We start from the raw sequence: 144,179 nt of genomic DNA, 5'->3' as shown, positions 1-144,179 counted from the left end.
GATTTCCATTTCTAAGTGAGGATATTCAACGACACCGGGCATATCTTATGGAAATGGCAGTTCCGATATGCAACCGATCAAAGGTAGCCTATCTTTTCACACGCTGCGATAACGCAACTCTGATTGGTCAATTCCATTCGATAAATATTATTATTATTTATCTTTTTCTGGTAAGGTCATGAATAAAGATTTGGAAGTGATTCTTTCCCAATTCTCTTCCGGTCATTCGAATCTCTATTTTCCCGTTCTAGGCTTGCTGCACGATACTGCATCGCTGCAGGCACACCTGGATTGCATTCGCAGATTTATTTTAGCGGGCCATTTTAAGATGTAACCAACACTTTACGGTGTCTGCATTGCCTGGCCTAATCTTGGCATTTTTTTCACCCCGAGTTGCTCCGCACTTGCTGGTCCATTTCATGGAATTCTACTTCTGTTTCGCTCTCCCATGGCTAACCATATTTTCCCTTACTTTGAACGTTTTCTTGTGCTATTTTGTATTTCACATTGAAGCGACGGACTTCTCCCGTTTCTCCGCAAATCGGTGTGCGAATCGGAATTCATAGATAGATAGAGGTCTTTATTTGGGCGAAATTAATACCTAAGGGTCCCTTTTTCCATTTACCCCTTCGTCGTATACGTATTATATTATCCATATAATTTATACTTACATGCATACACATAATCGTAAATACATACTGGCCGACAGACATACTTAATGCATAGATTTACGCATTGGAATATATATATATATATGTGTATATATATATTTGTGTGTATATATGTATGTATATATATATATATATATATATATATATATATATATATATATATATATGAATATATATATATATAGATGTATATGTATATATATACATATATAAAATTAATTAATCACTCTAATTTTATTGACATGATCTCTCCTACCGTAGTTCCATGGGGATAATAATACCAATTTACGTTAGGGATTTTTGATGCCTACTTTAACCTTTACTCCGTGAGTGATTCCCAGCCTAGCTCCTCTAATATTTTGGATACGCTACTACTTCATCAAAACGGCGCTTTTACAAATCCAACTCCTCTACGCTGCGCGCCATCCAATACGGTAATAAATCCAACTTAGGGAGGATCCCATACGAGTACGAGGTCTGTTCAAAAAGTATTGTGAATTTAGAATTTTCGCTGGTTACGTATTGTTGATTTTGGATTTTTTTGTGTTGGTGTCTTCATACTTATGAGGGGAGACCCAAAAGTAATGGGAATTGGACTGCGGTGGGGAGCGAGAGTGGAGGAAGCCTTTGTTCGGCCGGTCGTACGCCAGGCTGACGCCACCTGGGTCAGTTTGCGCGGCGCCGTCGCTGTGACTGGATCGGTCCGTCCGTGAGAGCTGTTTCATTGAAACAACGTTTTTCATTTCGGCGAAAAGCGTGATGGCGGATTATCAAGAGCAACTCGCTGCAGTGAAATTTTGTTTCCTGTTGGGGAAATCGGCCGCGGAAACTATTGTAATACTCAAGACTGCTTATGTGGAAGCTGCCCTAAGCAAAACCAAAGTCTACGAGTGGTTTACACTGTTGGATCGTACATCGGCGAGACATGCAGGTCCATGGAGACCCGCTTGCAAGAACACAAGAGGGCAACAAAGAATTAGAAATTCAGCCTATCAGCAGTCGCCGAGCATGCCTGGAGCGAACCCGGACACGACATCAAATTTGACGAAGCCGAGATAATCGCCAAGGAAAGAAGATACTATCCTCGGCTGATTAGAGAATCAATTGAGATCACCAAAACGCCGAGAAACTTCAACCGGGAAGACGGTTACCACCTGACGAACGCCTGGAAGAGAGTGTTCCAGAAACCAGCCAATCACAACGCAGCAGCGAGAGAGCGAGGGCTATATAAGCGCAGCCAAAATGATATCGGCACTTCGACCTGAAGACGCCTGGTGGAATCCAGGCGAAACTGTCGTCAAGCATGACTACCAACGCGGCGGGAACCCGAAAAATGGAGACATCCACGAGTGGTTTACACGTTTCAAAAATGGTGAAATGTCAATTGAAGACCAACCAGGTTCAGGCCTTCAACATAAAGAACTGACGGAAACGTCGACAACATCTAAGCCCTCATTCGTGAAGACCGTCGCAGAACCATTGATCAACTCTGTGAGATGTCTGGGGTGTCATGGAGTTCAAAAGAGCAGATCTTTGGCACACAGGCGACTGGTTCTTCAATCATGACAACGTGCCGCCTCATACCGCCCTCTCCGTGGTGCGGTTTTTGACAAAAAATGGCATTACATCGATTTTCCACTCCCATACTCACCGGATGTAGCTCCCTGTGATTTCTTTTTGTTCCCCAGATTCAAAAGGCACATGAAAGGAAAGCGTTTTGACACTTTGGAGGAGATAAAACAAAAATCGCTGGAAGGCTTAAAGGACATCCCAATTAATGCATTTGAGAAATGTTTCGAACAATGGAAGCATCGTTTGGAGAAGTGCATTGTAGTAAATGGGGAATACTTTGAAGGTGAACAAAATTTAAAGTAAATAATTGAGAACTAAAGAATCTATAACAACAAAATTGTTATTTTTGGGTTCCCCCTCGTATGCCTCTCACTTATGCCGAAAAGTACGGCCAATTTGAATGTTCAGTTAATTGATGACAGCTGTTTTACTTGGACGTGTTTTGGCTTGTTTTCAATTTTTGCCTGTTCCAAAACATGGATCAAAGAATCTGTATCAAATTTTGTGTGAAACACGAAATTAAGTGCGCGGACACATTCCGAATGTTGACTGAGCATATGGAGAACCACCTTGGACCGAATCAACGTTTATCAGTATTTCAAAGTGTTCTTAGAGGACCGAGAAGATGTGAACGACGAAGGGCGTGCTGGGCGCCCGAGCACTGGAACAACAGACGAAAATATTGATGAAGTGAAGTAAATAGTACTGGCCAATCGTCGAATCACCGTTAGGGAAGTTGCTGAGGACCTAAACACATCGATTGGCTCTGGCCATTTCATTTTAACCAATGATTTGGGCATGACACGGGTCGCCGCGAAATTCGTACCTTAATCCTGCTCAATTTCGACCAAAAACAGCAACGCATTGACATTGCTAATGAAGTGTTGGACTCTTTCCGCGACGACCCAAATTTGCTCCAGAGGGTCATAACTGGTGACGAATCATGGAGTTATAGTTATGCCGTGGAAACTAAACCTCAATCATCCCCATGGAAGCTGCAGTACGAGCCAAGACCGAAAAAAGCTCGGTGGAATGTGAAAGTTTTGCTAAAAGTTTTCTTCGATTTCAGGGGCGTGGTGCATCACGAGTTCTCACCACAGGGCAGAACAGCAAATAAGGAATATTACCTGCAAGTTATGCGCAATTTTCGTTAAGAAATCCGCCTCAAACGCACGCCCGGATTTGTGGAAGAACAAAAATTGACTTTTGCACCATGGCAACGCCCCTGCTCACACATCGTTACTTTTGCGCGAGTTTTTGGCCAAAATCAACGCATTAATAATGCCTCAGCCACCGTATTCCCCAGATCTATCCCCTAGTGACTCTTTCTTGTTCCCGAAACTGAAGAGGCCCATGAAAGGACGACGCCACGCTACGGTTGACGAGATGAAGACTGCATCGAAGGAAGTGCTGAACAAGATCACAAAAAATGATTTTTTGAAGTGCTTCGAGGACTGGAAAAAACGTTGGCACAAGTGTATAATATCTCATGGGGATTACTTTGAAGGGGACAAAATAGATGTTCATGAATAAATGAATAATTTTTGAAAAAACCGAAAAGTCTCGATACTTTTTGAACAGACCTCGTATGTACACTCGAATCGACTTCCCCCCTCTCGTCGCCGCCGTAGGTTCTCTTTGACAAGAAGCTCTCGTTCTTAAAAGGAATGACGTGTGTCGAGTTTCACGCCAGCCCATTTCCCAATTTTTTCCTCATTGCATTTCCTTGAATGCGAGTGAGACATCCCGTGGCTTAGGAGGCCCGTGAAATGCACGAAACATTTGCAGACTCGTTCCCTTTTCGCACATCCGGGAGAAACCCAGGAGGAATGAGGAAAGAGTCGGTCGGCCGGTCGAAAGGCGCCACCGAGGCCCCGGTCTAATAGCTCCGCTCCGTTTTGCGTGGGCACCCCCTGCCATGCTCCGTGTCTGCACATGCCAGGTCGCGCTGAACGTTCGGAGTGAAGTCGAGTGCACAATCGCAAAGTTTGGCAACCCCGCTTCACTCCCCCTCCCTGCCAATACCACCTTGCCCCTAGTATCACGTGCCTGCGGCCGTCCTCCGTGCATTCCTCGCACGTTGGCGCACGCGTGACTCTCATCCCAGGGAGAGCACGCCCTCACCCTCCTCCTTCTCCTCCACCCACCCCCTTTCTAGCCTAGCCATACCACACGCCTCTTGCCCCGCCATGTGACGTGATCCACACGCACACAGCACACACGCGCACCCAAGCACACCACACACAAACACACGCCATGAGGAGAGAGGTTGACTGATCGTTGCGTGTCCATCGTCACCCTCGGAACTGCAATTGAATGGCGATGGTCGAATATCCATCCCGAACGAAACAGGCTGGAGTCAGGTCTTGGTAACGACCTCAAATCCTTGTAATTGGAACATTTGTTTTTATTTCCTTCTTGAGTACATGTTATCCAAATTGTTAACTGCGTGGGCTGTGTAAACTTGGTTTATTTCATTTCTGCCCATGATATACGTTTAGGTTTTCAGATTTTCCTGTGAAATACATTAAATTTTGAGGAGATATTCGACATTACAACGGTTTCAGTGCCAAAGGCGATTTCACAATTCGGGCGACAGCGTGTCTTTTGTGGACTAGTTAACCAAAAATTAGGATTTATTGAAAGAGTACTCGGTAAATGTGATGAAAAAGTCAAAGAGAAATGTTATCTGTCCCTGGTTAAACCTAATTTAGAATATGCTGCAAGTGCATATATGAGATCCAAACGAAGTTGGATTAATTGCCGAATTGGATCGCGTGCAGCGTAGGGGAGCTACATTTGTAAAACGTTGTTATGATAAACTTTGTAGCGTTAACAAAATAATAGAGCAGCTGGGAATCACTCACGGAGCGATGGTTAAATTACAGATTAAATCTTTTGCATACATTGGAAGGAGGTCTCTTTAGCAATGATGTCGAAAATGTATTACTACCCCCATCGTATTACGGTAGGATATATCATGTCAAAATAATTAGAGAGATTAAGTGTAGAACAGAAAGAGTTTCATAAGATGTCATTGTTTCCACGAACGATAAGGGATCAGAATAGCTTTGTCCGACCGCGGTAGGGTCATATTCGGGTCGAAATTATTCTGTTGTGTATTCACCCCTTGCCACACCCTAGCGGTGACTGGCAGGATACTAAAATTAAAAGAAAAAAGAGTCGCGGATTCGGCGAGTTATTAAGTATTTCGCTCGCCATGCGTACGTATATCATTCGGGCGCGAAGGGTGTGTGCTCGCTCGGCATTTGTGACGAGACCGCTGGGCGAAGTGACGACGTGGCGGCACCTGGCGTGCGCACGCAAGTGTGTCAGCGGAAGAATGTTGCCTTCTTGTTGTTGATGGGAATGGCAGCGATGACGAAGGAAGATGTCACTCACTCGCGTGCGTTGCCAAATTAACGGCGCAGGGAATAAAAAATTGCAGATTTCAATGCATTGGTGGATTGTGTCAAGTTCAACAAAAGTAATGGGTTCATCAAATTTGGGAAATAAATAAATCTTCTAGATTATTTTTTAATGTCAAATGTCATTGCACCTGGCATATTCTTAAGTGATGGTCAATCATGGTTAATCTTGTCAAATGAATTTTGTATTCACCCCCTGCTACACACCCTAGCGGTGGTTTGCAGGTTGTAAAATAAAAAGAACGAGCAATATGAAAATTTTTTCGTGATTTTTTTCGATTTTGGTAACACACTTTTGTTACAATACGGTTGTCCTTCCTCATTCCTGTTATTATTAGGAGGTAATCTATTAGTTAAGGTAGGTTTTTGGAAGGACACAACTACCCAATGAATATTTTGTCACTCCTAGCTAAAAACACAATCCACCAACCTACTCTACAGGCTATCCGTTAATGATCATGAAATTTCTAGTTGGTAATATTGTTATAAAGATTTCGATTTTAAAAATTTATTTTGTGAATTGCAAAAATGTGGTATAACTACTACTGTGCGAACTCTTTTATTGGCAATTGAAATATTTATGATATATTTAAGTCTGTTAAAACAGTAGCTATTATTGCAGTCCAAAGTATAGCCATAAAGCATATCCGCATGTCTACGACAGTAACTAGGCCACCACGTCATGGAGGGATTAAGGATGATGAACTCTTTAATGGTGCTGGGTTGATGTTGCCGTCGCCACTACTGCCTTTCTTTTTGAGCTACAGCATTTTAGTGAAACGCCTCATCTCATATTATTTGTTTTATTATTCATAAAATCCACGTTTCAGCGAGGAGTAGTCTCACTTTCGATGACGATGAGTATAAGTGAGAATTTCTAATCAGGATGGGTCACTGGCGCGGTATACTTCGCGTAATAATGCGTGCTTCCTGCATATTGCGGGATAAAATGTTACGACACCATGCGTCATTTCTTATGCTTGCAGTAAACAACCAATGGCATATTGGCTGATATTTGCCCAAAATTACACTGGCTTGGAAATGCGAAACATTCTGGAAGATTCAAAAGATATCCTGGGGATTTCTTGATACTTGGGATGTCGGAATCCCTGCATTTTTCTTTATTGTTGTTTGTTTATTAGTATTTACGAGGGTAGGCTGAAAAGTAACGCTTGCATGCTTGTAGAACTCAAGCAAAAAAAATAACAAGATCAGGCAAAAAGTACATTATAGTATAATTCTTTCGTTACGAAATCATGTATTTATTTTTCAACGTAGTCATCGTTAAGGCTAACACATTTCTCTCAGCGTGTAACAAGTTTTTATCATTCCGTCACTGAAAAACTCTTCCGTCTTTTCTCGAATCCAGGACTTGACGGCGGCCTTCACGTCGTCGTCCGAGGTGTAATGATTACCATGGAGGTGACTCTTGAGTTGAGGAAAAAAATAAAAATCGCAAGGCGCAAGATCGGGGAGGGTGTGGAATCGGTTCAACTTTCAGGTTTCACAGAGACTCTCCACTTGCGCGCGAGGTGTGTGGACGAGCGTTGTAATGTTGCAATATTATTGGCTGCGCTTAACGTGATAAACTTCTTCCTTGGATATTCCAATATGGTTTGCAATACGCCTTTGAGTGATTCACTGGTCGTTTTGAATCAAATCTTCGACGATTTTGCGATGTTCTTCGTCTATGGCAGTGATTGGACGTCCGCTGCGTGTTTCATCAACAATTATGGCCTTGCCAGGGTTGCAACCACGAAATATTACTGCCCATCGATATACAGTAGACCCATCAACAGCTTCGTCTCAATTAACAGCCTTTAATTCACGATTAATCCTTAAGAGTCACATTTTAAGTCACGCTGTTTAACTCGCGTTGACAAAGCACTAAAACACGTCTCCATACTTCCGCTTCTCGAAATGCATTGGATGAATGTAATGACCTCAAACCTGCGCATGCGTGTTGAGGGGAATGTTACTTCCACGTGCCACCAAGAATGCTTGTGAAGGTCATTTTGTTTGTTGTCTGCAAGCATGTGTGCATTAGTTTTTAGCCTACCCTCGTAAATAATACTAAAATTGTGAACCATAGGGACAAAAGGTCACTATTCTGTAATCGGCATTCATAGGTGGACGCTCTCATCGGTGGATTTGTCTCCTGGAGCAAAATGAATTATTCTAGCCCCTATCACACCTCTCCGCCCCCCTTTCCCCACCTTTCCATTGACCGTCGTCATGGCGAAGCTGACTCACGCGTCGGAGCGCCCCGCGTGGGGGCGTTTCCAGCGTGGAGAGGGTCGCACAAACGTGCGTCTGTCGAGTGCCCTCACGTTGCGTCGACGCTCATTGGGAGTGGGTGCTCACTTCTGCGTCGCTCGGTCACTGCCGTTGTCAGTGCATGTCAGTGAACCCAACCCAGAGCTCCATTTCTCAATCTTAGTCACGATGAACAGAGAGACGGTCAGCAATATGACGAAGATATCGATTTCCGACTACGACAGTTATTTTGTGAAACCGATCGATCTTATTGACGTCACCAGTATCTCCCTCTATGAAGAAATACGTTGTAAATAATAGTTCTTCGATTGCCCGATGGAGGCGCGACCACTTCCGGCTTTACATCGAAATATTCGGTTTATTCCCATTCATGGATTCACTAGCTGCTTCCTCCCACTTAGCCTTCCTACGTATTCTCGCGCCAGAAGCGCTCCGATTTTACACCTCTGAGTGAGATTTTTTCGGCGCGAAAGGTTTTTTCAGTGTTTGTGTTAAGCCCCGCTCGAGACAACCCGACAGCCAAAATTACAACGAAGTCCCTCTTCATCTCCGTATATGTACTTCCTTCCTCCCTACATTGCAGGCTATATACCTATACCCACCCCTAACTCCATTTCCTGACATCTACCCTCTCTCTTCAATATCATACTCCCAGTCACAACGCTCCCATTCTTTTCTTACTTGCCTCTTTCGAATTTCCTCAACAATCCTTTCTCCTCCCCTTACTAGGTGCTGACCCCGGTGGCGGTGGGGTAACGTCTTCGTTTACCATTCTAAGGGTTGCCTGGGTGGGTTTTCCTCCACCTAGGGTTTGGGTGTTTGTAAATGTGACCATTATTATCATTGTTAACAGTCAGATGAAAAGGTCAAAATGTGCTGTTTTCGGTCTAATGTTAAATAAATAAAAAGTGCTTCCTCGTTTATTTTCCTTTCTGTCCATTTCCTTTTCCTGTCTCTTCCTCTTTCTCGAAAATTGCATAACCTTTGTTTTATAAATATTTATTCTCATTCCATATCTATCGCACTGAATTTCCAATACCCTCAGCAATACTTTCAAACCCTTGTCTGACTGATAAACTGGAGCTTGGTCATCAGCAAACGTAACTGATTTTACGAATTCCCCGCCGACTTTCATTCCTATCTCCAATTCTTCCCATGCTTCTTCAAGCATTTCCTTTACATATATGCGTTGAACAGCAGAGGTGATAATGGACAACCCTGTCTTACTCCTTCCTCTTCCTAACACTTCCCATCCCTACATGTACAGGTTGAGGGTGTCTCCTGTCACTCCAATTCATTCCTATTTTCTGCAATACAGTCAAGAATTCCATCCAGTTTGCTATATCACATGCTTTCTTGAAATATAAGAAGCAGACACACGTATCCTGATTGTATTCTAGAATGTATTCCTCTCTATAATAGATCTCATTGCTGGAATGGCATCACGCGTGCCTCTCCCATTTCTGAACCACAATGGATCATCCCCCAAGTAATCATTTGCACTGCTCTCCATCCCCGTGTTCATGATACTGAGGACCAGTGTAGCTGCATGTGAAATTAGACTTAGCTTTCAGTAGTCCTCACACATGGCCGCCGGAATGGAAACACATTGGCTTGACAAAGTTTTATGGGGGAATCCTTCGCTCATAAGTGCTACGAATTTATCCATAAAAACTCTTCCTCCCACCTTTTTCTATAGCCATACTTAGTTCTGTGAGGATGTTATTTTTTCGAACAAACCACCACCAGCCACAGTTATCAGATCGAAGGTAAATAGGTCTGGTAGGTGATGGTAGAGTTCACCCAGTACTTAGCCCGACGCCATGTGAAATTTACAAATCAGGATAATGGGGGGTCCAATTCTTTTCTCTGTGCCGGCTATGGTTCCCCAGGAAGATCTGGTACCTGAAAAATCACACAGCTCGGGTGAAGTTGAACTTGTTCAGGGAGACGTAACGGGAATCGAGCCCGGACCCTCCGGTAAGTAGCCCAGCGCTCCAGCCCACATAAAATGTATAGATGGGGCTGATGTCAGCCTTGGATGTCCCCAGTCGGGGTAGCGCGGATGATGCTTGCTAGCTTACGAGGGGATATCTTCACTGTGCGCGATGCATGAAATCAACTTTGCCGGTGGACCGCAGTGGTTGTGGGAGCCAGGGCTGCAAGTGTATGTATAGGATCTAGAATCTGTGGGATTTAGAATATGCTGTAAGTATTTGGGCAGGGGAATCATTCACGGGGCGAAGGTCAACTAATAGATTAAATCTCTCGCATACATTGGAATGTCGTCTCTTTAGCAGTGATGCTGAAAATGTATTATTACACCCATCGTAGTGCAGTAGGAGAGATCACGTCAGTAAAATTAGAGAGATTAAATGTAAAACAGATAGATTTATGATGTAATTTTTTCACGAACGCTAAGGGATCAGAATAACATTGTCTGACCGCGGTAGGGTCAGATTCCAGTCAAAATTAGTCTGGTGTGTGTTCACCCCCTTCCTCACACCCTAGATGTGACTTGCAGGGTACTGAAATTTAAAGAAAAAACCGTATCAGGCCCTGCTGCACGCCTCGAGGGCGATTGGCATGGGGTGTCAGGTCACCAGCCAATAGGGGTGAAGATCGGCATTCGGGAATTCTTACTTGTCGGGGTGTGTGTTTCTTGTTGTTGGGGTCTGGATTTGTGCGATGGGGGCTCAATTATTTCCTCGGACGTGCATCGGTTCTGCCGTCAGTTTCTCCGAGCTCCTCGCCGTGGTCTTTCTCTGTCTCGCCAGTCCATGCGATACAGCTATTGGATCGTCCCTTCGCCCAGTCAGCAGAAAACACTTGAGTTGACTCGACTTTCGCTGGAAATACAGCCGTGTATGTCATAATCTTCGTGCTTACGGCGTCTTCCAACTTGGGGTATCAGTATGGAAACCTGACTCTTTCCATTAGTGGATAAGGACTCCTCACGAAACGGGGATCCCTGGTCTGTATTGCTTTTAGTCCGCTACTGCTCCTTCAGCCAAGTGTCTCGAGCAGCCGAGGTGAGGATGTCTGAGCATCGCCAAATAACGCCCACCTCTCTCTTTCCTGGACTTAATCCACCCCTTGGTGCTCCCTGTTCAAGGGGCGGGCGGGTGGGCCGTCCCCAATCCGCTATGCACGTCGCGCGCGGTGAATGCTGGGAGCGCCCACGCCGCGATTACTACCATCCCCTCCCCCACCTCCTCTCCCCCTCCCCCACCTCCTCTCCCCCTCCCCCTCCGAATCCTCTCCCCCCTCCAATTCCCTTCCCCTCCATCGGCACACACTTATTTCGCTCTCTCAGCTTCGGGAGTCTGCCGCTAGGGCGGCGTAAGGCTTCTCACATTTCCTTAAAGCTCTTGATCGCAAAGTGAAGCTTTTAAAGCATGAGGTTGGTATCGTTGCATGATGCCATTGTCGCCTCAATTGCTGAAGTTAAAAAAAATCCATGAATCCGTCAAAAATGTCTCAACAATGGAATCATAGAAAGAAAAGTTTTTGATGTCAATAAAACAAAAATCAGTGTAGGGTGATTGATTCTAAATGAATGAGAATTGAAACCTACCACCATTAAAAGTTCCTTATGCGTCTTAATCATTGTGCATTGTTTAAATCGTGTCATCAGTCAGTAACCATAGCAAAACACTACAGCTGTGGCACTTTAGCCAAAAAAAATAAAAACAATCTTTGGTAAGTATCTAATAAAAAGATTTATTCAGTTTTTTGAGTGATATAAGCAAATTTGGTGATTGTTAGAGACCATTTCACTCTGAACCCGCATTAAGTTCTAGTCCCAAGATTGTTATTCAAATTTAACCAGAAAATAGAAAACTTCTTGACAGCATTTGATGATTTTCTTATGGAACTAATAAACTATTACCAATCGGTGTAAAAAAATCCTGTCTAAAGAAGTGTGGAACATATTCCTGGTGTGATCGGTGGGTTATGTCCCAAGTGTCACCCACGCGGCGGTTTTCAATTGTCTCTGTGCCGCGAAGCGAGAGGGCTGCTAGGGCGTAGAGCGAGGCTGAGTCTACTTCGTAACCTAGGGCTTAATACTCCCCTACCCCCTCCCCCCTTCCCACCCTCCCTCCCTTCTTCCACACTCCTCCCTCCTTCCCGGACGTTGCTACGCGACGCTCGCTGGCATTTCGGGGAAGAGAAGGAATGAGGGGGGGGGGTGCGAGAGTGTGTGTGTGTGCGCGCGTGACTGGCTTGTCTGTCCCGCGGTTGACCTCATCGACCCCGTGGCGGGGCGGGTGTGTTTCCCGGGGGGGAAAGGGGGGGGTTGGGGCAGGACGTGGATAAGCGTGGATGTGGAGGCTCTGGCGAATGTGGGGGCGGAGGTGGACGGGGGAGCGAAATACGCGGGGAAGAAGAGAAACATGCGAAGAGGTGCCGACGAAGGGAGGGGGTCGGAGGCAGGGGGGCATGTTAAGAATGCTGGCGGTGGAATGCGGAGGAAAAAGAGATGTGATAAGAAGAGGAGGATATCGGATGGGCATGGGAGAGAGAGGGATGTGAAGGTTAGGGAGAGGGAGGACGGATTGTAGTCGTAGAAGATTGGGTTATTGCAATGCGAGGTTGTTTGGAGTGCGCGTTTATTTACTGTCGCGTTAGGCAGGGCTTTGAAGTGTATCAGAGCTGCATCGTTGACCGATATACCAATACTAAGACGTGCTCGATTATTTTACTTAGATATTTACTTACATTTTTTCGGAATACCTGTGAGTGTCCTTTTTGGTGACCTATTAGACCAGAAGATCCCAGTGAACATTACGTTTCCTCGGCGGCTCAAGTGGTTAGAGCATCTGCCCGGCAAGTGGAAAGATCCGGTGTTCAAGTCCCGGTCATGGAAATATTTTTACACTCATGATCTGCTTGATTCCCCCTTCCCCACCTCTCCTGTGGTCGTCTTTTATTTGTGTTCCCATCACTTTTCCTATTATCTATTTCCATGTAAATATTTGTTCGCCACATGGAGGCATTTCGTCGTTGTTTACATAATTATATAGTCCAGGGTCCAAGAACTTCCTGGGAAACTGGCCCCTATATGCTGATGTGTGAATCTCACACGCCGTATAGGACTTAGTAAAAAAAGAGCTTAGGGCTTAGAATAGGACTTAGTACTAGGTGTTTAAATATCTAAATCAATATTTTAATAAATAAAATAATTTCCAGCAAAATCATTTCCTACCTCAAGTAGAGGCTCTCTTAACACATGTTCAGAATATTATTTTCCAATATGTTGCCGCACGAAGAAGTCGAATAACATTAAATCTTGCAATAATATAGTAGATAGGAACTTACCACATCCGTACGTGTTCATTAATCCGTTACTACCAAGATTGTTTGCCTGGTGGAGAGAGAGAGAGATCTGTGTGGCTGTCCGAAGCGCACGTCGTCTTCCCATTGAAGGAAGGAGCCGCCTATTATCTTCGGGGGAGGGGCAGATTCTGGAGCGGCCCGCCTTGGATGATGCCCCCTCCCATCCCGCTCTGGAGGAAGGGTTGATTCGGGGGGGAGGGGGGCAGCCGCCTCGTACGCTCTGCTCAGTCTCGCAACGACCCCCTAGGGGGAGTGGATGGGGGGGAGGGGACGGGTAAGCGTTGGCGTGGCACCCATCCATTCCCCTGGCAACCGCATTTTGCAATTTAAATTCAGATTCGGACTCCGTCTCGTTTTTTTTATTCCCGTTCCGCCTCTAAACATTTAAACGCCTCTCCTCTCTCTCTCTCCCTCTTGCCCTCCCTTCACAAGAAGGCCCCCCGTCGGCCTAATGATGCCTTCGGGGCGAAATTGCTCCGCGGTGACTTCACCACCGTCGGTGTGGCGGCGAGGGAGGGGTCACTCGAGTGCGTATTTCCTTCTCACGTAATGCGGACGCACAGCATTTCGGTGCACTTGGAAGGTGGTCTAGAGCACCTCTGAATTCGCAACCTTTGCGCTTGCTTTCCCATCTTCTTCTGTTCTACACCTTTATATCGAAGAGAGGGAGCATCGAGAGCGAGATGCATCGATTCGGAAAGAAGTGGTGTGCTGGAAAAAAAATGTCAAAATCGCCTGTGACTTTTTGACGCCGTCCTTAATATCTGAACATTGTATATCTCGCGAAGCGCTCGTGAATACGCTAACAAACAATTATTGTTTTGAAAGCTCTTATCGACGATATCGAGCGACAATTGTATTTGTTTAAAAAACTAAAATACAGAAGAGACCGGAGCGTTCGAATTATCTGTTTGTGAAGACGTTTCACTTCCAGTTTGCGATTCGGTCCCAGCCCCCTCCCCCCCATTTCCCCAATTGCATTTGTTTTCGCTTCGGGAAGCGAGACCACACGCCCCCTATTCTCCCCCCCCCCTCCTTCCCTCTTTCCCACCCGGTCGGATTCCTCGGGAGTGGTGTCAACGCCCCGGGAGACTGACAGCGCTCCCGCGGGGGAAAGGTTTACGTGGACGACGGTCGGGGGAGAAATTGAAATTTCCGCACGATTTATTATTATAAATAATTATAAGAAGAACCTCCTGGTAATGGGATGTTTCCGATGGACACATGGACAAGGCAACCCCGTGCCGCGTATCACCAGCCTCGCCTTAAACGACACAATCTAAACTCCTCTGCTCCACGAGAAATGATACCTCATGCTTTCTGTTTCCCTTCCCACCGTTCAACATGCCATATACGCCTGTTTATGTCATCCCTCCACCTCCATTGACTCGTCCGCGTGTCACCGTGTCCAGCATTTCGTTGCATCTCTTAATGTGTATCCAATGCCAATCCACCTCTTTTCGATTTCTCCCGGCGCCTCCACGACACTTCCTCGTTTGTTTTCCTTTCCATCCACTTTGTCCTTTTCCAACCCATCTTCACACCTAAGTCTCATAAGCTCACAATATAAGGTCTTACACCTTTGCCTCGACGATCAAGTTTCCGACCCGTACAAAACTACGCTGTGCGCTCTACTGTGCTGAGGTCTCTTTTCTTCAGTTTGTCAGTTATTTGCGTATTCACTTAAAACTTACCGTCAACTCCCTCCGCCTTGTGTTGCCTACCTTACGTAATTCGTCGGTTTTAAAAGAACACCTTCCGTACTTTTCCCGCCGTCTATCTACAAACAATCCTCAAATTCGTAAACTGTTCAAACATCCGGGGAATATGTTGATGAGGACCTTTATTGATAGTATTAATATATTTTTTTAAAGAAAATTTTACAAAATTAAATCCCGTTTAAATTCATCCTCGGCCATTTCATATGAACGGTAGTTTGAGGAATTAAAGAAGAATTGAGTGAAAAGTAATAGAAATCTTTTGAAAGTCCGTCAACATTTTCCCAAAATTTTCGCCTTTGACTCAAATTTCATAATTACCTATTATATATATATATATATATATATATATATATATATATATATATATATATATATATATTTATTTATTTATTTATTTATTTAAGGAAATTTTTGATTATGCGAATGCCTGGTTTGCGAATTGTTAACAGTTGCCACATTGATGCACTTTTTTATTTGCAGGCGTCGTCGTATTCGCATGGCGATAGGATATACCACGAATGCATAGTATGCAGAGGGGCGAAGGTTGATTGATATAAGGGTTAGCCGAATCAGCTCTTTTCCTGCGAGACACCTTCATTTCGTGTTTCGGTGACGCACGCGGGCCACTCACGCTTGATTACGGGCCTTGGCAAGCGCGTGCGTCGCCTTCGCGCGAAACCGCGTGTTAAGCTCGGCGAATGCCTACGCATTTCGGGCCGGACATCTCGCTCGATATCGCCCGGAAGGAGACACCAGACTCACTCGATTCCCGGCGTCTCATCCCTTCCTTCCGCCGCCGCCGCTTCGTTCGTCTTCGCGCCGTTCTTTCCGCCCAGGCGGTCCCGTGTGGAAGAGACTTCCGGTGGTTAGTCGCCGCGCCCTTCCAACTCGAGCGCCCCCTTCCAGTCTGTGGCTATTCCGCAAAGGCGGGAAGCGGACGCGGGAGTGGATTTTCGTGTTTTGATAATTATAATTATCGCTAATTCATTCATGGACTGGCGGTCGCCGTTGTGCGCTCTGGGCTAATTCTCCTTCCTCCTCGATAGTCGGGGGTAAGCGGTGGAATCTCGTGGCCCTCACTACCCTCCCTCACTCCCAGCCCCTCCGACACCCCCTGCCCTCCCCTCGCGGATCTGCGGCGCGGTTCGATGATCGCCAGACTGCAAGGTGTCGGCGCCCAATTCCGATATTTGCCGTTGGAGGGGAGGGTGTTTTCGCGCTTAGATAAGGACCCCCGGGCACCCAATCTTCCCCCTTTCGCATTCGCCCCTCCCTCTTCAATCACTATTGTATGTGTGTGTGTACATATATATATATATATATATATATATATATATATATATATATATATATATATATATATATATATGTGTGTGTGTGTGTGTGTGTGTGTGTGTGTAAAGGAAAAAGGATAGGGACACACACAAGAGACGAATACAGGATCTTACCAATGTTGCTCCTTTCCTCCTCCTGGCTATGCGGTCCATGAAACGCGCTGTTTTTTTTATGGCATTCTATGATTGCTTTCCCTACTATCCTTTCCTTTTTTGTCCTATTTGGCCTATTTCTCCTTTGGTGGTTGAAATAGCTGCCCAACGCAATCTCCTGGCCAAAGGAATACGAGTAAATCCCCGACAGATTTCAGTGTAATTACCTTTCATCGATAGGTCAATGGCTCAAGAGCATCGGCCCGGCAAGTCGAAGATCCGTGGTAAGAGTCCCAGAAAATGGTTTTTACGGTTGTGATCTGTTTGATTCCACCTTCCCCACCATTTTTGTACATTTATACATGTATGTGTGTGTGTGTATTGGGGTTTCGAAGAGGCAATTGACGAAGGAGCGAGTTGGGAATGATGAGAAAGTGTGTCAGGGGGCGCGTCGAAGTGTCGGTATATCTCAAAATATTACTGTGGTTGGCGGGTCCTCCGTATGCGAGAGATCCATCGACCGTCTACTTCCGACCGAATACTTGTTCCCACGTTGATATTTCCTCATTTTGAATATTGCTCAGACGTGTTTGGTCATCTAACCGAAACACTTCATGAAGAACTGTAGCGGCTGCAGAATTTCTGCATAAGGTTTATAGAGATGTATTTATTCGGGTGCGCCGACCTCTGAGGTAATATACCATCTCCCACGGCCCAAAACCCAATCAAATTACATTAAAGCCACCAAGTTATGTGTGTGATGTATCCGTCATAAGCTACAAGACACGTAAGAGAGTAATTTAATTAGAAAAACAATGACTCGGCTGTGGGCATCTGGGTAATCGCCTGGCATAGAAGCGAGGTCTCCCTCGAAGTCTGCCTAGCCAACCCAACCAGTATAAAATTGTGGCTTTTGCATGCAGTTTTTTTCCCTCTTAATTACGGGTGGTGTCCTAACACCCCCACCGCATACACTAGCGGCGGCTTGCTGGGTATTAAGTATATGTAAATGGAGATGAACCAGATATTTCTCGAATTCCGTCGGTAGGTGACTGATGGTCATTGAGGAGTCGAATTCTTCACAGAGACGTGAACATTTCCCCGCCAGAGGCAGCAACACATGTCCAAGTATCGGGAAGTAAAGTGCCAATGGGTGCTGGTAATCACCCTACTGACTGGTGCCCAAACACCCCCCTCCATTCCCCCTCCTAGCGGCTTGCAAGGTGGGTCGTAGATGTGCACGCGAGTGCGTAAGGACACGTAGTCGATGCGTGGCTATCCGTACCTCGATTTTGGTTGCATTTAGTGGGCGGCGCCGGTGCCTCTATGAGGGAGGACACGCGTTGCGGAGGTATCCTCTCTCAAGTGGCATTAAGGGGGACGTGTCTTAAGTAGGCAGTCTCCCTTTTGGAATTAGATAGCCCCATTATTGTTTACGCCTTCATTCCTCCTTCACCTCTGCTTGGATGCCGTCCAAAAGGCCCCGTTCCCCCCTTTCTCCTCCCCGCTCACCTATTACATTCTCTCCATTTAGCATTCCTCAGGGTTCTTTTCTGTACAACTCCCACCCACTTCCGATTTCGCCCGGCATCGTGCACCCCCCCCCCTTTCTTCCGACCGATATATTCATACATACATATATTCGCCTACTGAATTGGGGACACCGAAACGAAATGTTTGCATTGAATTAAATACCTAGGCGTTACCGTCACTCGCAATCTCTCCTGGGTGAAACACATACGGGGAATATGTGGACAAGCTCATTAAAAATTGGGATTTTTTTGTAGAGTACTTGGTAAATGTGATGAAAAAGTCAAAGAGAAATGTTATCTGTCGCTGGTTAAGCCTAATTTAGAATATGCTGCAAGTATATGGGATCCTCACGAAGTTGGATTAATTGCCGAATTGAATCGTGTGCAGCATAGAGGAGCTACATTTGTAAAACGTTGGCATGATAAACTTTGTAGCGTTAACAAAATAATAGAGCAGCTGGGAATCACTCTCGGAGCGAAGGTTAAATTATAGATTGAAGCTCTTGCATAAATTAGAAGGACCTTTCTTTAGCAATGATAGTGAAAATGTATTATTACCCCCATCGTACTGCGGTAGGAGAGATCATGCCAGTAAAATTAGAGAGATTAAGTGTAGAAAAGATGGATTTAAGATGTCATTTTTTTCCGCGAACGATAGGGGATAACATTGTTCAACCGCGGTAGGTTCATATTCGGGTAAAATTTGTCTTGTGTGTATTCACCCTCTGCCACACACCCTGGCCGTGGCTTGCAGGGTATCGATGAATAAATGAAACGTCGCCTTCCTCTGCCCATCTCCGTGAACACGCGCATCTCTTAATAACCTTCCGTCCACGCTCGTTCCCTAGACTCAAACACCAATTCAGAACGCACCACTTCTTATTGAAGTGTTTAGTAGAATTTTCTGTGCTCCATTTATTTTTTATTGCGATCGGGAGGCGGCCCCCCAATCCCCGCCGCCGCCACGTGATTCCACTTTGAGTCCAACGGTCGATCCCACGGTGGGCGGATACAACCTGGTCACACCGCCATTGTTGCGTTGGCGGTGGGTGTCGCGAGTGACAGAGAAAGGACGCGCTCTGAAAGTAACGGTCACCGATGTTGGAACTGTTCCACCGTGGAGGGGGCAGGGGGAGGGAGTCCGGTGACTAGAGTAACCTGCGGGAGCCTACGGAAGAGGCGGAAGTGTCCTCCTCTCGGTGTGGACGCTCTGGATGTCAGCCGATCGCACTGAGGGTCATATTATACCCACTGTATAGATATATCGGAATGATGATTTTTTTATACTAATGAAAAAGTACCGGCATTATAATATCGAATTAAATACTGTAGATAACAGTTAGCGTTATTAAATACAGCGACATGCTTCTTAACCTTCCGTTGCATTTATGTATGTTATATGAGCATAGCTCCACCCAAGCAATTTGATTTTTCGGGTACCAGATCTTCCTCGGAAACAATAACCGGCATAGGGAAAGGAACTGGCCCCCCTACCCTGATGTGTGAATTTTCACACGCCGTCGGGCTTATAACTGGGTGAACTCTACACAATACTTTCAGACTCTGGTGGACCGCCTTCCGCCACCCCCAGCTGCCGAAAGAGAGACAGGTGCACTGCCGATAGGTTCTTGTTCCCCCGGAGTGCAATCCGCGGCCGCGACACGATTATAAGGGAGAACTAAGTAATGCGTTTTACCTCCAAAAGACTTTTGTCTTTCTCTCATTTTCATTCTTGGCTGGTGTCCTTTTCCCAGGCGATTCGCGGGTCATTGCCCATTTGTCCCGGGAAATGACACCAATAAATTATATTCGTGGTTGATCCTAATGCCTCAAAAGAGTAAGAGCGCCTCTCCTCATTCTGTCTACGTGATGTCCGTCACATTTTGAGGCGATCATGTGTCGCCATAGGATTGTTATCACAACGCTACACTCGAATATACTGACGTACGTTCGAGATAGAACAATGCACCAGTCGCTGCGCTGAGGACTATCCTTTCAGAGAGAGGGAATCGGAACGGTAGACAGTCTTACCGACATTGGGATGTGGCATCGAACGACGGGAACGCAAAATGTTTTGAAGAGGAGGATTTGTCATTATTTTGCATAGCCGTGTCACCTTCCACCTTCAGGTGCACACCGGAAATATATATTGGCTATACAGGGTGCGTTCCAAAAGTAATGCAATTAAATTTCTCTCGCCGCTCCTATTGGCCGGAGAGGAATCGAACCACTTGGAGTAGGCGGGGGAGACGCTAAGCTTTGCCGCGTAACCACTGCCGTATACATATGTATATATCGATGATGTGGAAGCACTCACGAGAGCAATATAATATTTGGACGGCATAATAAAACACAAAATAAAATAGATTACACGTAAAAGGACACTCACTGTAGATTGTTTGAACTTTGGACCTTCTTTAATTCAGACCCTGTATGTGTGTGTGTGTGTATGTGTGTGTATATATATATATATATATATATATATATATATATATATATATATATATATTCAGACTGCTCAGGTGCGGGTGGGAAACGGGGAGTCAGGATGGGCAGTGTTAGGAAGGGGTGTAAGGCAGGGTTGCCCATTATCACCGTTGCTGTTCAACCTGTATGCAGAGGAAATGATCAAAGAGGCATGGGAAGAACTAGAGGTAGGAATGAAAGTGGGCGGGGAATTCGTAAAATCAGTTAGGTTTGCTGATGACCAAGCTTTAGTTTGTCAGTCAGCCAAGGGGCTGCAAGCATTGCTGAGTGAATTGGAAATTCAGTGCGACAGGTATGGGATGAGAATCAACATTAATAAAACAAAGGTTATGCGATTTTCTAGAAAGAAAAAGGGCAAGCTTAACATTAAAATAGGAGGGCAAAAACTAGAGCAGGTAGAACAGTTTACGTATCTCGGTAGTGTTTTGGACCAACACGGTCAAAGTAGTAGGGACGTAAGGAGAAGAATTGCGCTAGGCAAAGAGGCTTTCACGAGGAGGAGGGAGTTGATGACGGGGACTTTGAGTAAGGATGTTAAGAAAAGACTCGTAAAAACTTTGATATGGAGCGTAGCTATGTACGGCGCGGAAACGTGGTCATTGAAGCAGGAGGATAGACGTAGACTGGAGGCCTTTGAAATGTGGGTGTGGAGAAGAATGGAGAAGGTGAAATGGACAGAGAAGAAAACAAACGAGGAAGTACTTGGTATGGTGGGAGAAGAGAGGGGTTTGTTGGGAGCAATCCTATGGAGGCAGGAAAAGTGGATGAAGGGGGTGTTGACCGGCAGTGGGATGTTGAAGACTGTGATAGAGGGTAGAATGTTGGGCAAAAGAGGAAAGGGAAGGAACAGGATAGGGATGTTGGACGGGATGAAGGGCGGAAGAAAGTACTCAGAGATGAAGAGGGACCTGGTGTAGAGTAGAATTTAGGGTTGTGTTTTGTTAGTAGTCACAAAATATTTGTTTGGTAGTTGTGTCCATCGAAAAACCTACCTTAACCGGTAGATTACCTTAAAAAAAAAAAAAAATATATATATATATATATATATATATATATATATATATATATATATATATATATATCCCCTCCCTGGACTACAACCTTGACGTGGTGGAAGGGCTTGTGCGTTCCGATGACCCCTAGAGCTGTACTGGCGGGAGTAATAAAAATTGCTCCTGGTAGGGTCACCCATGCCAGATAGGTCGAAGGTTAGGAGCCAGACGAAAGGTAGTCCACGCAGCGTCTGTTCCTCAGTGAGGCGGCTGCAATGGCGTCTGACCCCAGTGGGGCGGCCAGTAAGTGATGGTGTCACGTTAAAAACACTATTGAGGAAGGCAACGGGAAACCACCTCAATTATCATTCCCTAGAAAAATATGATGGACAATAGAGATATTTTGAGTCCTGGCAACCACGGGGCTCGGCCCAATCGGCCGTGTGTCGTGCCCGGCAGCGGGGGAGGCAAGGCTTCCGCGGTCGTCATCCCACGAAACCCTTGCAAGGGAAAACCAGCAGCAGCAGGACAGAAGACGCAGGAGAAGAAGACCAAATTAGTTAGAATAGGAACGTGGAATGTTAGGACAATGATGAGGACGGGGAAATTGGAGAATGTTAAGCGAGAGATGGAAAGGGGAAATATAGATATTTTAGGTCTATGCGAGGTGAGATGGAAAGATAACGGGGATTACTGGAGTGATAAGTGTAGAATAATATACAGCGGTGGGGACGAGAGCCAACGAGGGGTTGCCATAGTATTAAATAAAGAGGTAGGAAGAAGCGTAGTCAACATAGAGCAGGTAACGGATAGAATACTACTAGTGGAGATAAAAGCAGAACCGACGAACTTAGTTATTATCCAGGTATACATGCCACCGAGCAACCATAAGGAAGAAGAGGTCGATAGGATATACGATCAGTTAGAGGACATGATTGCATTTGTTCCTGCAGGGAAACATTTGATAGTGATGGGGGATTGGAATGCGACAGTAGGCGAAGGAAGAGATGGTGATGAGGTGGGGGACTACGGTTTAGGCACGAGGAATGACCGCGGGGAGAAAGCAGTTGAGTTCTGCAGGAGACAGGGCTTAGTTATCACCAACACTTGGTTCAGACACCACAAAAGACGCAGGTATACATGGAAAATGCCAGGTGACTCGGGAAGATATCAGCTAGATTATATCCTGGTTAGACACAGGTTTAGGAACAGTGTGATAAATTCCCACAGCTTCCCGGGAGCGGATGCGGACTCAGACCACAATTTAGTTGTTATGAAATGTAGCGTACGTTTTAAAAAGATAAGGCAGGGGCGGCGAGTTAGAAAATGGAATGTAGAAGCATTAAATGGGTTGAAAAGAAAGGAATACAAACAGGCGGTAGAGAAAATCATGGAGGACGGTAAAGAGCTAAGTACTATTGAAGAAAAATGGGAATGTATCAAAAAAGGGTTGTCTAAAGCGGCAAAAGACACTATTGGAACCGTTAACGCTAAAAGGACTCGTAAACCATGGATCACGGATGAGATGATTACAAAAATGGATGAGCGGCGAAAATGGAAGAATATAAATACAGAATTAGGCAAAATGAAGTACAAAGAATTGAACAATAAATTGAGGCGGGCAACAAATAAAGCAAAGGAAGCATGGTGGAAGACGCAGTGCGAGGATATGGAAAGTCTGCAGAGGAAGGGGGAAATCGGTGCGCTTTACAGCATAGTTAAATCTTTATCGGGAAGTAAGAAAGGGAGATCAACGATAGCAGTTAGAGATAAGGCCGGTAAGGTAATAGTTGACGCAGGAAAGATCCAAGAGAGATGGAAGGAATATGTAGAAGAACTATATAGTAAAGAGCTTAGACCAACAAAGTTAGACATTGAAAAGGAACATGAAGTAGAGGAAGATAGCTTAGGTCCAGGCATACTAGACAATGAGATAGAAAGGGCATTAAGGGAGATGAAACTAAATAAGGCCGTGGGGGTAGATAACATTCCCGTGGAACTTTTGAAATGCTTGGGAAAATGTGGGAGGAAGAGGCTATATGGGCTGATCCGTAATATTTATGAGGAGGGAATCGGGCCGGAAGACTTTGTGAGATCAGTTTTAGTTCCTATTCCGAAAAAGGTAAAGGCCACGTCATGTGAGGACTATAGGACAATTAGTTTGATATCCCACGCAGCTAAGGTTGTTCTCAGGATCATAAACAAAAGGATAAAGAGTAGGGCAAATGATTACTTAGGGGATGATCAGTTTGGGTTTAGGAAGGGGAGAGGTACGCGTGATGCCATTGCAGTAGTGAGATTATTAATCGAGAGGAATATAGAACACAACCAGGAGGTATTTGCCTGTTTCGTAGATTTCGAAAAAGCGTTTGATAGAGTAAATTGGGAAAAACTAATGAGTATATTGCAGAAAATAGGAATAGATTGGAGGGAAAGGAGGCTACTCCGCAACCTGTACATGTCTCAGACTGCTCAGGTGAGGGTGGGAAACGGGGAGTCAGGATGGGCAGTGTTAGGAAGGGGTGTAAGGCAGGGTTGCCCATTATCACCGTTGCTGTTCAACCTGTACGCAGAAGAAATGATCAAAGAGGCATGGGAAGAACTCGAGGTAGGAATGAAAGTGGGCGGGGAATTCGTAAAATCAGTTAGGTTTGCTGATGACCAAACTTTAGTTTGTCAGTCAGCCAAGGGGCTGCAAGCATTGCTTAGTGAATTGGAAATTCAGTGCGACAGGTATGGGATGAAAATCAATATTAATAAAACAAAGGTTATGCGATTTTCTAGAAAGAAAAAGGCCAAGCTTAACATTAAAATAGGAGGGCAAAATCTAGAGCAGGTAGAACAGTTTACGTATCTCGGTAGTGTTTTGGACCAACACGGTCAAGGTAGTAGGGACGTAAGGAGAAGAATTGCGCTAGGCAAAGAGGCTTTCACAAGGAGGAGGGAGTTGATGACAGGGACTTTGAGTAAGGATGTTAAGAAAAGACTCGTAAAAACTTTGATTTGGAGCGTAGCTATGTACGGAGCGGAAACGTGGTCATTGAAGCAGGAGGATAGACGTAGATTGGAGGCTTTTGAAATGTGGGTGTGGAGAAGAATGGAGAAGGTGAAATGGACAGAGAAGAAAACAAATGAGGAAGTACTTGGTATGGTGGGAGAAGAGAGGGGTTTGTTGGGAGAAATCCTGTGGAGGCAGGAAAAGTGGTTGAAGGGGGTATTGACCGGCAGTGGGATGTTGAAGACTGTGATAGAGGGTAGAATGTTGGGCAAAAGAGGAAAGGGAAGGAACAGGATAGGGATGTTGAACGGGATGAAGGGAGGAAGAAAGTACTCAGAGATGAAGAGGGACGTGCTATAGAGTAGGATGATGGATTTTGTGTTTTGTTAGGAGTAATAAAATATTTGTTTGGTAGTTGTGTCCGTCCAAAAACCTACCCTAACCGGTAGATTACTTAAAAAAAAAAAATATATATATATATATATATACAGTAACACACAATATAGAAACACAAAAAAAGAAGAACACTCACACGTTATTTCTTGATATTTCGACGGAAACAATCCGTCTTCCTCTGAAGATATAGAAGTAAAGTTGTGTTTCTATATTGTGTGTTACTGTGTATTGTACTATTCGGCACTTCCGTGTTACGTCTACGAAAGCATATATATATATATATATATATATATATATATATATATATATATATATATATATATATATATATGTGGGTCGCGGTAGTCCAGTGGGTAGAGCGTTAGACTGCTTATCGGAGGGTCCCGGGTTCGATTCCCGGCCAAGGCACTCTGGGCACCTGCAGCTCCACCCAAGCTATGTGATTTTTCGGGTACCAGGTCTTACTGGGAAACCGTCCTTCCCTGATATTCCCTTTCTCCTCACCGCTCTCACCATTTTAATCGCTTCAACTGTCGAGCACCGCATTCACACAGTCATACAGGTCGCACCTCTCGTATTCATTCGGTCATCAAGCTGATGAAGGCACCCAAAAGTTTCGATTCCGTAGACTATGTGGTTCGTGAGGAATTACTTATCGTATTTCATTTCCATTTCGGCTTCCTTAGGAAAGTATTAATATTGTATGCGCTCGTACAAAACATCATTTCTGCCGCCTCAGCGAACGCCCTTTCAACTCTCCATATCTCCTGCAATCTGCCGCGAACATCCCATCCGAAGTCGCTGGTCTTGCACTAGGCGATCGCTTGCTCAATGATCTCGCCTTTCGTCTTGACTAGACGATCATATTCCCCGTTCAAGGGCGACTTGAATTTCCTTCCTTGATGCAATTTATCTGTGAAAACTTCAATGAAATAATCGCGTTTGGGACTTGTATTCCAATTTCCTGTTTATTACGTGGGGTGTAATCAGCGACTGTTCTGTCCAGGAGTGGGTTTGGATTCGGGCGAGAGATGGGAAGAGGGGGGGAGGAAATGGTGTGGTGGGGCGAAGGGAGGCCACCGTACCCCTTTCCTGCTCCACATTGCTCATCCGCCCTTGTGTACAACCCTTCCTGAATCTCAACGTCACCCTTTGAAGGAGAAGTGGTTGCCCTGACAAGGGAGATCCAAGTAGATATTCTCATTAGTGCCTTATTTGTGCGTGTGAAGACACAAAAAAGTGACTGAGTGACTACTCACCAACTTCTACAATCTCGTTCGTGCGTTCTAGAAAACGCGCCGTTCGCTGATTTACTTGTGCGGTGGGGAGGGGGTGCCGAGGGAGACGGGTGGACAGGGGAGGGAGATTGCGGGAGGAAGGCTTTTCTTGCGGATGGACACGGATCTTATGGTGTGTGGTGCATTGACCCACACACGAGTCCGGACGGAGTTGGCATTGAAGGAAGGATGCAGACGAGGATGACAGGGGTGCAGGGTACGGCGAGGAGGGATTCATTGAGAAGATAATGTTGTGGAGAGGTTGGAGGGAGTTGTGGGGGGGGGCTCCATTCGCCTCGGGAGATTCGAATGCACGGAGGGGCTCTCCGTCCCTCTGGATCTCGCCCCAATTCTGTGCTTCGTGTATGAAGGGGGAGACAAGGAGCTGTCCAAGTTCGGAGGCGCCGACCCTAGGCTGTGTGTGGGGAAGGGGGGATGGGGAGGAGGCAAATAGGGGGTGTGTGCCTGTTCGAGCAGCGGTGGTGCATACTCTCGCGTAGAAATCCGAGCTTAAGCTCAAAAAAAAAACTTTGGATACTCCGGGATACAGTGGTGATGAACCCCGTTCTTTCAAGTCCCTCCCCCCCCCCAAATTCCGAGCCAAAAGTAATGGAATTATTTGTTCAAAGGAATTTATGGAACAGATTGGCAGAAACACTTAAAATTCTTCAAAGGACTGTCCCTTGGCCTCTACACAATTTTTCAGGCGGCTCTGCCATGACCGGCATTGCCTGTATTACAGTATAGTGGGGGATCGAGATGGTGCGGGGGCTATCGTAATTGCTTTCCACCCAGAGGGCCCGGGTTCAAATCCCGGCGGTGTTGAATATTTTTCAGTGGTATCTCGATCCCTACTTGAGGTGCTTTGTGGAGAGTACTTTGAGTGAGTACGCCGTCCGTCGGATGGGACCTTAAGCTGCGGACCCCTTGGCGCCTTTCGTAAAGAGTGGGCTAATGCCGACGCCGGGTTTCTCTCCACCCTTCATCCTTTCCTGTCCATCCCCTATGGCGCAAATGACCTCAGCTGTCGGTCGCCTCTCCTAAATACTACTACTACTTCAGATAAGTGTATCTATGTTACATTTGATGTTATTATGGCATTCCTGCCTTAGCTTAACTCCCTCATTTTTACATAGTCAAAGAGTTCGTTTTTCATATATCTTGCAATATACCGTACTAGCAGGAAAGGCAGTGTATTAATTTTTTTTATTTCTTTGTGGTGTAGGTAAGGTTAAAATGAATCTTTAGTGTGGAGGGAGAGGTCGCCGAGGAAAGGGGAGGGCAGGGCAGTGGGGTGGGCAGTAATCGCGTTGGCCGATTGAACTTAGGCGAGAGGGTGGCTCGCTGATTTTAGAATGTCGCTTCGTTTTTAATGAAACGCTTTCGCACTTTCTCTGTTGGCCTGAAATGAATTTAGCATTTTCTTGTGATTGGGTATATTTCTTTATCATTTTTTCCGATTTATATCCGTCATGGATTTAAAGAGATTATGAAATTAAACATTTCAGTTTTACGTAAGCGACTTGGGGCGAGAGTTTAACTGGTCCATGAAGTCGGAAGATTTTCTTATCGAGTATTTTGTCTGGGTAGCAATGGCGTATAATGTGGGAGTGAATGACGCACATTGGCTGTCGTACGTACTTCTGCAGAGAGAGGGCGTTTGTGGCGGAGAGAGAGAGAGAAACGGAAGCGTTCGGAAGGTGTCGGTGGCAACTGCTGAAACGAGCATCTTGTTGGTTGGTTCAATGGACGTACTGTTTTGCCGGAGGACATCGGTGTTCATTATCTTTATGTTTGTTTGTGCTCCGTATGTCACGTGTATCATATCAATATCGTGTGTACGTAATGAATGAGATGTTCGTTATCGCTCCTGGCCCATCCATCTCCTCCCCCATTACCTTGGGCGGCTGCTGCCCTCCTCGTGCATGCCTCACACAAGAGTGACCTTCCGACAGGAGTCCCTAACCAAGGGGAAGGTCAGGGATGAGAAGGGATTCTTTAAAAGAGCCTGGGGCGTAGGGTGGGCTCCTCCTTCCCCTATCTTCTCTCTAATCTCGCCCGCCGGCGCCACAACCCCCCCCTCCCCCAGTCGGGTGCCCGTGGCACGTGAGAACGGCGAGAGATAACGTGTCGTCCCTCAGTCCGTGTGCTGACGGTGTGACTGACTGACGGGTGGAGTGGTTTCGTTGGCCTTCCCTCATTCGCTCGCTCCATTTCCCGTCCGCTCTTCGAGACTTAAATCGCCGCCAGGGGCGGCAGTGCGAGGGCCGCCCGTTTGTAGGGGGCTGGTGGATCCTTCCCCCCTCCCGCCTACCGGGGCCGCGGGGACCCCGTCTCGAGCGTGGTGGGTGGGCAGTGCCTCAACATCACGCCCCGGAGGCCTTCTCCCGACCCTCCCCGGCGAAACCCCAAGCACGACAGTGACCCGAGAAAGCGAGCGACCCCAGGACTTAAGGAAGGAGAGGCGACGCACTGCGGAAAGGGGGTCGCGAGTGCCCCCCCTCCCGTCTGCTCCTGTTGCCCTCTCGGATCGAATCGGACGGAAGTGACATAAGAAGCTCATCGCCTCGTTCCAGAAGGTCGTCGTCGCTCTTTCATCCATTCCCCCCACGCCCGTCCCCTTTGTTTCGAAGCCCAGGGTGGAGGAGCGCCCGCATCCCTCTCCCTCACTCCGTGTGCTCGCCGTCGTGCGATTCCCCGACTGCATATTCGCGTTTTCTTCTCGTCCTCTAAGGACGAGCTGGCGAAAATAGGCCAAATACGCGGATGGTTTTATTTTCGCCCCGTCGCACACCTCCTTGAGAATCGCCCCCCTCCCCTGCTATCAAGCGGCCAATCTGGAGGAGTTGTTATCTCTCGAGTGTCGTCGCGTGCCGTCCGAATCTCTTCGTATCGCAGCCGATTGTGCAAGGCCGGGTGCGGTGGCGGCGGGAGGGGCGAGCACGGCACTCCGAAGAAGCGGACACGCGCTCAGCCGAGCGCAGCGGCGGAAGGAAAGCGAACCAGGAGGATATCCATCCCTCTCTCTGGTCGGACCTTTGACCACGCCTTCCCATAGAGTGCGTGCGGTGTATTTTATCACCACACTCCCACTCCTCGCCCCCTCCCACATTAGCAGGGGTGCCCTCCGAGGTCGACGCCCCGACATTTGGCAAGTGAGGGAGAGTGTTGTGTTGTCGCCGTCCGGCGGTGGCTTTTCCCCGCCTCATTACTCGGACCCTCCCGAATTGCCAGTCGACCCTTTGCCACCTCTTCCATCACCTCCTCTCATTCACGCACCGTGCAGCATTCCGTTTCGCGAGGGCGCGGTGATCAACAAATAAAACAATCCGCGCCTTCGTCTCTAGTCAATCCCCGGTGGATTCAAATCGCGACCCTTCCTCTCCCCCCTCCCTTTCCTTTTATGGTCTTGTTTTTGCGGGATTCTCGAACGAACCGAGATCGCCACACACCGCCACAACCACCCACACTCGCTCTGGTCCATTTTCTTTATTTATTTTATTTGACGAACTTCTTTCGATCTCTTCCATAAACCTCATATTTTTTTTAGCAGGTCGCTTGTTCGAAAATCGATCGGTTTTTCGTGTATTTCGTCATTGGGGTTGCATTTCGAGGGCCGAGGATCGGGCCCTAGTCTACTCCTAAAGTGCGATAGGCCAATCGCGTCCTCGTGCGGCCCTAATCGCCGCCCTCTTCGCACTCGAGGGGAATCCAGGCCCTGAGTGGACTGGTCTTTCTCTCTCTCCACGACTACTCCCTCGTGGAAAGGACACCGTAGTAGTAGCGACGTAGCCGAGTCGTGAGAGCACTCGGGTCGCTGCTGCGACTGTTATTTCGACGGTCTTCCAGCGGGGGGTGGGGGGACGTCGTACGGGCTGGGCGTCCGCGGTCACGGAGGGGCGAAGAGGGGGGAGGGCGGGGACGAAGGGGTCCGCGCCGTCGTCTCGCGTGCGAAATTCGCGCTTGCGGAGAGAGAGGGGGGGCGCGGAGGGGAAAAAAAGGGGGCCAGGAATAAAAGAAGATCGCTGAGCGAACGACCCTGGACCTCGTTCGTCCGCCCTTGCACGTCCGCCGCCGCCCATACCTCCTTCCCTCCTTCCCCTCCCGCCCCCCTTTGCCGCCGTTCACGCGCGCGCGCGCGAAGAGAAAGTGCCCTCGTGGCCGCCCCTCCCCCTGCCGCCCTGTCCCCCACCTCTCCCACCCCGCCGACTGGGGATAACGGGCCCCGCCGACGGCAGATACAGAACTGAACGCCGGCGAGGTCGCCGACACGCACGCACACACACACACAAACATTCGCCCTCCCCTCCCTCCCCCCTCCTTTCCTTCGCCCCCCTGCCCACATCCCCCTCCCATCGTTACTATCCCAGCGGCGGCGATGGCCGAAGCCTCGAACGCAGACGCGGCGCCCGAGCTCCCTTAGCCAGCCAGCCAGGGGTCGGCGGAGGGGGGGGGGAGAAGTCGAGACGACGGTCGTCGGCCGTCTTTTGTTATTCCCGTCGCGACACCCGCGGGTGACAGCGGCGGCCTTCCCGCGGTGCGTGACCCATTGCGCGCGGCGGAAGGGCCCTCCCCTACCCCCACCCTTCGCCTCAACGCCACCCCCTCGGATAGGGCAGCACCAGCGCGCCAGAAGAGGAGAGAGTCAGTCGTAGCGTGTCGCTTGGCGCGCTCTCTCCATCGGCGGCGAGCACAAGAGAGGAGCGTGCGGTTCGCACCGCTCCCAGCCGGCCCTTGGCACAGGGGTTGACGTCCCGTAGGTGTGGAGGGAAGGGGCGGGTGTGACCACCCGTCGTCCTTTCTACTGCCTGCCCATCATCCTCACCGTCCCCCCTTTCCCCTCCTGCGTCCGCGACGACAGATTTTACTCCCCCCCCAGGTCACCCTCGGGGATTCGATCCGAAGGAAAGAGGATACTACCGTTCTAACCACGTGTGTTTTTGTGTGTGTGCGTGCGTTAACGCCCCTGCGAGGATCGCGAAAGGATACACGAGAAATCGCGCCTTCCCCACCGGCCCTGACCATGGCCTTAGCCAGCCGGCCCTGCCCCGAGGTGTGTGTTGCTTGGTGGAAGGAGGAGTGACCTCTGGCGCATTGTGGGGCGGTAGAAAGTCTGGTGTCGTGTCGAGCGTGGCGACCCGACCCGTGGGCGCGCTCGGCCGGGAGTGAGCGGAGTTGCCCGTTTCGAAGAGGGGGGCGCGATGCCCCCGTTTTGCCCTCCGCCGGTGGGACACCGCACGGCCCCCGGAAGCACGGTGACTCCCAGAGGCGCCGCGACAGCATCGTGAGAAGGGAGGGTGAGAGAAATAAAGAGGAGAGAGAGAGGAATTGGTGGATTTTTGTTCTACTCATCTTCGCGTGCGTGCGACTTTGGTTGTTGAAGTGGTGTCTGTGTTGCGCGCGTGCCCGCGTGCGTGCCTTGTTTTTACAGTGCTTGTGTGTGTGTGTGTGTGTGTGTGCGTGTCGGTTTTAGTGAAGTGAAGTTCTTGGGTCGCTGGGGCGGAGGGGGTCGTTCCTTCCCCTCGGGGGCTTGAGGTCGTCGCGTGAGCCTCCGGCTTCCGGAGGCGCGCTCGAGGGCGACAGTTAGGCGTCGGAGGGGGGCGGGGAAGCCGTGGATAACGACCCCTCCCGCCGCATTCCGGCGCTGCGACGGTCGCCGACTCCCGCCCCGGTGCACCATGGGTGTCCTCGTCGTGGAGACGGAGGCGAACGATGCCTGGATTCCGCCGCCTCCCAAGAAGAAATGGATTCGACACTACCTGAGCGGTAAGGACGTCGAACGGAAGGAAATGCGAATGCCTCCGTCTCGCTGAAAAAGTACATAAGAGAGCCACGGAGCTAAATGTCACATTCCGTCGAGTTGGACGTTAATGCTTTCTTTCCCACTGACTCTTCGCTGCGGTTGTTATTTATTTATTTCCGGCTTCCGTTGTTTGGCACCTTCTTCCGTTCCTCGCTCATTGTCTTCGCCCCTCTGTGGCAATCTTTCTCGGTATCGCAGACTTGTTAGATAAAATGTTATCTTTTTTTAAATTAGGTTTTTATTTGTTGAACATATTTCATTTTGTATGTTTCCGTGCAATTTTAAAGCTCTCCAAGCAGTATTTTGCTCGTTTGCGCATGTTGACTCGTCTACGAGTTGATGTTTTAAATGCTTAAGAACGGTGGGTGTGAAAACTGTGGGTGATATTTGACCTGTCCCCGCGATGTTAGAAGTTTTCAAGATTTTTATGAGTCTTCTTATAGCGTGTAGACAGATTCCTTACCTTTGGAACTATGAATCATTCACCTTTCTGGTCGAGGAGTCCCGCGAGCAAACTCGTGTAACCCGAAAGTCCGACTCCGCAGAGCTCCCTGGACGCCTTTCTCCCCCCCCCCTCCCCCTTACTTCCACCTCTCCCTCTGTGCCGGAATAATGCGAATCGCTTTACGTAAAAAAGAAACTCATAAATAAGAAAGTTAAATGTGATTCGTAATGTTATTATTGGCCACCGTGAGATGGGAGACGTCGCAATCACGAGGATTTTTGCGTGCACGACCTGTCGATTCCTTGTGTAGGAGACGGACTGACGGCCGCCAACTTTTATCGGGAAGTGAGCCCTCTTATAGCGGAATGCAAGTCGTTTTATTTTTACAATGGGGTGGGAGATGATGACATGGGCGTTAAGTTAGGAATACAATAAGAGTACATTAGAGAAAGCTTAAAAATATGGAGCGTTTATGGCACGGCTCGGAGGCTTGATCGATGAGGCAAGGGGATAAATGTTGTTTGGAAACCTTGGGAGACGCGGGAAAAATTGGTCGCATAGAAAAACCCAGGGATGATTATGATTCTTGATATGTTAGTGGAGGAGAGAGGTTTGTTGGGATAATGGAAGGCAGGGCAAGTGGATGCTGTGGGAAATTTGAGGCAATAATATGCTGAAGGCCGTGGTTTCAGACGCCCGTATGGAGGTGAGAATGCTGTGGGAAAGCTAAGTTGGAGGGAAAGGGAATCGGTCACATTTTGGATGGAATGTTGGGAGGCAGAAAATTTAGATATCTTAATGCGATGGAATGGGATCGAAGTTTAGCCTGTTTAGTGTGGTGTTAAACATTGTATTTACCTAGTACAGACTGCCAATAATAGTACGAGTTTCAACGCTGACCCATGATGGAATAATTCTACCTCCACGTTATTATAGGCGAAACCTCAGTAGTAAGAGGGATATTGCCTGCCCAACGGAGCGATTTTAGATGCATAGATCTCCTTCCTTCCACCGAAGAATGTGGTTGTGACGCCGAAAATTTTGATCGGCCCTTTAGTGTAAGTTTCTTTTTTGTTCTTTGCTTGTGTTTTTATTTGCCTGAGTTATCTTAGTGAGTGTACATATATATTTAAAAACCTAACCAAGCATACAAACAGAAATATAGTAAACTCACGAATGTCACGGTTGACGTTTTGCCGGTCAAGCCGTCATCCTCAGCCGAGGTTGACGGACGACTCGAGTGAAACGGTTTGACCAGGACACCGGGAAAAGCTCCCCGTCTCCTTATTAATCGTTAGGGGATTGATCGGAGATTGAGGTTTTTATTTTTGGAAGTCCTGGGTTTGGGAGCTAGTGGTATCACGAAGATCCCTCGCACGACTTAGCCTATTGGGCTATTAATAATTGTAAATGATTTTTGATATTGACGGACGAGGGAAATTGTAGCCCCGCATTAGGAACGTATACGTACATAGATTGGTAACGACATGATCAGAACCAGAAGTTGAGAGTGGAATTGACTGCAGGAAAGATTGGTGACCACCGATTTAGAAAAATACCCGTTAGAAAAAATCTGTCCAATCGCGGTTAAAATCTTAACTAATGGTAAACTCCACCCCCTGCCACCCACTCTCGTGATGATTCGCAGGGCGTAGGCGTAGAATTAAGGGAGGGGAGAGAGTGGCGCGGAGTAGTTGACGAAGACGCGATTGAAGTAAGTACTCCTCCTCCATGGCAGAGTCGCCAACTTTTGGTGCCGCGTATGCAACCGGAATAATCCCGATTGCGCGTTACCAACAATGGATGATTCACTGGAGATTGAATTCGTCTACTCATCCGACGACTCCCCCGGACGTGCTTCCAGTTGTAAACGGGGGGGTGGGCTCCGAGTACGTGCACTGAGGCACACACGAATAATGGGGGACTTAATAGATACCGAGATGAGTTTTTGTATACCCGTGGGTCGCTTCTTTCGCAACTGAGATGAGCTCTTGATGGTCCAAGCCCCTGGCCACCCTCATCCCTGACCCGGTATCAAATCCCCGTACCCACCAAACTTCTGTTGCCACTCAACCTATTGACCAACGATCATAATCTTTCATTCACTAACTTATTTGTGTAATTTGTTTTACGAGTCACCTATGCCCATTGACTTTTGGAATGATGGTTATTTTTATAATCGTCTAAAATCAATAATTTCACCATCGATTACTCTTTACTGCGTGAAAGGAATTCACGCAATAAATCAAATCAAGCGATCAAGAGCACTGTCGGCTGCCGTCGGTGAAACGAACACGAATACTCTAAAATCGCTCATTATGCTGAAAAACAATCTTCAATTCGTATTTTTCCTGCCTCCCTTCACTCCTCCTCCCTCCCACTCTTTGCTCCCCGTTTCGCCCTCCCCTCACCTCCCTTCGTCTGTATTGCCCTCGATCCATTCAACTTCTTCCATCCTCCTCCAAAACCCAGAACTCAATAACGTCCGGGTTGTCTCTGTGCTCTTTGCCTCTAGCTACAAGTCTCCATACTTCCGCTTCTCAAAATATGTACACCAGATGAATGTAACGACCTCAAACCTGCGAATGCGTGTTGATGGGGAATGTTACTTCCACATGCCACCGGGAGTGCTTATGAAGGCCATATTGTTTGTGGTGTACAAGCGTGTGTGCATTAGTTTTCAGCCTACCCTCGTGTAAGCCCAAGTTTGGAAGCTGTGCCAGATTGAGAGGTACAGGCCCAAGTACGATCTGTGCCTGTGTCACACGGAGAAGTCCTGGGCAGGGCAAAGTGGCGAGAGGGGGAGAAGGAAAGAAAAGGTGGGTGCAGGGGATATTGAGAGAGAGGCATTGCACGTTGGAGACCGTGGCCATGTTGAGAGCAGGAGAGGAAGAATAGGGTTGTTGGTCGGAATGGAGTAGGGCAGGGAGTGAGTGTACTATTATGTGTTGCGTGCATGTAGAGTTTGAAAGTATTTCTTTAGCCGGTGGCTTGATCGGAAGTGTAGCAGTGCCCTCCCTTGCGTCCATGAGAAAGAAACCCACTCTCGTCGGTGGACTGCATTTCATGACGATGAAAATACGTGCTCCGTGGAGTTTGCCGTTATCGCGTCCGCGCAACAAGCTGTCGTCCGGGTGACGTGCGGTGCAGCCATCTTCCTCCTGAGGGGGCGGGAGGGGCAGTAGCGGGATCGCGCCCGGGAGGGGGACGCGCTCTCTTGGCCGACCCCAGGTTGGACCGATGGGGGAGGGGGGGGGTTACACCACGTGTCGCCCAGCGACGGACGGTCAGCAGAATCGAAATCATCGATGCAGCTAGCTTTTCGATGTGTGGACAGAATCCATATGAAGGTCTCATCTCTTGCTTCAATATTGTCCCCTTACGTATTTACGCATCATGCGTTCATGTACATGATACACTGAAAACCGCCAGAAGGGTGTGTGGCAGGAGGTGTATCCACAACAAGCATGCACATCCACGATTTCGTTGATTAATAGTATCGCAGTACAACAGCCTGAAGCAAATGGACCATCCCCATTCGTCTCATCCCCCAGCACCTCGCCTGACTCGCCTCCCTCCCCAATCCCCTGCTACACCAATAACCGATGCCTCCAACCGCCATCCATTTCCGCCGCAATATGCAACAGCGAGGAATTTGAAAAATGATAAAATTGTAAATTTTTGTTTTGCATAATGCCGAATTTCCACGCAGTAGAGGCTGCCGCTATTACGGGGTATGTCCGAAAAGTATCCGACCTGCTTTCATGTCTTGGCATTGGTGCTAATCTTCGTAATCCGGGCCATGGCATCCTTCAAAGTAGTCCCCATTTGATTGAACCACACGCTCCCGGCGGTGCTTCCACATCTTAAAGCAGTCCTCGAACGCAGATTTTGGAATGGCCTTCAGCTCGTGCGTCGCATTACTCTATGTCGTCGAACCGCTTTCCTTTGGGCGCCATTTTCAATTATGGGAGCATCCAAAAGTCGCAGGGAGCTATCTCGGGACTCTGCGGAGGCTGGCGAAGCTGTACAATATTGTGTTTCGCCAAAAATTGCTGCAGAAGGTTCGATGAATGCGCTGGCGCGTTATCGTGGTGGAGAAGCCATTCATAGCTTGACCAGAGACGCGGTGGTTTTATTCTCACGGCATCACGCAATCTTTTCAGACCTTCAACGTAGTGTTCTTTGTTGATCGTATGACCTCTTGGAGCAAATTCATAGTGAACAACACCATCACAATCAAAAAAATAAAAACGCAGGACGGATACTTTTCGGACAGACTTCGGATGTACATTGCATGCGTGGTCTGAAAAGTTTCCGACAAAGAAAATTTCAGAAAAAATGTCTTGTATCTTTGTTAGGTCGCAAACTTTTCAGACCACCCTCGTATATTACTGGTATTTAATACACTAAGGTACAACGATACATGTACTTACCTCTCAACATACAGAATGGTATTCGACGCTATAATAAGCCCCTCGGCTTACTTCCTTCATCCCTTCATCCCGTCCAACATCCCTATCCCCTATTTCTGCCCCTTCCTCGTTTGCCTAACGTTCTACCCTCTCATCAAGAAGCTTTCGTTAGAAAAATTATTAAATGAAAGATATTAATATGGATTTATGTACGTCTAGTGATAGTAATTAGTATAATTGGTATTCTACCGGATAAGGTAGTTTTTGGATGGACAGAGCTACCCAGCAGTGCGGCAACGATTCCCATGCCATTCCCAGAAAAACAGAAATCGACATGCAACGCTAAAATATGCCCTTCTTCAATTACTCATACTTCTATTCTCCCTTCATCCCGTCCTAACACCCCTATCGGTCCATTTCACCTTCTCAATCCTTCTCCACACCCACGTTTCAAAATCCTCCAATCATCCAGCTTCAATGACCACGTTTCCGCTCCGTACGTAGCTACGCTCCATGTAAAAGTTTAGGCGAACCTTTTCTCAACATCCTTTCTCAATTCTGTCTTTAATTCCCTCCTCCTTGTGGAAGCTCCTTTATCTAACACTATTCTTCTCCTTACGTCCCTACTACTTTGACCGCTTTGGTCCAAAACACTTCCTAGTTAGGTCAGTTGTTCCTACTACTCTCGTTTTTGCCCTCCTAATTAGATATTTAGCTTAGCCTTTCTCAAAAACTGCATTTCTTGGTTTGTTAACAGCTGATAAATGATTATACCATGTATATGTATATATATATATATATATATATATATATATATATATATATATATATATATATATATATATAGTATAATTATGTGTGGATATGTATAGAGCTTTATACTTTTGACACTTTACTAATGCGTAATTTGGAAAGCCTACGAAATTGCAAATGAGTCAGCTCAACCTCTGATAAATCCGCAAACTAAGGCAGCGCCATTAAATAAATTTAGTGTTATATCTCAATTCAGCCCAGTCTTGTAATGCCATAGTGTAAGGAAATGTTGGATGGAAGGGCGATGGCTCTATTAGCATTTCTACCTATCATCGCACATTATTCGCAAATTTCACTCTTCTTTGTAGTCTATCGAACTACTTATGTTAGAGCCTAACGAAATGGAACATGAACCTAGGGACATATATTGTTGTATACATGTCGTAGATCTGTAACGAGTTTTGTGCAGTGTAAATCGAATCATTCTCTAAATATGTGTGCGAATATAAGGGGCAAGCCCGTTTGAGTAAATGTTTCGACATTTTTAACGAAATGTCGTTGAATTAGTTCGAAATTTTGAATTCATACGTTTTAGCGAGCCCCGAGTTCGATTCCTAACTCTTATAATTTTGCAAAATGTATGTATTCAAATGTTTTAAAAATCCTATTTTTTCTGATTTATTATTGCAATAGGACATGATTCGCACAATGTTCACAATTCACATAAAAGATTTTTTTAAACTTATAGTTTTTGTGGCTATTTTTATTCCACAGTACCCTGCAAGCCACCGCTAGGATGTGTAGCAGGGGGTAATTACACGCCAGACTACTTCAGATACAAAATACTTTTCCCCTCTAGCGCGACCATACAGCGTTATTGTAATATCGTATCGATCCTGGGAAAATTGAAATCTTAAATATACATATCAATCCTACACCTAATTTCTCTTGCCTTAGTACGATGGAGCTAACATTTAGTTTGTGAAATTACATGCAAGTTTTTTATAATAATTATTTTAATTGAAATAATGATAATGCACTCACTCGCACACTTTACGGCAATCCCCTCCCCTCGTCCTCCAATACTCCTCGTCGCTCGGGCCGTCCCCCCCGGCGTCTTCCCCTTGCTCTATTGGCGCACGTGTTCACTTTTCGCACTTCCGGTGTCCATTTTTTCGTTCGATCAATTGCTACCATGCCACGATGACCGCGGATTTACATCAAAACGTTCTCCAGGAGAAGTACGTGCAGATTAAATGGGTTGTCCTTTGCAGATAGGTGAGGAGTTGATGGCTGGATGACATTGAGCTTTGTGAAGAGGTTTAGCGGAGGAGAAAGGGAGTGAAAACGGCTCGAAAGGAAAACGGACGAAGAATTTGTATGGAGTAAGTGAGAAAAGACTTGCTGTCGGAAATTGGCTGAAGGAAGTATTAATGAATGGCGAGGGAGCAGCCTATTGGATATAATTTTAATGTCGAAAATTCTTTAAATAGAAGGGAGACTGTTTGGGTCGGATAATTATTGGGAAGAAAAACAACAGCGCATGGTGGAGGGAGGCAGGAAGTACTTGCAACTGAAGAATTGTTTGGTGTCATGAGCGAATGCCTTGGTGATGTTTGTGGACAAGCTAACCAAAAATTGGGATTTATTAGAAGAGTATTGAGGAAATGTGGTCGATGAAAAGGTGAAAGAGAAATATTATTTGTCGTTGATCAAGCCTCTTTCAGAATATACTGCTAGTACATGGGATCCTCATGAAGTTGGATTAATTGTCAAATTGGATCGCATGCATCGTAGGGGAGCTATATTTGTAAAACGTTGTTATGATAAAATTAGAGGCGTATCCAAAGTATTATCAAAAGAGTTGGGTTGGGAATCACTCAATGGAGCGAAGGTTAAATTAGCCATTAAATCTCTTACATTAATTGGAAGGACGTCTCTTTAGCAATGATGTTGAAAATGTATTATTACCCCCATCGGACTACGGTAGGATAGATTATGCTAGTAAAATTAGAGATATTAAGAATAAAACAGGCAGGTATAAGATGGCATTTTTTCCCCACCTACACCCACTCGTACCTAACGTGGAGATTTAGTTTATCGTAATATACCATGTTGTGAGCGTCATGGGTGGGTATGCAGGAGCCATCTCGTATGACGAAGGTCATTCAGCTGGTGCCCCCGATCTTTGCCATCGCAGCATCAATCAACCCATCCGGGGCGAGAGGCGGAGGGGATGTTCGCGAAACATGAACGCTGACGAGGCGGTGTGCGCCGGGACGTCAAGGAGAGAGAGTTCGGCGTAGCGGTCCGAGGGGGACCACCGGCTCACGCGAGCAGGGGGGCGGGGAGGGCCAGGGGAAGGCGCGAACGTGTTGCGGGAAAGTGTGACGCCGTGGGAAGGAAGGCCCTCCTCGTTCGCTCGGGCGTGCGATCGAGGCGCGCTGTGGTTTGTCCCAAAGGCCGCCATCGTCCACGAAGAATTGCACCTCGACGACTTTGCTGAATCAATCAACTGCTCGTTACCCGGTCACGGAAAGTCAATACCGTCGACCTCCGAACCCTCTCGTCATTTCCCTCTGTATCCTCGATCTCTCTTCCCAAATCTCCTTCCAAATACCCGCAATAAACCGTCGAGCCAGCGAGGAGAAAAAAAAGAACAAAATGCCACCCAGAGATAACACTTCTTCCCATTCTTAGCCTACCTATCCAACCCGTCCAGCACTGTCAGAAGCAGAGAAACCGAAACGAGAATACCGGCACCCGAAGCTCCCTTCCCTGATTCTCTCCCAGCCACCCTCCGCTCCCCACGTAATTCATTCTCCACCGCTCGACAGCCTTCATCCGCGTAAACATTCTCCCCAACTATTCCTATCCCTATGTTCGTCAAACACCGTCCCAAAGCGTCGCTGTCCCGAACCCCAAGTCTTATAACCCATATTTAAAAACTTTTTTAAATAATTACCTCTTTAAATACGTGAACCATTCTTCCAAAGAAACATAGTTCCGGAGGAATAGAAATTAGGTTTACTACCATTGTTTTGGAGTCGTCTGAGGCCTCTATTATCTCTCTATTTACATGGTATTCTGCAAGTATTAAGGTGTGTGGGCGGGGTGATTACACACTAGGCTTGCAACATCATAAATTAAGTCTTTCAAATTGTTGGTCCATACGAAGTAAGTGGGGATCGGGATTGGTGCGGTGGCTATCGTACAGGCTTCCCATCCATAGGGCTCGGGTTCAAATCCCGGCGGTGTTGAATATTTTTCAGAGGTATGTCGATCCCTACTTGAGGTGCTTTGTGGAGCGCACTGTGAGTGAGTACGCCGTCCGTCGGATGGGACGTTAAGCTGCGGACTCCTTGGCGCCTTTCGCAAAGAGTAGGCTAATGCCGACGCCGGGTTTCTCTCCACCCTTCATCTTTTCTTGTCCATCCCCTATAGCGCAAATGACCTCAGCTGTCGGTCGCCTCCCCTAAATACTACTTCTACGAAGTAAGTTCACGAGAAAAGGCTCCTTAAAGCAATGATCTGGGGCGTGGTTATGTACGGCGAGGAAACATGGTCTTTGAAGCAGGTTGATAGGCGTAGATTGGATTGACTTTGAAGAGGTGTGCAGAAGCGCCGTATGTGGCAGCGTCCCCTCGGGTTGCAGTCGACTTGGTTGCCCGCTTCTCCAAGTTAACAGTCACGTTTGCAGGACTTTCTGATTTGCAGGTGTTTGAAGTCCTCCAATGGCAATGAATGACGCAGCACTTGCTCGCCTTCGTGTAAATCTATTCCTTGATAGTATCCTGCAGGCTAGAGGGAAGGGGTGTGGCAGGGGGTCTTTCCACACCAGTCATTCACGACACACGAACAGACAAAGGCACGCACCATGAATTAGAGACGAAACTACAGAAACAAAATTCTGACATGCAAATGAACTAGGAACCACTTCACGGGCTCAAGAGGAATATATATGGCACCGCCACCATTTCGTAAATTCAGGCAAAAACATGTTTGTTGTTAATATAGACTCTGCTACTTCAAATATATATTTGCGCGTAATTGCGTACACATAGACGTAAACAAATACGCACTCACAGATTCATACGTTCATATTCATACACTAAAATATGTGCTCACATGCATACACACGCATACCTAAATGCGTAGTTATGATTCTTTTTAATCTCTAGTTGATGTGAGTAGCAGCTTTTGCTGTCTCTAATTGCTTTCGGAAAAACCTCATCTTACACCTATCCGTTCTCCAGTCCATCTCTCTAATCTTTAGTCTTAAGTTGAAAAGGTTTTCGCATGAATATATACGCCTCAGTGGTTGTGGATTTGCATGAAATTGTTGGTTTTTCTTATGGTTTTATTCACTTTTACGTGTGATGAGCTAACACCCCCCGCCACACGCCCTTGCGGCGACTTGCAGGGTATTATATAGATGTAGATCTTGAATGAATGATCGTGTCTTCAATTGTCAATTTTTTCGCATTACTCAATTGTGCGAATTCGAAAGTTTGATATTACATTTAATCCCATTTCCAAAGAATTCAAAAACTTCTCGGAATTTTGAGAAGCGAGCCACTGGCTACTTTTGCAGACTGGAGGGGATTTCATTCCGCGGTGAAAGCGCCGCTGCGAGCACCAAGCGTGTTGAAAATGGCGTCGCGCACCAAAATGGCTGAGGGCCTGCCTCGCGCGATAATCAGGGGTGCGCACCCCCTGTCTTCCATGCCGGAGCCCATCGCTCGGGCCACCCCCGCACCACGAGTCTCGAAGCCATGACGACTCTCGATCCATTTAAGCGCACCCCACGACTGCACCTCTAATGAAATGTGATTCATTCCGCTCCTTATGGTATTTGCGACTCTTTCCAATTCTTATCTTACTCTTAGTATTTACTGTAATACCACGAACCCCACCTCGGTATGCGATTACCAACGTAACATAATGTTCTTAGAATAAATAGTATGGGCCAAGGCATTCCCTCCGAGTCTAGAGTAAACTCCATAGCTTTAGTTATCATTTAATCCTTTCCCAGAGTGACAACACATTTGGCCAATTAACCCCGAGTGATACCACCGTTATTTTACCTATAGTTTTCATACCTCGGTCTCTATTCATTTGTGAAAATTCTTTTATTGTAATGATATCCTACACGTCCGGATGGGCGGTGTTAGGAAGAGGAAGGAGTTAGGCAGCGTTGTCCATTTTCACCTGTGCTCTTCAACTCATTTGTAAAGGAAATGATTAAAGAGGCATGGGAAGAATGGGAGATAGGAATGAAAGTCGGTTGGGAATTCGTAAAATCAGTTAAGTTTGCTAATGACCGAGCTCTAGTTTAACAGTCAGCCGAGGTGTTGAATGCATTGCTGAGTGCATTGGAAATTGCGTGCGATAGATATGGAATGAGAATCAATTTTGATGAAACAAATATTATGTAATTTTCGAGAAAGAGGAAGAGACAGGAAAAGGAAGTGGACAGAAAGGAAAATAAACATTCAAGGAGTGCATTGGAAATTCAGTGCGATAGGTATGGAATGGAAGTAAATGCAAATACGAATCATAAAACAATTGTTATGAGGTTTTCCAAAAGAAGAAAGGTAAACGTTAAAATAGAAGGATAAAAACTAGAGCCGGTGGACCAGTTTACGTATCTCGGAAGTGTTTTGGGCCAAAATTAGCGAAGTATTAGGGACATTAGGAGATGAATTGCGTTAGGCAAATAGGTTATCTCAAGGAGGAGAGAATTGATGACAGAGACTTTGGGTAACGATGTTGAGAAAAGGTTCGTTAAAACGTTTATTTGGAACGTAGTTATGTACTTCGCGGAAACATGGTCACTGAAGCAGGATGATAGGCGTAGATTGGAGGATTTTGAAATGTGGGTGTGAAGAAGGTGAAGTGGATAGAAAGGAAAACAAATAAGGAAGTGTTGGATATGGTGGGGGAGGTGGGGGATTGCTGGGAGCAATCCAAAAGAGTCAGGAAAGAGGGATGCAGAGTATTTTGATTGGAAATTGGATGATGATAACTCTGATAGAGGAGGGAATGTTTGGCAAACAAGGAAGAGGTAGAAATGGGATATAGATGTCGGACGGAATGAAGGGAGGAAGGAAGTATGCAGAATTGTTGATAGGGTTAATCGTTGGGTTGGAGGTCAGGTTGCATTTTGTTAGGAAAGAAAAGGAAACTGTCCCTGTACTCTTCGGTAGCTTGTTTCCTTGCTAAAATCCGCGTTAACTTGCAGATTACCTGTAATAATAATGACAACTTGTAATGGATATCGTAGTGCTTGATCGGTCTTAGGTCGCTTTTATTCGCTTCCAGAACAGCAATTCACACTGGTCTCCTTCTGAGGATTCTCGGGTATTCTGAAGGAATAAGCATTTCCACACTTAATTTGTGCTGTGGAAACACAACTGTGCAATAACAGCGGACCGGAATAGAATTGATGGCCGTGATGGGGAGTTGTCCGCTTATGGGAGTGGAGATGTGTTTGCCCTCGATTGTGATTGGCTCGTTTCACGTGAAGGTGTGTTCAATAATTTAAGGTTCCATTGCATCGAACGTCTGCTCTGCGTCAAAAAATCTCGCGTGCACTCTGGGGTCGAACTCGAAAATTCGTCACCAGCGAGACGAGCTGCCAACACGGAAAACGATTGAGTTAGATTTGAATGACCACACGACCGACTGTTTGGGATAATAAACTGGGTTCCCTTAGCGCCTTCGTTTGCTATCATTCCGATCTCTTCAAAGTTTTTGGGGAAAATGGCTTTTTAAAACTTCAGCTTCCACAGCGACGATAGTTTGATTCTCGGACCTTAATCAGGTTCATTGTATCAGTGCATTTGTTTTTCAACGCCAGATCATGTGAGTGTCACAGTCCGCATCAAGACATGCGTCATTTTCGCAATTGTTCGCCCCCGTTCCGTGGTCGTCTCTGATGGGTGGCTCTGGAAGATAACCGAGGGCACAACCGCCTGCACTTGCGGCTCTTTCCCCCCCCCCCCGTCCTGCCTAGAGAGGGGGCGGAAGGGGTCATCGCCGCCGTCGGCAGCTCGTATCCTCCCGCGAGACGCATTCGGTTGCCTCACACCACCCACCCCAAACCCATCCCCTCCTCCCCCCACCCTAACATACCCTTCCCGCCTCCCCTCCACTCTCTCCCTTCCCCGCAAATCTCCTCGGTCTCGGCGTGGACATGGCGCTCGCTCCATTATCTCGATTCCCCCATCAACGAACTGCTTGCCCCGGGGGAGATGCTTCGCTGGGAATGAAGATTGTTACTCGAACGGTTAGATAATTAAATTGTCATGGAAAAAGCGTGAACATTATTGTTACAATTTTGTCATTAACCTGGATAAACAAATACGATATTTTCCAATTTCACGTTTAGAATTTGTGCAGAATGATATTTTAATGCGCATCCATAAAACATGCGTACTCAATATTGACGGCTGCATGCCAGTTCCGTTAGTATGTTCACATTGATATATATATATATATATATATATATATATATATATATATATATATATATATATATATATATATATATATATATATATGTATTTATATGTATATATTGTGACTCCTAACAAAACTCAATATCCAGCAACCTACACCACATCAGGTCCCTCTTCATCTCTGAGTACTTCCTTCCTCCATTCATCCTGTCCAACATCCCTATCAGGATATATATATATATATATATATATATATATATATATATATATATATCAGGATAGGGATGTTGGACAGGATGAAGGGAGGATATATATATATATATATATATATATATATATATATATATATATATATACACTCATATATACAGAAACATATATAAGGAAAAGGGATAGGAACACATATAAAGGACGAACACAATAGAGGTATATTTATCAGGATAGGGATGTTGGACAGGATGAAGGGAGGAAGGAAGTACTCAGAGATGAAGAGGGACCTGATGTGGTGTAGGTTGCTGGATATTGAGTTCTGTTAGGAGTCACAAAATGTTTATTTATTAGTTTTGTCCATCCAAAAACCTACCTTCATCTAACCTTAACCGATAGATTACCTTATAATAATAATAATATATAACATACATACATTTACATACATACATACACATATGTCGAGAGAGAGAGAGAAAATACGTAAAAGGACAGTAACATTTCATAAAGTTTAAGCTCTCAGCCTTCTCTAAAGCCTTCTTCAGGTCAAACCGGAAGGTTTCGGGCTGAGCGAAAAGGCGATAGCTGTGGCGGGGGGTAGCACGGGGCGTGCTGGTAAGTGGGCGAGGAAAGTGGTAAAGATCTATCGGTGACTGTTCAAATTAGGAAATTCGAACGATCGGAATTCTAGTATATTTATCAGAGATCGGGAACCACATCATCACAGGAACCTCCCCCCCTCCAAGCACTACCCCCCCCCTGATTTGCTCACTAAAGTGTGCACTTCATACACCGTGGATAGTTTGCACATGAGTTGAGCTCTTCCCTCGCCAAATGTCAAATCGTTCTTCGTTTTGAGTGCTTCGAGTCCCTTTGCGTGTTCCTCCCGCCTCATTCACTCTTGGGGATCGCCCCTCATCCCGGGCTGACCTCTCCTCCGACCGCCTCACCACCCGGAGAACAGACCGACGAAATAAGTCCGAAAAGCGAAGCGGAGGTTCAACCGCCGGGTGGCATTTGCGCGAAAGGTCGCCCCGTCTTGTTCATCTTCCTCTCGGGGCGAGCAATCATTCGGATCGTTGGTATACCTTGTGTTCCATTGGTGGGGAGGGACATTAGAACAATAGCCGTCGCATCGACAGTTTTCGTCCCGATGTCGGGGAAGGGTTTGATTTCGGAATGATACGCTATACGGGGAGAAGGAAAGCGGCCCGTTTCATGAGAAATAATTAAGAAAGAACAGAGGGCGGCGCATTGTAATTGTTGAATAGCTTGGTTTGGAAGAAACTGAAATCAGGAAGGGTATATGCCCCCTTAAACTGAAAAACGGTCTCAATCATTGGCTTTTGAAGCTGAAACTGAAGGAATTATTTCAGCGCCACTGTGAATTATTTCAGCGCCACTGTGCACTGGTAGATAAGACCAGAGGTAGAAGCTGTAAGGTCAATCCCACTCCATGACTGTTCGATATAATTTCTCGCGCACCTTTTTGCATGAATGAATTTTACACGTAAGAGGGTGGTTCAATAAGTACCCGTGTTAGAAATGAAGAAATGATTTGTTCAAAAACTTTTTTTTCAACATAGTCCTCTTTTAGGAAGATACACTTCTCCCAACGTTCTGGCCAGTTTTTTAACCCCTTCAAAAATTAGGATTTGTCGAACTCTCCAAAATACGCCTCTGTCTCGGTGATAACTTCCTCGTTTGAGCTAAATTTTTTCCCGCGAGCCATTTCTTCGTGTTAGGGAATAAGAAAAAGTCGCAGGGAGCCAGATCGGGTGAATACGGAGGGTGCGGCAGCAATTCATGACGTAGTTCATGCAGTTTGGCGGCGACAACTCCGGATCAGCTTGTTGCCCACCGTGAGCGATGGTGCGGGGACTAACGTACTGGCTTCCCATCAAGAGGGCGCGGGTTCAAATCCCGGCGGTGTTGAATATTTCTTTAGAGGTATCTCGATCCCTACTTGAGGTGCTTTGTTGGGGGCACTTTGAGTAAGTACGCCGTCCGTCGGATGGGGCGTTAAACTACGGACCCCTTGGCGCCTTTCGTGAGGAGTAGGCTAACGCCGACGCTGGGTTTCTCTCCACCCTTCATCCTTTCCTGTCCATCCCATATGTCGCAAATGACCTCAGTTGTCGGTCGCCTCCCCTCAAAACTACTACTACTAATGCAACTGCGGCACCCATAGGGCCGACAATTTTTTCATCGCCAACTTATCATGTAAAATATTAATTACCGTTCCGGTCGACACACCCATGGCCTCTGCTACTTCGCGCACTTTCGTTCGTCAATCAGCGAGAATCATGGCGTGGACTTCTTGTGTGATTTCCTCGGTAACCACGTCTGCCGGGCGTCCTGGTCGCTCTTCATCAAAAACAGATGTTCGCCGACGTTTGAATTCGTTGAACCAATAATTCACTGTAGTCATAGATGGCAAAGTGTCCCCATAAACAGCATCCAACTTTGCTTTTATCTCCTCGCATTTCTTCCCGTCCAAAAACAAAAAGCGAATTACCGAACGACACTGCTCTTTTTCCAGCTTAGCGAAAATCACGAAACACGTCTTACACGAATGGCTGCCAAATCCAAACTAACCTCTAAATCAGTCTGAAATTAGTTCCACCGTCGTTTGATAGATGGCAGCACGATGATATTATAAACTTCCCTCGGGAACGCCCTTAGTCGTCAAATACGGGTACCTATTGAACCGCCCTCGTATACAAGGTTTGTAGAAAAAGTAGTGAAGATAATTTTTCCTGACGTGACTGTGCGTCCCAGCGCGCTCGCAACGCGATGGCTCGGTGTTGGGAGGTCTGACCTTCAAACACGCGTAAAGCGCCAATCGTCTGCGAGCGTTCGTTCATGATTAGATCGTGTATTCAGTGGTCCCCTGTCGAGTGACTCTGTGCAAGTGCAAAATCCAGCGAAAGATAGAACGGCAGCTCGCCAAAAAATTGTGTTTTAAATTGGAGAAAGCGGGTAAGGAGACGCTTATTGCTCGACATTTTTAGGGAATATCAATGTGAATGATTTCTTATTTGTTGATGATTCTCGAAAGCTAATTACACATTGAGAATGACTGATTTAAATAATTTTTTCTTAACCCGCAGTTAAAGGAAAAAAGTTGGAGAATATTAAGCTTGGTGTGATGATTACGGTCAATCCCTCGCCAGTGATCAGGTACACTCAAAATAGTCCGACTTTCACACGCTCACGCACTTACACGCACTCAATCTTGCTGGTAGTTGTCTTCTTCGACCCAAAATTAGAGTTGACGAAGGGCACATTATTAATTATATGAAGGAACTTCTGTCAAAACACTGCCAAATATTAGAGTCTTATCGAAGGTTATGTGACTCTGTGGTCATTCAGTTAGTCTTTCAAACTCGTCTTACTTATTCGGAATTTCATAGTCTTTATTTATCTGGATCTGAAGATTTATTTTCCCAAATTTAATTGCTGGAACTGGAGAGATTTCACATCACTCCGGAGGCCCAAATTCTAAGGTTGTTGAGATCGCCTAAATTGGCCTTGCTGAGAGATGCGTTACTTTCATCGTGTTAACTGATCGCATCATTGGCATTAAATTTGGTATAAAAAATCACCTGTATTGTACGTCAGCCGAAACAAAACATCGTTCGCCCAGCGAGATCACCGCCGAGGTCTCGGCGGTGAACGACGCTGCGACCCAGTGGGGCACCCCCTTTTCCCTCCTACCCAACCCTATCCCCTCCACACACCCCTTCTAGGAAGGCTGACAGGACCTCCCAGGACAGTTGGTGGGCGCGATGGATTCCCTGATCTTTGTACCCCACCTGACCTGTGAATCGTTGTGAATAATATCCCTCTGGCATCGAAAAAAAAGACAATCGCGGCCTTGAATTTGAGCATGTTCGTCTACGCTTTTTTATTCTTGTTGAGTCGCGACTTGTACGCCTGTTTTTTGGATCAGCAACGTTGTAAATATTCGAGTTGATGATCATAATTGATTCTTGCCGATCAAAACGTTGAAAAAGATAGTGTACATCTGGTTGAAATATCATGCTGGGCTGATGTAAGTACACATCAGAGGTGTGGCAAAAAATTAATCGTGTAGGTTGTAATTAAAAATTGACTACCTCCAGAGAAATCTAGGAAACTTGAGCTCTACATTAATTAAATAATAAAATGAAATGAAAACTCCTCTCTTGAGCGTGATGGGCATTGGATGCGTTTTGCGTGCATTTTCTCCTCCATTGGAATCAGTTGTTTCAGCAATTTACACTGATCGGTGAGTGAATAACTCATTTGAAACGGACAGGTCAACCTCGCTCCGTCGAAGTTACATTAACGCCGCGGCGTGAGAAAAAGCAGAAAGACTGGGAGAAAGTGTGCGGCGATGGATGCTAGACTTGCATTTACTTCTCGTGAGGTCCGACGGATATAGAGCGGGAAGGGAAGGCCCAGCGAGGCGAACGAAAGTGCGCCCAACCTCAGCATACTACAGTCTGCATTGTAATCAACTGTTATTAAATGTTGGATATAATAAATATTATCAAATTCAAATGCCGAAAAAAATGATAGATAAGAGCGAACATAGTAATCATCATTTTAAGTCTAAGTAGTATTATACAGAAATCATATTTAAGAAGTCGCTAGCGGATCACAAGGTTCCCAGAGATTAAAAAGCGGCAAACGTAAGACCGATACTTAAAAGCGGAGACAAGGAGGAATTGCAGATCTATTGGCCTCACATCTATTCCATGTAAGGTCATAGTTGCTTGTTCGATCGTGATACACCTCAATAGTCGAGAGTTATTGATGAAAAATCAGCACGGTTTCCGAAAGGGTAAATCCTGCGAGAGACAAATGGCGCTTTTTGTTCATTATATTCTTATGTACTTCGGGAGAGAGCAGAGTTCCAGTGGACGTTGGTTTTCTAGATTTAAACATTAGATTTGTAAATTTTTGGGTTAATTGATGAATTGTGTCGGGTGCAGCGTAGAGGAACTACATTTGTGAAACGACGTTATGAAGACCTTAGTAGGGTATCAAAATTATTAGAGGATCTAGGTTGAGAATCTCCTCCGGAGCGAAGGCTAAATTGCAATATTTCTTGCATAAATTTGAAGGATGCCTCTTTAGCGATGATGTTGAAAATGTGTTATTAGCCCCATCGTACTACGGTAGGAAAGATCATGCCAATAATTCGAGATATCAAGTGCCGAATAGTTCGATTTAATGTGTCATTTTTCCTACAAACGATAAGGAATCAGAATAAAATAAAGTTTGTACGACCGCGCTAGTAAGGGAAGGTGTTTTTGGTCAAGGATAGTCTGGTGTGTAATCACCCCCTGCCACACACCCTAGTGGGGGCTCTTAGGGTACTAAATAAAACAAAAAAAATTAAAACCATTGTTACTCTGCAATTAATATCAGTGTTTTAAATGAGGAAAATGAAGGCACCGTTCACGCCCGAGGATACATTCACAAACTTGAGTCTCATTCCATTAGTTCTAGTTTTTGATAGGAAGGTATGTTGTGGAATCATCTAAGTAAGTTCGTCGGTTATTCTATTTTGTTGGTATATTTTTCAAATTATTGTTTCAAGTTTTTAAATGAGCTTACTATTATGTTGACTCGGGCAATCTTTTTTTTTGTGTGAGAAAATCTTAAGTTCCCTGATATAAGGATGTCGCGGATGAATAACCCTAGATGTGATTTATAATATGTGTTCCTTCGGAACCGTAATTATGCGTGTATAAAGACACCATCATTAGGGAACGGGAAGTTGACTCTCTAGGAAGAATTTGGGGTAATCGCGTCCGCGCGACGGTTGCGGGGGCGGACAAGGGTTGTTAGGTTGTTCACTAGAAGGGGCGGTCGCAGAGGAGAGATGACGTCAGTGCCGGGTCGTGAGGTCATCGCCGTCACTCCACACTCGCTGTCTGCGGGATTTTCCGAGGCCGTGACGTCACCGCATTCGAGATATTGCCCTCTTGGGGTCTTTCGTGAGCCCCGTCCGTGGACTAGGGGACTCCGAAACCCCGCCCACCCCCTTCCGAGTCGCCGAAATCTTTTCCCTGGCTTCCCGTCGTCCGAGGAGAAGGGAATCCTTGTGCGGCGTAATAAGATCGGGCGAAACCCTTTTAGGGATCGACGGAGCGCCTCCCTCCCCCGACCAGGAAGGCCCCTTGCCTCCGGTAGCGTCTGGTCGGATGGACGCACGGGACGAGCCACCGCTGCCCTTCTAAGCCTCGTCTGATGTGACACAACATTAACATTTAGCCCGCTTTCTTTTCCTCACTCCCGCCACGCTAGCCTTACATTTTTCCGTAGTGTGTGTGTGTATGTGTTTATGTAAAAAAACCATAAACACAGTAATCAACCCGAAGGTCGGTTTGGCAGGCGGTGGTGGAGTTCGCCCAATACTAAGCCCGACGGCATGTGAAATTCACACTTCAGGGTAGGGGGGCCAGTTCCTTTCTCTGTGCCGGTTATGCTTTGCCGGCTATCCCAAACAAGGGGCGAGATGGCGTTGGCCAACAAAAATATTGAAAGACACAAAAAAAAGGATACTCACGTATTCCGAAATTTTCAGTGACTAAACCACCTTCCAATGCGGACAGGAGGAACTGAGGAGAAGAATGCATGAGAAGAGGACGATGATGAAAGAGTGACGGGGAAAGGCTTGGGAGGGGGAGGTTTGCAAAGGTGGGATTGACATGAATGGTTTTAGGGAGACGGGGGAAAGAAAATATGTGGAGGAGCAGGTATTTAATGTCTGATATTAAACCCTGGCTCATTTCAGGTATCAAAAAGCCAGATATATGCCTGTTCTATTGTTTTGAGTTTTAGAGGAGGGTGGGAGGGATGCTAGAATAGAGACACTATAGAATGTATCAAAGGGAATGATACGTTCGTAGGCGTGCTTTTGGATTGGGAGCATTCCAGACAAATAATATTTAAGGGTGTGGTACACTCTCTAATGTGGAAGACAGGACATAATCGTATATAATTCTCCAAACTTCTCTCTTTTCCTCCTTTGTACATACTACTTCCTCTTTTGTTTTCCTTTCCATGCATTCTATCTTTTCGATCATCCCCCTCACTCATATCTCAAGAATTATCTATCATATTGCCTTAAATGGTGAAGTTCCCTAGTTATACAAAACTACCCCTTTCCTTTAGTCTTCAGCCAAGATCTTTTTCATCAACTCTCTCCTCTTCGTCGAATTCACTCTCTCTTAGGACCGCACTTTTCTGAGCATCTTTGTGAAAACAGCATCCCCGATAGGAGAACTGTTTGGGCTGATGCAGCTCCAATATAACCCCTCTCTGGACTATATCTAGCGAAAACCAATGTGTTTCCTCAGAGTGACTTAAACCCTTAGAACAGGGTAAGAAGTAAATCATGTGCATTTCTTACAGTAGCTGGCAGTTAGGGCGGCGATTGAATTTTACTCTTTTCTGTTCGAAAACACATCGTACAGTTTTACATGATTGTTCCAATGTAATTAAGGAGAAAATACACTCGACAGTAGTAGAATGAGAAATCAACAGCTCTCATCGAAGAAGAAGAGCACATGTGATAAATATTCATATACCTATACATAATGATTAATTCTTGGGAATAAATATTTTGCAACATGCACATTTTGGATGAATTGTTTTCACACAAATATACGAATTAATTACATATTTTACAATCACTCAGGAAAGGATGGATTCAGAATAGTTTATTTTGTTGGTAGTTGTAGAAGTTTTAACTTTAATGTATTTATATAGTTGCTTCGTTTTTGGACACTTGGTCTTGCGGTTCCGATTATTATATCGCGAATAAAAGAATCAGATGTGTAGTGTCATCGCTTGCGACGAATTTTGCTGGCTGAAGAGGTCGCACAGATTCTTTGATTTGGCTATCTTAAACAAAAAATAATTACGACAGCACTTAGCATATTGGTGCACACAGATCCAATCTTTAACAATGAGATTTTTAACCTTTCAGGGAAACGTCGTGATTTCGCTGGAAGATGCAGATGCATCTTTTGCATGCTTTGTATTCTTTGCAGTTTGTTTTCGAAAGGAATGGGTTTGGAGTGCCATAGAAGGTTGTCGGAATTTTAAGCGGTTTGGGAGGAAATATTTTCCATTATTTGGGTGGAAGTCGAGAAAGCTCTCTGTGGATTTCCGTTTTTAATAGATATCCATTAGGCCAACTGAGACAACCCACGTGTCGCGACGCCCATATGCACGCAGAACGCGATTCAAGCCTTTCAACGACTGCACATTTAAAGTGAAGAGGAGCACGGAGAATACACTGAAAAATTTCAGTTTTCCAGCCATCAGGAGCGGGTCTCCGGCGTCTCAGTCGGCGTCTTCAGGTCGCTTCTGATCTTAAGGGAGGTCGACTCTAACGCCGGCGAAACTGTCGTCCGTTGAAATGGATCCACTCGGAAGAAATCCCGGAAGATTTAGAAACTTCGCCGTTATATTTTTCTTTCTACGAGTGTGTCGTTCCGCGACTGTGCCCTGTCCTTTACTCGAGACGCAGAACCCGCGAGGCCTCCGTCTTGCTACTTGGACCTTATAATTACTAATTTTAGATTCAAACGGACCTTTCGCCAAGAGTCCAAAGAATTTGTTTTCGCCGCGGATGCTCCGCGAAGCCGTGCAATTAAAGATGACGCGTGAACCCACTGCGGTTTGGAAGAGTGGTGTCGTTTGTTCGAACGTTTCCATTTCGGCGTCTGTTAAACCATTCGATGACGATAAGCACGCGAGAGAAAGTCAGTGAGCACGATACCATCTGGTGATAAGACACGCTAGGTACTTCTTTTGGGCACCGAATGAGGGGCGACACGCGCTTGCGCAATATCTTCGCAGTTCTCTGCATGACACTTTGTGCTGTATATTCATTAATGAAATTGATTCTATGTAAACTCCATTACTCTGCTACCACTAAACTAGCGTGCCTAAACTAAACTACGACTATGAATAAATGAACGGGAACTACGGCCGCATGAATATTATGGGAAGAATCAACCCCGGCCGTACTCTTAATTTCGTTGGAGATATGTTTGGAGTGGAGCCAATCTTCCAAGGAGATTATTGTGTCTGGGATAGGAACACCAGGGTATAAAGACTCGACATCAAAGGAAAATTAGGACGTTTTTGATTATATGAATAAAATCAAGGCTGTTTTTGACCTTCGACGGACTTTGGAAACCGATGTGGGTGAACTGCTGAGTGAGTCATTGCGAAATACTGTATGTTGGAGAGTTGATCGCAGAAACGATGGGACGCATGGCACAATCTATCTGGTATACCTTGGGAAGGCCATAAAGGCGTGGGAGGATTGAATTAGATGTGGCAAGTTTAAACTTTAGTGCTTCGTCAATAAGGACCTTGCAATTGACGTTTGCGGATTTTGTATCTTGGACCATTTTGTTGAGTGGATTTCTAGGGACAATGATGTATGGTCCATTCTCAATAAGGGTGTTCTTTTTTGGGAGTAGGTGTCTTTGTCTATAATTACACCTGCATTTCCTTCGTCAGACTTAAGGTAGAAGCAACCGTGGTGTCGGAGGGAGCGTTTAAGGGTGAAGTATTGGGAATCCTTACTTTTGCTGTGGTGGATTTTAGTAAGGTTTGACTTGATGACACTTCCACAGTTTTTACGGACTTGGATTCTCTCTTGGGTTCTAGAGTACGGCTGGGGTTGATTCTGCCCATAATAAACTACGACTTGCACGACAGCTGCGAGTCCTATTGAGAGTCCATATATGACGCTCACAATCTAAGGCTTTACGTATCCGTATCCTGAAACCAAGGGTAGAAATATCCACAAATTTGCATCCAATGCAATCCGAGTCGTCTACTGCATAAACATTTTAACTGCTACAATAGTGAAGTCAGCGTTGTTAAATTTGAATGCAAAGAAACTGTTTCACAGGCCACCTATTTTTTGTGTCATTCGCTGTTTCTCAGTGCAGGTCAGCACAAACGAGAAGTCTATCGCCAAATAGTACATGCATTTTGTCTAACGTTTATTTTGTCATCGAGAAGGAAGAAGTCATTTATTTTTGCGACTAACGTGGAGTTACATTTCAGTATAAAATACGAGGGTCATCCGGAAAGTAGTACCCGTTCGTGCCGCATGAAGTGCTGGCGACGCGAGTAGCCGCTGGACGAGGTCAGATAGCTTCAGTGGCTTGTCTGCCTTCTCTGAGCCAAGTTGCGTGACGCTAGCATTGCCTGTGTTGTTTCTGTGATTGTTTACAATGTTTAAAAAAATTGAGAACGCCGCCAGTTGTGAAGTGAGGGCAGTGATTAAATTCCTCAATGCAAGAAACGTTCGCCCATGTGATATTCATCGCCAATTAAAGGAGGTGTATGGAGACAATGTAATGGACGAGTCGTCTGTTCGGCGGTGGTGTCGCAACTTCAACATGGGGAGGGGGAACACACACGACGATGAGCGTTCGGGGAGACCGTCTGTCATTACAGACCAACTGGTGAGCTCAGTTGACGAATTCGTGAGGAACGATCGGCGCGTCACAATTGATGACATCTGTGAGCATTTTCCCAATGTTTCTCGAACAATTGTTCATGAAATTGTTAAACACCATCTGCATTATGCAAAAATTTGTGCAAGATGGGTCCCTCGCGTATCTCAATGAGCTGGCGGCGAAGGACTATGCAGCAGGAATACAGAAACTTGTCACACGTTATGACAAATGCCTTAATTTGCTTGGAGATTATGTTGAGAAGTAGTTTAAAGTATCCTCTTTCAAATAAAACTTTTTATGTTTGTTAATATTTACTTTTGTGTCTTTATTTCACGAACGGGTACTACTTTCCGGATGACCCTCGTACATTCCTTATTTATGACATTCACCGTTCTAGTAATTAAATGTAAATATGGCAAATTGCCCTCCTAAATTCGGATGTTTTTCAAATTCGTTCTCCTTTCTTCTAAATGTTTGTGTATGGCTATGGACGTGTGTGTGTGTGCGGCTATGAGTGTCTACGTACGTGCACACAGAATTCATAGAAAGACGTATTTGGCGCTTTGAAAACATACATGCTTTCACTCATGCATACACTACACCCGCGAGCCATCTCAAGGGCGTGTGGCAGGGGGTTACGAGGACACCAGTGACTCACGCACAAATATTTGAGATCCATGCGTTAATGTAAATGAATTTACGTGCACATACATAAACGCACATGCGTTCTCATACGCACCGAGATATAATAGATCGAGAGAAATTTTAATATTACGTTTTCGAATTAAGAGCGTGGGGATGGTCATGTCTGATTTGGTAAATGGTTGTGCGTAAACTAAATAAAACAATCATTCCCTTCCCGCATGGACCAAAATGCAAGCAAAGCAAAACCTCTTCGAAAAAGAAGCAAGCTGTTCCGGGCTCACCTGAACTCCCTCACCTTATACCACCCAACCCTACCTGAATTACTGACCCAATTAACCTCAACCCAAACACGCCCAGCGTACATCAACCACCTTCCTAACTATCCAAACTTTTTTTGAGAAAAAAACTCCATTTAACAAATAGTACTTTATTAACAACAACGAAATAATGAAAAGAAAAATTAAATTAAAAAAACACTCCATGGAAAGTAAATTCCTAAAAATCAAGATCACCGAATCCATCTATTAACACTTCTAAACGCACTCCATGCCTCCAGTGGCACCTGGTTACGAGGGAGTGGTAAAAGGAACACAAATTTTGGTCTGGCTCTGAAGGGAAGAAAGTCTGTCTGTATGAATGTCCGTCTCCCATCCCATCATATTCTAGTGGTCCAATTTGTAAATGCAATAGCGACTCCCGCCCTGGAGTCACCCGGGTGCTAGGCTCCTCTCTAATAGTCAGGCCGCGACCTGGTCATCCACCCTGCATCCCCCCCCTCCACCCTGACTCCACCAACACACCCCAACACTTTATATTTCCTCGTAGCAAATTGAGCGAGAAACAGTGTAGGAAACATATGTAGACGTGCACAAAAATGAATTTGCGCGCAATGTAACATTTTTTGAAAACATTAATGAATTAATGTTCGTTCGCACACAGAGTATACAGGAAGCCTACTCACACCGACCGCTACCTTAATGCTGCATCGCACCACCATCCCAGTCAGAAGACCTCACTGGTAGACACACTTGTCAACCGAGCATATAAAATATGTGACTCCGATTCTATTGCCAACGAGAAGAAACACTTGACAAATGCCCTGCAAAGGAATGGATACAGCGCTCATATGTTCCAAAAAAGGGCCGAGAAGGAAGAAAAGAAGAGACAAACCACCGCTGTTCCTGACAGGGAGGAAGACTCCAGACCACGACCGAAGGCTTACGTCACCATCCCCTTCATCGCAGGGACTTCGGAAAGAATCGCGAGGGCTTTAAGGAAGCATGATGTGGTGACCAGATTCAACTGCGTCACCAAGATAGCTGACACCCTACCCGGACCCAAGGATGAAATTTCACCGTTAATATCAGAAGGCGTGTACCAAGTACCATGCTCCTGTGGCAAATGGTACATCGGTGAAACATGCAGAGCGCTGAAAACACGCATGAGTGAACACCAGAGGGCAACCAAGGCCAAACAGTTTAGAGCATCGGCCATCGCTGAGCACGCCTGGAGTGAACCCGGACACTCTATTCTGTTCGACGACGCTAAAATAATAGCGAAAGAAGAAAAATACTTCCAGAGAATAATCAGAGAGGCCATTGAAATCGTTAAAAGGCCAGAAATTTTTAACAGAGAGGATGGATATCCACTCCACAGTGCGTGGAAAAGAATTATTCCGCGCAAATATGAGGACGTTGCCTGATTGGCCAAGAAATTTCCCGGTATTGGCGCCAGATTTTCCCTATATAAGACGGGACAACAAGCTTCTTTTCATCCTTGACCTGAGGACGCCAGCAGGATAGCTGGCGAAACTGTTGTACAATTAAACGACATACGCGGACGCAGCCCGAAAAATGTGGAAATCACATTAATGAATTAACTTCAAGTTGGTATTTATTATATTCATGCTCTCGGGTTCGATTTAGTCATAATCGTGTTTCGTGCAAGAGGGGAGCACGAGTTCTTGAATATGCCACCGCGGCGGTGTCTACATATGCATGTATTTATTATTTAATTCCTGTGGCCTATAATCTAGCAGTATAATTGAGTGCCGTAATAATTCCCTCTTTGATGTCGTAATAAAACTCGGGTCTCCCGCACCCTTCTAATATAGGTACGTGCATTGTCGTCCCGCTTTGATCCCTTCGTGAATCAAGGGGCTCCCAGTTCTAATTCACCACGCCACCGCTTGCTCCCTTCTCGTAGCAATTGTTCGCTAAGCCTGCGGATTTTATAGTCCGGAATCCTTACCAATTTCTCATTATCGTATTTTCCCAAGTACCCCCAAATAATTGACGCGCATTCAATTTGTGGCCCAACAAAAGCGAAGTAACTCCGCTCTCTTGCTCTCTCGTTGTACTTCCCTTAAGCCCATCTAATGAAGCGTATTCTTCCGATTCCTGTCATCAGAAGAAATGTTTGTGATGTCAGAGTGCCAATTGCGTATTTGACTTTCTATCCAAAACGCTTTCCTCGATTTCAATCGATTTCATAATTCACGCCATTTTTATCTCTTCTTTCATTCCAAAAAAACTTCAGTACTTGATAATTTTTATGCTAAATTCCGACCACCATTCCTGGTACCACTCCGACACCGGCGTGAGTCGTGCGGAGGAGGGGCGCGAGAACTGTGCAGAGATACTCGGAGGTAGGACTCGCTGTCGCGCCGTGGTTATTTCTTTGTTTTGGATCGTCGGAGTGGTTCCCCTCCTGTACGGCCCACTCACGGAGTGGGAGCGGCCCTCTTTTCTCACTCTGAGCGGGTGGGCGAGGGCAGAAGACCTTGACCCGAATCCGGGGGCAGGAAACGCACGTGAAAGAAGGAGGTCGGGGAGAGAGGGCGGGTGGGTCTTGCCACATGATGGCGATGCGCGCAACAATGTCTCACGCCACGGCGGCGTTCGGTGGGGGAGGGGGGGGGAGAGAGAGACGGTTAGGCGAGCGAAGGCCGCGGGGCGTGCCCACCGAATTGGATATCGGCGGCGGTCGGGGGTTCACCGGGTCAAGAGACCGCAACGCGTCCCTCGTCTGGAGGACATTAATATCCCCTCGGCAAGAAGAACGAGCCGACAGCGACGGAGACTAGTTTCTTAATCTTTCGTCATTGGAAACGAACTGAAACTTGTTTTAAGTGCTCTCGCACCAAAATCGACAGCCAATAAATGGCCTCGTTCCCTCGTTATGATCTTAATGATATCCACAATCGTAGTGTGACTCTTGTCCGCGACGGATTCGTCCAAGACTGGAAGGCAGTCACCGGACATATAAAATAATGTCCGGTGACCGAAAAATGTTATCATAACTGCTTAATCATGACACGTAATTAGGTTCATCATTTCATGGCCATTTTTGTATGCACTCCCAATTGATATACGTATTGCTGCCGTCGATTATGCGAAATCTGGCGGGAAGAGGCGCGAATTACGTAAACCTCGATCGACGCTAACTGTCGACCGAAGGATGACCAAGTCACTATACATATTGTGGGATTTTTAATTGCATAATTAGTCCCCAGCCGAAGTATTACTTTCACTATGAGAAAAACAAAATTTGCACTCGTCCACAGATGTAATTATAATTAATTTAGGTAATTAAGATAAATCTGTGGAAAAGTGAAAATTTTGTTTTTCTTATTATGATGAACTTCCAATACATCTCGCCTGAATCTTTTGAAGTTTACTTTCAAGTATTCGCGACCCAATTCAAGATATTTCGGAGTAACCTGGTAATGTGGGCACCTGTGCCAAAGCATACAACTACAATTTATGAATGCAGTGTGTTAAAAATGTCACCGATTGTAGTTCTCATTGGTTTATCATACGAATTTCCAAATGCATTCTATTCCATCGGACTTGGTTGAACGAGTTGTCGACGTGAGTTTTCGGTTTTTTCTGCCAAGTACTCTAGGACTCGTTTTTGATGCGCCTCGCGCCATCTTGCCCGCTCTCACGCGCACTCCGCTCTCTCCCTCCAACCCCCCCCCCTCTTCCCCTCCCCACCCCGAGAATATTTCGGCAATTATTGTAAAAGTCGGGTGTCCCGTCGATATTTCCGCCCTTGGAGAGGATAGCGTGAGAGAAGGGGAGGTGGAGAGATCGGGAGGAATGCGTCCCGCGCGTCCAAAATGGAAAGTCTGTCCGTCCGGCGGGGGGAGGGAGGGCGCTGTCGTAATCATCCGCGCGCTTCTCTCCGCTCCTTTGTTACCTCCAGAGACGGTGGTGTTTTCGGGTCGCGGCCGACTGTAAGCGCCCTCGACAAACGCCGCTGTGCACGATTTGGGCATAGTTATTATTTTTTCCCAAATTTATTTTCATCAAATTACATTCGCGTCTAGTCTATATCGGAGTTGAATTTTTCAGAATTTTTTTGTCGTTCTCTATGTGTTTGTTTGGCATTCGGGGATTGTTGAGAGGTCTGTCCGCCCACGCAAACCAAGTTTCCCTTCGCCACGCGGGTTTGTTTGCTCTGTTTTCCATCAGCCACGCCCTGGTAGGCATTCCATGGGGCACGTATGGATAGAGCCAGTGGATGGGTATTTGGCGGTGACAACCCGCGGGGGGACGTCACCCGCCACGCCGTCGCGAAGGACGGCTGGCGTTCCACGCGGGAGCCACTTCGACGCCGGGTGTCCACTTTCGGAGCGGTGGAGGGCCGCGCCCCGAAGATGAAAGACCACTGAAGAAGCGTCTGGGAACGAGCTCCCCAAGGGCTGGCCGATTCCACGCGCCTGACAAACCCACTTTGCGACCGGCCGGTGATGCCCTCGCAGTCCGGGCTGTATCGAATTCTACACGTGCGATGAATCCCCACGTACACACAAAGACGAATCTCTCTCTCTCTGACACTCCTGCTAATGACGTCTTTTTTTAATATTTCTCACTCTGGCAGCCTTCCCTGCTTTTGTTTATTCCGATCGTCAAGATCGAAATGTATTTTATGCAAAAAAAGAGTTCGTGTTTTGCTAATTTAAAATGCGTGAAATGGATAAACGAGGATATATGACGATCTATGCTCATTTGGGGATTGATTGACGGGGCCCTCGGAGAGCACTATAGAGAGAGGCGAGCGGGAAATCTAGGGGAGGGGGGGAGGTTAGCGCTGGTCTCGTCGTGGTGAGCGGTGTATGTCACGCTTAGTCACTCAGCCGCACTCTTTTCCGTGTGCTTGCATGTATTGTGACTACTTTCAATTTAATTAGGATTTCCCAAAATTGTTTCTGCACCCAATAATGCATTTTTATGGTCTGAAATGAATGTTGTATTATTCATTTGTACATCCAACGTAAAATATACCGGGATATTCCGTCTCAGCTCTTACTTAACGGCCAACTCTTAATGAATGGAATATTTATTTTAGTACCCTGCAAGCCACCGCTAGGGTGTGTGGTTGGGGTTGAATACAAACCAGAGTAATTTTGACCCGAATATGACCCCAACCGCGGTCGGAAAATGTTATTCTGGCCCCTTATCGTTCGTGGAAAAAATGTCATCTTAAATCCATCTGTTCTTTATTTGATTACTCTAATTTTATTGGCATATTCATCTATACCTTTGCATATTGTTATTTTGCCTTCAGGGGCTTAATTATTTTGAATTTCAATACGCCTAAAATATCATTGTTGAATTTCTTGCTATATTTAACCCTAGAACGGTAACGGGGGTGAAAAACACCTCAGAATGGGTTGAAATATCGAAATGAAAAAGCCAATGGGAGCGCGGAGATGTCATTGAGGACTTCCCAAGTGTTTGCTGTATCGCTTGCGTAGTTGAGGAGAGAGGACTCGGGCAGCGAATCATTCGATCTCGCCGGGGAACCACTCATGCGTCCGAGTGCCTTTCCCTACAAAAACAATTGACCTTAAAATGGAAAAGACACATTTCACTTCCATTGCTTTGGAAAAGTCAATTCTAATCAACCGCAGATTTACGTTAATCAACCCTGCGAAGTTGGTGCTGCTGTTTGTAGCTCATGCATCAACGCAACACACAAGTAGAATAAAGAAGAATCCGGGATGATCTCTTTTAATTTCCGCGAAAAGTAACCAAAAAAAATTCTTCCTGCTGGAAACCCTTAGTCGGAGGGCACGCCTAATATCTCCTCTCCATTCCGTGCCAATCTATGGCCGGTGAGTGCAAGAGGTGTTTAGGGTGCGCCTTCTTCATTTCGATGACCGAGCCTTAGGAAGGTGGCGTTGATTTCTAGAGGAAGAACTTCGATTTGAAGCCGATGGAAGTAGCTTGTATTCCTTGCCCGAATCTGTCCCTGTCTCCCTAACCAGTGCAACCAAGTAGACTAGGCAAATGGGACATTATCCGCCAAAAAAACCAAACAATCAATCAATCAATCCCCACTCACAATATCAACACTCTCTACAACAAGACGACGACCTCTAACGAACACAGCAGCATCTCGATGGGAGTTCACGTTTAAAAAATTGACGTCATATTTCTAAAACCATCCGCAAAAAAAATCCAGTGGAAAAGATAATGAATCTGTGACAGGTAGTGTGGGAGATGTGAAAATGCTTTAATTACGATAGTCTTACAAAACCTGAGACATAGCCAACGCCGCACTGCTCTGCCGTGGTTTAAAAAATTTTTTTTTCAACTCAATATCCCAGAATGAAACTGTTCTCGACGTACTTTTATGAGTCCATCTCCATGATAAGTGTAATAGTGGTGAAATGAAGCTGGAGGTGTCAACACAACAAACAGCTGGAGGAGGACGGTGCCGCTTGGTCATCTCTGGAAATTGACCCGGCAACCATGTTCATCCGTCCCGCTATTCTGCTACGCGAGAGAATGATGATGTGTCGTGGTCCACATTCTTTGGTTTGTTTTTCGGTCCTAATACTGTTTGGTTCCAGTCCTGCCGTCCTCCCCCCCTTCCCTACGTTCGACCTTCATTCTATTCGCGGGCGACCTTCCCATCCTTTGGCCCACTTACCTACCTTACTGTGTAGCTTGATGACCCAACACCCCCTGCCACACGTCTCCTTGGCGTCTTGCAGGCTACGACGTAGATGAAGATGTACAAACTATCAGGTATTATTCGTAGCGTGGACTTCCTCCTGTTCGTCCGTTATTTCCCGCCAACCTAATATTCTCTCTTCTGCCTTACTTCCTACACCACCCTATTTTTTCCTCCCTCCAATAGCTTTCCCCCGGGCGCTCCTCTGTTCTTCCGCCGCACTGAAGACGCCGTTGGTGGCCGCCTTCTTTCTCCAACTTACTTTCCTCCACCGTTAACGCTTCTCGAAGGCTCATTCTCGCACCTCAAAGACACTATGTGTCGGAATCGTTTATCCCTGCGCTCCGTTTAAAACTTTACCTATTTTTTTCTTACGATTTATGTTTTACGTATTTTTGTCTTCAGTTAGCGTTAATAAGTTCGTGTCTGCGAACACTTATTCAGTTGATGCAATTTCCTCCCTTTACCCTTGATGCCGCTATATCTCAAAATATTTTTGGTGCACATTTTCATCACAATAATGGATTCTTCCTACAATGGATGCTTAATCTTCAAAAATAACGTTCATTATCAGAGTTGCCGAAGGTCGCGAACTTGAGATCGATCGAACTAATGGTCTGTACAAGGATTTATTTCATTCACTCAAGGTATTCTACCAATTAGAGGTAGGTTTTGGGCCATCTTTCAAGTTTCGCGTGCCCCTACTTTCTCTCCTTTGCCACACGTTTCTACCCTCCTTCATAACCTCTACCTTCTTGCCGTCTATATAAATCTATCTTCCCTGCTTAACTCAGGGATGTCTGAATCTCTGATCTCGTATGTTACTAAATGTAAGGAAGGGTTCCTCGAATGCAGTGCCCACGTAACTGTGTCGTTGACGGAGTTACATGAACGATAACTCCGGCGTTGCCTATCAGCGGAAGGTGGATGACTTCTCTCAAATTGTGATTATTCGCTTTTCCTGATATGCATGTTTTCGTTCGCTGATAGTCTGTTTTGTGCCTGTCTATCTGGTATGACGCACAAAAATATATACGTACGGGCATGCCAAAATTACTCTCTGAGATAAATAATGCCATCCACGAGTTTTGCTGTTTGCCAGATTTCTTGCCCTGATGTTTTCGTAGCTTTTAGGTTGCTCTTCAGTTTAAAGCTAAAAATGGTCACCGAATCCTTTTGCCTTATTATTTTCCCTTACTCGATTCTGGGTTAGGTTACCCCGTGGCCCAGGGCGTATGGCTCATAGGCACTTCCGGCGTAGGTTCCAGTCATTAGGATCTGTTCCCAGTTCCTAGTACAGTAGTAGATTTAGGGGAGGCGACCGATAGCTGAGGTCAATTGCGCCATTTAGGGATGGATGGGAATGGAGAGAAACCCAGCGTTGGCATTAGCCTACTCTCGTCGAAAGGCACCAATGGGTCAAACAACTTAACGTCCCATCCGACGGACGGCGTACTCACTCAAAGTGGTCTCAACAAAGCACCTCAAGTAGGGATCGAGATACCTCTGAAAAATATCTGCCATCTTCAGGACCTAGTTCCTGTTCAAATGAATAACATAAGTCGATTGTCGACTTTCCCTCGCCTACATCATTGGCCAAAACAATTATTTTGCAGTTTGAAATCAAGTCTATTTCCCAGTGCAAGATTTGAATCATGAATGTAGTTCTAGTTCACTCAGTTGAGAAGTGCGCTTATTTTTTTTGTTGAAATAATATTTTTGTTTCACTCCCTACCCCCCTCTCAGTGAAAGTATGGAATGATTTGAATGGTACACTCAATTCAGAAAAGAAATCCTTAGTGGTCCCACATGTATTTTATTAAACACGACCCGGGTTTCGACTTACAAAATCATCATCTAGGTCGTGTATAATGAAATATATGTGGAATCACTAAGGATTTCTTTTCTGAAATGAATCGCTTCCACAAAGTGACGCCTCAAACAATTCTATTCATCAAGTGATACACTCGAAAAAATGCGACTCTTCTGGACGGGAGCGTGTATTAATGAATGTGGAGTTCGTTATGGACCATTTGTTCGTATTATCGGTATGGAGACCTAATCTCTATGTATTCCTCACGAACCCGGAGTAGCGTGTCTGGAGTTCTTACTCACGCTATTCAAGATTTGACCCGAGCAGTGCCCCCTCCCCTCCCCTCCTCGAACTTTCGTCTCTCGGGTGTGAAGGAATTCCGCCGGTCAGATCCGAGCCGGGAAAAGGAGGAAGTTTTTTGTTTTCATTTGAAATACGAGACTTCTCCCTGTCGTTATGTTTTCGGATGCGATCAAGTTCAGCCCTAAGGGGAAAACAACTTGTGCATTTGGATCTGGTCGCATCGATACAGAAGGTGTGCAAAATTTGTCGATTCTGGCGATCAGAGCACAGCCTCGGTGTTGCGCCTTTTGAGGACATTCCGAGTGGTGCGCGGTTGGACCTCGGCGCGAGGGCTCCCCGGGGCGGCCTCCCTTCCCCGGTGCTCCAGTCTTCGGGATGGCCCATTTGACCCTCGGTGCCTTGACCTCGAAGTGACCTCTCGGACGTGCACGCCCCGCACCACTTTCATCGCTCCTGCCCGGATCGCTGGAGAGCAGCACCAACCGTCGCTTGACGTCGTCGAGATCGCAACGTTGCACTCCGCGAGAGCTTAGTATTTCGTCGATCTGCGGCGTGATGCTCGTCGTAGGTGCTTCCCTAACGGCTCTCATTCCGATTGGCGTATGGAGGTGGACGGAGAGGAGGGCGGATTGGGGGGAGAGGGGGCTTATTTCGGTGTGGAATCCGAAGGGGGGAGGGGGCTAGCTGTTGAGAGGGCTTCTTCTTCATGGGCGCGAAGTGTGGCTTCAGGGAGGAAGTGCGTATATTGAGGCGGAGAATGAGAAATGTGGGCAACAGGAGGGAAGGAGAGAGGAGCGAGTGCTCAAAGATGCGCCATATTAGGGTTGCTAAATTTTGGTCTGCTGAAATGGGAACACTTCAAATGAGGACGTGGAAATGATCGATATTGCCCGCGAGCGATACATTATGTTGAAGCGCCAGTCAGGGAGGTGATCGTTTTCCATTTTAAAATAATTTCCGAAACAAAAATCAATGATCACATGTTGTCGCAAATAATATGCTATGTTTTCTTAGACAAATAAAAACTGATGATAGGAAAATAATTTTCATTCTAGGAACCATGATTGTGTTTTTTTTTAATGATTACTGTCACTAATTTGTAATAATGTGGATAAGAATAGTTTACAATGAGTATATCACATGTAATTGATGTAATCGACCAACCGTGGACAAATTCCAAGAAACTGCGGGAGATGCCGTGACAGTAACTTTTTACGGAGTCATCCGCTAATATGCATTTCAATGAAACAATTTCAGAGTGAAAAATCATTCTCCTTGACCGGGATTCGAACCCGGATACATCGATGTTCGGCCGAGTGCTTCAGCCAGTTAAGCTATGTGTGTATATATATATACCATACCATAAACACAGTAATATATACATATATTACTGTGTTTATGGTACATATATATATGTACCATAAACACAGTAATCAACCCGAAGGTCGGTTTAGTAGGTGATGGAAGAGATCACCCAGTACTAAGCCCTATACGGCGTGTGAAAATTCACACATCAGGGTAGGGGGGGCAGTTCCTTTCCCTGTGCCGGTTATGGTTTCCCAGGAAGACCTGGAACCCGAAAAATCACTTCAGCTTGGGTGGAGCTGCAGGTGCCCAGAGTGCCTTGCCCGGGAATCGAACCCAGGACCCTCCGGTCAGCAGTCCAACGCTCTACCCACTGGACTACCGCAACCCTATATATTTATATATATATATATATATATATATATATATAAATATATAAACACACTTGTAGATTTTTAGAATGTAGAGACATAAAGATTCTGAAGACGACAGCCGAGCTGTCGAAACGTCAAATAACAAATTGTGAGTGTCCTTTTTTTATGTCTCTATATTCTAAAAATCTACATCTGTGTTTTTATATATTTGTGCGTCGCCGAAGAGCGTTCCATTTCGAAGATATTAGTATATATATATATATATATATATATATATATATATATATATATATATATATATATATATATTTTAGAGTTTAAGAGGGCGCTTCGATAGCCTAACTGGCTTGAACACTCGGCCGGGGATCGTGGAATCCGGGTTCGAATCCCGGTCAAGGCGAATGATTTTAATGCTCTGAAATTGTTGAATTGAAACGGTGGACAAGCGTGAGCGAATATTTCAAGTCGTTCGTGGAGCCCGGCGGGTCGCAGTGATTCGGAACGGAGCGCCCTCCGATCGGTCGTCTGCCTCTGCAGAGGGGTGCCCTGGCTTCGCGGATCAACTCCCGCGTCCTCCGGCACCCAAACGGCTTTGAGCATTTGAGCGAAATGTGGGATTTGTCATTTCCGGACGAGACCGAATTGTCAAGGAAGTGAGAATTGCTGCACCATTTCCTGACCACGCGTACGGTGCACTTGCGTGTTACAACTGCGAAGGATGATTCGAGGCGGGCTGGGAGTGCCATCTGGTCGGCAATGTAGCAGCGACGATGGAATAAGACGAAGTGCGGGCTGCGGTGTATGTCCTCATCGAGGAAAAAAATGGCGAACGATTTCTGAACCACGCTGAAACGTTTCCCGTGCAGCAACGGCGCACCCCAAAATGGTGCTCGAGGCGGATGGACACGAGCACCGCTCGCGACTGCCTCCGGGAGCACATTCCGGGGTCAAATACCGGATAATGGACGCGTGGGCGTGATCGAGTGCACCTTTCGCCGACGCATTTCCGTGCGTTATGCCTTGCTTGCGCACGTGCGTGACATTTTCTGCAACAATACAGATGCCAATAAATTTACAATTCATGCTATTGATTTTCAATGTTCGTCGACGGAAATGAATGTCGGCAATATTTTTCGGCCCACCCGCCCCCTCGCCGGCGCGCCTAGGCCCCCGCCCTCCCCCGCCGCAAACTCCCATTCACGCGCCGGTCGATAGGCCCACACCCTTACATCCAGGACCCACCCACTCACCCCCCCTCTGAGTGTGTGTGTGTCTGCCCTCGTGGATGTCCCTTCCCCCGTACCAAGGGCGACATATCCATCTTCCGCACGAGCAAAGCGCGACCTTGGAAGAGTTCTCCCTCTAGGGCCCGTCCTCGTCCCCTCCCCCAGTGTCCCTTTCCTTTGCAAGTACCCATTGCAGTACTGAGCCATCAGCACGTTGCCCGACCAAAATTTCGCTACCCGGAATCGTCAATGGATGCCTCGCGCATATTTCCTTCGTTGGAGTCCCTGGAATCGACCTTTAACTGCTAGGAGGCAAGGCGACCGTCGAAAGGCCCCTGGGTGGGAACTTGAACGGGTCTGGCTGGGTATCATTCAGGGGCGTGGCGGCCCGGTTAGTAGGACGCTTGGTCGCACATCGGAGGGGCCTGGTTCGATTCCCGTGACGCCTTTGGGCACTCTAAGTTGTGCGTGTGTTAGAGCTACTAACAGGGGTCCATGCATCGAAGCTACAAGTCCTCGGAATGCATTCTTAAATGTAATGTATAACTGTCTCATTCGCGTACTCTATTATGGAAGAAAGTCAAAGAAAGTGCTCGAACCATTGATGACCACCAGTAGACTCCGTCTGCGTAAATTAAGAAAGCTTGTATACCGAACTGCAACTTTGATTAATGGGTCCATCGGAAAGCACGGAGGCTGCACAGGGGACGAAGATCTCTTTCGCCCTTATTTCCATTTTTAATTGCGTGTTATCCTCCGTACTGTTAATATGTGGACTTCACGCGCCTAGGTACTGGGCGAGCTCGCCCCTTCCTTGGACATGGCAATGACTCCCGGTGTAAACATTAGAAAACGAAAGCTCTTCAGCAGTTACGCAAATATACATATATCTATCTGTCTGCATAATACCCCGCGAGCCGCCGCAAGGGCGTTTGGCGGGGTGTATAACCTTATCAAAACATCAATTGTGCCTCAATGTGCCTCCAGTCTATCTATTTATTCTTTACCCTAGAGTTCTTCATATGGTCCTAATCTCTTCTGCTCTTCTATATACTTCTTCGCTACTTACTTTGTCTGTCCATTATATATATATACACATACACGCGAGGTGGGTTAAAAAAGTAAGGTGGCTTTTCAAATTTCGCGGCCGACATACATTCGACTTTCGATATTTTTATTTTTTTGTGTTGGCACATGTGTCGCAAATATTTGTTTACAGTTTCAACGATATAGTTTGTTATTGACAGATACAAATGTTGGACGTGTTTTGGAGTGCTCGGCGATTTTCTGCTATAAAAGAGATGGATCAAAGAATCGGCATCACATTTTGTGTAGAAAAATGAAATTAAGTGCTCAAAAACACTTGAAATGTTGAAAGTGCCATACGGTGAGTCTGCTCTTATTAAAAAATATGTTGATAAGTCGTACAAGCTCTTCCAAGATGGCAGAGAAGATGCCACTGACGAGCCTCGCTCTGATGATGAAACAACAGATGAAAACGTGGAAGCAATGAAGGAAATAGTTTTGAAAAATCATCAGATCACTATTAGAGAAGTTTATGAGAATTTTGGGATATCGGATGGCTCGTGCCATGCAATTTTTTCTGATGTTTTGGCCATGAGACGTGTTTCAGCGGAGTTCGTTCCGAAACTGCTTATGTTTGACCAGAATAACCGTCGCATGAGCATCGCTAAGGAGCTGTTGAATGACGTCAATGATGACGTCAATGATGATCCTGATTCGCTCAAAAGGATCATAACTGGTGACGAATTATGTGTACATGGTTATGTCATCGAAACCAGAGCTCAACCGTCCCAAATGGAAGAACCTAGACACAAAAAAGTACACCAAGTTCGATCAAATGTCACGGTTTGGCGCACTGTTTTCTTCGTTTACTGTGGCGTAGTGCATCAGGAGTTCTTACCACAAGATCGCACGATCAATAAGGAGCATTACATTTTAAGTGAAGTTTGCATGAAGCAATACGAAATAAAACGTCCGTAATTGTGGAAAAACAATTCACGGCTCTTGCAACAGGATAATCCACCTGCTCACTCATCGTTGCTTGAGAGAGTTTTGTTGGCCAAAAACAACACCACAATCATGCCTCAGCCACCATATTCACCGGATTTTACCCCCCCCCCCCTGCGACTTTTACCTGTTATCAAAACTGAAGGGATTTGCAACGTTCGAGGAGATAAAGACTGTATCGCTGGAAGAGCTCAAGGCTCTAACAAAAAGTGTTTTGGAGAATTGCTTCCAGGATTGGAAAAATCGTTGGCTTGAGTGTATTATATCTGGGGGGACTTAACTACTTTGAAGGGGACAACATGAATACTGAAGAATAAATAAATATTTTTTCATAAAAATACAGTCACCTGTAAAAAAATCAGTTCCTCCCTACTCCTCTTGTCTCCTTCCCCCCGCACTCGCATCTCGTCCTCACAAATATATCCTCGCCTTCAACGTGCATTTTTAACCAATCAAATATTCCATGCCGCAGTCTACATTATATCCGCGAATAACCAATGATATAATGCCTCCACCGATGCCACCACCCACCTCCCCCACCATACCTGGGTCCCCTCCCGCACCTACCCACTCTCGAGGCTCGTCCGAGTGCGCCTGGAGAAGCGGGGTGGAGTCGATGGGTGGCGGCAGTTCGTCTGCATTTTTCAGGTCGCCACTTCCGCCTCCCCCTCCCCCGCGCGCCAGAGGGCCACGATTGCATTCATTCGAATGTGCTCGCGCGTGGTTTGGTTTTTGCCCACTCAAACGCCCCCGAGTTCTGCTGAGCGGTGCTCCTTGCGAAGGCAAGGGGACTTACAGTTTTGACGGATGAGTGCGTCAGTCCCCTACGCTTATAAGCGCGCACGCACACACACCCCCATATATATACTATATATAGTATATACTATATATACTATATATAGTATATACTATATATATACTATATATACTATATATAGTATATATATATATATATATATATATATATATATATATATATATATATATATATATATATATAGCCACGCTCCATATCAAAGTTTAGACGATCCTTTTCGTAACATCCTGCTTAGCAAGGGAAATTTTGGAAGAAAAATCCAGTCGTTACTGTGGTGGTAGCGTATGGAAGCTACTTATTATGAATAACTTGGTTGTAATTAGTATTGAAACCTATATAAAAGGTTTTATAATAGTTCACTGAGCCTATCTATGTTATGTATTCAGGAAAGACAGCGTAGAAAAGTTACAAATTAGAGTCCCAAAAGGGTGGAAATGTTCTGAAATTTTTTAGTTGTGTTCCTATGTCTTGTTTGTAAGGCCATCCCGCATTAGGCTATATCCATGAGACAGAACTTCGCAGTCCAGAACCCCTCATTCACAAAAATTGTGACTGTTTACTGATATCAAGCAATTAGAGAATTTTCTTCGGTTGCATAATGAGGCCCGCCAAATTTATTTACTGGTTTTTAATGTTTGCAATTGGATAACTAACGAATTGCTGGATGGCAACTGGCTTTGAATTATGCATGACTAGTGGTGACCTCACCCAGCTAAAGCAGTCAATTCTGCATTCCTAAGTGCCAAACGTTATCCTAAGTTGTCCTATTCGCCAGCCATCTGCTGTAATTATTGTATTTTTGGCTTCGATCGAAAATAATGCTTGTTTTACTGTAATGCTGAGTGCGGCTGAGATCCAATTTGGTTCACCCCTGTCTTTTTTTATTCAATGGCCTGTAAAGTTGGTGAATGTTAGGAAAGGGAGGTGGGGCCGTTTAGTTCATGTACCCCCTACCCCAAGATTTACACGAAGTTTCGGAAGAACCCCTTCGACCGACCGTTTTCATTGAGGGTTTTAGCTGGTAGCTGCACCTAGGAACCGTGATCGAGAGGAACGAGTTTTGCGCGGGGCGTCCGCCGCCGGGGTCCTCTCGCCCGGGCCTTCCTCCGCGCGCCCACGGCAAGCGCGAGGGACTCACGTAAGGCGAGGCGGGTGTTCCGTGTCAAGCGGGCTATAACCGCGCGCGGCGCCTTTATTTTCTTTTTATCGGATTGGTGGAGAGGGGAGACGCGCGGATAAACAGCCGTGCGTCATTTCTTTAGAATTCCACCGCCTCCCCCCCCCCAATGCCCCCCTCCGCCCCCCCAATGCCCCCCTCCGCCCCCCCAATGCCCCCCTCCACCCCCCCAATGCCCCCCTCCACCCCCCCAATGCCCCCCTCCACCCCCCCAATGCCCCCCTCCACCCCCCCAATGCCCCCCTCCACCCCCCCAATGCCCCCCTCCACCCCCCCAATGCCCCCCTCCACCCCCCCAATGCCCCCCTCCACTCTCCTCGCATATTTTTTTCGCCTCCTTTCGGAACCTTTCCGAAAATTTCATCGCTTCGATCCATTTCGTCGCCTCGCGATCTTCACGTGTCTCTCACTCCTACTGTTCCGTTCTGCTCTGCGCATGCGCAGCGGAGATGGCCGTGCAAGTCTGGGGAAACGAACTGTCGGAGGGGGAGAGGAGAGGAAGGGAAAGTTGGCTGCCTTTTTATTTCCCTCCTTTCTCTTTATTTGCGTCGTCTTCCCCCTCGCTCCCCGGGGGTCGTGCTCCCTCCCCCCGCCAATCGATTCGCCTGGGTAGATTCACGTGCACGCCGCGTGTGCACACATGTGCATACCATTATTATTTCAATGGTCGTCTGCCGGCCGAGGTTTGGGATGAGAAGGCCCGCGTGCGGACGTGGCACCATGCGCACCAACGCAAACCCTTCTGAAATTTCCCGAAGTGATCTCAGCCTCCGCTCATTCCGTCTTAACTCGACTGCCCTTTCCCTCCCCCCTTCCTCGCCCGTCTCCCCACAATATCATTCTCGAGTTTAAACTTCTCCCGACAACACTTTCTCCGCCCCTGCCTCCTAATACTCTTTGTTTGTTTACCCTTTCGTCCGTTGTACTTTCTCAATTCTTCTTCCACTTTATCTCTCTCGTTCCATGCTCTATCTTTTCTTTGCATCTTTGCTCAAAGTCCCCTTCGTCGGCTCTGTCCTCTCTCTAAGAGCAAAGGGTGGAATGCTATGACGTAATATGTTCGGACCCTTCGTGTGTTGCGGTCTTGGTTTGTGTTGATTGAGAGGGCCGACGGGGCATTGAATCTCCCTGCTCGATTGCCTCGCCGATTTGGACTTATCGTTATACTCTGGTTATCAATCCTGTGTCGCAAGTGTAATAGTACGCTTGTAATATTTTTTTAATCTCCCATCAATGATAAATCGGTGGTGGAAGTAATGATAGCGGTGAGTAATTGTTATTTTTGTCAACGTATCTAAGTAATCTCGCGGCAAGCCGTCCCTCTGTCGTGGTTGGATGTCGTTCCGTACTTGCGTCGCAGCGGCCCACTCGCCCTCTCCCCGGCCCGCCCGCCCTCAGTCACCTTTTCTCCCACCACGAGCGCCGGAGTGCGCCCCCCTGCCCCCCGCGGCCGTCTGCCTGGACACGCCCGGAAGGATTTGAGGATACTTTCGGGCAAGTGTTTGGGAGAGAGTGGCGTTAGCGGAGGGCCGTGAATCAGACCATGAGAGCCAGGACAAGAGGGCGGCGGTATTATTATCGTCGGTTCCGGGGAACGTCAGTCAGGGAAAGGGCATAAGGGAATTCCGTGTTGTCTTACGGTACCGTCGGATGACGTCTCCCGAAAGGGTTAGATGAGTGCAAAGGGAGAGTGAGAGGGGTAAAGCGTGGGCATGGGACGTCATGCACGGTCACCGATTGCTGGTTCAGTGGGCGAGTCCAAGCACAGAGTGGTGCCCACCGGGGGGGGGGGTCAGAAATGGGCCTCCACCCACTCCTTCCACACCGCCCCTTCTCAACCGACCCTTCTTCTCGTTTTTCTCTCTCCTCTCACTCGAGCCAGTTCCGCACGCCAGTTCACCTAAAGCAGACTTGAAGGATGTTGTGTAGGAGCGATGCTGGGAACGGCGCCTCGATTTGGCGCCAGGCGTCTTTTTCCGCTGCTAAGGAGGCGATGTGTGTCAAATCATGGCGATTGCCGAATGAGATTCACACACAGTCAGAATGTCTATCTGTTCCTTTGCTTGTGTTTCGATGGGTGCCTCTGGTGCTCCATGATTCACACACATCTCGAGTGGTACCTGGTGTGTCCTGTAGGTTTGAACCCTCCTGATCAGTGCCCCGAAGGATGAGCACTTTCAAGAGGCGGAGGATGACCATCGGTCCATGCGGGAGGTGACCGATGGTCGAGGTCACCGTTGACAACATGTGCGGAGAGCACAGGGACGAAGGCGATGGCCGTAGGAGCTGTAGGCATTGTTGCGATTCGAGGGTAACATTGTGGAGGCTAAGTGCTCGGTCGGGATGAGTTATCGGGAGTGATTCAATTACTCCAAACATTTGGGAGAAAGTGGATTATAGGGAGAAAAAATAGGTTTGTGAAATAGGGTGCGACTCTTGTGTGCCAATAGAGAATCACAGATGAGGGCGATGATCCTTTTATTTGTTAAACCAAGGGCGCTTAGATCTCAGTACGTGTTTCCCTTCATCCGTTGCGTGTGCAAGATCCTGGAAAACATCGGTGGCACTCCAGTCGGAAGGGCGACGACCCACAAGAATTACGTCTGTCTAATTGGATATGCGCAAGCAGTAGATACAAAAAGCTGAGAAATGAACGGCCTGCTTGTCTGGAGATTCGGGAATCGGGAAAATGAGAGGCCGCCGCACTGTCGGCGGAGAAGACGCATGCCCAAGGAATGTGGGTTCTGGGGGAGAACATAGCGAGGGCACCAAGTGCAGCGGCGGGTGGCTTCCTCCCAAATCGCCGTTCACTCCCTCTCACCCAGCGGCATCAACAATCGCTTCGGCGTTGCGTCTCTGCCGGTTTTTACTTTCCTCCGGTCTCGAGCATTTTGAAATTAGTCGATAGGATAGTTTCAGTAGTAGTATTGAGGGGAGGCGGCCGACAGCTGAGGTCATTTGCGCCATAGGGGATGGACAGGAAAGGATGAAGGGTGGAGAGAAACCCGGCGTCGGCATTAGCCTACTCTTTATGAAAGGCGCCAAGGGGTCCGCAGCTTAACGTCCCATCCGACGGACGGCATACTCACTCAAAGTGCCCTCCACAAAGCACCTCGAGTAGGGATCGAGATACGTCTGAAAAATATTCAACGCCGCCGGAATTTGAACCCGGGCCCTCTGGGTGGGAAGCCAGTACGTTAGCCCCCGCTCCATCTCGATCTCCGGGATAGTTTCAACTCGTCTCCGAAGGGCACCGGGCGCTCGGTCCAGCGTTTGGAATTGTTCCGAGCATGCTTGTTTTCATCGGCGTTTGGTTCAGGGGCGCTGCGAAAGAAACGACCGAGCCGAGTCCCCCTCCCTCATAAATGCGAGACCTCACGGTTCACGCGTCCTTCATCCCTCGGGATCCTAATCTCCCGGCCCGGGCGAGCGATTGATTTCTCCTCCTTGAAAATCATAGCATACGTACGTACATGTTACCCTGCAAGACACCGCTAGGGTGTGTGGCATGGGGGTGAGTACACATCCGGCTAATTTTGACCCAAATACTTTGCCCCTCATAGCGCGGTTAAAGGTATTTCTAATCCCTTATCGTTCGTGAGAAAAATGGAGGGTTAAATCTGTTCTGCACTTAATCTCTGTGATTGTATTGATGTGATCTATCCTACTGTAAAAAACGATGGGGCTCATAATACATTTTCAACATCATCGCTAAGGAGACTCCTTCCAATTTGTGCATGAGATTTCATCTGTAATTTAGCCTTCGCTCCGTGAGTAATTCCTAACCTAACTCCCATAATAATTTTGATACGCTACTCCGTTTGTCATAACAACATATTTATTTGCAGTATATTATAAATGAGACCTAACCAGCGAAAGATAACATTTCTCTGTGACCTTTTCATCACCTTTCCCCTATACTCTTCTAATACATCCTAATTTTTGGTTGGCTTGTCCAGATATTCCCCTTACTTGTTTCACTCAGGAGAAGGTCGCGAGTGAAGGTAACGCCTACATAGTTAATCCATTCTACAATTTCTAATTCTGTATTTCAGATGCAGTGGGTGTTTGGGAGGTAGTGCGCGTCGAACATTGGAATAGTTTTCATTCATTCGGAGCTTTTCACTTGATATCTTTGAAATAATCGCCGCTCCCATCCCAGTTGGAAAGTTGTCCGTATTCGTGAAAGCCGTAATTGTGACTTGCGTTCCCTTTTTTTTTTGCTTAATTCCCATTCCTTATTAAGTGCATATGAATAGAAACACTTATTGTTTTTCGAAGTTATTTGATGAGCTACTGTCTTCCGAGCGGACCTCCCGTTTCCGGGGGCGGCCATATTCATCCGAAGCTCGTCTCCGTAGTTGAATACAGAGTCGCCAACTCCTTAGATGTGTACATGTGGTACGCATAGCGCAATACCCAACTGTGAACGATATAGGATCGAGGAATGGGAACATCATGCGTGCACTCCGAGTCAGTAATTAACGCTTTGGCGTCGAGTTCGAAAGATGATTTTTCGCGGACCCGAACCAATCTCCTCGTGACGTAGGTGGCGCCGAGCGGGCGCCAGTGTGATTAGCGGAGTTAACGTCGCTTCGTTAAATTACCATCGGATGGAGTCGTCAGAGAGATCCGAGGATTGATTGGCTTGACCCGATGCGGCCGCCGGCTGCCGTTTCGACACCCGGGGTGGGGGGTCCGTCTTTCTCCCCCTTCCACTTTCACTTCTCTTCGCCTTCCTTTCCTCCTCCTTAATCTCCCCGAGATCCTCCTCTCCCACTTTCCTCTTCCCCCTCTTCTCTTCTTCTGTCGTCCAAGAGACCCTCCCCCCCCCCCCCGGGTGATTCGCGGCCCCCTCGCCCACGCCTCCGGCCATCTCCATGCGCGAATGAGACTCCCATCTCGGAATGGCGGCGTTTCGGAATACGATTGGGTGGAAATTTTAATTGCCTGTTCCTCCTCATTTCTTCAATCTTGAGGTTGAAGTGGCTGGTGAAGCAACGTTCTTGACATGGACAAGATATTTATTTTGCGCAATACGAGGTCTGCCCAATAAATACGCGAACTGATGCCACAAAAACTTTATTTTGGCAAATTTAGTCTACATCGATTTTGTTCCCTTCAAGGTACTCTCCATTCGTTGTTATGCACTTATTCAATCTTCTTTTCCACTGTTAAGAGCACCCTTGGAATCCTCGGCATTTAGGCTTTTTAGTTTTCTTGTCGCTTCTTGTTTAACTGTGTCCACATTTTCCCAGTGATATGTCCCCTCATCACAATTTTGTATTTTGGGAATACGAAAAAGTCGCAGGGGGCGAAATATGGCGAATAAGGAGGATGATCAAGGATGGTGATTGAATATTTTGCCAGAAACTGGCGAACAATCAATGCCGAATGTGCAGGTGCATTGTCATGGTGAAGGATTCACCCGTCATGTTCGGTTAAAATGGTGTGCACTGTTGATTTTCCTAAATTCAGTTCATTTTCCTAAATTCAATTCATCAGCTATCATTCGGACAGTTTTTCGACGATTGATAAGGACAAGGGTCCGCACAAGATCAATGTTGTCGTCAACACAGGTGGTTGAAGTTAATCCCGGCCTTGCATCATCCGTGGCGTCTTGTCGGCCAACTTAAAAACGCTTAATCTACTCGAAAACGGATGTTTTCTTTATTGAATTATTACCGTAAAAATCTGTCAATCTTTCTGTAATTTCTTCATAAGTTTTACCGCACTTCACCAAAAACTTGATGTTGAACGAACGACATAACGGAGCAACGAACGACCCGCGTCGTTCGTTGCTCCGTTATGTCGTTAATTTCCATTTCCGACCAACAGTGGAAAAAGGGATCAACAGAAAGTAACATAACTGGCGCCATACGCACAGCTCGACGATCCGCCAAGCACAGACGGCTTATTGGGTCTCCGGCAACTAGCGCCGCTAGTGGGCGGGGCTGAAGTCCGCGTCATGGCCGCCGGATTGCACCAGTTCGCGTATTTATTGTACAGACTACGTAGTGATGAAAATAATCAGATTTACAATTTATCTACGTGCAATTGCTATTTAACTTCCTAATAACTTTATCTTCTTTAGTTTTTGTGTTTCTCTCACAAGTATATACATTCCCATTCCATATTTCCAAATAGTTGATAGTAATGAAAACCAGGGCAAAGGCAATTATAATGATAAATTGTTCCGCGTCGTTAGCTGCTTTCTTTGTCTCTGGTTTAATTTCTTTGACAAAGACAGTACCATGTTGAGGTGAACCTGCGAATATTTATGGACATGGAACTGTAGAAATGTTATTTCCAAAATAATCATTGCGATGGTCGTCTGTTAATTAATCTCTGTTCAATGGGTATCATTGATTTGTTCATATTTAAAATCAGTTGAAGATGTTGTAGTCTGTTTCATTCCGAAATATAAGCCCATAGTTGAAAAAGTTCATTAATACTGAAATATTTAATTTTCATGCATGGGTAATACCTACTCATTAGATGTTCCTAGTTAGTGTTAATCTGGCTTAGTATTCGTAATAGCCTCCTAATTTTCATTTTTGTTGAACACTGAAACTTGGTCACAGATTTGTGTTGAATGATGTGTGATATAAGGTGATAGAAAGTCAAATCCTTGATCAAAGCCTCAAATCAATTTCCGAGAACTCTCGCATTCGTACTAATAGCCCAGTGCTATTCTGGCATTTTTTTCAGAAAATGTAATGCTATATTAATATTTAAGGTGATTCTGGGTATAGGTGCATCACCTGATGACTGAAATATCGTAGATTCTAGTCACCACCGTAACTAACACACAATTGGTATCACAATCAAATCTCTCTCGAGTAAGGCGAGCTAATAAAGCCGACATGTGTACTAGTACGTATTATGTCTTTTGTGCTTCACGGCATTTTGAAAAATTTGAATGGCAAGCGTATTGAGGAGATCTGGACATGCGTCCGTAAAGTTTTGATGAGCAGATCACCTCAAACATAGGCGCCAAATTCTTCGGTTCGCAGCATCTTCTCTGTGAATATAATCATCTTCATTTTTGCCTTATTTTCAATTGACTTTGTTGTGATGTTTCTTTGTTGCACATTGCGACTTTATTTTCATTTTCAGTCAAGTGTTCGTTTTTGAATGGATGAATAAAGAAATTATTTATAAATGACTGCACTTACGCCACGAATTCTGTAGTTTTGTTCCGCTTAAAGTAAAAGACAAATAATAAATAAGTTTTGTGTGCAAACTATGATTACCTGTGGCTAGCGTTTGAAGTTCTTAGGCAGATTGTAAGTACGAGGGTCATCCGGAAAGTAGTACCCGTTCGTGCCGCATGAAGTGCTGACGACGCGAGTAGCCGCTGGACGAGGTCAGATAGCTTCAGTGGCTTGTCTGCCTTCTCTGAGCCAAGTTGCGTGACGCTAGCATTGCCTGTGTTGTTTCTGTGATTGTTTACAATGTTTAAAAAACTTGAGAACGCCGCCAGTTGTGAAGTGAGGGCAGTGATTAAATTCCTCAATGCAAGAAACGTTCGCCCATGTGATATTCATCGCCAATTAAAGGAGGTGTATGGAGACAATGTAATGGACGAGTCGTCTGTTCGGCGGTGGTGTCGCAACTTCAACATGGGGAGGGGGAACACACACGACGATGAGCGTTCGGGGAGACCGTCTGTCATTACAGACCAACTGGTGAGCTCAGTTGACGAATTCGTGAGGAACGATCGGCGCGTCACAATTGATGACATCTGTGAGCATTTTCCCAATGTTTCTCGAACAATTGTTCATGAAATTGTTAAACACCATCTGCATTATGCAAAAATTTGTGCAAGATGGGTCCCTCGCGTATCTCAATGAGCTGGCGGCGAAGGACTATGCAGCAGGAATACAGAAACTTGTCACACGTTATGACAAATGCCTTAATTTGCTTGGAGATTATGTTGAGAAGTAGTTTAAAGTATCCTCTTTCAAATAAAACTTTTTATGTTTGTTAATATTTACTTTTGTGTCTTTATTTCACGAACGGGTACTACTTTCCGGATGACCCTCGTATATGTGACATCGGAACGGTATTGTCAAATGTGGCACCCTTATTTCGGGCGAGAGAGGATTTCGAGCCCATGGAAGTATTTATTCTGACAATACGAAACTACAACAGTAATGAATACACTTTCAATTTAGAAAGAAACGATAATCCATTCAACATCAATGTCTCATGGAGAACGGAATACCATGGTTATGAAGGAGGTTGAAAGATTAATTATAAATTGGCAATTTTCCACAAAATAATTTTGTAGTTCAGGTGGATTTGTATTTTGCGGAAAATTGGCAATTTTTAATTGATCGTGATATTCCACCACATCACGCTTGAAACGTATCTTTTTAGAAGTTTGGAAGACTTAGATCGCGTGCAGCGTGTAGGAGCTAGATTTGTAAAACGTTGTTGTGGAAAACTTAGCAGGATATCCAAAATGTTAGAGGAGCTAAACTCGGAATCACTCACGGAGCGAAGGTTAAATTACAGATTAAATCTCTTGCATAATTTAGAAGGATGCCTCTTTAGCAATGATGTTGAAAATGTATTATTATGACCCAATCGTACTACCGGTAGACGCGATCATGTCAATAAAATTAGAAAGATTAAGTGTAGAACAGGTAGATCAAGGATATAAATGTTTTCCTTTAACGATAAGGGATCAGAATAATGTCGTCCAACCGCGGTAGGGGTAAAAATATTCAGGCCAAAATTAGTCTGGTGAGTAATCACCCCCTGCCACACACCCTAGAGGTGGCTTGCAGGATACTAAAAAAAATGTTTTTTTATCCGTGAACAACTTAGTGCTACGGCATGATCGAGAGCTCACGACACGCACATGCTCGTATCATGTTTTGAGTCGGTGCTCAATCGACGATCGGCGTAACAAAATGACCCCTTGAGGAGATGGCGGCCCGTGGGCGCTTCGTGTCGTGTTGGGGGATGAGCCAAGGGCGGACGGCGCCCTGCGTCGCGATTGGAAGCGTAGCTTGGCGTCCGTTCGTGCCGGGGTCGTTTGTCCCCCGGGGGTTTCGTTGGCCGGAAGAGCAACTCAGTGCGTGCGAACGCATTCCACAGGTGTGCTTCCCTTGAATGGCTGCGAAGGATGAGCGCCAACACCGAAGCTCACGGCGCTGCAATGGAGCACACTGGGAGAACTGGAAAACACTTGGCAATAGGTTTTCCACGCACTTTCAAGCCAGCGTTGTGAATTTTACGCCGTTCTTTTCATTTCAAAATGTTATTATTCGAAAAGGTTCGCCAGGAGGCGTTGTTTCAACTCTACAATGCCGTCGCTGAACAATGTCTTCGCGCCTTCGATTAATATCCGCTTGTATTCGCAGTCGGTGTCGCTTTCTGAAGATGGCGGTTATTCAGTCAACGCGATGCATTATTTCTGGAAATATTCCACTTTGGTGTTCCATGTGTCGCCTCCGAGATATGCGGCAAGGGGCGTCACTCTTTGTGTTGACTAAATATTTGACTTCGCCTTGAGCAGTCCTCACTTTTTTGCCGCATGCCTCAACATCTAGCCCGTTGCATGCTGGGAAGTATTACGCAAATATGCAATAAGGCGTTCGGACGTGATATGTTACATGGTGGCTTCGCGAATATGCCCCTTTTATCTTGACAACCACTCGCTTCGCGGCCGCGCCGGGCAAGATGGGATCGCCATCACGAAGAAAAATGAAAGTGCTCAAAGTGACCAGCGCCAGCGAGAATTTCGAAACATCTCCCTTATCTTCGCACAAATTTCTGACGGATTTCCGTCGACAAGAAATTGGTGGTTCCGCGGTGGAATCACGGATAGTCGAAGGCGTGGCGATGATCGCGGATTTACTCTTGAAGGAGATCACCCGGCGAGGTCAATGCGCCTTGCCAAAGGCCCATCTGCTTGTGCATCGTGCGTACCCCGTCCATAATGATCGATTTCGCGATCGATATGACGACCTGGTTCGATACACGGATTGACTGCCACGCTATTCGCCATCATTCGAGGGAGAACGCCATTTTTTCAACTGGCTCGTTCACTTCGAAAATGAACGGGGGCGTGCTTTTCATTTAATTGTTCTCTCAAGCACTACTTACCAATGTATTTGCCAAGCATTAGTAAGTACCCTGATTACACTTATTATTTTGAATAATTTAAACAAATAATTTTAAAATTAATTATTAAAATATTAACAATATTATTAAGTTAAGCATTAATAATATATTTGATTCGCAAAATAATGTAAGCTAGTTTCAGCGTTGGTACCACTGCAACTACGTTATCATGTACACGGTAGGAGTGAATTCGAATTCGTTTCGATAAACATAGGAGAGTTTAGCATTCAGCTCTTGAGTTAGATTTGCTCATTAGGGCACACGTTGATTTGAATTCAACTTCCTGCATGATCAGCAATTTTTTGGAGATTTTAGAAAAAGTGTATTCTTATTTTCCGCGAATTATGAAATTTTTAAGGACTCGAATGCAGAAGGTAATTGCCGGGGTCTTGAAAAACTTGAAAAAAAAGAAAATTCATGTGCTGTCATCGCGCGCAAATTTGCGGCCCGCCCCCTCTTTCGATTTGAATGACGTTGTTTGATGATTCCTAATGGACTGTTGTGTCTCTCTTCTCTTTCTCAGGCGAGATCCCCAAGGACTACACGAGCTTCTCGTCGAGCGCGCCCTCCGAGCTCTCCCCCCTGCCCTCCGGCCCCCCCTCACCCCCTTCTGCCTCGCCCCGCCCCCCTCCGCCTCCCGCCAATGGCCTCCTCCACCCCTCCTCCTCCTACTCCCCGCCCTCCTCCTCCTCGTCGGCCGCCTCGCCCCCGCCGTCCCAGGCACCCCCGCCGCCCCCGCGCTCCCCCGCACCCGCCTCCCCGCCCGCCCGCACCCCCCTTCACCATCACGCCCCCGCCTCCACGCCCTCACCCATCCTCCACAACCACCTCCACCGGCCGCCCCCCTCCTCCGACTCGCCCCCCGCCGTCAAGGGCCTCGTCGCTCTGCACCAACCGAACAACACCGGCACCAACAACCACCTCCTCCTGCACCATCAACACCAAGGCCCCCCGACCCCACCGCCCTCTGGCTCCGCCGCCGCCGCCTCCTTTCAGGACTTCCTGCAGCACCGGCCCCCCGGGGCGGTAATCCGGGCTTCCCCGCCGCCTCCTCCCGCTCCCCCCGTCGTCGCCTTCCTCCCGCTCAAGACGTCGCCGCTGGACGCCGAGGACGTCGAGGCGTCGGCCGGCGACGACTCCCCATCCCGCGCCTTCCGCCGGATAACCGTGTCCAGTCAGCTGGCGAGGCTCGAGGAGGCACAGGAGCTGCGCCGGAGGGTTGGGTGAGTGTCGTCGCGTATGCGCATACCTGCTGTGAATCACGGTCGACGTTGAGTGCGACGCCATAGTCGACCTAGCACACGCTGATTTTGTGCCAGGCGTACCTACTGGTGCATATACATATAGTATGTAGTCCCTCTGCATCGAAAAGAACCTTCACGGAATACTTCTGCGCGCCACCCTCAAAGGGGTGGACGTCACGTGCCCACCCTCGATTTCCGCCGTCCTTCTCACTTGCGTCCCTCATAGGGATCGGCGGTTCATCGCATTTTCCGCCCCGGTTCCTTCTGGTTCCCCATATCAAAGAGGCAACGCCGTAATGATGGGGTGTCACGTGGGGTGGTTGTCCCAACTCGGCCCACCTTTCTCCAAGAAGGTTCTTCTCACCGTGGCTGGAATGTACCTTGTTTCACGAAAAAAAAATTAGTCTGGCACATTGTGAAGTCCTTGAGATCTTTGTCTCCTGCCAGGTCTAGTTGCCTGGCCGCTTTCATGATGTAACCGTTAGGCCGACTATGGCATCGCGCGTAACGTTGTCCGCTCTTGGTGATCTAGCATTAGAACCGCGTGTTTCACGCGTGGAATGCCCTGCCCTCTTCTTTTATTTGTTCATTCAGCCCTTTTACTTTGGACTATTTGTTCAATTTTTAAACTTTGAGTACTTGATATTTTCAAGTGCCAGGGAGCACGGTTTTCCAATATCCCACAAACCTAAAACCTCTTGAGCATTAGTTTTGCATTAAATTGAATCCATTCGAAGTATTCCGCATTCATAAAAGGAGTAAAATCTTTCTTCTATGTGGTCCTAGGGACCACCCTTGTGTGTTTACCGGTTTGCACACTTGAACATTGCCTTGCATTTTTGATTCTCCACTTTATGTTGACGTCAAAAATCTATTTGCAATTGCAAAGAATAAGGAATCTCTGTCCAAAACTATCTTTCAAACCCTAAAGGGTGAGTCTTCAGCGGAATTGGAATAAATTCATATGGAGTGTATCGATGTCCATCCGTCTGATTAGTGTAGGTTGTTGCTGTGACACTCGCTGGGAGTCGTAGGTCAGTGGAGGAGCACGCGTTCGATCACTCATATTCTCAGATGCAGTCATTGAAATTTGGAGCCGAAGGACGCCGATTGCTCTGCGGTTGGCTCTCCCTCGGGAGCCGACGCTATCGGGGCAATTTCCCCTGAACGAAAGCGCAATGAAACTCTCTTCAAGAAACAGGTTCTTATGGGGAGTTAAACATTTTTACAATTTGAAAAATGCTCCACAATTTCATTCCAGGGAAAAATGCCCATTATTGTTTCAGTTTGTATTATGAATATAATGCCAATTTATGCGAACCTTTTACTGACTTCAAGACAAGCTTTGCCTCTTCATACAAAACTCAAGTTTCTGGAAACATTCGAGGTTTGATATTTCCATGAAGCTGATATCACCAGTAAAAATTACTTTTGACCACTGACACAGAGGCCTTAGTGCGGAAAAAGATAGCAAAAAGGTTCATGTCTTTGAAGGAGATGAATACGATTTGTCAGGTCTGCTCTTGCGCTTGGCCACAACTGAAGTGATGCAGAAAAGGATTTGAAGGGAAACAAAATGTGCATCGAAACAATGTCACCTGTAGCCCAAGGTCGTCCTGGTGGAAGGTCTACATACAAAGGGATAAGAGCGCTCTTCCAGAAGGGAGGATGTGGATAGGTTGGAAGCGAACTAGAGCCAAACTAAGTATTGGTATGCTAAAGATCCAGCCCAGCCTTTCGATTCACGACTCGACAGTGTAAAATTACAAATCTCTTAATTGGACCCATGGCACGTACCTTGGGGAAAACGCAGCGGGAATTTGTGGAGAAAAGTCATTCATAGAATCTTGGGAGTCATATGGCGGATGAATTCTTCCCCGACGATTCGTAGGCCGCAAAGGAACGAGATAATGCTGGAAATTTAAAAGGAACAACATTAATCTAAAGGAAGGAACGAATTGCCGAAGGCGAAGTACCGCCGAAGAGTCGACCTCCTCAGCAATTGCATTAACTGGATCTGGAGTGAATTGAATTCAATTCAAGGAATGGGCTTTTGCCGATGAACCGCGTGATTTAGTCATAACAGTCAGCGTCGCAAATCATCAATGCGGCGGCGCCATTATTGCGCGCGATGTCAACTGCTCTGTTTTCATTACCACGAGCTGCTTGCTACGAAACGGACATTTTTTTCGATGCTCTATATCCCGCTTAATTACGTTATTATGGACGGTTCCCTGTCCAAGTGTTCGCTAATGAGGAGCATTCATTTTGACGAATGCGCTCCGTGGTGGAAGAGCGAAGCTTTCACAATGGTGGCGAAACCAATTAAACAATTATGTTAATTACCTCAAGCGTTTTTGAATATTGCAATGGAAAATATAGACACATATCTGCTGGTTTTCAGTCCGTCTCCGAGTTGGCTATGTTTTTAATTAGGTAAATAAAACATCAACGTTTTGATGCAGGGTTATTTACACTTATTTTGCCCAAGTGCGATCGTATAATTATGCTAAACAATATGTAATTCCGTACGCCGGTCACCGTGCGTGTTGGTAGGTTCTCTTTCTTTCTGGAGAATCGCTCATCGCGTTCACTATTTCATTCGCCCTTCTTCTTCCTTTTGGATGAGGTCCATATGCGTTCCTTTGCTTGCGGCGCTCCGAGCTTGCGATCACAATGTAGAGTGGAGAATCAAAAAAACTGTGTCGCTCTTGAAGATACTTGGGTTTCAGCTGTCCCGGCATTGGGATTTCTCAGCCAAGACATGTTTGTTGTCAATCTGCTGTCGTGTTGCTTGCTCGTATTCTGACTGCTGCCCATCTGACAGATGCCATGAGGTTTGCGAAATGGAGGCTGAGGGTTTTATGATACATTTCGATGATAAAAATGCCTAGTGGTAAATAGCGAACCCATGCTGCCATCGAAAGATGGTGGATAATGTTTGGAAACCGTGTATTGTTAGTGCTCTTCATAGAATGTAAATTAGTAGTGTGAATAAATTAGCATTTCAGTTCGAAGTTCGGTCGCCTCCGGACGTCTACATTGCCAGTTGGCCCTCAGTAGCGGGTGGCCTTCCGTCCAGCATCCCCCTTTACTTTCGTATTTGTCCCTTTGGCCTTCATCTCAGGGGGGTCTCCCTTCTACAATGCGTATGTAATGATATGTTTTGCCTCAAGGCGTGACCAACCCAACTGGTTCTTCTCCTTTTCCTCTCTGCGTCTCACGCATTCTTTCCCTCTTCTGTTATTTATTGTTCTGTACAAGGTCTGTAAATTAAGTAATGAGACTGATTTAAAAAAATTCATTAAAGTAGAATTACAGTTTTATATCGTCACCCTCAAAATAACTTCCTTCTGAAGCCACAGAGCGCTGTAGACGGTTCTTCCGCTCCTCATAGCAGTGCTGGAACTCCGATACTGGAATAGCCGTCAGCTGGTCGGTTACAGCCCTTTAAATGTTTTCGACTGTCCCAAAATGAGTTCCCTTGAGGTGATTTTTCAACTGCAGGAAGAGAAAAAAGCCAGAAGGACTCAAGTCAACCGAGTATTGAGGCTGAGGAGCCGCAGGAATGTTTTTACTGGCCAAAAACTCGTTTTTTGAAATTGCTGTGTGAAGAGGAGCATTGTCATGATGCAACACCCAGTTGTTCTTGATGTTCTTAGATTTTTCTCATCCCCAATTTATTGGTCAAAATCTGATGAACGGTGGTGTGAGTCAAATTCAATTCTTCCCCGATCATTCTGACTGCCAACCGACAATCTGAACGCAGAATATCCCGGATTCTGTCGACATTTTCATCGGTTCTTGAAGATGAAGAAGGCCTTCCACTTCGTGGTTCATCTTCAATCGACTCTCTTCCTTCTGAAAATGCTTCAAGCCACCGAAAAACCTGGACTCTTGACAAAACACTATCTCCGTAGGCCTGCTGAAGTTTAACTGGAGTTTCCGTTGCACTGTGCCCAAGTCTGAAGCCAAACCTGATAGCACATTGAAATTGATGTCACTCACTTTTAGGACACAATAGAAAAAAACTGTTTCACAAAAAAAATTGCTATGGACAACCAAATGACTCGAGCGAGTTCAAACACGAATCGAAGGCGGGTCACATGTTTCCCTGCCGCCCCTCCAAGCCCAGCGCCTCCAGTGCTGCCAGATCGAAGGCTACGTTGCCAGTCTCATTACTTAATTTACAGACCTCGTGTATACTTCAGCCTGTACGAGACTCGTATTGTTGTTCTCTTCTGCTCTTTCATCTTCATTGTCCCTCATTTTTATCCATCTGCTAGTGATGTAGAAAATTACAGTGATATGTTGGTGTGTGTATGTGTATGTGTGTGTGTGTTGATGTTGTGGACTCCGTCGCTACAGCACTGTCCAACAGTGGCCTTTCTCTCCTCAGTTCCGGGACGAGGGAGGTCCACAACAAACTGGAGAAGAACCGCAGGGCGCACCTCAAGGAGTGCTTCGAACTGCTCAAGAAGCAACTGCCCGCCTCGCAAGAGGAGAAGAAGTCTTCCAACCTGAGCATCCTGCACAGCGCCCTGCGAAACATACAGGTAAGGCACGTCACCCACGTGTCCCACCCGCCTCTTTCGGACCACCGTTCGGATTCCCCGATATATATTCGTCCGAGCAAACCGCCATTGCGCGAAATGTCGGGACCCTCTCCGAAGCGGCGCTTATCGGCGGAATTACTTGGGTACATTCTACCGTCTGTTCTATCATCAACGGGATAGTAGGCATGTCCTATTGCTAAATCTGATTTTAGTGAATTTAATGGACCTGGTACGAATATTGTTGAGCCACCAGCAGGTAAAGGAAGATCTCGTCATGGCATATTAATTAATATTTACAGCTAAGGCGTTCGGGAGGGAACTATTTCTAACCCAAAAATTCATCAGTACGCATTTTTTGAGTTTTAATTCTACTTGCCGAACGTCGTATTGCATTAAGGTCATCTGCTAAAGCTACTTTATCCTCAGGATCGTTGATGTATCTGTATATCATTGCGTAAAATAAACGTATCTTATCGGTGGCTGCGGAGTTAATGCCGTAAAGGTTAAGTAGGAATAATAATTCCAACAACACTTTCCTGGGGAACACATCAAGTGAATACTGCATTAGAGCTGACACCATTTATGACCACTCTTTGTACCCGACCATTCAAAGTGTCTTTAATCCAGTCCAGGATATTTTTATGCATGCCAGAGACCATTCTCCCACGAACGATAAGCGATCAGAATAACGTTATCCGACCGCGGAAGGGGGAAAAGTATTGTGTGTCAAGAAGTAATCTGGTGTGTAATCACCCCCCGCCACGCACCCTAGCGGTGCCTCGCAGGATACTATATAGAACTGAATAGATCCAATTGCACCGAATGGGTAAAGCACTCGGCTGGAAATCGGAGGATCTAGGATCCTATCCAGGTCTAGAATAAGGATTTTTGTACGGAAATCCTAGCCTATTGACAGAATTTTTCATCGGAAAAGTCAGAACAAATTGGAAAATTGGGCAAATCTTTGGCCGCCGTGGACGTCGCATGACGGACGAGTGGGGTGGGGGGGGAGGATATCGACAGTGCGTGACTTTGGGTCGTCGTCGGAAGGGGGGTGGGAGGGAGGGAGGAAAGGCGAGCGTGGTGCATGACGTGGGGAAGATCGCTGTCGTTATGATCCGCCGCGTAGATAAGTGCCACGTTTCCACGCCTCTCTCTCTCTTTTGGTTTCATTTGCGGAATTCGGCATGCGGAGGAGGGGGTGGAGATCGAATTGGCGAACACTGCCGAGAGTGGTGACTGTCGCTTGGGATATTAGAGTGATATTTATGCAAAAAAAAATAATGTAAAAAAATTAACAAAAATTAAAATTGAAAAATTTATAAAAACAAAAAAATTGTACATATCCATATGTAAATCATGAATATATATATATCCAATGTTCTGTCCGTAATTTAGAATAGTCAGTAAGTTACTCTTTTCACACAAGCAATACAAGCACGCGTGCATATATCACGCGTCACTTCAACCCTCATTTGTAATAAATACTGGTAGTGGTGGGATTTCCCCACCGGGACGGAAAACGTCGACTAGTCGACACAATGATGTCGCATCGGACTGGTCTGGAGTTTGCTGGTTAAAAACATGTTCTTTTGAGGCAATAAGTGGATGGGCGAAGATTGGAATTTTCTGAGATGTAGTCTTGGAGAAAAATGGTGGCAATAAGGTGTGGCAGAAAGGAAAACTAACGATATTTTGAAGGTGGGTGAGCCAAGAGAGGAATCAGCGATTCGGTAAATCCGAGAAACTTAGAGATGGTGGGTGATGTGGAAATATAAGTGTCGGATGTTTATCGTGGGCTGTTGAAGAAGCCGCGACATGAGATGGGGGATGGTTGGAAGGGGCGCCGTGGACAGAGGAGGGAAGGGGATGAAGGGAGATTGAGAGAAGGGGTGGAGAATACACGAGAAGAAGAAGGAAATGATGGAAGAAAGCAATACACGAGGGAGTTATAGCGATGCGTAAAAGGTAATTGCCGTTGGGAACCTACTTTTCTTTTTCTTCACTTTTATATTTTTTCAAGGTACCCTGCAAGCCACCGCTTAGGTGTGTGGCAGGGGGTGTATAAACACCAGACTAATTTTACCCGAATATGACTCTACCGCAGTCTGATAATGCTATTCTGATCTCTTATCATGCGTGGAAAAAATGGCATGTTTAGTCTAATCTGTTCTACGCTTAATCTCGCTTATTTTACTAACGTAATCCCTCCTACCGTAGTACTATGGGGGTAATGATACATTTTCAACATCACTGCTAAAGAGAGATCCTTCCAACTTATGCAAGAGCTTTAATCTGTAATTTAACCTTCACTCCGTGGGTGATTGATTCCCAGCTTAGCTGCCATAATATTTTGGTTACGCTACCAAGTTTATCATAGCAACGTTTTACATATCTAACTCCTACGCTCCACGTGATCCAACTTTTGATGAATGGTCGTATCGATTATCACTTTGTATATATATTAAAATGGACGCACATACTTTAAAGCATTTGTCGGTAACGACGCAGTGGTATTACGATACGTATGCAGACAATAGAACTCACAAAAATACCGGCTCATCTTTATTTTTCCCCCCGACAGTACCTATTTTTCATTCCAGGCAGTTGTCGTAAAATGCTGGTACTTTTTGCGGCAGTATTAGTGGCTGCAGTTGTGCTGAGGCAGGTTTTCTGCGATCATTAGGGTAATGAGTAATTATATCAAACACGATTAATGGATGGTAGCGTTCTGTTTTCAGGAAATTCTTCAGAAGGTAACGTTTTATCTTCGAGAAACTCTTATGGTCTTAAGTGCTGACGTATACTGTTATAGCCATGGTTGTTTTGTGAGTTCCGACGACTATTTTTCCTTCTGACAATTCGCCTTAACATTGCCACCAGTCTCGCCGTCGTCATGGGTTAGGGAGCGGGGACAACTCTCGCATTGCAGGCACTCGCACCGTGGCTGGCGGTCACTGAACAGCCCCTCTCGCCCAGAGCGACGTACTATTGCAGCCAGCCCAAGTGTCCGTCCGTCCGGGAATAGCAAAACCAACGTGACGAATGCTTTCGCCCATCTCTGATTCTCGGCTGCCGACTTTAGGAAGCGCATCCACGTAAGCCAGGAGTGGTCACGGATGATCCGCTCGCCCCGCATGCGGCGACGTGGTGACCTCGACGTCGAAGGGTAGACGTCGTCTCTGCCTCCCCCCGGATTGGGGTCAGAAGGGGCGGCGAGGGGTCCGCGGCCCCCATCCCACCCTCCCCTCAAGGACGACGGACTCCTCCCCGCTCCAGAGCCACGGGTGACGACCCTCACCCCCTTCGATTTGTCCGCGGCGCGGGTGGGCATGGCCAAATATCACGTGCAGGCCGTCTGCGCCCCCGGCTCGTCCCTCTTGATTCTTGCCCTCCGGAGCCCCAGGAGTTTTGCTTCGCGCTCGAGCGGGAGGCGGGGAGCGAGCATTGGGGATCGGCCGTCCCTCCGGCGGCACCCTTGATTGCCGAGGTGTGACGGAATCGGCGGATGGTCCGATTTGGTGAAAGTAGCGATCGGCGTGGAAAGTCGCGAAAATGAATGGCTCCCGTGAAATCGAGGGGCGTAGGTTTCCCGGCTAAGAGGAAGAAGGAGAGTGAGGGGGGTGGGGGGTCACTCCGTGTTAGCGCGTCCAACTCTCACGCCACTATCGCCACCCTATCGCCTCGCGGAGGTCAGCTGAAAGTTTTAATTCTGTTGATTGTGGTATATTTTTAACTGAAATAATCTAACAGTTATCATCAGATAGAAGTAATTTCATTTGAATCAGAAATAATTTATGAGGCCGTCCCCAAGGAAATATAACGAATCTTTTAAATTATGCGGAAACTGAGTTTACAAAAATGTGCGCACCTCAAAGAAAATATGAATGGTTTAAAGAGCCTGGCGAACAAGTACGTTTCTTCAAACGAGGTGGTGGTGCCTTTTTGATGTTTTCTGTTCTTTCAATGCAACAATTTCGGAGTGTAAAAATCATTCGTCTCGACCGGGATTCGAACCCGGGTCCTTCGATGTCGATGTCCGCAGTGTCTTGGAATCTTTCAAAAGTAAAACACGCTTAGTGTTGAAAGTTGGCTTCAACCGCGTGAACTGTGGCGCAAGGCGAACGACTTCGAATGCCTGTGACATCGTATGTTCGGTATTTCGTCATAATATCTTGTTCTTTCAAAGCCCCAAAATATCGAAGTGCTAGAGGGAAGCCTCGGCAGCTTAACTGGCTAAAGCACTCGGCAGGACATCAGGGAAACCGGGTTCGAATCCCGGTCAAGGTGAATGATTTTTACTCCCTGAAAGTTGCATTGTAATACGCATATAGTGGATGACTCCGTAAAAAGTTACTGTCGCGGCATCTCCCGCAGTTTCTTTGAATTTTATTGTTCTCTTTGCTTCGCCTTGGTGGTGCCGAACTAAAATCACTGCCAAGAGAAGACTTCCGTCGGACGAATCAACTTTTAACTAGCAGAGTTTTACGCAGACATTCCCCAATGAAATAAACTTCTTTCGATCAAATACGACAGAAAATGAAGGGAGAATGGAATGAAGATTTGTTCGATAAATAAACTTTTTAACTTGATGCATTAACCTTTGACAAGTCATTACAATATTTTGACTGGCACCACCAAAGTTACCTGATTAGTTGCGTACCAGAACTTCGTGGGGAACGACACAGCCGGCTGAGGATACTACTTCCAACACTCTGATATTCGGAGGCTTTTGGAATGAGGGTGTGGGGAAGGATGGAGAAGGTGAAGTGGACACAAACGAAAACGAATGAGGAGGTGCTAGTTATGGTGGGCGAGGAGAGGAGATTGCTGGAAGAAATCATGAGGAGGCAGGAAAAATGGATGAAGGGCTTATTGATCGGCAGTCAGATGTTGAAGACTGTGATAGAGGAGAGAATGTTAGGCAAGTGAGGAAAGGGCAGAAACAAGGGATAGGAATGTTGGTCGGAATGAAGGGAGGAAGTATATGGATACGAAGAGGGTGGTTATTTTGGAGCAGGATGTTTGGTTTTGTTTTGTTGGGAGAGACAAATGAATCATTTGGTAGTAGTGTCCATCCAAACCCTACATTAGGCGGTATATTACCTACAGTAATAACTAGATTATTAATTGTTAAATATATATATACACATATGTATATATATATATATATATATATATATATATATATATATACACACACGATGCATTCAGGTATTATGCATTTGCGTGCAAGCGGTTTACGGTTGAGCGATCATCGTGCCACAATCGGCTCTGTCTTCCTACCCTTCCTTTCCTTAAATCCGGACCAATTTCACACAGTTCATCCATTCTCTAACGAATAGTACATCGTTTCGTTGGGGAATTGTGTTCATTGCCCGCTATTGTGCCAGGATTTAAATCTCCATGCCTCAGAAATTAATACACGTGCCGATTCTGTGCGCAAATGTATCTGCGACTTTGTATTCCTCACAGTCTTTGCCCTTTTTATTACCTAATCTTCTCGAGGAAATCTTAACAGTCACCGTGTTCTGTTGAAAGTTACGATATTTTGCTCGTGAACTATAGTTCCACCCATTTTCTGGAATAGTAACGAGAGAATATTGCTAAGGTACTTCTTCGCTTTCCCGATTTCTTCTCGCTGTTCTTTTCGGTGTCTTGGTGTCTTCTTGAGTGTGCTAGTTCTCGGGTGTTCTTCACTTCTGAGTTTTGTTCCTAAGTAGGTGGTAGGATGTCCCCTTTTCAACTCTTCCCTGGGTACTCGTTCCAGGATTATGTACTTGTCGGTGTGGGTGGGCAGTGGATGCCAAACCGGATTTCGGACCGACAAAGGTGGCGCTTCCTTGCCTCGTACCGACCGCCGTTCGAACAGGACAGTTTCGAGACGTTGATCGGTGACATGCCACTGAGGGCCGCCCGTGGTTCCCAAACTCTTTATCAACTAGGAATGTCGTCATCGCAAGTCAGGGGATACGAATGTTCAAGGAGGAAATATTTTCAAGTATTAAAAAAGTACCTATATCTTATCTCACTAAGACCATATGTACACTACATTTTTCTTTCAACGCGACTTCAATAGAAGTCCAATAAAAGCCGTGCATGGAATAACCTGGCCCTAAGTTTATGTTGATACAATGAGGACAGAGTTTTAGGGGTTTATTCTATTTGTTTTAATGCAAGGAGGTCCGCCATGGAACTGTGACTGGGCCGCAATGCTGGTTGACACGTCACACTCGTGCAAGGTGATTGAATATTTGTCTGTTCCCTTGATACTCCGCTCGGCGGTTTTTTTGAATTTTTTTGGTCACCTCTTCTTATATTTATCGTGTCAATTAGTCTCTGCATTTTGAACCCACCGTTTAAAATGTTAAAAAGTATTTTTTCTTGTAAGTTAGATCTTTTCTTTAAAACAAATTTCCTTTTTTATTTGTCGTTGGGCATCGTTAAAGCATTCAGGTAGTATCCGTTCGCTGGCGGGTATACGATGTCCATGTTGAGAACGTCACGATAAACGTTCTAAATTAATCAAATAGTGAAGGCGTGTAAATCGTAGTCTGTTTTAAAGATGTGTTCGTGATTCTTCTTTGAGCGCGTGAGCACATTTATTGGCTTTCAAATGATGCAGCGCTCTCGGTGCTCTGCTCTGGGTGCACGCGGAGTACTGTAAACGTGGGCATCGTGAAATTTTGGAGCGGTGAGCGCTGATGTGACCCGAGCGTGTACCCAAAGGTGTGAAGGCGATTTGCGTCCGAAATGAGGGCGGCCCGCCCGCGAGAGGTGTGCGGACGTCTTGCGTCCGGGGTGGGTGGGGGGATTGGCGCAGGAAGGATTGTCCGGACGCCTACCTGCTGGCGCGTAGATCGCCTCGGACAGTTCTGGAAATAGCACCCGAGGGGGGGTGCCGCCCCCTTTGGCTACCGTACACACCCGCCTCGGTAGGCGGCATCTCCCCGCGTCCATGTTCAAATCCACAAGTAGATTTATATAGTATATGCCCTCGCCTGCTTATCTGGAGGTCGCGGGTTCGATCCACTTCCCCCGCGTCGGTTGCCCACTGTGGTGATTGCAGCACAAAATGGTTTGGGTGCGTTTTTAATCATCCGCGTTGTTTTTGATCCGTTACATTCGTTTAATGTTTGGAATAGAAATACCGACCGACAATCGATCCAAAATGGATATTGTTTCGTTTGAAGGAATAACTGCGAGTCCATTCACCACCTTGAAAAATTCTTATTCATGAAGTATCGCGTGGTTTCAAACGCGGACAGACGCTCCCACTATCGGCTCGTCCGCTGACCCCAGGGGTCAAACGCGGGTGAGCACGTCCCCTTTCGTTAGCACCATGTGTGTCGAGACCTCGCTCGACCGCAAGAAGGGGAGCGCTGTGAGGAGAGGACGCTGCGAAGTGACCTCTGTACTCACCTGTAGCCACGTATCGGCCTCGCGCGACACCGTCGGGTTTCCTCTGACGAGTGCTGGGGGGCGAATATTCGAACGAAAACTCCCGTTTGGCGATGCAGGAATTTCTATTTCGCTTCGTTGAGACCATCGAGGATGCTCGTTGGCGGTGTCGATCGTTCGCGGAAGGACTTGACTTCGTTGATGAAGATATACTTCGCAAATGACCTTAGCTGTCGGTCGCCTCCCCTCCAAACTACTACTACTGAAGATATACTCGGTAAAACTGCACGCTTCGTGAAGAATCGTGATGGACGAACGGAAAGGGTCACATAATAATAATCGGATAGCCTTGGTTGGGAGGTACTCGCGGAGATGGCATGCACTGCTATGATTTCCAGAGAATTTTGAGTCAATTCAAGTGTTTTCTGCTGACAGAGCGAAGGAACGATCCAATCGCTGTATCGCATTGACTAGCGAGACAGAGAGAGACCACGGGGAGGAGAAGGGGGGGGGAAACTGACGGCAGAACCGACGCACGTCCAAGGAATGAATTGAGCCCAACAACAAGAAACACAAACTTCCAAAAGTTAGAATTCCCGAATGCCGATCTTCGCCACTATTGGCTGGGGTGACCTGACACCCCATGCCATTCTCTCTAGACGCGTGCTGCAGGGATAGAGCCCATCGTTTGTGGAGTGCGGGGTGCCCTTCTTTTGGGTGCGCGGGATTCCTGCTACTTGGTAGGTAGGTATCCAATGCTGGGGAAGAGTCCAGACGGGAGAAAGTCGGCGTAACCCGGCCGAAGGTGACATTCCATTTGCGAACGAAGGCACCACGGGGGGTGGGGGGTGGAGATGGCAAACGTGGCGGCGGGGGTTGGTGAGGGGGGTGGGTTGCGCAACCGTGGGCCGACGAGGACCTTGGCCTCCTTACCTCTCGGCGGCGGCGACTTGGGAGCTGTTGCCCACACACTCACCTCTCCCAGTGAGATAATTATCCCCGGATCAAGTTTCCGCACACGCGGTTTCGTCGCGATGAGGCGTGTCCGAACGCACGCGCCCCCTCGACACGCCTAGTTCGAATATTTTTTTAATCATGGTGCGGTTTTTGCCGGGGGGAGGGGGGCGGCGGTGGATTGCGTCTTTACTATCGCATTATCGTTCGTCTTTGTTTTGCTTTTCCCTGAATGGCCAGGTGCCTTATTCGTCGCATTCTCCTCCAGAGTGGGGAAGGAACTGGTGTACGAGTTTGGTCCATTGGCACGCGGACAAGGGAGTTTCAATTTATGACTCGCAGATCAAGCACTGACGCCTTTGTGCTCTTACCTGTCTTCTGAGTCAGGTGCGTGCCAACACGATGGCGCGCGGAAATACGAATTAACTAACGGTTTCGCATTCCTCCCCGTCCCAATTAAGGTGATCGCGTCGCCAAAGCGAGTAGTAAACAACCCTAACGTTGGCTTGGTGCGCGGGCGGGCCTGGGTTCCCCGCCGCGGCGCGTGAAACGTGCGCATGAACAAGGTGAACGATTCAGGGGCCCTTACCCACTCCCCCGGCTCACCATTGAGATCAGGTTGGGGCCCTTATACTTACTCCAACCGCACGGAAGGGGTGAAGAGGTGAGGGTGCTTTAACGAGCGGCGGCACCCTTCGGAATGGAAGGCACACCCACGGGCGAACAATCCCCGATGAGGCACCTCAATTTGTTTGGCCGGTAGGGAATGAGAATCGACAAAATGATAACAAGCGTGAGGAAGGTCTCTAGAGACAGTAAAGGTAATATTCAAGGAGGTGGATATCAACTAGAGCTGGTAGAACAGTCCATCTATCTAAGAAGCGTTTTAGAAGATATTAGGGGGTCGGAGGGTAATATAGGAAACGCCACTCCCGAAACACGACATATTTGGAAGTCTGTATATGTTCATATGGTCGCCATGGATATAGCTGGGAGCAATTATAAACCTAGCGGAAGAAAAGCCCTTATCAGTGGAGAAATAACTCTTAATTCCGTAAATTAAACAGCATCACTACCATTGCAAGAACCATCTATTGTGATATCACCAAGACCTTTGATAGGATGGGTCATGCGCGTTGGCTATATATATTAGAGACATGCGGGTATCTGTGGGCATATTTTAAGTTAAGAATTAATCTCCCCGAGAGAAAGAATATCTTAAAAATCAATAACTCAAAAACCCGGCTTCGTGGCAACATCTGACGTTCCCCAAGGATCACACCTTGGCCCTATTATTTTTCTTTTGATAATTGACGATGTCGTCTCTGTTCTTCGGCCGGTTAAACATCTCCTGTATCCATGTGATTGAAAAAGTTTTCACCCAGTTGACTGTACATATGTGTCTGTGTGAAGCTTGGCCGAGGGGGAGTGGCAGAGGGTGAGCGGATTTGGTTTGTAGCTGTGGAGGAGAATGGGATAATTGGAACGCACAGGGATGAAAAGAAACGGAGAATCACGTGGCGTGGTGGGTGGGAGGAGAGGAGTGTCTGGGTGTTGGGATAAATTCTAAGGCTGCGTGCAGTGAGATATATGTAGAGAGGGGAGAATGTTGAGTAACAGAGGCGGGGGGAAGAAAAGGCATGGGAGTCAGAATGAAGGGAAGACGCGGGTAGAGTCGCCGAATGGTTTATTACACAACTGCAGGGGGCTAGAGTATTTATTTACTCCCTTATTAGGCGAGCCTCATTATCGTATTAGTGTTACAGTTTATGCATAGTTACTTGATTCATCAAAAAACCTCCCTCGACCAAGGGAACTACTTTTCACAATACTCCGTAATGCTGCATGTTTACTTCCCCTCAGTTTTGGAAATAGATTTTGGCAATAACTCGGACGACGTCGTCGAACAACGTGGTAAATTACTTCCGCCGAATTCGGAAATCCGGCAACCCTGTTGATTCCCCCCGCCTCCTCCTCCTTAAGACGTGGGCGCGTGTAATCGGCGAAATTAACCGTCGCATCGGGCATTTTTAGACGCGCTCTCGGGGTCAACGATCGTCCGTTATGTCACTCGATCCCTTTGGGGGGGAGGTTAGGGGGCGCCAGCTTTTGCGCGGCCCTGCGTATTTATTTTCGCGTCTTTGGAGCGTCCTCAGGGCGAAATTCGTGCACTCCCCGCCGAAACCTCGTTTCCGATGGGGGTTGAGGGTAGTAGGTAGGAGCAGGTAGATTCGGTACGGCCGGGGAGGGATTCGTTTCGTCTTGATGGAAATTAGTGCCCGAATGTACAATACTTAGGGTGCCCAATCCATCGGGAAACATTCGGAAATCACTCATTTTCTTCTGAAGTTCAAGTTCCGGGAAAGGAACCGTTTATTTTTTTCTTTCAAAAAGTCGAGAGTTTGATGAATGCGTATGCATGAATGGGGATCTTGATTTTCCAATGAGGGCTATTTTCATATAAATCACGAGATTTATTCTTGTTTACATAGGAGGAAGTCGCGACGTACAGTCCCTGACAAAATACACTCACGCTATCCACCAGGACCGACCGAATTCTTGATAAAATCTTGAATCGTTTATAAAAGATATGTAGCTTGTCATAATTCGGCTAGGTGGCAAGGTCCGCTTATTTGTCGGGAAAATAAATAACTCCGTAAAACCCGAAGCGAACGCAGGGAACCCCTCTCTTCGCCTCTCAGATTGTCTGACATCCATGGAAATTACGTGTGCGCTATTTTTCCAAGCTGATGTTAAATGGAAATAGACAATAATTTCGTCAAGTGAGTAGAGCAATTTTTATAGTAGGGAGGCAAGACCTTGAAGAGCTCCTCACTGTCGCGAAACCAGTCGTCGGTTTCTGTCGAAACTAGGATTTTTTTTAATGTCATCAATGTGAGCATGGCACGTGGTCACCACACACAGTCATGATCGAAATCGTGTCGCAGAAGTCAGCCTTGGGAATCACTCGGCGGTAATGTGCAAATTGAGAGCCTTTTTGAACAAAATGAATGCTCGCTAAGGGAATGAACCCTTTGTCTTGCATCAGTAGGTGACGGGAGCTGTATTATCTTGAGCCATTTTTTTTGCCATCCACCCCGTAGAGTAACGTCTTCTGCCATCTGTTGGGAGTGGCGGTCGACAATGAAACTGTATCTGTCATGACAAGTGTCTCGTTAATGATTAATAGTATCCCAAGTGGTGACGTGCACATCGAAATAAATATTATGAAAATATATTACACTAACATGTAAGCTAGACGCGACTGTGGCATACGAATACATTCGATATGGCGATGCATGCTTTCAGAGTCATGCTGAGGCTTTCCAGTAATCGTGAACTGGGGATGCATTCCGTGCATGTTCACCCATAACATTTCATAACACTGTTTTCATTTTAATCGTAAACTCTCGATGCGTTAAATATCACTGAATAAATGTCCACGATGAGGAATTCAGTTTTTGATGGCGACCATAGCTCTTTAATATTCCGGCAGATACTTTTAAGAACAATAATGGCAAGTAAGGCAATGGAATCGTTTCGAGAAAAGTTTTGGAGGTTGTAATAGAATGGATGAGAAACATCGAATTGGATGAGAGACCACTCTCTCTCCGGAGAGCATGGACGGGAGCCCCACGCATAATCCGCCCTTCTGGGGCCTCCCCTGCCCGCACCCGACCCCCAGAGGAAAGGGCGGGAACAGGTGAGCGCTTAGCCGGACGAAATAAGACAACCCTCCCGCGCCCCCCCCCATCCCTACCCACTTTCCCCTCTGCCCCCTCCCCAGTGTCACCCGCCCCCTGCTTTCACGGCCTCCCCCCTCCATACGCTTGGGTGTCGAGCGTTTGTGTGTTGCTATAGAGAGTGCGTGCGAACTTTCGTCTCCCCCCTCCCTTTTTTCCCTCCCCTCTCTCCCCCCACCCCGGGGGCCGCCGCCGCACCTTCCGTCCCAGAAGGAGGAACCGCCGTCGACCTCATTTCGGGCGACTGAGAGAGTAGAAGCGCGCATGCGCCGGCCGCTCACACCACACGCTCGGAATTCGCGTGTCTCCTTTCTTTTATTGTTATTTTTTTTAATTTGAGCGCCGGCCAAGGCCGTCATTCGCATTTCTGTCCCAAAACAACCGCTCTCCCTCCCCCTGCTTCCGCCCCTCCCTCCCTTTCTCTGCGGATCCGCCGTCATTTTAGGCGCGTGTGACAACAAGTGAGTCGAGGCGGGCGTCGCGGGACGGCCGTGCGGGAGGCCCGACGCCCCACGAGGCGATGTCCTCCCCCCGCCCCAGCCCCTTTGGCCTTAGGGCTGAATCACTTCGCCTCGCGCGTGCGGTGTGCGCGCCTTATGTGCACCGCTGCTCGGTTCCCGATTCGGTATCCCGGTCGCTCTCTCGGCGAACCTTGACGAAGTTGAAAATGATGCCCCACCAATTTGTCCAACAGGGCGCGAGGCGAAACTTTAACGTTTTTGTAAGCACTTCTTATTACGATCCATATTGCTTTTGAGGAACAGTTGCTGAATATTCGTTTCCACAAATAAGATGAAAGCTTAAAAGAGTGATTTTGCGCGGAACGCACTTCACAGAGATTCGCGTTGAAACGATGTCTGGTGACGCTAGTGATGTTTTTCCGTGGTGACACCATCTACATTCCGGGTGACGTACTGTTCTTAGCAGGTACTCTCCGCATCTCTATGAGACGATTTCCGTCTTTGACAGACCCGTTGCCCTCTTCGTTTCGCCAGTGTGCTCCACGCATCCAAATAGTTTTTAAAAATAGCGCGCGTTCTGGCGTCGCGGCGCCATTCCCACTTCCGCCAGGAATCGCTTGTAGAGGGCAATCGGGGGTCTGGGCCCCAGAATAGGGTTACATGAGACCTTTTTTTAAAAAAAAACAAAATAATATTCCTCTGGAGGCCGGGAATATATGATTTATCGGTAAACTTTCTTCTAGTAAAAAAAAATTGGGTTTCGGAAAGTGAATAAGTATGTTCTCAGCGTCAAGAATCCTGGGAGAACGATGAAGGGAACTAGTGGTCAGTTGTGCGTCGTGTGCTGAATATGATGCGTGTGTTGAACCGCCAGACACCAAGCTACTCGCGCGTATTCATAGTGAAACGTGATAATTGCTCTCTCCGAGAATATTGGATGAGGGAAGAGATTTTGGTGGCAGGATGGGAAGGGCATACACAAGTTGTGGAAGGAAGGAGGAGGATCCAAGCAGGTGACAAGGAGGGTGTGTTTTGAATGAATATTGTCATATTTCGTTAACACTTTAGGCAGCAGATCCCAAGTAATTGTGGTGTTAATGAAAGAAAGAGTACGAAACAAGAAAAGTAATTGGTTGAATTGCCTTCATTTGTACACCTATAAAAGTACACTTTTTTCACTTTTAATTTTTACTGCTTTTTTATCTACATTTACGTCGGTAGTCCAGGGGGTAGAGCGTTGGACTACTGACCGGATCGATTCCCGGGCGAGGCACTCTGGGCACCTGCGGCTCCACCCAAGCTATGGGTGATTTTTCGGGTACCAGATCTTCCCGGGAAACCATAACCGGCACAGGGAAAGGAACTGGCCCCCCTACCCTGATGTGTGAATTTCACACGTTCACACGCCGTATAGGGCTTAGTACTGGGTGAACTCTACCATCACCTACCAAACTAACCTTCGGGTTGATAACTGTTGTCATGGTTATATATAAATATATATATGTATGTGTATGTGTGTGTGTGGTTATATATATATATATATATATTTAACACAGTATTCGCACAAAAACCGTAAACACAGTAATCAACCCGAAGGTCGGTTTGGTAGGTGATGGCAGAGTTCACCCAGTACTAAGCCCGACGGAGTGTGAAATTCACACATTAGGGTAGGGGGGCCAGTTCCTTTCCCTGTGCCGGTTATGGTTTCCCAGGAAGACCTAGTACTCGAAAAAATCACACAGCTTGGGTGAAGCTGCAGGTGCCCAGAGTGCCTTGCCTGGGAATCGAACCCGGGACCCTTCGGTCAGCAGTCCAACGCTCTACCCACTGGACTACCGCGACCCACTTATATATATGTATGTGTGTGGTTATATATACATATATATACACACACGCATGCATAAACAAAAATATATATGTTTGCCGATACTTACAGACAACCGTGCGCGAATTATGCAACGCTTGCTGTGCGTGATTGAATTGTCAAATTTTGGTCCCAAGCAAATATAGTATATTTGGGTGCTTGGATTCGCTTTTATATTGAATTACTACAGTGCTATCCCATATGTACAGGGAATGCATTAAGTTTGGTGTTTGAATGACGTTGGCCCCCATTTCCCGTTAAAATGCTATGCAGGAGAATGCAAAACAGCGAATGATATAATAAAATATACTACCTTGATCAAAAAGTTCCCGGAATAACCACCGTGTGGCGCTCCCATCGTTCCGATTTGAGTTCTGTTTTTTTTTTGTTAAATTGGTACATCTGTTGTTGATATTCCCTTTAAATCTTAGTGTCATAACTTGACATTTGCAAAAGTTACGTAGCCAAGAGTACATCTATCTCTGTGTGTGTTGGCGATTTTTTACAATTGCAGAAATGGATTTAAATTTGCAACAACGAACTTGTATTAAATTTTGCGTAAAAAACGGATTTAGTGGCGCACGGACGTTGGAAATGTTGGAAAAGTGTTTCGGCAACGATTCTCTAAAAAAAACGGTCGTTTACCAGTGGCACGAGCGGTTCAGAAGTGGTCGTGAGTCAATCGAAGATGATGAACGCAGTGGCAGACCATCGACATCGAAAGTCGGTGAAAAAATTGATAAAGTAAAAGAAATGTTGGTCAATAACCGCAAATTAACCATCAGAGAAATAGCGGAGGACTTGAACATTGCCTATGGATCCGCCCAAGACATTGTGGTTAATGATTTGGGTTTCCGTCGTGTAGCATGCCAAAAGACCTCAATTTCATGCAAAAAAGAGACCGTGTTGACGTCGCAAAAGACATGATTTGCGAGGCTGAATCCGATCCCACATTCATCAAAAGGATCATTACTGGAGACGAGACGTGGGTTTATGAGTACGACACGCAATCCAGACATCAGGCAAGTGAATGGCGTTCACCAAATGAGCCGAGACCAAAAAAACCACGTCGTTTTCAGTCAAAAAAGAAGGCAATGCTGACGGTTTTCATGGATTACAACGGTGTAGTGCATCATGAATTTTTGCCAGAAGGCCAGACAGTAAACAAAGAGTATTATTTGGGCGTTATGAGACGTTTGCGTGAAGCAATTCGCCGAAAGAGACCAGAAATGTGGGCAGAAAACTCGTGGATTTTGCACCATGATAACGCACCGTCGCACAGTGCTATCATTATTCGTAATTTTTTGACGAAAAATGCAACAAATACCATCCAACAGCCACCGAATTCACCTGATTTGGCTCCCTGTGACTTCTTTCTGTTCAATCGAGTTAAAAAACCATTACGGGGAACGCGTTTTAGCAGCCGAGAGGAAGTAATGGAAAAATCGCAGGAAGCACTGATGGACATACCGAAAACCGACCGTAACTTTTGCAAATGTCAAGTTATGACACTAAGATTTAAAGGGAATATCAACAACAGATGTACCAATTTAACAAAAAAAACAGAACTCAAATCGGAACGATGGGAGCGCCACACGGTGGTTATTCCGGGAACTTTTTGATCAGGGTAGTATGTTGCAGGTAGACATATTTTACTTGCAAAATGTCTTTCGGATGCGATGCAGCTGTCAACATTTAATTAATTCCTTAAGCATTTAGGGGGAGTTTCATCATTAATAGGGTCCGGGTTCGAATCCTAGATGCAGCGGATGTTTTTCAGTGATATCCCTACTTGAGGTGCTTTGTGGAGAGCACTTTGAGTGAGTACGCCGTCCTTCGGATGGGACGTTAAACTGCGGACGCCTTGGTGCATTTCGTTAAGAGTAGGCTAATGCCGACGCCGGGTTTCTCTCAACCCTTCATCCTTTACTGTCCATCCGTAATGGCGCAAATGACATCAGCCTCCCCCAAAACTACTACTTCATCATGAATGCTGCCATGATTCAATATCCTTGAGGTTAAAGATGAGATTTATTGATATTTCCATAGAAATAAGTCAATCCTCCTTTCAACATTTTCCATTATCTCGGAGAACGTAAATTTATCGTAAAAGATGATTTACGAAAAAAACATTAAATCAGTGATAATCGCTTCAGTGTCAAACATACAGGTAGTTTCCCACTAATGCTAACTGACTTCCATGCGCATAAAGCATAAATTATAGCTATAGAAAGCTGCACAAATGTTCAAAATTTGTTTGATTTCTGTGGAAAATGACATTTCAATTATTGTTTGGACGGTCGTTTAAGCCGCTGGCGCCGTGCTGCTTCTTAAAGTGGGAGCCATGTGACGCACATAGACCGGGGGCGAAGGAGGGGTGCAAAGCACCAAGCCATTTCCTAATGGTGCAGGGTGGGCAACGTGATCTCTCGCGGTCTCGATGCTAACCTTATCGTCAATGTCGTCCACTCGCGTGACGTCACGCACTGTGCGAAGGAAGGGGGAGGGGAAGAGGAGGAAATATTTACTATCAATCACATCCATTTGCAGCCAAATGCCCGCCGGCGTTGACGTACCCCTGCGCCTAATGGACGTCTCCCTCCCACTTGCACCGCGGTTGGAGGGCCTCTCGCGCGCCCGGAAGGACATGTGCCCTCGCTTGGCCGTGGGGCGGGCGGCATGAGGAGGCAGGCGTGTGGGTTACCATGCGTGGCGTAACATGACGGTGATTTTCGATTTTTTGACCACGTGTAACTTGGGAGAGGAGATGAAGTAGGAGGGCAGAGGTCACAGAAAGGTCATGCGAACACTAAAATCACCGTCAAGCCCAAAATATTTCGACTTGGAAAATTGATCTGGGATCATCATTCGTATTCTCTCGGCTCCGATCAACCAGCACGAAGATCTTGGGTCTCCATAACCACCCCTCACCCTTCGTCGGACCCTCGAAGGACGCGCCGGGAAAGGTGCAATGGATTTAGCCGAAATCACAAACGATCGACGGGTTGGCTCCGTGTGCTGAACAACGGCCAAGTCGTCGTCTTTGCAGCGATGTCGGGGCTCATCTCTGCTTTCTTCTGGGTGAGAGATGGGCGCCACTGGGAGGCGGGGGTTACGGCCGATGTCCGAGGGGTACACGCAGTGCGACCGGCCCTGCTGAATCCGTGCCGCTTCACTATGTACGCGCCTCTCATTGGAGCACAGCTGCTAATCCGGTGTGCGGAAGATCACCAGTTGGTGATCTCAGGGATTTCAATGATCTTGGGTTGAGCACCGTTTAGGAAGCGGGGCAACACGCCATCTTAATGTTCGCAGTGCAACCTTCTTACACAAACTCTCTCTGCACAACGCCTTGGTTATCGAAAAACACGAATGCAGTCGTCTTTGCTCCTGGTTTTCGAAAGCGCAGTGTCTTTGGTCGTGAAGAATACCTCTGAAACATTCCCGCTCGACTCACTGACTGATCAGTCAGTCCGATTGAGCGACGACTGGCAGATTGGCCATACGACTCGCCTCCGATAACGGCCGCACCGCTCTTCCGTAGCTCAGTGGCGATCCGAGAGGTGGCGTCTTTAGGGAATCAATAAAGAAAACATTCCGTGGACACCAAATTCACGAGTTGAAAGGAAGATCGGAGGTTGTCCAGGCCGTGACCTCAACGTCCTCGATACCGTCCATGTGAGACAATTACGAGACCATTGCTTGTTAAACTCACCTCACCCGATACGGCGAACCCCTTCCCTTCCTCGCCTGGACAAATCCCCCCTCGCAGATCGGGAGCGAGGCACGTGCGTGAGTACAACCCCCTCCCCCCGCCAGGTGCTGACCTCCCCTTTTTAGTCCCGCGGACCACCAATCAGATCCCCACCACCCCTTCCCTCCTCTGCCCCCCTCCTCTGCTACCCTCGTCACGATTGTAGTCCCGTGCCGAATGCGGGTCGCGTCGCCCCGTGACCCTTGTCCACCCCGAACCGTGGTCGGTCCAAATGGCGCGGTGCCTGCCGGTCGACGACCGATTTCCCGGAGGTGCGTGTGCCGGAGAAAGCGAACCCTCCTCCCCTCCCCTCCTCCGCAACCATCTCTCCCTCTTCCCCCCGTCTCGCCCTGTGAATCTTCCCGTTTTCCTTTCTATAAACTCGTATTTTCCCACCAAATCCACTGACCTCAAAATGTTCCCACTCTATCTGGGTCTTCTTTCCCAATTTTCTATTCGTCTAAGTTTTGAAGAAAAAAAACGCAAGAAAAGAACCAGGCATGAAACGGATCAATCTCGGTATGATTTTACGGAAATGCTGGCGCAGACCACTTCGCATTCCGTCCGTCGTCTGTTTTGCGTGTTGACGTTTGAGTTCAGGTTCTTCGTCGAAGGGATGGGGAAATCATATTTTATTTTTTTCCTGTGTCGCGAGACGGGTGATCGGGGTTGGGATATCGCTCCCCTGCTGCTTCTCTCCTCCCTCTTCTCTCCTCCCTCTTCCCTCTCGTCCCTCTGCGGAACCAAACGGTGGGCGTCCCGATTCCGCGCCCGGGAAATGACGCGCTCCTCTTTCGGATTTCTTACCTCGAAAGGTGAGAGAGGGAGGGCGGAGGTTGAGCACTGAATGGAAGTACACCATCGAGATATGCAATGATGGCGGCGCCGCATTCCAAGGCCGCGACGGGAGGGAGAATGTGTTTCGTCGACGGGAGAGGCGGAGGGAGTGTATGTACATTTTGGGGTAGTGAATATTGTGGATTCAGATATAAAGGTAGTGTAGCGAGTCTTTTCCCTGAATAGCATGTTGCTGTTACGTTGCTATTGGTATGAATACATACTACCCTGTCCAATAAATACGCGAACTAAGGCCATAAAAACTGTATTTTGAAAAATTTAGTCTATATCGATTTTGTTCAGTTCAAAGTACTCTCCATTCGTTGAAATGCACTTATTCAATCTTCTTTTCCACTGTTAAAAGTGCCCTTGGAATGCTCGGCATTTAGGCTTTTTAGTTTTCTTGTCGCTTCTTGTTTAACTGTGTCCACATCTTCCCAGTGATGTCCCCTCATCACAATTTTGAATTTTTGGAATGGGAAAAAGTCGCAGGGGGCGAAATATGGCGAATAAGGAGGATGATCAAGGATGGTGATTGAATATTTTGCCAGAAACTGGCGAACAATCAATGCTGAATGTGCAGGTGCATTGTCATGGTGAAGGATTCACCCATCGTGTTCGGTTAAAATAGTTTGCTCTGTTGATTTTCCTGAATTCATGTCATCAGCTATCATTCGGACAGTTTTTCAACGGTCGGTAAGAACAAGGGACCGCACTCGATCAATGTTGTCGTCAACACAGGTGGTTGAAGGTCGTCCTGGCCCTGCATCATCCGTGGCGTCTTGTCGGCCATCTTTGAAACGCTTAATCTACTTGAAAACGGATGTTTTCTTCTGAGCATTATCACCGTAAACAGCTGTCAGTCTTTCTGTAATTTCTTCATAACTTTTACCGCACTTCACCAAAAACTTGATGTTGATTCGGTGGTCCGTGATTTCGTCAATTTTCATTTTCGACAAGCAGTAAAAACAAGAACAACAGAACTAACACAACTGGCACCATACGCACAGCTCGACGATCCGCCAAGAACAGAAGGCTCATTGGGACTCGGGCAACTGGCGTCGCTAGTGGGTGGGACTATAGTTCGCGCCAGACTGCACCAGTGCGCGCATTTATTGCACAGAGACGTATATGGAAACAAATGAAGACCGTGAGAGAAAGGATTGTTGTTGGCCGAGTGGACTTTCGCTTCATTGCATGCATCGTTGGCTGCGGAATACACGACTGTCCCCTAGGAGTTTTTCAAACGGATTGGCGTTTGGCGCCGAGTAATTGTGTTATTGTTTTCAGATTAGGCGTTTGCGGATGTATCGCCAAGGGATACCTGTCCTTACAGTGCCGCGTAGTTGATCGATATTGACGAGTCGGTAGAGGGCTTCGCTTTCCAGGCAATCAGCCATCATCGGCACCAATCCTTCCGCCCATGTATGCGACGATCCTTCTGAGGAAGCGAGCTGCCTCCCGATTGGTCGGGGGCAAGGCCTCCACATCTAGCGGCTACTTTCAATTGAAGGGCGTCCTATCGGACTCATTCAGACAATCAAGGAGTGAACGGCTTTTCGGCATGACGCGAGATTGAGGGAGACGGGAAGCCCAGTAAATTAACACGGTGTTAACATCTCCCCCAATTGGCCACTTGATTTCGCACGCAGCTAAAGTGGTTCTCATGATCATAAACAAAAGGATAGAGAGTAGGGCAAATGATTACTTAGGGGATGATCAGTTTGGGTTTAGGAAGGAGAGAGGTACGTGTGATGCCATTGCAGTAATGAGATTATTAATCGAGAGGAATATAGAATACAACCAGGAGGTATTTGCCTGTTTCGTAGATTTCGAAAAAGCGTTTGACAGAGTGAATTGGGAAAAACAAGTGAATTTATCGCAGGAAATAAGAGTAGATTAGAGGGGAACGAGGTTAACCCGCAACCTGTACATGTCTCAGGCTGCTCAGGTGCGAGTGGGGGACGGAGAGTGGGAATGGGCAGTGTAAGGAGGAAGTTTAAGGCAGAGTTGCCCATTATCACCGGTGCTGTTCAACGTTTAAGTGGAGGATATGATTAAAGAGGCACGGGAAAAACTGGAGATAGGTATGAAAGTCAGCGCGGAATTCGTGAAATCAGTTAGGTTTGCTGCTGACCAAGCTCTAGTTTATCAGTCAGTCAACGGTTTGCTAGCATTGCTGAGTGAATTTAGTGCGACAGGTAGGCGATGAGAATAAACATAAATAAAAGAAAGGTTATGTGATTTTCCAGAAAGAGAAAGGCTAAGGTTAGCATTGGAATAGGAGGGCAAAAACTAGAACAGTTGGAACAGTTTACGTATCTCGGAAGTGTTTTGGACCAAAATGGTCAAAGTAGTAGGAATGTATGGAGAAATGTTGTACTTGGCGAAAAGGCTTTAACAGGGAGGAGAGAGTTCAGACAGGGACGTTTGAGTAAAGATGTTATGAAAAGGCTACCGGCCTTTGTTGACCTTTCGAAGGCCGTCCTTTTAGTACTCGGCATATTGCGTCGAAAAGCATTGTTTCACCTCTTAAATGACATCATTTGTGTTGTCAAGTCTCCGACTCCGCTATGTTTTCATCAGTTCTGGGAGCACAGAAAAGTCACTTTGGGAGAGATCGGGAGAATAGGGCGGATGTGGCAAAATGTCAAGGCAACATCACTTTGATTGCCGTTCGCGCCGTGTTTGCTTCTGAAAAGGAGTCGTTAGTAATGGAGCCCAGCCTGCTGACACCTTTGACATTTGCAGTTTTTCGTGAATAATTTTCCGCACAGCTAAGATTAGTTTAATTCATGGTCATTCAGATGGTTGCTCTTCGCTCTGATATAAGGATAAAATTCCTCCGATTTCTCCTTCACTGTGGAAGCATCGTCCGTTTGTGGTGGTCTTCCATTTTTTGGATCGTCATCTGTGAGGGACATGTGGCCAGTTTGAAAATTCTTTTCCCACCTCAAAACTGTGTCCTATGACGGACTATCGTTTCCACAAACAGCCATCATTTCATCGTGGATTTGCCGGGCAGTGTAACCTACCAAATAATGAAGGAATTTAGTCTGTGAGCCTCTGTCGTCTCCATACTGCGAGTTACTTAAATCTGCCGATTCTTGTATCAAAACATATCATCTGTTTTTCTCTGGTGTTAGAGTGTATTTGATAGCCACTAGGCCCATTCCTCCTCTCCCCCCCCTCGGCGTTTTCTTCCCCGCGTGGCATCCTGTCCCCCCCTTCACTCAATTCCCCCACCCATTTCACCGCCGTGGGTAGTTCGAGTCCTCCGGGAGTGGGGAGGGGGGTCATTGGCCGCCGCGGGTCGGGGCCATACTGCAGGGGGAGGGGCGCTACAAGGAAGGAACGAGCGGAAGAGGAGGCGTCGGGGTGACCGACTACTCGGCTTCGATGCCTCCCCCCTGCCTGCCCCCAGACGAAGAGGAGACGTGCTCGGAGAGCCTCCGCACTGATGCCCCTCGACTGTGGAAGGGGTGGGATGGACAGGGAACGATACCCCCATCAATCGGGAAAATATATGCATGGGTCGTTCAATAAGTCCTTTAGAAAAAATAATAAATCAAATTATTTTGGGTAGATTTTTTTTTAAATTTTAAAACATGATCTTCATTTTGACTCGATATACTTTTCTCAGCGTTTCTCCAGCTTTTGAAGCCATCCAAGAAGTAGCACCTGTGTTGGCAATGACCTCGTTCGACGTGATTCGTTTTCCGCCGGGCCATTTTTTATAAGTTTTGAAATAAAAAAACTCATTGGGTGCCAAATATGGTGAATGCGGTGGATATTGTTATAATTTGAAATTTAATTTCACAATCTTCGCCATCGGAACCGCGCAGGTGTGCACCTGTTCACGTTGTCTTGATCGAAGAGAATTTTTTCTTTCCTAATGAGGTCCATTTTTCTTGATTTCTACGCTCAACCGGTGCAGTAATGACGCGTAATACTCTCTCCATGTATCGTTTGTCTTTTTTGCAAATGATGCAATGTAGATGACTCCGCGTGCATCGTAAAAAAACCCCAACCATCACCCTGTTGGCCGATTTCACCGTCTTCGCCTTCTTCGGAGCCGGATCACCTTTAGAAATCCTCTGTTTTCACTGATGCTTTGTCTCTGAAGTGTAGACCTGTATCCATGTTTTGTCCACAGTTATGTAACGACGCAGAAACTCGTCAGAATTGCGACGGTAAAGCTCCAAACCAGCCTCCGAATGGACCACACGATTGCGTTTGTTCTCCGCTGAGAGCAAGCTTGACACCCATCTCAATAAAGAGACTGATACGATAACGATCGGTATAGATATCTGTGCAAACGTCAATGCTTACACATCCATCCGACCAAGGGGACGATGACCAGAACACCGGAGCTAGGGAAGAAGTGTCTTTTCGAAATCATGATTGAAAACGTGTTTCTCTGACATTCATTCACTCTTTTTAATAAAACGTAATATCAAGCCTAAATCTTGTAAATTTGCCGTTATAGTGAGTCACCGTACGCGAATAACATATTGGCTCATCTGCGCAGCCACGTAGATGTGTGTTCAAACCAAACTGCTATTGGGTGACTCTTGCATTAAGAACTTCTCTTCCACCCCGGTCTCTGTGCTCTACAAGGAAGGTCGTTGCGAAACAGCGCTGCAGGTGTATCTTGTCGTAACTCGCAAGCTTGCGCGGGAATTAGCATCAATGGCGCCACCATCAATGGTGGCTTGCAAGGTACTAAAATAACTAACTAACCAACCTGAGATGATGTGCTCCTCATCCTACCGTGCACAGATCGCTCAACATGGCCGTTTCCCTTCGAAGTGCGTGCATTACTCGGGCTACGTCTTCTACTGTTCATTCAGGTGCACTATTTTATGTTTGGATGCCGTGCCGAGTCTCAATTGGGTCAGTCTCAGAGTTGCCCTCCAGGGACCGCCGCCCCCACGCCGGCTTAATAATTTCCAGGGGGCAGTCGTAGCTTATGCTTCTGTTGGAGGAAGACCAGGGAACTAGATTAATCGTCATTCACACTAGCCAACCCGAAGGTCGGTTTTAATATTTGAATGTTGAGTGCCTCAGGAGGAAAGAGACATTGCGGACCCGCACATCATTACGGGCCAACACCCTCTGGGTCCCCGGTTCCTTCCTTCTCTGTGTGGCCGTCCGGCTTCCCGCCAAGTTCTAAAGACCGTGAAGTCTCATCGCTTTGTTTTTAGATGACATCAGGAAGCATCGGAAAAAAGACTTTCCCCCCTTAGCGTGGTCGGACAACGTTATTATGATTCCTTGTTGTTCTAGGAATAAATGACATCTTAAAGATATCTGTTCTACTCTCAATCTCTCTAATTGTATTGACATGATCTCTCCTACCTTAGTATGACGGGGGTAATAATATATTTTCAACATCATTATTAAAGAGACATGCTTCCAATTTATGCAAAAGATTTATTCTTTAATTTAACCTTCGCCCCGTGAGTGATTCCGAGCTTAGCTCCTTTAACATTTCAAATATGCTACTACGTTTTTCACAACAACGTTTTACCAATCTAGCTCGTATCGCAGCACGCGATCCATTTCGGCAATCAATCCAACTTTGTTGGGATGCCATGTACTTGTAGCATATTCTAAATGAGGCCTAACCAGCGAAAGATGATATTCACATGTTAGCCTATCGTCACACACCCCCCATTACGTGTCTAATAAATCCTAGTTTTTTGTTAGCATGCCCACTTATTCCCCGTAGATGTTTTACCCATGAGAGGACGCGAGTATGTGGAACGCCCAAGTATTTTAATCGAGTCTACACTTCCTCTGTCGGTTCTTCTTAGGTATTCGGAAGGGAACTAATGCTATTCCAAAATTTCATCACTACACACTTGTTATAAGTCCAATTCTAATCGCCAGCGCTTTTTAGCCGTGTGTTCATCTGCTAAAGCTCCTTAATCTTCGGGACTGCGAATATTTGTGTAAACCACTGCGTCGTCGGCAAAAATCTTACTAATGACCGCGTCCTCAATGACTTCAATGCAAATATGGAATGACAGAGGTCCAATAAAACTTCCATTGGGAACGCCGGAAGTTTTATTATACTGCATAAGGGCTAACACTATCTATGACTGAAATTTTCACGGGATAAATGAAAATCTGTTTGAATCAGATTGGAATATTTTTATCAATGTCAAAGGCTTCTAGCTTTGTGAATGGTTTACAATGAGATGATTTGTCGAAGGATTCTTGAAAGTGTAAAAACACCGCGTCCACTCGAGCATTGCACCCTCCCGAACCAAAGATATCATGGACAAAAAGTGCGAGTTTTGTCTCTCAGGAGTCTTGCGGAAGCCGTTGCGAGGGAGGCGGCGGAAGAAGCCCTCGTGTCCGCGTCCCTGCCCCTCGCGCCTTCGCCTTATTGGGGTCGCAAGGTTCGAATCGGCGATGACGGCTCTGAGCACAGCGTGCTCGTATCGCATTCCACTGCGCACGTTATGGCGGGGCGGGAAATCGGCTATCGAGGCATCCGATTAGCAGGGTGGACGGGAACCCCGCAGGATATTCTCAAGCCCGGCTTCAAGAGTTGTGACGCTACGGCTTGGTGGGAATGCCGCCGACGTTGTCTGCTCCCGCGGTCCATTGCTTGCAGTCGGGAACCGCCGCTCTCTGTTGCCAGCCAAGCTCGTGCCGTACGCACGTGACTCGAGGGATGTCGCCGAGGACGACTAGGAAATTTTATTTGCTGATATATACCCTGCAAGCCACCACCAGGGTGTTTGGCAGGGGGTGAATACTCACCAGAATTATTTTACCCGAATATGACCCTACCGCGGTCGAACAACGATATTCTGATTCCTAATTGTACGTGGAAAAAATGACATCTTAAATCTATCTGTTCGGCACTTAATCTCTCTGATTTTACTTGCCTGGTCTCTCCTACCGTAGTACGATGGGGTGATAATACATTTTCAGCATCACTGCTTAAGTGACGTCCTTCCAATTGCACGTGATCCAATTCGGCAATTAATCTAACTTCGTGAGGATCCCATATACTAGCAGCATATTCTAAATGAGGCCTAAACAGCGAAAGATAACATTTCTTTTTGACCTCTTCATCACATTTACCAAGTACTCTTTTGATAGATCCTAATTTTTTCTTAGCTTTTCCACATATTCCCCGTATGTGTTTCATCCAGGAGAGATCGTTAGTGAGGGTAACGCCTAGGTACAAAAGGTTATTGTTCGACAGATGTCGTCTATCCGGCGTATGAAGTGACGGTGCTTCACTCCTCCGCTTAGTGGTTTTTTACTAGGAAGGATCACCCTCAGCCGAGCTCAATGGCATCATTGAAGATTGCCTGGTGATTTGGTAGCACTGGGATATGCAGAGAACGGGGGTCGGGTGGAGAGGGGATCGTCGTCGGCGTTCGCCCATGCTTAATAACGAAAGGCAGCGGCACCGAGAGGCCCGCAAATGTGACCTCTCATCCGACGGGCGGGAGGTCTACTCCGATGGAGGTTCACCGCCAAGAGGCGCCCTTGGACGGCGATTGGGATACATCCGAAAAATGTTACCCCGCCGGTAATCGAAGCCATGCCTCTGGAGTGGGAAGCTAGTGAACACCCGAGGCCATACCCACTCGATCCCCTGACCTGCCGCTGCCCAAAGCTGAAAATATTCGGCTTTGATCTCACAAGTACACTACGTATTTTACGGGGCAATTTCGCCCATTGTCGCCTCGTTTACTCTTCACGGCGCTCTTTTGTCAACAGCAGTCACACCGCACCACGCTCGTCTTGGCTTGTTGGTCTTATTAAACCAGGATGGGAAAGAAAGAGTCCCATCTTCTTCTGCTCTCTCAATTGCGATTCTCATACGATTACAGTGCCCTCCCAAACGCGAATACGAGTCATTTCAGTGGATACTCGGCCTCTGGCTGTGCGAGAGATGACTTCTGGACTCCCGAACACCATCCGATTATGATCCGCGGCATCAATTCGGCCCTCGACCGTGGGGGAAGCTGTGCAGGCAGCGGAGCAAGGGGTGTGCCCTGGGAGGGAGAGGGACGTTGGGGGGAGGGCGCCCGTCTCCGACGCAACCCGGCCGACACTCCGCGCGCGTCGTCCTTGAGTTGACCTTCGTGCATAAGCTTTTCGCACTCGCGCGCGCCATCTCGCGACTTCTCGCCCTCGCCGCCTCTCCTCCCCGCCTTCAACTCCCCTTCCCACCCACCCCCCGTTTACCCATTGTGCGACCGGACACGTGCTATTCAGAATGCGTTGATTTCGAAGGGGTTATTAGGCGCCGGCAACTTCCTCCCCTTGCAATGGAACTGATCGTGTATCCCTTCCCTCCTGAATACCCGTGTGTGTGTGTATATATATATATATATATATATATATATATATATATATATATATATATATATATATATATATATATATATATTTTTTTTTTTTTTTTTAAGGTAATCTACCGGTTAAGGTAGGTTTTTGGATGGACACAACTACCAAACAGGCATTTTATTATTCCTAACAAAACAAAAAAAAATCCATCATCCTACTCTATATCAGGTCCCTCTTCATCTCTGAGTACTTTCTTCCTCCCTTCATCCCGTCCAACATCCCTATCCTGTTCCTTCCCTTTCCTCTTTTGCCCAACATTCTACCCTCTATCACAGTCTTCAACATCCCACTGCCGGTCAACACCCCCTTCATCCACTTTGCCTGCCTCCATAGGATTGCTCCCAACAAACCCCTCTCTTCGCCCACCATACCAAGTACTTCCTCATTTGTTTTCTTCTCTGTCCATTTCACCTTCTCCATTCTTCTCCACACCCACATTTCAAAAGCCTCCAATCTACGTCTATCCTCCTGCTTCAATGACCACGTTTCCGCGCCGTACATAGCTACGCTCCATATCAAAGTTTTTACGAGTCTTTTCTTAACATCCTTACTCAACGTCCCTGTCATCAACTCCCTCCTCCTTGTGAAAGCCTCTTTGCCTAGCGCAATTCTTCTCCTTACGTCCCTACTACTTTGACCGTGTTGGTCCAAAACACTACCGAGATACGTAAACTGTTCTACCTGCTCTAGATTTTGCCCTCCTATTTTAATGTTAAGCTTAGCCTTTTTCTTTCTAGAAAATCGCATAACCTTTGTTTTATTAATATTGATTTTCATCCCATACCTGTCGCACTGAATTTCCAATTCACTCAGCAATGTTTGCAACCCCTTGGCTGACTGACAAACTAAAGCTTGGTCATCAGCAAACCTAACTGATTTTACGAATTCCCCGCCCACTTTCATTCCTACCTCGAGTCCTTCCCATGCCTCTTTGATCATTTCCTCTGCATACAGGTTGAACAGCAATGGTGATAATGGGCAACCCTGCCTTACACCCCTTCCTAACACTGCCCATTCTGACTCCCCATTTCCCACCCGCACCTGAGCAGTCTGAGACATGTACAGGTTGCGGATTAGCCTCCTTTCCCTCCAATCTATTCCTATTTTCTGCAATATACTCATTAGTTTTTCCCAATTCACTCTATCAAACGCTTTTTCGAAATCTACGAAACAGGCAAATACCTCCTGGTTGTGTTCTAAATTCCTCTCGATTAATAATCTCATTACTGCAATGGCATCACGCGTACCTCTCCCCTTCCTAAACCCAAACTGATCATCCCCTAAGTAATCATTTGCCCTACTCTCTATCCTTTTGTTTATGATCCTGAGAACAACTTTAGCTGCGTGGGATATCAAACTAATTGTCCTATAGTCCTCACATGACGTGGCCTTTACCTTTTTCGGAATAGGAACTAAAACTGATCTCACAAAGTCTTCCGGCCAGATTCCCTCCTCATAAATACTACGGATCAGCCCATATAGCCTCTTCCTCCCACATTTTCCTAAGCATTTTAAAAGTTCCACGGGAATGTTATCCACCCCCACGGCCTTATTTAGTTTCATCTCCCTTAATGCCCTTTCTATTTCATTGTCTAGTATGCCTGGACCTAAGCTGTCCTCCTCTACGTCATTTTCTTTTTCAATGTCTAACTTTGTTGGTCTGAGTTCTTTACCATACAGTTCTTCTATATACTCCTTCCATCTCTCTTGGATCTTTCCTGCGTCAACTATTACCTTACCCGCCCTATCTCTAACTGTTAGCATAGCTCTTCCTTTCTTACTTCCCGATAACGATTTAACTTTGCTGTACAGCGCACCGATTTCACCCTTCCTCTGGAGACTCTCCATATCCTCGCACTGCGTCTTCCACCAGGCTTCTTTTGCTTTATTTGTTGCCCGCCTCAATTTATTGTTTAATTCTTTGTACTTCATTTTGCCTAACTCTGTATTTACATTCTTCCATTTTCGCCGCTCATCCATCTTTGTAATCATCTCATCCGTGATCCATGGTTTCCTAGTCCTTTTAGCGTTAACGGTTCCAATAGTGTCTTTTGCGGCTTTAGACAACCCCTTCTTGATCATTTCCCATTTTTCTTCGATAGTACTTAGCTCTTTACCATCCTCCATGATTTTCTCCACCGCCTGTTTGTATTCCTTCCTTTTCAACCCATTTAATGCTTCTACATTCCATTTTCTAACTCGCCGCCCCTGCCTTATCTTTTTGAAACGTACGCTACATTTCATAACAACTAAATTGTGGTCTGAGTCCGCATCCGCTCCCGGGAAGCTGTGGGAATTTATCACACTATTCCTAAACCTGTGTCTAACCAGGATATAATCTAGCTGATATCTTCCTGAGTCACCTGGCATTTTCCATGTATACCTGCGTCTTTTGTGGTGTCTAAACCAAGTGTTGGTGATGACTAACCCCTGTCTCCTGCAGAACTCAACTGCTTTCTCCCCGCGGTCATTCCTCGTGCCTAAACCGTAGTCCCCCACCTCATCACCATCTCTTCCTTCACCTACCGTCGCATTCCAATCCCCCATCACTATCAAATGTTTCCCTGCAGGAACACACGCGATCATGTTCTCTAACTGATCGTATATCCTATCGACCTCTTCTTCCTTATGGTTGCTCGGTGGCATGTATACCTGAATAATAACTAAGTTCGTCGGTTCTGCTTTTATCTCCACTAGTAGTATTCTATCCGTTACCTGCTCTATGTTGACTACGCTTCTTCTTACCTCTTCATTTAATTCTATGGCAACCCCTCGTTGGCTCTCGTCCCCGCCGCTGTATATTATTCTATACTTATCACTCCAGTAATCCCCGCTATCTTTCTATCTCACCTCGCATAGACCTAAAATATCTATATTTCCCCTTTCCTCTCTCGCTTAACATTCTCCAGTTTCCCTGTCCTCATCATTGTCCTAACATTCCACGTTCCTATTCTAACTAATTTTGTCTTCTTCTCCTGCGTCTTCTGTCCTGCTGCTGCTGGTTTTCCCTTGCAAGGGTTTCGTGGGATGACGACCGCGGAAGCCTTGCCTCCCCCGCTGCCGGGCACGACACACGGCCGATTGGGCCGAGCCCCGTGGTTGCCAGGACTCAAAATATCTCTATTGTCCATCATATTTTTCTAGGGAATGATAATTGAGGTGGTTTCCCGTTGCCTTCCTCAATAGTGTTTTTAACGTGACACCATCACTTACTGGCCGCCCCACTTGGGTCAGACGCCATTGCAGCCGCCTCACTGAGGAACAGACGCTGCGTGGACTACCTTTCGTCTGGCTCCTAACCTTCGACCTATCTGGCATGGGTGACCCTACCAGGAGCAATTTTTATTACTCCCGCCAGCACAGCTCTAGGGGTCATCGGAACGCACAAGCCCTTCCACCACGTCAAGGTTGTAGTCCGGGGAGGGGATATATATATATATATATATATATATATATATATATATATATATATATATATATATATATATATATATATATATATATATATATGCTTTCGTAGACGTAACACGGAAGTGCCGGATAGTACAATACACAGTAACACAATATTATATATATATACATTCAAGCACTAAAACCCGCCAATTGGCGGACGCATTTTCATTCAGTTGGATATAGAGATCTAAGGAAAAGGGATAGGAGCACAATAAAGGACATATTATATGTGTGTGTATGTATCTATATATATATATATATATATATATATATATATATATATATATATATATATATATATATATATATATATATTACAATACACAGTAACACACAATATAGAAACATAAAAAAAGAAGAACACTCACACGTATTTTCTTGATATTTCGACGGAAACAATCCGTCGAAATATCAAGAAAATACGTGTGAGTGTTCTTCTTTTTTTTGTGTTTCTATATTGTGTGTTACTGTGTATTGTACTATTCGGCACTTCCGTGTTACGTCTACGAAAGCATATATATATATATATATATATATATATATATATATATATATATATATATATATATATATATATATAAAATGTACAAATATATATGTATATATATATATGTATATATATATATATGTATACACAAAAATTTTTGAAACATGGTAACACAAAGAAACGACACACACATATGAGGGTCTGACGTTTCGACGGCACGGCCGTCATAATGAGATTTCTGATGATGAAGGGAAACCACCACATTATTCTCCCTAGAATAGGCAGCCTTGCTTTGCAAATTTAAAATATAGCAGAATGAAAATAAATGGGCTGCAGTAAACCAATCCTAGGATTGAACTACTGATTATTTCTTTATATCGATTATGTAGAAGCACTCACGAGAGTGATATAACATTTGGACGGCACAATAAACACAAACATAAAATAGATAACACTTAAAAGGACACACATTTTAAAAGGTTTGGGCTTTCGGCCCTCTCTTGGGCCTTCTTTAAGTCAGACTCCATCCTTATACGTGTTATCTATTGTATTTTTGTGTTCTATTGTACCTTCCAAATGTTATATATATACACACACGCACACATATGCGCACTCGTATAATTTGTGAAATCGGTATCTCGGTATCACCGAAGTGCCGCTTTTCATCGACTCAAGCTTATTTTTTTCCTCTCGGCGGGTGCAGAAAAAAATTAGCCCTTTTGCGATTGTTTGGTTTGGCAATATTGTGAGACGGAGTGAATTGCGATGCGTTTTTCATGCCCTCCCAATGATGTTACCGCTCTCCGCCGGATTTTGATAGGCTCTTCCGTTGAAGACGCCCTGAAAGTCGGGGCACGCCACCGATATTCCTCCACTGCCAATCGTGTGCGAGAGTACTTATTGTAATAATAGACACGATGCACTGGGAAAATAATTCGTTTAGGATTAGCAAACAAACATGGAGTGACAGAAAATGTTGCGCCATCCCACAAATAGACACCCAAGGAATATTTTGATGATACTACAATTGTTTGGGATTCAATCGCATAGAACGATGCCACATTACAGACCAGAAGTAACGCTGTATGATAAAAATAAAAAAGTACGACCCTATCTTGACCAGATATACGTATATGATTTTACAAGTGTAATTCGCAGTACGCGATTCAGTTTCCTTGCCTGCCGTATAAGCCGGGCATTCTTGTAAAGAACACGCTTGCAGTTCTTAAAAATTGAAAATGCCTGGTGGGCACGCACGTGTAAGGCTGGGAAATGTCCTGGAATATTTCTGGAATGTCCTTAAATGTTTCTACAACTAATGCGACCACGTGTTTATGTTTATTAACCTGGAGCAGCTGTTGAAACAGCTGTGATTGCAGTGTTTTCGCGGATCGCCCCTTCTACCTGTATTCCCTACCCTATCGATGACTCTCCCCTTCCTCTCTTCTCTATTCACTTCGCCTTAACTCCCCGCCGCCTCACTCCATGTGCCTCACTCCAAGTTCACTGACCTTATGCACACCAACCTTTTAAGCACATAAATGTTTCTCATGAAATAAGGAAACTTTCCTCGAGTCGAAGGACGTTTTGTGCTTCATATTTTTAAAGACAGTGGCTCTCAGCGCAAATTTGGACAATTATTTCATGCAAGACATCTTAGGCCTCATAACCTAATCCTTATTATATGATGCGGAGAGAAGAGCCTTGTCGAATGGACACCATTGGTGTGGAAATGCCCCGGAATGCGTTCGTCGGTTGTCCGTCGGCGGTGGATGGAGGAGTAGAGGGGGGGGTGCGGCGGAGGAGACGCGAGCCGACCAATGCATGCATGCAGCGGCGACGTGACTTCGTGTGTGTGTGTGAGTGCGTGCATGCACGAGGGTGCGCTTAAAGGTCCCCGGGGGGAGAGGGAGGGGGCGCCGCCCCTCCCTTGTTTATGTTTTCTCTCCCTCCCAACAGCTTCCTTTCTTCCCTTTCTCGCGTCGGCATCTGCGAAGGAGAGGATTGGCAACATCGCGCGTTCGCGGAGAAGGCAGGCGGGGGTGAGGGGGAAGGGGGGGTCGGCCTTGGCGGCGCGATGGCGAAAGGGGGAGGGGGGGAAGGAAATTTTTTTTGTTTCGCGTCTGCCGCTCCACGTGTGAGGGCGAGCACGTGCCTCCTCCGGCCCTCCTCCCCCCGCGGGGGCGGCGTTCGGGAAGGGCTCCAGCAGTAAGTACCCTCAGACCGAATCGGGGAACGAATTATCATTGATTTTTATGATTTCGATGGATTTTTCCAATGTTTTAACTCGTAAGAAAGTCACTCTTAGGTTCTTGCCCTTCATTGTTTCAATTTGTTTTCTCTTTCTGAGAAATTTACCAGCTTCCTGGTGGCATCCGTCATCTCCAGGGGTGGTGTCCTTCGATGCCAGTCAGATTTTTTATACCAAAGTGTTTGTCAGTCTAGTCGAAGACGGGACGACGGAAACGGTAGTGTGCGAGGTATTTAAAAAAATTTACTATCGCTAAGTCCCTTAGATGCTCATGTTTCGTGACCTGTGCATATGATTATTATTTTGTTACCTCTTTGAAGTTGATTTCGTTTGAAATTGACGGCTCTGCCCTCACCGATGAAACCGACCTTCGCGATGAATGCTCTGGTCGAAGTCTTCTAAATCGTTCCTTTGAATTTTCTTGCCAATGCCTTAACTAATTTTTTCTAGGACCCAATAGAGCATGTGCGCGTTATGAAACATTTCAAGTAATGAGCGTGGGTCAATTTTACGGCGGGTGTTTTTTACTCCATCGACTTATTTTTAATCTCATCATCTTATTTTCGAGACATATAACACGTTGAATTCTGGATATCGTGCATATATTTTCTGTGGCATGGATCCCTCGGCCCACGTCTTGAATGAGCGGTCAGCTCTCCTCCAACCCCACCCTCCATCTCTTTCTAGTCGTAGGGTGTTGCTCTGGCCTGCGCGGACGGCCGTGCTGTTTCTTCACACACACACACAGCAACCCTGCGCAGATGATGTTATGTTGTTATTGCGTGCTCCCCTTCCCTCCCTCCTCCCCTTCCTCATCCCATCCCCTCCCCTTCCTCATCCCATCCCCTCCCCTCGTACCCCCCTTCATCCCCACCTCTCTCCCTTTCGCCCGTCCGACCCCTCGTCTGTGCGGGCTTCTTTCTCCGATGTCGCTCGCTCACACGTGTCTGCCGCGCGGGATTACGACACGCACTCTCCTCGAAATCCTTCCCCCCCCTCCCCTCTATCGCTGAGCGCGTGTCTCGCCTCCCCGCCTCTCCTCTTTCCGCCCCCGCCAAAGTCTTATCTTGTCCACTGCAGGCAGCGGCCGTATGTAATGTGGCAAATCGCAAGAGTCGGCAGTCCCTCTTTAGGCCGTGGACGTTATTATTAGGGCTGTCGTGCCAAATCGAAGAGGGATGGGAGATATCATATTTGAATGACAAACTTGAGGGTTGGCGGGTTTCAAGTTGGTTATTCTGTATGAGAAATGTCGAAATGGAGCGTGTAGACTCGATCAAATACTTATGCGTTGCCCTCACTCACGACCCTCTCTGGGTGAAAAATATGAAAAAAAATTAGGATTGATCAGAAGAGTACTGGGTAAATGAGAATAAAATGGTCCGAGAGAAATGTTTTTGTAATATGCTGCTAGTATGTGGGATCCTCACGAAGTTGGATTAATTGATTAATTTAATAATAACCTGGAAACGGAAATTTCGATTTCTTGGCGGTGTTTTACAGTCCTTTGATTTTCTGGTCCATCCGCGGTCTTGTTTGCCCGTGAGTTGAAAACTTCCCCTCGGACCAGCAACCGAAAGATGCCGTCTATTACGGAAGGCCATCCACCATTCTATGTCCAATCTTCGTCGACCGAAGCATTTCGCCGCCCTTTGCCCGTTGACGGGTAGTCGTATTCGGATGCCGCATCCACAGCAGGGACACCACCGGTTGAGCCCTCCTCCCATCGAGAAGCATCACGTCACCGTCTCCGTTGACGGTCCTTTGTCGCGATGTCATTCCGAAACGGCGATTCGGGGGGTCGTTCGTTTTCGAAGGGGAGAGGTCGTGAATGGCGATTGTGGCAAAAAAGACTCTGGACGAGGACTATTAGAGGTGTCACGGTCAAAAACAAAAGAGCATGTATGAAATAGCGCGTGACTCTAGGACGGAGAAAGTAGTTTGTCTCTTGGTTGCACGCGGAGGAAGGGCGGATCTTTCTATCTCGGGTCGGTCAGCAGCGGTGTTGTGGTGGTTTTAAGAAAATAACAATTGATAATGGCAGTTTGATTTTTCACAAGTTCAGAATTTTTAAACGATTGTTTAGACTTCCTTTCAAAACAAAATCTAGACGTGTTGCGTAATTTATTGTCGATCTGTTGATAAGTGCTTCGATATCCATCCCAAATTCCCAAGGAATATGCCGGACAGAAAGACCAGTGACACGGTGTAAAGGCGGTGTCGTCATTACCCCATTGACTCCCTCCCTCCCAATATATATATATATGGGTCGCGGTCGTCCAGGGGGTAGAGCGTTGGACTGCTGAATGGAGGGTCCCAGGTTTTATTCCCGGGCTAGGCACTCTGGGTACCTGCGGCTCCACCCAAGATATGTGATTTTTCGGGTATCAGATCTTCCTGGGAAACAATAACCGGTGCAGGGAAAGGAACTGGCCCCCCTACCCTGATGTGTGAATTTCACACGCCGTCGGGCTTAGTACTGGGTGAAGTCTACCATCACCTACCAAACCGACCTTCGCGTTGATTGCTGTGTTTATGGTTTTATGTATACACACACACACATATACATACAGGAATATATATATATATATATATATATATATATATATATATATATATATATACACACACACATGTAGATTTTTAAAACTTAGAAACACAAAGAAAGGACACTCACATATTTAGCTTTGACGCTTCGACGGCTCGACCGTCATCATCAGATATTCTGATGACAACGGTCGAGCCGTCGAAACATTAAAACTAAATATGTGAGTGTCCTTTCTTTGTGTTTCTATGTTTTAAAAATCTGCATCTGTGTTTTAATATATTTGTGCGTCGCCTAAGAGCGTTCCATTTCGAAGAAATTTATTTATATATATGAGGGGAAGATTTATGTATATGCATGTAAAAGTTTCGGAAAGTTCTACTACATCTCTAATTTACATTAAGCCACCGCTAAGGTGTGTGGTAGGAGTGGTTCCGCTACAGTAATGAAAAATCAAATTTAAATGCTGCTCGTAAAGTTTAGCTTCTTGTGCATATTTAAATGCTTCGAATGGTGGAAGCGGTGGTTTAAAACCGCCTACGAGCGCTTCGATATCTGAGTGTAAAATGCGCCTGCGAGATCAGCTACTGGGGAACAGGACCATAAAGTAAGGGGAGATGAAATGCTTTGGCGCGCGATCACACACACACACATAAGGCTACTTAGCGTTAAAAAAATTGTTTCCTCTGCGACGTCGTTATCCACACCCCTTGTCGTCCAGAAGAAAAATGACATTTTGAACCTCTCGGATTCTCTGTTTGACCTGTCTGGTCTTAGTTTTATGATCCCGTCCACCTTTCATAGAACGTAAGCTCTAGAAATGTGCAGGATATGCTGTCTCCGCCTGTGTGGGGACTTCCTTACTCGTGAACTGAGGGCGTGGGGACGAATTCCCGGGAGGTGGGGGGCTCTCTGCAAGTGGCCTCCCAATCCTCCCTTTGCGAGGAATCGATGCGGCCGCATCCTTATCTCCGCTATAACTTCCTTTACGACTTTTGATTTTTGAGGATTTTGCGGCGGAGAATTGGCTCTCAGCACTTGCTTCGGTGCGGCGGCCCGGGGGTTGAGTTGGCTGATGCATTTCTTCCGAATAGGGATAGAAGGGAGGGGGGAATTGTTCATGTACTCCCTGAACCACGAAAACGTTCGCATGAGTTATCATTTATTATTTCATGCGCATTTCCATGTTTTATCTTTCTCAGGTGAAAATCGAAGTCGTGACGTTTTTGCATCGAGATGTATCGCCAAACTTTTTTTTAACAATGGCGAATCTCGGTTTATTCAACGTAGCCGTTTGATTAATTGAAATAATTTTCCCCCAAAGATAGTATTTTAATCTAAATCAGAATATGTAGGTATTTATTCGTAAAATATTTTTGTGAAATTTTTATCCATTTTGACTTAGACGTATGGACGAGTGTAGATTGGCATTCCTTGAAGATTAGAAGGCTATACTATAAATTAATATATTGTTGTTAGGATTATAACTGTCACATCATAGTCAGCATAATACCTCTGCCGTACCAGGATATCATGGAATTCAGCAATAGGACATGAAAAAGTTTCATTGAAGCACCCAGTGGAATAGCTCACAAATTAATTCCGTTAACCCATCTGTTAGGAAACGAATGGCTTTCATCTTCAAGGTTTACCGAGACTTAATCGAGTTCCCGTTTATCAATCCAATTCCTTACCCCCTTAAAATATGATAATGCATCCAAAATATTAGCGGAGCTAGCCTGGGAATCGCGGACGGAAGGTTAGATTACAGATTTCATCTCTTGCATAAATTAGAAGGGCGTCTCTTTAGCAATGATGTTGAAAATGTATCATTACCCCCATAATTCTAAGGTAGGCGAGATTATGCCAGTAAAATTAGAGATAATAAGTATAGAACAGATAGATATAAAATTCGATTTTTCCTACGAACGATAAGGGATCAGAAAACCGTTGTCCAACCGCGTGCAGGGGGGGGGGGGGGGCAAAGTATTTTGTAATTTGATGAATCTCCCCCACTTGAAATTTCATTTGGAAAAAAATACGATTGTGAACCAGGAAGACGAAAAATCTCGTTGGACTCTTAGTGTGTTGCCCGTGATTTGGGAGGTCACGAAATACAAGGTATGAACCCATACCGTTGTGTGGTTTTTAGTTTGATTGTAAAATGCGTTTCGGGCTACAGGAAAAAATATTATTGAAATTGCTAAGACTGAATCAGTGAGGGGCAAAACCCACCTATTAAGTGGGCATCAGAAACTCATTTGTCATTTCATGACGTTAATTTGGTGCTATTGTGCCTGAGGATTCATATATGAGAACCGATCACTCCGAGGGACCCACTGCGGGAAACCAAGCGACGGCCACATACCGACGGCCCTGTAATGCCAGCAGTTATCGTACATAGCATATACGTGCGCGCAAAACGGCATCAGCTATTTCTTTCTCGAAACCAGTCCAAGCACCGGGTTTGAAACATTGGTGAATAAATGGGTGGAGGGCGCGTCATGCAGTCACCACAGTGCCAACGCCCGGATCATCGCATTCTGCCTCTCTCCCTGACCGCACGGTACTCCCCGGGGATGCGCGCTTCCGACCTGGCTCGTGCTCATTCGGCCGGGGAAATACGCCCCGGAAACATGGCAGCGCAACGGAGCACCAAGTGGGACTCCCTTCGAATTGGTCGGCGGGGAGTATTTGACGTTGAGCCGAGTCTGCTTTTCAATAGCTAACGGTATCATCTGCATGCATCACTATGCGAAATGCTGTAGGAACTTGACATATTTCCGCAAATTTTTTGATTTTAAATCAGAGCGCGCCCATATTTCTCGAGACGACTTGGGATTTTTGCTTGTTTGGTTTGTTGTCCAATATTTCCTTTCTTATGTACCTGAGGTGTTGTATAACCAGCCTACGAAATCATCCACCCAGATCCCTCAAGTCGGCGATTGGGAGATTGAGGTGGAAAACATGCGAATGGAATTGCCATCGTGGTTTCATTTCCAATTGCAATTTTATTGAATTACCAATTCTTTTGAATTTTGCTTCCATATAGTTGTTAAGAATCGTGTAATGCATCTTTGACCGTTTGAAAAGTAAAATGTGTCACCACTTCCCGTATGCAGGCGTCTACCGTTTATTTTTCGAAGACTGACACTACATTTTTTTATCCAGCTTCCATAATGATCATGGGGGAAACAGGGTAGTCCGATGGGTAGAGTGCTTGCTTCTGGGCACCCTCAGCTTCACCTAGGCTGTGTGAATTAACGGGTACCAGAACTTCCTGGGAAACCATAGCCGGCACAGGGAAAGAAACTGGTCCCCTTACCCTGCTTATGTATGAATTTCATTCGCCGTTGGGTTAAGTATAGGATGAACTCTACCGATACCTACCAAACCGACCATATGGTTGATTACTGTAGTTTTTGGAGATTAGTATGGTTACTGCTCGTGAGCATGGCCTATGATTTTGGTCATGAATGGGGTCACCAGACGGCTGATTTTACCGGATAAGTGCCCTCTGCTCGACAGCGGTCGGAGAGGTATGTGCGGGGCCCCTGGCATTGTCCTGGTTGCAGGGCGAGACAGCTTGTCTGCTAGCCATCAAGTCACAGTACCAATGAGTGTGTGTGCCTGACGTACTTCTCCCCTTTACTCTTAGAGCCTGAAACGCAAGGAGCGGGACCACGAGCACGAGATGGAGCGGCTAGCACGGGAGAAGATAGCGTCCCAGCAGAGGCTGTCGGCGCTCAAGAAGGAGCTGTCCGCCCAGTGGGACCACATCGACTTCAACGCCCTCCTGCCGCAGGAACCGTCGGGAGGGACCCCACCGGGAGGCCCGCGCGACTCCCCACCGCCACTGCCCCACGAGGGCGGGCCCGACGACGACGAAGGCGAGGAGGACGCGGAGGAGGGGGGCGGGATTGGAAGGCGGCGAGGCCTCAGCGGGGGGACCCTGGATGTGAGCGGCCGGAAGGATTCTTACGGGGCCCCGCCGGGAGGCCTCCACCAACCCATCCACATCGCCTCCTCCGACCACTACTCCAATTCCACGTCCACGGCCTCCGGTGAGTTTCTCTCCGGCAGCCTCTTCAGTCGAACTTCAGTGCATGATTATTACACGCATACATTTAGGTATAGGATACAGTCTCGTGGGGTTTAATGGGAAAGGGGTGGGAGAGACACGTGAGAGGGCGAGCACAAGTTTGGAGAGAACTTAAAGAGGAAGATGGATGAAATCTGAAGTATATGGGCAGCATATTAATCAATATTATGGTGGAATATTGAGCCATAAACTATTTGAAAATTTAGATCATTACTAGACTTCTGGTCTGAAATCTATTTATATAATGGGGTCGTTTTTCGAAGCTACAAGTCGGTTTTCATTTCCTTGTGATTTGGCTTAAGAAGTCTGCTGATGGTGATGGATGCCGCAGCGAACGTCGCTTGCCTCCATTACACCCAGTGAGAACTTGAAATCTTTAAATTATGTTTTAGACTCTCCAGAAGACTTGTAGTTTTTATGAAAGCGCTTAGGGATTCTTGGCACCGGCACCTCAGCCCCTATGGCACGAGGCACCTGGCATTCCTCGGTGCCTAGCGACTGTTACCAACCAACCCCCTGCGTATAATTCCGCGCACTGTCTGTGGAGCGTCCATGATGAAGACTTGGCCTCACCCGTGTTTCGTGCTTATGCTTGCGTCCCTTTTCCAGAGCGAGGGCACCTGAGCGACGAGGGCGAGGACATGTTCGTGCCGTCGTCGAGGGGGACGGCGACCCTGTTGATGCGGCCATCATCCCTGCCACCCCGCTCCCCGAGGCCCTCGCCGTCCCAGCGGGCGGGGGGCAGCAGCGGTCCCCCGTCTCCGGCGCTCCGACACCACCAATCCCGGGGCAGTGTGCTCCACAAGCATCGCCCCCATCCGTCCGGGGCGACCACTCCGCCCTCGCCCTCCTGCTCGCCTGCCCCCCGACAGCTGACGCCCGCGGAGGTGATGGCACAGCGGGCCTCCGCCGACGAGGTCGTCACCACTGCCCCCGGGCACGCCAGGGGACCTGGGCAGGTAAGGAGAGAGCGCCGCCTCTTGCTTGTTTTTAGTTGGGCAGTAAATGGCGAAGCCAATCCGAAATCGCGCCACAATTGACCTGATTCTTACCTTATGGAGTGAGTCTCTGTCTCTGACAATCGGCGAGCCGCTGATTGTCCCCCTGTGGTGTCCACGCTGCCTGATTTGTCATTGTTATTAGAACACATGAGATACTTACGTAATTGTGTTCTGAAACCAGGGTTTACTGCTTATTTTAATGTTGACACCAGTCTGATTTCATTTAATTAATATTTATTTCATACTTTCTACCTTGCTACTGTATTCCTGCAATCAGTTAGTAACTTCAAAATCCAACCCAGGAGTCTTGGATTCTTCATAAATGAAAATAGTGTAAATGACATTTAAAAAGATAAAGGGAGATGAAATATACATACATATAAATGATAAGTCTGCGCAAATATTACCATTAAGTAGATGTGACATGGACTCATTGTGCGTTCCTCTTTTATTGTCAACAGGCGGCCCGTGCACCACCGAGCATTGCAACGGCATTGGTGTCTCCCAATGCACCCATCCACCTCCTGGCAACACCCTCCAACCACCAGAGGCACCACCACATAGGAGGGACAGTGCACCAGGTGATGGCACACTCGGCATCTGCCGTGCACCACCCCCATCAGCTGCCACACCAGTCTCCTACCTCGCCCAAGGCCCCATCACCCAGCCACCACCGCAGCACCAACTGCTCACCTCCTGGCGCATCCCTCTCACCCTCTCTTGGCTCGCCTCAACCTTTGGCACTCACGGTGCATGCCCCAACAACCACCCTCGCACCGAGTGCGCCTTTGCACCATAAGTACCACCATTCCTCATCCTCAAGAGGTAAGCCATAGAATCAATGTTTATTTGATCAAGTTTATTTAATTCATTTTTATCAGGGGTTTACTTATGTAATTATTTACAATCTTTATTGGGCAAGATTAAGAATTCGTAGTCCCTTCTTTCACCTCACCTCTTTAAAAATTACATTTAGGATAATTACAAGTGACGCAAGACTCGAAAACAGCTTGTATCACTTTTATTTATACAAGTGGAAATAAACATTCTCCAGAAAGAAACTTACTACTGTTAATAACACCCATCTTCAGTAAAATTCTTGAAATTGAATTGTAAGCTACATCATGCACTTCCTATATGGTTTTATTTGTTCACAAATACCCAGGTTAGTTTGCAAAATAGTATATATTGTGAAATAAACGTATTGAGTTAATAATTTATGGCATCCAAAATTTTGTGGAGTCAGGATAACAATTGGGCACTTCATTTGTAGATTTTGAAAAAGCTTTCTATCAAGTACCACACAATGAGCCGATATACAAATAGTGATTATTTGGAATCAATGAATTATTAATTGAGTCACCCTTTTATTTTTTAGCACAAACAAAAAATAATAATTGATAAAATTAATTTTTTATTTGGTATAAGTAGCCTCTGCCTTATTCCTCAGGGAAACATGATTGGCCCCCTACATTTCCTAATTTGTGGCAGTGATATTAACTGTAAAATCACTAGCAGCATCAGTTTTTATTCAATAATATTTAATATGGCAATTCACTCATCTTCTGAGATATAAGTAATAATAGTATGGTCTGTGAGGCATCTTGCTAACAATCTCATCTGTAGGAACTGTAGTTTCAGGCTTGACAATGTGGAACGTATGCATTGCAAAAAGAAAAAAAGAAAGAAATATTTCTGTTTTTTTTCTGTGGATGATCTCATCAGTACTAGAGATTGGATTCAGGAGTGAGTAAGATGTGTACAAGATTGCATTTCTGGAAAAAATTCATTCACTCCAACATTAGGCCTAACAAGGGGAAACATGTAAATACATGGTATGGATAAAAAATATAGGGAACAATTTTTTACTGATGTGATATTGATGTGTACGTCGAAATGCGCTTGCACCATGGGTTGCACGCGGGGTCTGACCTTCAACATGTACCAAACACTCACCAAATGATTGCTTGCCAGCGTTCGTTGTGGCTAGATTGTGTTTTTAGTGAACCACTGTCAAGTGACTCGGTTTAAGTGTAAAATGTACCAAACGATTGAACTGTGGTACGCCTTCAAATTTTGTGTTGGACTGGAGAAATTGGGTACAAAGTGATATCCATTCCCACCTCACTAATCCAAAGTGTTATAAAAATGTTAGCATGAAATCAATTATCCCAAAATTTTTGGGTTTGTTCTTTACGTGTTGCATCAACCAATTGCCACTGCAACTGGATGGCTATATTTTGGTTCCTTTGGATTGAAAATCATCCTAGGGGTTCTTATAATGTTCACATCAATGCCTGGCTGGAATGCAACCTCATTATAATTGATGAATTTCCTTTGAACCCATCGTCATGTATATGATAACTTTTGTTCTGTGGTGTCATATCATTGTATCTCGCTCATTTATGTGTGTGTTTGTGTTTTCCATTCACAGGCTTGTCTTTAGCTCATAAAAACCTCCACGAGGATGCAAAACCCTCCTTAGTCTCACCAGCAAGTGTGGCCGCAACCATATCAGTGCCTACTATACACCTTGCGGGCAAGGTTGTACAGCAGCCAGTGGCCTTCCTGAGTCCTGTGACGTCTGCTGCCCCCAGGTCTCCTCAAGAAGTCTCACAGGACATGGAGGGGACGATCATGGCACCATCGCCTGGGAAGTTTGCCAGCTCATCCCCACAGCACACCCTGCATGCACTCACCACACAGCAGCCGGCTGCAGTTGCAATTGCTGGAGGTCAGTTCCACCCTGGTGCCAAATCAATGCACTGAAACACTTACCATAGGTGACTACCCTATGAGCAAAAATTAAACATGCATTATATGAAACTGAAAGGGGCATTAGATTTAATAAGCGGAGGAGGGGATGTGGCCCACTGACAGCGTTTGGCTAGGTATATAGTGGCCTGGAAGCAGGCTATTCTAGGTGAAGTCTTCTCTGGTTCTTTGTTAGTTGAGGTCTTCACATCCATCCACAGGGTGCTGAGTGCCGATTCCCAATTTCTGTCTTGTACATTATAAATGATTGTCAAACACTCAGGATGATCAAGAATTCATCTGAGTTTGTCGGTACTCTTAAATGGTTGACAGCTTGCCTCCTCAGACATCATGGGGAGACTCAATCTAATCTCACCGCTGCACTACATGGGGTGAGACCTTTAGGCTGGGCTCCCTTGGGGTGTATGCTGGCAGAAAGTCCACTGTGTGAGCTTAAGTAAAGCACTATTGGACATATCTGACTCTTTTATCAAGTTTATCATCCAAAATTTGCTGAGGGGCTTGAGGAAGTAACCAGGATGACTGTGAATGTATTGCGCTTGAGCAATCATAGTAGCACCAATGAAAATATGGAAAAATATCGAGTAGAGATTAGGATTTTCCGTTTATACAAAGCAACTATTCAACAAGCCTAAGTGATAGCTTCTAATGGAGAAATTGCTGATTTTACAGGATCGACATCGTGTTGTTCCAGATTCACGAAGAGAAGTTATGTATGTATGAGGGTTAGAACTAAGTTACACAAAAGATGCCAACAGAATATGAAGACAAGATAGTCTATTTTCATAAATTTGTCATTGACTCAAGAGCAAGAAGAACTTTTGAACCATCACAAACAGCAAATATGGATGAGGTCTCACTGACATTTGATGTGCTCTCAAACTAAACTGTAGATTCCCACAATGCTGAGAGTGTTATTGTTGAAACATGTGCACATGAGAAACACATTACATTGTTGTCTTATCTTACTGTGCCGAGGGAACAAAATGACTGCATTTGATTTTAAAGAGGAAAACTTTGAATTGATTCTGAATTTTGAGAGTGATGATGCTTAACTACAATATTATAATAAGGTGCTTAACTACAATATTCCCCACTCAAATTTTTATATACATAAATGACTATAAAATTGATACAATAAATAATTATGGAAATTCATAAAAAATGCAGGCATATTTTCTGTAAAACATATATTAAAAAGGGAGTGCATCTTACAAGTATATGCTCCTGTGTTCTATCAGGTGGACATTATGGCAATTAAGAGGTGCATAAATTGTGATTTTAATATTATTATTATATTTATGCAAAAAATTAACTGCAAATGTTCAACCTGTATGCAGAGGAAATGATCAAAGAGGCAAGGGAAGAACTGGAGGTAGGAATGAAAGTGGGCGGGGAATTCGTAAAATCAGTTAGGTTTGTTGATGACCAAGCTTTAGTTTGTCAGTCAGCCAAGGGGTTGCAAACATTGCTGAGTGAATTGGAAATTCAGTGCGACAGGTATGGGATGAAAATCAATATTAATAAAACAAAGGTCATGCGATTTTCTAGAAAGAAAAAGGCTAAGCTTAACATTAGAATAGGAGGGCAAAAACTAGAGTAGGTAGAACAGTTTACGTATCTCGGTAGTGTTTTGGACCAACACGGTCAAAGTAGTAGGGACGTAAGGAGAAGAATTGCGCTAGGCAAAGAGGCTTTCACAAGGAGGAGGGAGTTGATGACAGGGACGTTGAGTAAGGATGTTAAGAAAAGACTCGTAAAAACTTTGATATGGAGCGTAGCTATGTACGGCGCGGAAACGTGGTCATTGAAGCAGGAGGATAGACGTAGATTGGAGGCTTTTGAAATGTGGGTGTGGAGAAGAATGGAGAAGGTGAAATGGACAGAGAAGAAAACAAATGAGGAAGTACTTGGTATGGTGGGCGAAGAGAGGGGTTGTTGGGAGAAATCCTATAGAGGCAGGAAAAGTGGATGAAGGGGGTGTTGACCGGCAGTGGGATGTTGAAGATTGTGATAGAGGGGAGAATGTTGGGCAAAAGAGGAAAGGGAAGGAACAGGATAGGGATGTTGGACGGGATGAAGGGAGGAAGAAAGTACTCAGAGCTGAAGAGGGAGGGACCTGATGTAGAGTAGGATGTTGTGTTTTGCTAGGGGCCACAAATTATTTAATTAGTAATTACATCCATCCAAAAACCTACCTTAACCGGTAGATTACCTTAAAAAAAATTATAAGTCTTGATGTATATTATAGAGAATAGAATAGTTTTTTTGTTATTTTCTTGATCCGATTGTTTATTCTATTTACTCTTCTGAAAAATTTCACATAGTTCAAAATTTGATTACCTGTAGTTCCTAAAGTCATCATTACACAGAAAAATGAAGTGTGAGGTCCTCCCTTCAGGGAAATTAATCAATTTCAAAATTGGTTCCAATGCCATTCCATACTTGTAACAAATTTCTGTCGGTATTTGTTTTATTTTACCATAAATCATTTTGATCATTACTAAATGTTCATAGATATATATATCAAATTAAAAAATTTCATTTTTAAATTGTCCCTCTGATGAGGACTTCTAACCCGGACTATGCACAGGCAAATGAACATTAGTCTTATTGATGCTCTAAACACCAGTGCCGAATTACTCAACCCTAAAAGTAGAGAAGTCATCATTCACTTCTGATGGATAGCGTCATTTGGCCTACCATGGGGTTGCCAAGCAGTTTTTTTAAGTTGAGCAAGAAAAGTCGACAAAGCTCATGTAATGCACCATTTTTCATTTCCAACCTTTGTGAGTAAGTGGGGATTGCGACTTGGCATTGGAGGAATTACATGCTGGAGTTTGCTTTCCGTTTTGAACAAATGGATGAAGTTGATGCAGCAATGGTGCTCGCTTGTGTGCTCACTTGCATTTGCCTCTCTCTCTCTGTCTCTTCTCCAGGGAGCATAACACTGCCCAATGGAGTGGTTGCGCACGCCATGCCCTCACCTGGTGCCGGGGTGGCCCTGGCACGAGCCTTGTCCCCAGGGAATGCCGCCGGCAGTCAAGCGCACTGCCCTCCCTCACTGCCCACAACGCTCACGCTCGCGCACTCACCTACCTCTGGTGAGAGCACTGAATGGCCCCTCTCCCTCCCCGCCCCCCTTCTCTGCCTTCCCCCCTCCTTTGCCTTTACTCCCCTTAAACGCCAGCCTTGTCATCATCAGCGCTTTGTCTCCCCTTTCCACTGAGTGCCATATTCATCACTTTTCATGTTAGCATGCAGAATGAACGTTCTGGCGAAGGGAGAAATTCATTGATTTATGTGCAAGTGTGAATTTTAGCAACTTCTTTCATTTGATTTGAGTGAATTAACTTTCTAAGTTAGATCCAATCATTATACCTGTAAGCCCATCACTCATGCACATAGAAATATCTAATGTTGTAATTTTGGTGCCTCGGAAATAAGGAGAGCACAGAATTGGACTGCCTTTAAGTTTCCACCCAGAGGGCTTCCCAAATCCATTCTTCATAGTTCTACCAATTCAGATGAAAATGTCATGTCTTCAATAATCGGCAATAAGAGCTTGGATTAGGTATTGGTACATGTTCACTCAGTTTTCAAATCATTCATCAGTTTTATCATGGCTGCTACAAAGCAATCCTCAGATTGGTGGGGCTTCTCTTCAAGCTACCCTGTTCGATACGTTCTTACCACTGTTTTTATTCCTCCTTGTTTTCTGGCACTCACATCTTCTTTCAGCCTGTTCTTTTAATTCATCCTTGGGCTCCCTCTGCCTCCTGGTTCTTCCTATCTTAAGTTCCCTTCACTCATGGTCTTAAGTATTTACTATTGTGTCTCAGGATGTGCTCAATCTATCTCCTCCTTCTCTTCTTGCGACTGCCCTCCACAGCCTCCTCAGCCACTCTTCAAAGTATTCATTTATGTCTCACTCAGTCTGTCTATTTCATTTTCATCATCTATATTTCTTTACCACCATGTTTCCAGTGCTTCTGACATTTTATTTTCTGTTGCTCTTATCATCCAGGTCTCTCAACCCACGAGTCATTGTTTCAGCATTTTCATAGATACTAATTTAAGTCCACAAAACTTTATGTAAGAGTACCATTGGTAATTATTGATGGTCACCTCACCGGGTGTTTTGTGGTATTTTTGTAAAAGTATCATGTCTTCTACATCACTATCATGTCATAAACTGGTAAATTTAAATAAGTGGAATGGACTTAGATTTTACAATATCAAGGTTATCATCATGTCCAGAAACACTTTATATTGTTTGGAATGCCTGCATAATAATGTGTGTTATGGAGTTTGCTCTTAAAACCAAGAATAGTATAAAAATTCCATTCCTAATGGTGCAAATGACCTTAGCTATCTGTCGCCTCCCATAAAAACTACTACTACTTTGAAAAATATGCCTATTTTACATAAAAAGCCGGTATAAGTTATGATAAATTGTGATAAAATAATTATTTATGAAAATATCTTAGTGCTATAACTTTTGTATGTCATGTAGTACATACATAATACTAGCATTCAGTTACAATGGACGCACATAAAAACTGTCCCCGCATATGTAGCCAAGGCTGAATTCCCACATCAATGAGCTATTTAATCTTGTACATTAAAGAAGCATTGAAACGAGAGTTTTGCTGCGCAGCGAAATATAGTCCCTTTTATGAAACCATAAGGCAGCACTACAGTGTAGTTTTTTAGCATGCGAGCAGGTAAATACTTCATTGTGCTTAAAAAGTGGGTTGTTAATGTGGAAGGTAAATCACTTGTATTGTAAGCAATGGCTAAAAAGTATGCATACAATTTGAGTGAATCAGTAGTGAGCAGATTAATGGATATTTGGTCTCCATGTTTTGGTGAAATTGTAACTAGTACTTGAAATTGTATTAATGCCATTCTGATTATAAATTCTGTCAGCATCCCTGCCAATCAACCCGATGGTCGACTTTTTGTGACTTGGGTTCATAACATAAAATCACCTTTTACACTGGTTCACTTCAAAAGATGACTCATTGCTAATTCTACCTTCAATCCTCATTCAGGAATCACACACCTGGTGACGCCACTTGCTGGCCACGCTGCTCTGGTGACAACAAGTGGGTGTGGTGCCACTGGTCACCCACTCATGGCACCATTGGCGCTTGTCTCTTCCACTGGTGGGCCAGTTGCAGCACACATCTTAGGTGCCGGAAGCTCTGCATCAGTGGGAGCGGCGGCCACTGTCGGAGCCAAGGTGAGCAAGGGCAGCATACCCATTCATGTTTGTTGTTCTACCTTACCATGAGTGATGACTCTGAAGCCCTTTTCTTTTCACTTGATTAGTGGGATAATGCTGTCAAAATGTAGATGTACCCCCTGCAAGTTAGACAACTCTACACAAAATCATATTGATGCAAGCATGTATGTCCTTATGTTTATTCAGCATAGCCAATTGGTTATTGTTGGTATAGAAATCATGTACCCTTGAGTTTGAGGCGATATGCCAAAGGAATGCCACGGGGGCAATTCCATAAGTCTTCGTCAATTCTGAAATTGTTCAGTACTGTGCGAGGGTAGATCCTTCGAGACACTTTTTGTTCATGATATTCTTATTTTGGAAGAGAACAATTTTCCAGTGGGCACAGTTTTTCTGGATTTTAAGAAAGCCTTCAAAAAAGTACCTCATAGTAAACTACTCACAAAGTTAGAAGCATATATGGCATAGATAAAAAGTATCCTGGGTTGGATTAAAGACTTTTTGAATGGTTGGGTACAAAGAGTGGCGATAGATGGAGTTAGCTCAAATACAGTAGAAGTTACTTCAGGTGTTCCCCATGGAAGTGTTATCAACCTCTTTTATTCCTACTTGGCATCAATGACAGAGTCGCCATAGTCGCTAGTAAGATACATTTATTTGCTGATGATGCATTGGTTCACCAAGATATCTATAATCCTGAGGACACAGTAACTTTACCAGATGACCTAAATACTATAAAATGCTGGTGTGACACTTGGCTAGTAGAATTTAAAAAAGTGCGTAGTGATGAATATTTGGAAAAAGGGCAATTCCCACCCGAACGCCTTCTGCATTGAGAACAACGAAATGGAATGTGTAGACTCAGTTAAATACTTAGGCATTATGCTCATTCATGACCTATCCTGGGTGAAACATATACGAGGAATATGTGGACAAGCTTCTAAAAAATTAGGATTTATTAGAAGAAAAGGTCAAGGAAAAATGTTATCCTTTGCTGGTTAGACCTCATATGCTGCTAGTACATGGCATTCTCACAAAGTTGGATTGTTTGCCGAATTGGATCGCGTGCAGCGAATAGGAGCTAGATTTGTAAGACATTGTTGTGAAACATGTAGCATATCTAAAATTTTAAAGGAGCTAAGCTTGGAATCACTCATCGAGCGAAGGTTAAATTACAGATTAAACCTCTTGCATTAATTGGAAGGATGTCTCTTTAATATTGTCATTGGAAATGTATTATTACCCCCGTCATACTATGGTAGGAGAGATCATTTCAATAAAATTATATAGATTAAGAGTAGAACAGATAGATTAAAGATTGTATTTTTTTCCACAAACCATAAGAGATCAGAATACATAATATCGTCCGACTGCGGTAGGGGTAAATATATTTGGGTCAAAATTAGTCTTGTGTGTATTCAACCCCTGCCTTACACCCTAGTGGTGGCTTGCAGGATATTATAAAATGCCATATATACTACTAAAAATACTATTGCTATTATAATTTTCTTGTATTAGAAAATAACCATATTGGGGGAGAATGTATGTGACGCGCTCATGTCTTTCATTGAATTGCTTCCTTTCAATCACTTAGAATTTATCGAATATTTTCTCAGCCTATAAATTTAACATTACTTAGCTATTAAGTATTGAATTATCTCAGTAAAAATGTCCAGTTTATTTTTTGAGCTGTTACGTTTCCATCCAATTTTTTGTTTCCTAGCTTCTCTTGAGACGAAGTGACTGTTCTCCATATTCAGATTGAGTTGTGATTTAAAATATGACAGTTTCAGATTGTCAAATAAGTCCTATCATACACTGGATTTTATTGTGATTTTCTTTGGCAGTGAAAATTAAAAGCTCTTTAAAATTTGGGTGAGCATGTTTGGAATCCTCATACCAGAGTACCACTCTGTTACTCTCACTGTTGACTCTCGGCATATAGTACTTTCACAATTCTTTCATTTTGGGACAAAAATATAGTGAATTCAAAGGCAATGGATAGAGGTAGGTTTTGAAGAGAAGGCTCTTTCATGAATGAATGAATCAAAATTGTCAATCACATTGCACATTTAGCCAAAAATATGACATAAAGTTAAATGTTAGCACAATAAATTATGGAAACGAAAATTGTATGATCTCTATTTATTGAACACACCTCTTACTTTTGCAGGACTAAAATCTCAGCTACAAAAATTCCTATTGCCTTAATTCTGCCTTGAGATAGTGTTATGTTGCTGTAAACAGTGAAAAATAAATGTTATTCAGTGTTCCTACTTAAATTTTTAGCTTTGAGATACCAAAAAAAAAATATCTGCTTGGCAAAAACCTAAGGTTTCCAGGAATAGAAAACTAGGGCCGAACTATGAGTGAAAAAACTTTTTTTAAATAGGAGTTTTGAATTGTACCCAAGTTTTAATGGTATACATGCTCATCCTGTTGTCCCAGAGATCATATTATGGAACTATACACATAGTGCTATTCTCCCTACTTAAGTCTTTACTTATGTTACATGCTTGTCTTCGCTTGCATGTCTGTCATTGGTTCATTCCTCTTTGAAAAAGCTCTATTCATCATTGCAATGGTGTGATAGAAAGTTATTAGTTGTCCTCCTTTAGATCAGTGTGCACATGAGTTGTGAGTAAATATCCATTGTATCAATAGTTTCCTGGAAACATTTGCCATCCATTGCAGGTCATGTCATCAGGGGCTGCCGGGGCAATTCCCTTGCTCAAGCCAGTGGCTGTGGGTGGTCAGCTTCCCTTGATGAATGCCCAGTACCTGACGACGGCCGCTGCCTTGGGGGGATTGGCACACCTTGTCAAGCCCCTGGTTGTCGTCAGCTCTGCCCCCACCTCTGCACCTAACCACCATCACCACCACCACCACAGTGCCGTTGGCGGGAAGCCGCCCAAATCAGGTCGCACCACCAACTCCTCCCCTCAACAGTGAGCAGCACAAGTGGGCCCTCTTGCTTCCCCCTCCTCTCCACCCAGCACCACCACACCCCCTTCCTTGATTTTCTACTCCCTGGGCACCACTGGAAGTGTCAGGGCAGGAGACCAAAAAAAAGAGGGGTTCAGGAGATTACTGTGCAAGTGACATTTTTGGTCTGTGCATGTGTGTGTTTGCGTGTGTATTTGCGGCACTTGTCCACAATGGATGGCCTCTGGTGGGCATGCATGAGTGAGGTGCGCGCTGTTCCCTCTGGGAGGGATGTGACCGAGGAAGGAGGCAAACATTGCTTTAGAGTGTCCATTTCTTTTTCTCACTATTGTGGCAATCTCGAGGGGGGAAGCCATTCTATGATTTTACAGGCCAGTGCACGAGGCTTACCCACCTCCCTGACTATAGCTCTTGGACATTGTGATGACAAAAAGTGCCTCGTTTAGGCATTATAGCTGAAAACAAACTTAACTCTATGAATATTTTTTTTGTTGCTGTTTTAAAATTGAGTGGCTGGAAAATTAGGAATTATGGCCAGCGTTAGCCAGCCAGCTTTTGATGACAAGGATTTTCTTCCTTCTTAAGTGAGGAATTTTGGTCCAGAGAAGATAAGTGTCATGTTTTTACTTTTTGTGGGCAGTGTATGGAAGAGTGAAGTTCATTTCTGGAGCTCAGACGTTACTTGGATATTTATCAAGTATTGTGTTTGTTATGTGCTGAGTTTTAAAGGAAAATGAAATGTTTGAAATTCTGCATATTTAAATATTAGCTGGGGTAACTGAATGGAAAAACAAAGGTTTTTATATGCAATGGATGATGGGATGAATTATTTTTGACTTTTTTGTAATCAGTTGTTAAGTCCTTAAAACAATGGGTATATGAATCTATATGCACGAAAAACTTATTGTAGAGACTTAAAGAGTTTCTTGTGGATCTCAGTTTTTGCTTCCATGTGAACATGAATGTCCTGTGAACTGCAAGAAAAGTTGTTCCAAGGAATTAGGCCTATCAGAGTGAGTTCTATGGCTGTTGTACCTGTCCATGTGTATATGTGTTTGAGAGATATTGAAGTCAGGAGCAAGAGAATTGTTATAGATTGCGAGGTTTGTTTGTGACAGGAATTATATGGTTGATCAACTATTAAATGTTGGGAATGGTTAATGTATATGATTTTAATTCATCCTAACTGTACTAATGTTATTGTTCTTTACTTCTTCTGTTAATTGTGGCATTTGTGGCTGTGTGGTCTGTTACCTGATGAACTTGAGAGTGAAGATGTTGATTAGTATGCATAATCTGCACACTTTAACATTTATTATTTAATTTTCATATTTCGTGGTGATCACTGAAAAAGTTTGTCTCGTGAAAGGCAATGCAATTTGAACATATTATTTGTATTTTTCTCATGGGGTTTGCAAGTAATGAATGCTCCTTCAGTGTGAAGTTCGCACTTTTGGGAATAGTAAATCTCCACACATTCATGCAAAGTACAAAAACCTAAGTTATACCTCTTTACGCTGTTTCTGTCTAACGCTGGTGCTTACGATGACCTCCACTCTCTTCTGATTACCTCAGTCCCTATTGGAAGTGATCAACACACAAGCCAAGAATGTCCCAAGTGATTATAAAAACCTGTAGGCAGGTTATTTACAGGGGAGGGAAAATAATTAGATAATCATCATTTCTTTGGATCACTAAAAATGATAAAAGCGCTTTCATACAAATTAAGTAGAGGATTTTAGGAAACTCCTCTGTGTGCTAGTAAATCCTCAAAAAGTGTTTGTAATTGATAGATCTCTTTTATCTCTTCCTAAGTATCTGCAGGTAACTCAAACTGTACAAAATATATGCATCATTATATATGATCTTTATCCTGTGATCTTTCATGATTCCTAAAAAAATACATAGCCTCCCAAGTCTAATGGAAGGGATTCTGAATTTTCATCTGAGTATGGAAATTCTAGATCATTAATAGAGTCCCCTCTGATTCGTAGGCTCCCAAAGCATGTGTGTTCTACTTTTGCGTGTTGCTGTAAGACATCCATGGGGCTCCTTCACCGTGTTCTCTGTCAGTTGAGTATGTGGAATTGGTAGTGCTTGATTATGTACATGATTTTGTGCCATTCTCTTGTAAATTTCAAACTTTTCATGTGTTGTCTGCAGCAGTGGTCTCTGGGAGCATGTGTGGATGTGAAATGCCAGTCTCTTCACCTCAGTAGGTAGTTGTTAAAAAGTGGTGACTTTTGAGAATATTGTTTTTTTCACAGTTTGGGTGGTCAAAAGTGAAATTCGAGTGCACAAATTGTTTGCCTCCATTACCCGAATGTCTTCATTCTTTGGGTAATTTGGTGCTGCTCCTATAAAGTGCATTTGTCTTGGCATTCTATGTAAATAAGCTATAACATTATTGTTAAAAGAATTGTTGAATGTATCTAATTGTAAATATTAGGATTAAAGAATGAATTTGCATATTTGTTTGATTATTTTGTTGATATTTCCTTTTTTAGTATATTGGAGGGCAGAATAATGGACTCGATTAACATTGTTAAAAACAAACATTATTTTATTTCTGCCAAGTTTTATCTTATTTTAAGGTAACAAAAATGCCAACGCTGCCCTTTCAGAATTGTTTGTATTCTAATGTTTAATAAGGTAGGCTTTGACACCGACTATAAAACCTATCAGAATTTAATTTAAGTCCCATAACTGTCTGCACCGATAAATAATTTAATCATTTCCTACATGCAAACACTCTGTAGGGCATCCTTTCATAGCTTCAGTTGTTTTTCTGAAAATATCAATTGAATTTTAGCTTTATTACTTATATTTTAGAAAGTACTAAGTATATTTCATGTAATTACAATTTACTTACGGGTGCTTCAATAATATTTCAGGGGTAAGCAGTGGCAAAGAGTTGGTTAAAGTGTTAAATTATGTTATGGGGGTCACCTAAAATCAGAATATGCCAGGTTAACAAATAATATATTGTCAGGTATATTTAATAATCGCTTGCAGAGAAGAGTCAGAGGGCAAATTGAAGGAAGGGGAAGAAGAAAGATGGGGTTAATTGATGGGATAAGAATGGTAGATGCCTGAGAAGCAAATGAAGGATGCTCGGGATGAAGTGTGGTGGATGGCATCCAGGTGAAGCTTAATTGGGAGCCAGTTCCCCTTTAGAGACAGTATTTAATAAAGGTAGCCCCCCTGTAAAAATGCAAATTTACATGTTTTACGGGGGTTATATTCAACTCAGTGTTGGAGTAGTTTGCCATAAGGAATTATGGACATGTTCCATTAGGGTCCATAACACCTCAAATCTCTGAGAGTGTCTTAACCCACTCCCTTCTTTCTAGCCCAGCCAAAACCAGCCATAGCGAATTCCCCACGAAGAGTGAATCTGAAATTACACTCTTCATGAGGGGTGTGGTCAGAGGGGGAGAGTGGAGGGAGCTAAGGCCCCAAAATTGATGCATCAAAATCAACCACATCATCCCTGAATTATCGTGTTATTTCCAAGAGTTTAAAGTAGGTGTTGTATTATGATAAAGACAATCATGGATCGAAACAGGATCAACTATAATTTTTTATGTTGTTTGAGCAATGCTATTATGCTATCATCGCCTTTGTAACTCAACACTCAGATGGCATCCAGAAATTACTCTGGGGACTTGA

The 144,179-nt window shown here is 45.7% G+C and overlaps 1 protein-coding gene across 1 annotated transcript; it reads left to right on the top strand.

Annotated features, from left to right (window-relative positions):
* Nucleotides 1-31,726: 31,726 nt before the first annotated feature.
* On the top strand, nt 31,727-142,978 carry LOC139693535 (nascent polypeptide-associated complex subunit alpha, muscle-specific form-like). Its single transcript, XM_071591729.1, has 10 exons — nt 31,727-31,884; nt 83,021-83,720; nt 88,141-88,297; nt 128,091-128,496; nt 129,144-129,493; nt 129,997-130,360; nt 131,970-132,269; nt 135,250-135,414; nt 137,368-137,558; nt 140,226-142,978. The coding sequence occupies exons 1-10, from the start codon at nt 31,797-31,799 to the stop codon at nt 140,511-140,513; spliced, it is 3,009 nt and encodes a 1,002-aa protein (XP_071447830.1). The 5' UTR covers nt 31,727-31,796; the 3' UTR covers nt 140,514-142,978.
* The last annotated feature ends 1,201 nt before the right edge of the window (nt 142,979-144,179 follow it).

The sequence above is a fragment of the Hetaerina americana genome, unplaced genomic scaffold, assembly GCF_022747635.1.
Source record: "Hetaerina americana unplaced genomic scaffold, ioHetAmer1.1.p SCAF_5, whole genome shotgun sequence".
NCBI lineage: Eukaryota > Metazoa > Arthropoda > Insecta > Odonata > Calopterygidae > Hetaerina > Hetaerina americana.
The sequence above is the reverse complement of the archived record's forward strand: the minus strand, read 5'-3'. Positions and strand labels throughout refer to the sequence as shown.

What these genes read in the sequence shown, in the direction of transcription:
- LOC139693535 (XM_071591729.1), top strand. Translation starts at nt 31,797, where the DNA reads ATGGGTGTCCTCGTCGTGGAGACGGAGGCGAACGATGCCTGGATTCCG. An exon ending in TGCAGTTGCAATTGCTGGAG is followed by an intron (nt 132,270 to 135,249) that starts GTCAGTTCCACC and finishes TCTCTTCTCCAG; the next exon opens with GGAGCATAACACTGCCCAAT. An exon ending in CGCGCACTCACCTACCTCTG is followed by an intron (nt 135,415 to 137,367) that starts GTGAGAGCACTG and finishes ATCCTCATTCAG; the next exon opens with GAATCACACACCTGGTGACG.